The sequence below is a fragment of the Parasteatoda tepidariorum genome, chromosome 5 (assembly GCF_982258835.1).
Source record: "Parasteatoda tepidariorum strain Cologne lab strain chromosome 5, Ptep-v5.0, whole genome shotgun sequence".
Taxonomy (NCBI): Eukaryota; Metazoa; Arthropoda; class Arachnida; order Araneae; family Theridiidae; genus Parasteatoda; species Parasteatoda tepidariorum.
The window spans coordinates 11,505,280-11,649,458 of NC_141759.1; the positions used below are offsets into that span (position 1 = coordinate 11,505,280).

Here is a 144,179-nt window from a genome sequence, read left to right on the forward strand (position 1 = left end):
CTCCTAACCAAACTATTGTGGCCATATTTCCCACATTGCATGGGGGTTAAAAATCCATCTGAAAAAAAAAAATGTTTATTCAGAAAAGGTCCATTTTTGTGGCTGATTTCGTTGCTTGAAATATCGTTTATACTTATTAGCATATTTGAGGTCACCCCCTCAAGCTATTAAGATTGAGTCCTAGAACGTGAATTAGATCAAAAGTTATTCAGGTCCGGTCCATTTAATCTTGCCCACTATAGATATTTTTGTCTGACTTTTACTCATTTAAGTGATAGTTAAAACGAGAAACTATGCATTTGTTCTCATAATCTCAGTCTCATATTAACTTATTATTTAAATAAATATGATTACAATAGTTCGATGCGCAGATATACTTTATTTGTGCATACTTTTTTTAAAAGTGTTTTTCTCAGAGTTTCGAATTTATGAAACGTGTGACTACATATCATCGTGTAAAACAGCAAATTTAGTGAACCATTTCTTCAGTTTTATGAGTATCAAACGCGGCAAGGTGAGCAGAAAGTCAAATGACGTGTATGTAGATATCCCGAGCCAGCAGCCTAAAAATCCACCAATGGTGCTGAAGAGCTCAACATTCTATAAACAAAAACAGAAACAAATTAATTCTCATTTGAAAAAAATAATATTTATTTTTACGAAAGAAATACTTTTTAAACAGGTAAGAAAACAAATATTTAATGAGAACATGAATTCAAAAAGACATTCGAATTACACGAACAATGAAATACTCTTTATTATTTAGAGGAATCTCTAACCACGCAAGTCCTGTCGTAGTGGATTGATCGTTAAGACGCTGTTTCCAGGAGAACACCGAAGTCAAGCATCGCTGGTTGCGGTTAGTACGCGTTTGGGTGACAATTTGGATCCTTCTGCGACGGGACCGAGGATGTCAATAATTGGTCCTCGGTAATCTGTTCCAATTTAAAGACCTCGTCTTCGTGTGTAGGTCGTTAGGCTACCGAAGTGCTGGTGCCTTACACTCTGTCTAGGATCAAAATTGTGATGACTTGTCTCCGTATCCTCTGCACGGATATTTTCCAGACAGTCGCGAATAGCCCATTGTGCAGGTGCATCTCTAATATGACGTAAACTACAACTATGCAAACAAATTTGTTACTCAGTATAATTTGGAAAAGGTTTACTGTCATCGGGAACAATAAATCCTTCGAGACAGAAAAAGAAATACACGAAAAGATTATCACGATTAAAGGTAATCGTGATTACAAGTAATCATAATTTTTGATTACATCAGAGAAGAGCAAAAATGTAATCGATTACATTTTTCATTTACAGTAATCAATTACTTGTAATCATAATTACAAATTTTGATTACAACTGTAATCATGATTACAATACTCAATTACAGTAATCAATTACTTGTAATCATGATTTCAAACATTCTTATTTTTGATTACAACTGTAAGCGTGATTACATAACCAATTACTGTAATCAATTACTTGTAATTGTGATTGCAAGTTATCAAGATATATGATTACATGTGTAATTTCAAAATTACAAAGCTACGAAGTTGAATATTAGTAGCTGTAAACCCAAAATTGGGTCGCTTGTTCAACGACGGTTATAAAATTAATTCCGTTATTATTGTCAGTACATGTGGGCTATTATGAAGTATGACCAGGTCACTGATAATTCGAATTCCATACACTCATATTTATTCTATTATAGCTTTAATGTAAAGTAAGAAGAGAAGTACATAATTATAAAAACTTAAAATACCCAAGCTACTACAAAATTTAAGAAAATATTTTAATATTAAATAATATGTTGTGTTAAATATGAGGTGTAAATATTACTTTGAAATTTATTTTGAGGTTCAACTAGTTTGTATTACTTTCTTGTAGAATACTAAAGTGAGCTCTTTTCAAATACTATCTCAATCTAATTAATTTTTGTCAAACACCCCCACGCCAGATTCGGCACGCCACCTAATAAGACCAGGCCGTGATTAGACAATTTTCATTATCCGCCGTTTCCTTCGTTGTACCTATGTGATGTCTTTTTCTTATTTCTTCTATTCTTTTTTCTGTTAGACTAAATTTATGAACCATTCCTTGTGCTGAACACATAAGCTCAATTAAATTAAATTAAATATATAAATAAGCATATTAGTATATACATTAAATTATAGGAAAATAAAATATATGTAAATAAATTATAAACATTACACAACTAATAAATCATAATGAACAAATAAGTTAGTTTCTCGAAAAAAACTAAAAATGAAAAATTTTGATCCATGTTTTCCAGAAAAACTTAAATGGTAAGATTTTTTACCAAGTGGCTCCAAGAAATTAAGAATACGTACCATAAATTGTGGTTTGTGTTCAAAAATAAGAACCTCTGGTTCTGTTATTAATATATCCACTTCTATCAATTTCCTGGAAAACAGAATGTAAATAAATTATAAAAAAATATATATATGTTTTTGAGTAAGATTGTTTTTTCGTTAATTGTCTTACTATTACTTGGAAAATCCATTCTCGGAAAGAGTGAAAGTTTGCAGGCATGTTCTTGGTTTCAGTTAGGCCATGCTGACCGCTTAAAAACAAAATTAACGGAAAATTTGCTACTTTTAGTTTATAGTTCACTAACGTTTCTAAAATATTTTGTGAAATCGGCATTAGTTTGCTTCTCTGCAACTGTGAAAACTTTTTGCATGGTAGCGTTTTGATCAATTATAAATTATTTGTATACGTTATTTAGTGAATATACAGCAGACATGCCAACTGCTCCGAACACGCCAAAATAATTAGAAAAACGGCAAATAACAACAAATTAAATTTTGCTAAATTGAATTTATTAAACCAAGAATCACAATTCATGAACTACCACTTTAAAATTTATATTTGCTATTCGGAGCAAGTTGGCATCTCTGATACAGTACCAACATTTACACTTTTTGAAGAACGTTTTCCTCTAGCGGTAGTGATATTACAACTACATTGATAACTATAAACCGAATATTTTCATTTTTTTTCCAATACTTGAGTTATTATTGGATCATTCGTAAAGTTCGTGCCGATTCTCAATAGGTGGAACTCTTAAAGGTCAGAAAAAAAAAAAAAAATTTATAAATATAAAAATTATAATCAAATGATTCAACAAAAATTTGGAAACTTACTGCATAAATAATAGTCTGATGCATGCTAGCTGAATATTTTCTATATTAAAAGTGGTTGCAAAGTTTGGAAAACTTCAAACTGTTTTGACGAGCTGTTCAAAAACACTAAAATATTTTAGGCGGGCCCTCAGGAGCTCCAATTAAAGAAAAGCGGTGTGATATATTCGAGAGACTCAATATTTGAAATAATGAAAGTGTGATATATTCAAACTACAGTTGTATAGCCGCCGTGCCTCAGGGAATAGAGCTTTCGCCTTCCAATGTGGTGAATCGGGTTCGATTCCCAGTGATGCGAATTCCGCAATTCTGCTCCCGTCTTGCACCGACCACAGGGCTGTCATAAAATATCCTCAGTGGTAGACGGATCATAGATTAGGGTCCCCTTCCATGAGACTAAATGTGAGAGGGTTTCTTGGTTTAGCTCTCCGTGTAACGCAAATGAGGGTTAGTTCCATCAAATAGTCCTTCACGAAGGCAAATTTCTTTCAATACTTGATCCAGAAGTTCCCATGTATTCTGGATTGAGTCAAAAATTACAAGGTTACGGCGTTGAATATTGGCAGTCGTGAACCCAATATTGGGTCTGCTGCTCAACGGATGTTTTAAAACTATAATTAACTATAAAACTATAGTGAAGACGAGAAACAATAAATTAGTTTGAGAATTTAACATTTCTATTTAAAAACAAGGTTTGCAAAGGTCCGCAAATTGTTTTTAAAGTGGTGACAAAATTTATGGTTTTGAACATTAAATATCCTCAAGACATTTAAATTAGTTCTAAGACTCAATATTGTAATTCTGCACATTTTTATTTCTTGGAAAAGTAAATAAAATAATAAACATAAGAAATTGGACATCTGCATAGGACTCAGACCTCGGTGTTGTCGTCATAATAGTTGATAAATAGCAATGCTGGCGTTATTATGATTTGTTGACATTATGTGTTGATCCCAACGATGATATCATCACTGTGTTGTTAAAATATTGACATCCATAATGGTATCAGTAACATGGTATTGACTCGTGGTGGCATCATTACTGATATTATTGCCGTTGTGTTGACGAGCATTTATATCAATGAAGTCATCCTTGTCATGTATATATCAGTAGTGATATCATTACTGTAATAATGATATCAACAATGTTAATGCGATATCTTAGTGATGTTAAAAAATTCATATTGATACCAGTACATTTTTGTATTGATTTGTGGTGACCATTTTTTGCAGAGATATCCCGCTAAATTGTAATTGTTTTAATTTAGGTTACCTGATATTTTTTTCCCTTTTCATTGCTGAAATTACCATTTAATTTCCTAAAAACTCTAAAATCCATACATATTTCTTAATTTTCAATAAAAATGATAAGTATACATATTTAAAAGTACTTACCTTTGGTTTTGATCTGTTCTCTATGCAAACAAAATAAAATTTAAATTAGTGAAAAAAATCCACCAAAAGTTTAGAATAAATAGAATTCTTTCAATTACCTTATAAATGAAATCAGACGATTCTTCTACACGGATATCATAGATTCGTTTTCTAATTAAAGAATAAAATAAATCACACACAATTCAAGACAAAAAACACTGAACTGAAAAAGTTCTAATTTGTTATATCTAAAAAAGTTCTAATTTGCTCAATTGCATCTATCCTATCAAATATAAAGTTTTTCCATTAACCGAAATTATATTGTATAATAATACACAAATTGGGCTATAATATTGGAAAACAAATTTTTTGCATTGCGTAATTTTACCTGATTTGGGTGTGGGAATTTAAAATCTGTAATTTGTTTTATTTCTAAATACGGCAGATTTTTTTTCAAAATGATTCTTTTAGAATAGTTTAGTTTTTTTTCTCCCGAATGTACGAGTGAATTATCAAATTCCAGTAGATGAATAAATTATAATATTGCATGAAAACTCTAACTTGCAGAGAAGAACTGATTTTCAGATTCGAAATCAGCGTTGTGAAAATATCTAAGATCCGTACAAAAATCCCATCTAACAGAAAGGAGAAATGTTTTCTAGAGTTAAAATACATCATGCACATATCTCAACCTGAAAGTAACAGGAACTTTCCTTTTTCTAAAGATTTTGCGAAATGTCAATTTTTTTTTTTTACAACCGTCGTTTAACAGCCGACCCAATTTCATGGATTTACGACTACTTACGTTCAACTCCGTAGCCTTGTAATTTTGAACCAATCCAGAAGACAAGAGAACTCCTGGATCAGTACCCCCAGAGGTACTGATTTGTTGTGGGAACATGGAGGACTTTGAGACTCGACAGATTTAACGTGCATCAGTCACCATTTACTACACGGGGAGTCTTCGGCCGGCGAGGATCGAACCCACGACCTCTTGGATATGGGCCCAGCGCCCTACCGACCAGGCTATCCCGGCCGCGAAATGTCAATTAAGTCAATCTTATTTTGAGTTTTTGCTAACATTTAAAAACTTCACAACCAACATCACAAGTCTCATATATTTGATTAAATTGCTTGCGTATAGCCGTGGTTAAAATCATTCGCAATCAATTTTATTAAGTCATAAAATTTCTACCACTTCAAATATCAGGAACGAAATATGCCGAGGTTAAAGAAATAATAAAAATCAGAGAGAAAGCTTTTTGAAGTAGTACCGAACAATAAGACTGAATTCCTCTGAAAGAAAATCTAAAACATATTTGGATGTAAAGTTGGTAACAAAGTCAAAATAAATAAATTTTTACAAGCTTTTTGCATCCATCACGATATTTTTGCAACTCGAATTACATATCTGTATGAATAACGTAGAATGTTTATATGTATGTATGTGTGTATGATTCCGAATATCCGATTCCGTAATTCTGAAGCAATCCGCACCAAATTTGATGTAAATATGTTCAAAAACACGGTGGACACAACTATCTACTTTAAAACTACGTCTAATCTTCGCAAGTTGAACCCAAAAGAATTGCTTACGAGTTGCTTAAGACTTGATAAATATTTTAGAATGAGCCGTGATGGCTCAGAGGACAGAACGCTCCCAATGAGTAAACCCCGGCTCAAATCCCAACGATGGCTTTTCGATTCGAATTCCGCACCCGGCTAGCACCGATCACAGTGCTAACATAAAACATTCTCAGTGGCAGACAGGTCGTTGTTTAGAGTTCCCTTGCTGTTAGACAACCGTGGCAGGTTTTTCCCACCATAAAACGCTGCGTAATTCCATCAAAAAGTCCCCCGTGGAGGAATATTTTCCCAATACTCCCACGAGTTCTTTATCTTCTCGATTGAGTTCAAAATTGCAAACTACGAAATTTAACACTGATAGTCGTTAACCAAAAAGTGGGTCGACAGTTCAACAATAGTTATAAAATGATTTAGAATAATGACTGGTGGTGGCTCATGGGATAAGGCTCTCGCTTTTTTTATCATGCTTCCCAAATTCGAATCCCAGCGATGGCTTTTCGATTCGAATTCTGCTCCCAGCTTGCACCGACCACAGGGCCGACATAAAATATTCTCTGTGGTAGACGGATTATGGAGTAGAATCCCCTTACAGCCGGATTAACCGTGAAAGATTTTTTGTGGTTAACCTCTCCAGGGCAGAGTAAATGCTGGGTAGTTCCATCAAAAAGTCCTCCTCCTAGATTAGTTTGTCCCAACGCTTGATCCAGGAGTTTCCTTTTCTTCTGAATTACATTCAAAATTACAAGACGTAAACATTGATTGTCGTGAACTCAGAATTGGGTAGGCTGATTAACACCGGTTTTAAATATAACGAAATGAAACGAGATGCTTTATAAGGAGGCGATTTGCCGACCGGCCTGTGTAGGGGGCAGGGAACTGTCCCTGCATCAGAAAGGTTCTGGGTTCGAATCCCGGGCAAGGCATGGATGTTTCTTTCTCTCTATATGTGTTCTATGTCCTTTCTCCTTTGTGTGTGAATGTGCGAATGCGACCCGCCCTATAAACGGGTTGTGGTAGTGTGACGTGGGCGACACTGCTCCACCACCGTGACCCCGCCACAGGTGCCCACTGGGTAACGAAAAGAGAGTTAGCCGTTCTGGCACTTTCTGTGGCCAATGGACAATAGTTCCAAGTGCCTGCCATTAAATAATAATAATAATAAGGCGATTTACTTCTTCTAGCTCTAATAAATTATTTGATCTTAGCGTACGTTCTTGTGAATTTTCTTTGATTTCATGAGTTAGGTAATCACAAGCAAAGTAACTGTTAATAACTTCCAGATGAATGATGATGTAAAAGAAATTATTTTTTAAATGACATACAGGGTGTCTCACCTGTATGAACCTGTATGAAAAAATACCTTCTGATCCGTTCTATAGACTGCAAATAAAGAGTTTAAATTTGGCATGCCTGAAAAGGACATATTTGTTTATAATTTTCTTTTTTTTTTGTGAAATTCTAACTTATTTAAAAGCTATTGCGATTGTTTTTTGCGGAATTTTTCTAGCTTAGTTTTTATTTATGTTGCATTTTATTTTGTTCTGCAGAAACTATAAACCTTAAAGACTTGAAATTACAAAGGCATGCATAAAAATATTTACGAAAAAATTGGATACAATAAAAAATTGAAAGATTCCAATATAAGTTCGAGAGTTTTAACTGCTAAACTTTCAGAAAGAAAAAAAAATCAAGTTGACAGTTTTACCACCCGCTGAAATGCAACTAGACCGTTGAAATTTCCCTTTCTGAAAAAGACATATTTGTAGATTTGTAGTACCATTTTAGAAATTCCATATTAGCAAGTTTATTTTTCTTTTCTGAATTCCAATTTTTTGAAAGTTATTGCAATTTAAAGATTTTTTTTGTGATTTTGTTCAGCTTTTTTTCTTTGTATATTGCCGATTTATCCATTATTGTTCAACACACTATAAAACTACAAAACACTGCAAAACTTTGCACGCTACAAAACTTTATTATTTCTTTATTTCCTTGTCCGAGTAGAAGTCAATCAAAAGTACCACTAACAAAAAGAAAGAGAGAGAGGTTACATGGTGTCTGGTATAACTCTTTGAACATTCATATTGAAATTTTTAAAATTAAGAACTTAGCTTTTGCTTACGGCTTTTACAACTGATGATCCATAATAGCAGGTGCTATCAGGCGCAGTAGGCAAATAAAGAGAAATGAAACCATATCCCTATTTAAATTATTGTAAGTCTTGTCTGGAGTAAAATTACTTTTAGTTATTTTTTCGAGCCGTAATGGCTCAGGGGACAGAGCGTTCGCTTTCCAATGAGGTGAACCGGGTTCAAGTCCCAGCAATGGTTGTTCGATACGAATGCCCCATCCGGCTTGAACCGACCACAGTGCTGACGTAAAATATCCTCAGCGGTAGACGGATCATGAGTTAGAGTCCCCTAGCCGCCTGGTTCACCTTGGAAGGTTTTCATAGTGTTCTTGTCCAATCCTAGCAAATGCCGGTTAGCTAATTCAAAAAGTCCTCCATAGAGGCAAATTTCTCACAATACTTAATATAGGAGTTCCCTTGTCTTCTGGACTAGATTCAAATTTACAAGGCTATGGAGTTGAATATTAGTGATATTAAATTGGGTCAGCTGTTCAACGACGGATATAAAATTTTGAAGTATTTATTTATTCTTATTGCGTTACCAAATGTGTATTCCTTAGTTTGATTTTTTTCTCAAATGCAGATGATTATATTTAAATCTAGGTAATTGCCTATTTCATCATTATTTCATATATCAGCAAATTGTGTTTGCATAAAGCTACAATAATTGTATATTTTGAAGGAAAAAAATATCTGTGTTTTTCAGGAAAATATTGACGTTTAAGAAAAAAAATAAAGTACTAATTAAATAATAAATAAAGTACTAAAGTAAAGTACTAAAGGTTGAAAGAGAAGCATTTATGGGGGTAGGTGAGCAAAACGACCAGAGGATGGAGCCACCTAGTAATTAAAATAAAGGTACTTGAAAATAAAAATTTAATTTTATCCGGTAACTAATTAGTTGTTAAGCATCAATTCCTCCTAAATCTTGTCTATTCTATTTAAAAAAGACAAGTAACAGGCATTTTAAAACGATTTTCTCAGAAACGAGCATTTCAGAGTTGTTGCTGGTTACTCAGCTTATTTGTATAATTTTCGGATCATTTATAGTTAATTAATTTTGATTTTTTAGTTCAAGGCGTATGGCAGATATCATCGACTAAGTTATCACCTATTTGTGCATACGATATAAAAACTTTTTAAAATGTTGCCTTATGAAAACTTAGAATTTGGAGGCAAAACAAAGGTTTATCCTAAATAATCCTTTAACTCTGTAATCACACTGTTGCTCAATTGGTGCTTTCACAATACAAGATCATCTAACTAATGTAATGTTTAATGTGCCAAGTGCAATTTTTTTATTCCACCTTAATCCTTGTACATTAGTTTAAAATTCTTCATAATTTTTAAGTCATATAGTTTTGACATTGTGAAACAAAATTTAACTAAAATAGGAACAATAAACTGTAAATTTAATAATTGTTGTTTAAATGAAAGATTAGCAGTTTTTATATTTTCTTTGAAATACATTTGTTATTAAATACACAAGTGGACGACTTTTGTGCTAAAATACAAACTACGGTAAACAACGTTTAGGAGCACAAAATATTTTTGTGCTCCTAAACATTGTTTACCGTAGTTTACATTTGCTATTGCTCATAATATCTGAACTCATTATAAAATTTACTTTAATTCTAAAGTTATAAGTTTTTATAATTAATAAGTGCAATGAAATTTATTTGCTTGTAATCAACAGGAAAAAAACACCTCGCAACTTTTTTATATTTTTCAACTTGGAAAATCAGTTTTACCCGCGACTAGAAACATAAAAACTTATTTAATGCACATAATTTCATAAAAAGAAATTATTACTTTTTTTTCCTTGTCACACTTCAGTAATTTTTACTCTCTATAGTTTAAAGTTATTGCTTTGCCTGAAGTGTAAGGAAATGCTCCCCAATTTTTTTATTTTTTTCGATTATAACACTCTAAATGATGAACCTCTTTTTGACGGAACTCCACCTTGATTTCATCGAATACATTGGCCAATAAAGCCAATTTCATAAGCCATCATTGCGCTGCATGGTTTAACATAAGAATGTGGATCTAGAAATTAGTTGTTTAACAATCAAGAAACACCTATCTTCACAGCATCTTTGAGTAGGAAGCCGAAAGTTTTTGCCTTACATAATTCAATAAATCTGTTTACACTTCACAACAATCTGTTTACAATCGTGCGCCATTTTGCAGCTTGTCGAATCCTGTTTTCATTATAGTTTTTTTGTATACCTGTGTCTTGTAAATCGCAAACGAGTCCTCAGCCTCGGAACCCCTGTGTCTCTCGTAAGGAACCCTAGGGTTACGCGGAACACCATTTGGGAACCGCTGGGGAAAGGCACTTAAACTGAGGCTTTTTCAATTTTCCTTGGGGAACGTGCTTCGAAAAATACTCTTGATAGCGTTTTATTTTATAGCCCTCGTTGAACAGCCGACCCAACTTTTTGGGTTTACGACTACCAATGTTTAACTCCTTAGCCTTGTAATTTTGATTCCAATCCAGAAGACAAGGAAACTCCTGGATTAAGTACAGGGAGAAATTTGCCTTCGTGAAGGACTTTTTGATGAAACTAACCCGCATTTGCTTCACATAGTGATGAGCACTACGGAAACCTCCCACGGATAGCCTGACGGTAAGAGGACTCGAGCCCAACTTATGATCCATCTACCACTACGGATATTTCACTGTGGTCGGTGTAAGCCGGGTGCGGAATTCGTATCGACCAACCATCGCTGGGATTCGAGCCCGGTTCACCTCATTGGAATGCGGGCGCTCTATAATTAACAATGCTTACCCTCTACTGATGAAAATTTAAAACAATTCGACTTTTTCGAATCACTTCAACTTTTAAAATTTCATTTTGAATTAATTCTTCCATTACTCCCTTATGTGTTTTGGAAACTTTAAAGCCATGACTAAGACAATAGATACTTTTACACGTGGATGTTTATGATCAAGCGAATAAACAAATCGTTCATAAAAGTAGGCGTTACCATTCATTGTGCTCTCTCCTTGTATATAGAATGTATCGCCAACTTTAAAAATCTAACCAAATGTGAATGAGATTGTTAAGAAATGTAACGCCTACTTTTATATCTCATCTCTGACTAACAATCGAAGAGGTGAAAAGAAATCCGCCGTAATACTATTCATTGCAACTAATTGTGAATTTGTTAGCCTAGCCACCTCCGCAAACATAATACGGAAGCGGCAGTGGCTGGATATGTAATTTACCCGAAACTTAACGATATTAATTCTTCTTTAGACTTAGACTGAGTTCTTCTTCGGAGTCCCTGTCCGCTAAGCGGACACTCCACTCCTTCATCATAAGGTAGTGCCCGTAGGCGCCTGTGGTACTGTCTTTAGCATGAAATACAAGAGAAGTAGCAGAAGCTTTGGTTGGCGTTGGTTTATACCCTGAGCCTAGTATTAATTCTTCTATTATCATGGTTTACTTTTAATTGTTAAAATTTTTTAAGAAAACTGGTGACTGTATTCTACAGTTTAGTCAGAAGTTCAATATTGCGTAGGAGTGTCATTGATTTAACACGTTCACGCCGGGGTGACTCACCGGTGGGTCACGCTAGATTGTCTCATCAGACGGCGCACCGGAGTAAAAACTGGTAACAAATAAATTTCTTTTTTTAGTTTTTTACCGGGAATAATTAAAAATCCATAACTACCAATTGTTTTTAACGGATGCAATTTTTATATTGAATTGCTTCTTTGCCGTGTTAAATCATACAACGCATTGGATTTCACCGGGTGAGGCTGCGGGAAGGTCTTCCGACCGGCACGCGAAGCGTCCAAGGGTATCGACCATGATGCACTTAAGGCAGAGATGCGAGAAAAAGCTACGTCTTTTATGAGCAAGTCAGATAACTTAGATAGTAACATCAGGTTTATACAATCTTGTGCAGACGACTACAAAGCTGATCTCGAGAAAGAAATGAAAGAAAAATGTGTCTATGAAGATACTCAAGATATAGAGCCATGTACTATCTCGAAGAACTCAAAGCTGTGAAAAGATCATTGTCTTCTCCTCCTTTGGAAGAAACGACTCTGCCAAACTTACCTCCAGAACTAGATATGGAAACTATGGATATCCAGACAACAACACCGACTGATTCAACTCCTACTACAGAGGAACCAGACTCAGTGTTAGAAAATATGGAAACTCAGACAACAACTCCGGTTGACTCAACCCCAGTAACAGATGAGCCAGACTCAAATACCACCTCTGAGCCTGCTGCACAACAACCTCCTACAGTTGTGAAAGAAAAGAAGTTGTGAAGAAAGAGAGATCGAAAGTGAGCTACCACCCCAGAAAGAAAAGACCATCCCCACAACATCGGCGGATACTGAATTTGAAGAACAGATGGAGCTCGGAGCCACTACTGAAGCCCCGGCAACAGTTGAGACCCCAGCTAGTTCACCTGATCCGAAAAATACTCTTCAGCCCACCGCCAGAAAAATCAAAGCCCTCGTACGTGGACTTAACATCGACATCGAAATGGTGAATCTCGAAAGCAAACTCTCAGACATGGGACTACGGCCAATCAGAACAGAACAGATGAGAAAGAGGCGTGGCCAAGACTACAAGCTCCTCCCCTTCTTCCTTGTTATCCTGACAGATATTCCCAAGCACAGGGAAATCTTCAAACTGCTGGATACACCTGTTCGAGTGGAAAGATTTCGTGGCGGCCGCCAGGAAATTCAGTGGTACAGGTGCCAAGGATTTGGACACACACAGAAAGACTGCACAGATAAGCCAGCGTGCATGAAATGCGCGGGAGCGGATTATTCCTATCTATGCACGAAACCCTTGAGCGAGCCTCCGACTTGTGTGAATTGCAAGAGTGACCACACAGCCTGTTTTTCAGGCTGCCCATCCAGACCCATGAGAAAATCCACACCGAGAAAGAAACAACATCGGAATGCCGCCAGCTCAGCAGCTAGATTCCTGAATATAGTCAGGGGGTTACAAGAACTTTTAAAAGATGCGGAGTTAGTATCACTGCTCCATTCCCTACTCCCAGCTCCCAAGACATAGACTCGGAGTACCTCCAATAATGACGACCGCAGATTTTTATCTGTGGAAATTTATTCAATTTCATACGCCATTAGTCACCGTTGCCTTAGGGCAAAAATATTTTAGACCAAGAAGAGAGATGCCCGCTGCCGTGGGCAGGTACTTCATCATATTTTATATCAAGTCAAGCCGTGATAAATTTCCTTGCAGTGAATTGTTATTGTTGAGAATAAATTAACTCCTCCCGAATATTATCTAATATTGAAATATTCTTCTACCAGTTTTTCATCTTTTCCATCCCGCTTTCAGGCGCAACACACGGCGTGAACGTGTTAATTATTTGTTTAGCTTTTAATAAAGACTTGTGAGATTTGTTTTATTACTCATTTGGATGCATTATCGAGATGATCCTTTCATTTTAATATTCAGAATCGAACAAAACATTTCTTTAAAAAAAATGTATTGTAACAATTATATTTCAATCTTTACGTTATGAGATCTAGGCATGCCTCGCTTGACCTTTTTTTCTCTAGTAGATCAATAGGCAGATTAGGCTATAGGAGATCCACAGATACTCTATGATTAACAATTTCGCTGCCATTGACAGGCCGCGAAGAATTTCTAATTATTAGCCAGTAAATTAGTCAAATATCAGAAGTATTCGCCAATTTTCGAAAGTCTTCGCCAAATACAAATCATAACAATTTTTTATGATTAATCTTTTTCCCATAGAAAACTATTTTACGGTACTTTGTTTATGGCTTGCATTATTTGGACCCAATTCTAATTGGTTATGTAGAGCATCTGCCGAAAACTACTGTAATCGAATAAAAAAATACTGATTTGTTTAGAAAAATTAATTTTAACTAAATTTTGAGGATCGAGTTAAATATATATTTTTCTTTCCAGTGGAAAAAAAAATCATTCCCTAATACTTTCGTCAAAACACAATTTATTCACCAAATTTACGATTTTATCACATTTGGGCCTAAATTTTTGATTGCTGGAACTTCCAAAGATTTCAGTCTTTCAAATTATCCCGTTTTCCTGAGTGTCACAAAAAGAAAATATAGAATTCGTCCCCAATCGCTTCAATTCTTTTATAAATTTCGTTTTTTAAGTTTGAGGAAAATGAAATTTCGCACATTTTAAACATCATTTAACTAATGATTATTATTATATCACATGCTGTCACGAGTAGGCGCAGGGACGCATAGTGTTCGAAGTAGACGTTATTTATACCTATTGAAAAGTTTTGTTTTTCTCTGACGGATATCAGAAAGATTCTAGGTTCGTATCCCGCACTAGGTATCTATACCTAGGACAGATAGTACAGAGAATGAAACAACATCGATCGATGTTGTTTCATTCTCTGTACTATCTGTCCTTCCTGCGGGAGCAACGTCAGTCCATCTAATATGGTGCCCCTGAGAGAGTGGCCAACAAATCTGCTCTACTGATACCTGAATGACGAATGTCTATCGAGTGGACATAGGAAAAAAATGTTTCATTTTTGAAATTTAATTTGTAATCCAGCACTTTTCTAAGAGCCAGATAAATTATAACATGCAGATAAATTATAACACTGTAATTTCAAAAAATACGTGAAAAAAATTTTACAAACAAAAGGATGCTCTTGCTAACAGGAGGGAAAAAATGTTAGAATTTATATATTCTGAGCATGTATACAGGAAATATTTCTGTCATTTGTTGAAATTTTCCTGTAAATTTCAGCAGATTGATAGAGCTGCGACACTTTCTACGTAGTTGTAAGACTTAAACTTTTCATGCAAACACTTAATTGACTTAATTGGCGAAAACACTTAATTGGCGACTTAATGGGCTTGTTCATTTTCTCCGATTCACCGGTGAATGGATAACCCACCAGAGGATGTGGGGAAAATGGATCCAGCGACCGAGCATATATATTGCAATTGTTTTTTTTTTTTTTTTTTTTTTATTCTTCTATATTAATGTTTGTGCCGTCTATATACTAGACTAGTGATTCTCAACTTTTCTTCTTTTTTTTTGTCGCTGCACATGTTTGTTTGCATTTATGCATGTCAGATTATTTTCAATTAATTTTTTTAATGAATTATTTATATAAATTATACATATGAATTGTTTATATGAATACATTTGTACGTTCGTCATGTAATTTTGCATGCCAGACTATGTTCAATTTATTTATAGGAAGTTATGTGTGTTAGCAAAACATCACTTCATCAGGGGACACATACAGGAGCCTTTCTGTCGTTAGTGGTGATACTAAAAACTGAGACCCCATAATGGATAAACAAAATACTAACAAGCAATTAATAAAATAAATCGAAAATTGAAATGTAAATGCAATGAAATACAAACATAATTTATAAGTACACCGAGTAAGACCTGTTGATGAAACGCCCTCTTATAAGAAAAATAAATAAAGATAAAGTTACGATAATATACAGTAGAATAATCAAATCGGTACGGTTACGGTAGAATAATCAAATCAATATAAAAAATGAGTGAAAGGAAATTTTGTGTTTTGTATAATTTTAAATTACATTTTTTGAACTGACTAATTCAGATGAAAATGGAGCTAATTTTTTAAATCTTGATATTAAAGATCATAACCAAAAAATTTTCCTCGGATTATGCGATAAAAGAAGAGATTTTAAATTTAATGTTACTAGTTTAACACATTTTAATTCCAACCTATACTTTAAGATTTTCAAGAATATTTTGATCGGTTAAAATGTAAGGTTTAAATTTATTTGTAATTATAAAACAGTTTTTTTTTTTTTAGCCATTGAGAATTCCAAAGTCACATTAGTGAATAATAATTTTCCTTTTAACTAGAGTAACTATATTTTTTAAGTCTAAGTGTTTTAAAGATATTCAAATAGTTCGGCTGATATTGAAGCCCACATAAATAGGCCTATGCGGTGAAATTTAGGATTTTTTGTTCTTGAAGCATATAGATGGCAGCACTTTTTTGAAACTTTACTCCTTGAATGTATTTGGTTTATTTTTTGAGAATTTCGTAAGGGGTCAACACTTGATTTATTTCTTAAAGATTTGGTAATTTATATTTTATATTGATTTGATTATTCTAACTTTATCTTTATTTATTTTTCTTATAGGTGGGCGTTTCCTCATTAGGTGTTACTCCGTGTACTTTTGAATTATGTTTGTATTTCATTAATTTTTCATTGCATTTACATTTCAATTTTTGATTATTCAATTGCTTGTTCTTATTTTGTTTATCCATAATGGGGCTTCGAGGTACAGCCATTTTTTGGTATTATCATTCCCGACAGAAAGGCTCCTGTATGTTGGCAGACAGTGTGTCCCCCGGCTGTTTTGCTAACACACATATCTTTTTGCCTGCTCTATGTTTCAAGCTTTCTAAATTATTAAAATAAGACAAATTTGGTTTTAGCTGATTTTAGTGCTTTTCCATTATGAGTTATTATTTTAAATGTTATTTCAAATGTTATTTTCTTATTTTGTCCTTTTCTGAATTGGTGTAAATCAGTTTCATTCTTTGATTGAAAGAATATCAAATAATTTGAAAAATATGTAACGTTCCAAATTTTATTTATTATTTTATTAATAATAAAGTAAATTAATGGAGAATGAAATCATTTCATCAAGATTAGTTTTAAGATTAAGTTTCATATCAGAGGGTTGAATTCTCAAGTCTACAGTGGTACCTAGTATAGTAGTTAATTTCATTTTAGTGCGTGCATATACCGAAAATGAATTTGCTGAAATATGACTTTCGTTAAAATAAAAACGAAAATGAACGTTTAGAAAGGTTATCATATTTCTATAGAATGGTTATCATATTTCTATAGAATGGTTATCATATTTAGAATGGAATCATACCTGTACATTATTGAATTTGAATATTTTCATTCGACACGAAATATCAATGAAGTTTTTTATAAATGCACATACTTTTTTTACAATTCAGTCTTTACATTGTAATTAGAAAGAAAAAACATTGCTTTGTATTTTCTTTCTTCAAAAGCATTTTAATTAAATAATTTCATAAAAATAACGAAAATATTAAGTGAATAACTTATTGCAAATTCGATTCAAAAAATAATTAAAGGTTTTGAATACAGGAAAAAAAAATTAATCTAATTATCTTATTTGGTTGAAAAATTTTTATATCTCGGAACCCCTGTGACAGTCTCAAGGAACATCATTTGGGATCCACTGGTTAATTTTTCAAATTATAAACTAAGATAAATGTGTAATTTATTTTAAGGACAACTTACACGCATTCTTTCTTGCATTGTATGTCACATTTTTGGTACTCCTCACGTACTGAGTCAGTAAAATTTCCAACACAATCTTTGAGACCTGCATAGTTTCCTACGGAAAATTCAAAACAAATACTTTTAAAATTTAAACATCATAAACACTAAAAACAGTTTTAGTATTGGATAAGTTTATTAATTTTAAACTATACCACACATCTTCACATTTTTTTTCAATTGTAATAAATTTTTCTTCAATTATGATAAATTTTTCTGCAATTACAATCAATTTTTTTTCTATTTTCAATTTCGCTGTTAAATTTATAGTGTGTTGAACAATTAATATCGCAGCAACCTTTCTACGATAATAAGTTAAATTCAATTAGTTTCTAAAACATCCTCTTAAAATTAGATTACGTAATACAGAATACTAACCCTTAGACACAGAAGGGACTCCGTTGTTTCTTTTATATATTTTTTTCTGATGCTTTAATTACAAGCAAAAATATATTTTGGTACTTTTAAATTGTAGAAAAACAGTCTAATAGTTATTAAAATAATCTGTTAGATTCTCGAAATTACATTTGTTCTAAACTATAAAATTCAAAATAAAGTAGTTAACATTTTTTTTCATTCATACTCAAAAATTTATCAATAGCTGATTTCGCAAATTAATTTCGATGACGAATTACTGCTTCTCTTAACACGTTCAGCCCGGGAAAAGTGAAAATACTGGTAAAAGAACTATTTCAATATTAAATAATATTCGGGAGACGTTAATCTATTCTCAACAATAACAATTCACTGTAAGGAAATTTATCACGGCGAAGAAGCAATTCAAAATAAAAATTGCATCCGTTAAAAGCATTCGGTAGTTATGGATTTTTATTATTCCCGGAAAAAACAAAAAAATTGAAATTTATTGTTACCAGTTTTTACTCCGGTGGGCTGGCAAGATGAGACAATCTAGCGACCCACCGGTGGGTCACCCCGGCGTGAACGTGTTAGGGTCTAAGTAACTTCAATTAAGTACAAATTTAAATATATATCTTTATCTTGATTTATTATCGTGATTTTATCTAAAGACAGCGGTATTTTATGCAATACTTCATAATCATAAATTAATAAAAGACTAAATATCGTACAATTAACTTATTTTGAATTAAATTAATTCAATATAATAAAAATATTATGAACATGTCTAATATTTCATTCGATGCTTCATATCTGAATATTATATGAAGTAACGAATGAAATATTATTCATGCTGTATTTCAGAATCATAAATTATTAAAATGATATGTATAATATATTTAACTTATTTTGAATTAAATTAATGCAAATGCTATGAAATATACGTTTAATAAAATCTCTGCGACAAAGAGTTAACTTATATGAAAATATTGTTTAATTTCTTAAAATTATTTTAAGGTTACAGAAAGTGGCACACTTTTGTTGTTGAAAGTATTCATCCTAAGACTCAGAGGAGAACTAGAACAATATTTTTATAATCACATTTAATTTCAATAGTTTTTTCTTGTATAAAATAGCATAATCTATAATAAATAATCAATCCCACGAAACTGGAGCAGTAAGATACTATCTGATTAAAAACTTCATCCGCTTCAAAAATACATAGATAGGAAATAACAGACAGCATGCTTCAAGAGCTCAAAAATAGACAACCATTTTACTAGTGACATCAGATACCTCTCAAGTACTCCAACAAATGTTTTCAAAATGATTCGAAATTTAATCTGAAGTGCGAAATCTTGTATTTAGGTTCCTTCGTATATACAACACAAGAACTCGGTTGACAATAGTTAGCCTTCCGAAATGGGAAAAGAGACAGGATCGCGACTTCGTCTGAACAATGCCACAAGGTGATTGCAATCAAAATTTAGAACATATAACGGTTGAAAGAATGTCGTAGAGCAAATAGAAAATTCCGTGCAACAGAAGATGTATCATCGGATTACTTTCAAATTATTAATTATAATTCTTCTGTGGTACAGTGCACAAAAAATAAACTGACCACCCTAAATAACTTTCGATCTAAAGATCGGACCTTCGTGCTAGGACTCATTATCAATGGTTCAAAACGGTAAGCTCAAAAATGCAAATTAATTAGATATTTAAAATTTTCGAAACCAGACACAAAAACGTACTTTCTCTGAATAAACATAACTTTTTTTCGTTGAATTTGGATTTCTGACATACGAAAAATGGGGGTCGCCGCAATTTAGGAAATACGGTTCCAAAAATTTGGTAAGGAGAGCGGTCCAAAGCTTAGACCCCTTAGTAATAATTTCACCTTTTTGCGCACTTCACTATATCTCAAAAACACTTTAAGCAAGTTCAAAAAAAAAAAAAAATATTGTGATCCCCCAGGGCGATCACAGGTTACCCATTTGCAAAAATGGTTTTTGTCTTTTTTTTTTTTTTTTTGGAAAAGCAACTTTATTGTGTTTTTATCCTGTACATTTTTAACTGTTAATCCTGAACTGCTCAGTACACAATTTCACAGACACATTTGAATGCAGCTCAGACACATTCTGTGTAAATTCTTTTGATGACTCCAATCGAGATCAATATTAACATTTTCGGATTGGTACAATAGTGCTTGATGAAGATTGTAAGCTGCCTCATAGACCCCTTTCGAATTCACAAGTTCATACATGATTATGATTTGAAAGCTAGGCTTTTTTTCAATTTTACATGAATAGTGAATGAATCATTTACAATGCGTGGAAGACAGTCTACGGTCTTGTGCAAGTCATTGTGTACGTTGACAATGGATCCTTTTATCCCGAACTGGGGATCAACACCCAGTTCTCGTATTTGATTGAAAGGGGTTCGGAGAGCCACCATTCTCTCTTCGGTAGGGTTCAATTTTCTCTACCCCTTTGTTACTTTTGAGAAGGACGGGCTTCTCACTCGCGTTTGCGAACGGAATCCTTTCGTTCTTCTGTTTGTGTCTTCTTGCAGCAGTTCCTTCCCTTGACTACTGCTGCCAACAATCATTCACAGTCGTGAGGGTTCACAGGATAGAATACTCGCCTTCCATTGAGGTGAACCAAGCTCGAATCGAAGCGATAGCTGGTCGATACGAATTCTGCACCCGGCTTCGACCACAGTGCTGACGTAAAATATCCATAATGGTAGACGGATAATGGGTTTAGAGTCCCCTTGCCGTATATATATATATATATATATATATATATATATATATATATATATATATATATATATATATATATATATATATCTTACTATATATAAAAATCTAATGATGGTGTCGCAGTTTTCCATTGTTGTCAGTGCATTTTTATTGGCCAGAAAATCACGTGGTGTGATCCAGTTTTTCCTCGTTCGTCTCCTTATTGTTTTGGTTGTAGTCAGCATAAAATTAATAAAAGTCATGCTTTTCTATAAATATTTTTGAATCCCTAACTTAAAGTTATTTTCCCGTACTGCTATTATTCGCTTTTAATTCAAAACTAAGAGAATTGCTGTTTTTTTATTAGTATTATAATGTAAATCTGCCTTACATTTTAAGATAAAGTTATTTAGAAAGGTGGTCTAACAATTATTATTTTTGAGCAAATAACATTAATATACTGTTATAAATTACATTTAAAGAGATCTGTTAAATGATTTAGAACTTAACGATCAGCTACATGCACAATGAGATGCGGAAAACAACAAAAAAATTGTTAATCTATCCTTCCGTTTGGTAAGCGAAAATATTAAATTAAGGATGTGAACTCATCAAATTTGTTTCAACAATATAACGTTATAAGAACATAAATGTTATATTAAAAAATGATTACTTAGAAAAATCACTTCTGTTTACCAATAGATCTAAATATCTAATATATATAATTCTCTTACGTGGCTCCCAAATTTTGGCTGTATTTCTTTTCCGCCGGTGGCAAAGTTTGCTTTGTTTTGCTTACGCTACTATTTCTGTTACACGGCGAATCGACCCATGATTGCCGCTAAAAATGTCACATGCCCAATCTATCTGAGGTGACTCAACATATAGCGCTTTTAAAAACGGAAACTGAAATAACCAGAGAGCATCAACTGCGGCAATCTCATACTATTAAGCTAGGCAGAAGTGAGTAGACTTTGTCGATAGATCTCTATTTTAGTATTTTGTGGAAAGCGCTTTTTTTCACGAATTTATACATTACGAATTTATTTGACGATTTTTGATTTATATCATGAATTATACTATAGCACATTTCTAATAGGTTCAACGAATTACATGTCATTTATTTGAATTCAAATTTATTTTAATGACTTAGTATTTACTAAAAAGATGTAATTTTTTTATATGGATTTGAATGATTGTTTTGAATTCTTAGAATTGTGTGCATTTGCAATGTACCTAAGTTAGTAGCGAGCGAAGCGATCTTGGTACGCGAAGCAAATCATATAAGATTGCGTAGCAATTTTCGGGGGTTGGCGAGCGTCAGCGAGCAGGGGGCGCAGCCCACTAGTATATATATATATATATATATATATATATATATATATATATATATATATATATATATATATATATATATATATATATATATATATATATATATATATATATATATATATATATATATATATATAAACGAGGGTTGTAAATTAAATAGTGGCAACTTATCCTTGAAACTCACTGAAGGGCGGTCATACGCAAATAGGATGTGGGAGTGGTGAGGTGGCATTGTTGTCGATGTGTAGAGTGCAAAAAACAGTCGATTTGCTTAGAAGGGTAGGTGTTGTGCGGCATTAAAGTGAGGAGTTTCGTTTCCATCACTCTAAAACATGTCTACAAAAGGTGATCAGTGGTCGTGGCTTAAAATCGAGGTTGCCCGTGGCAAAAATGCAACAGAATGCTATCGAGGATTAGTGGAAGCCTGTGGCGCAGATGCTTTACCGTATAGGACAGTAGCACGATGGGTTCAAGCATCTTGTCTTTTTTCGTCAATGAGCCTTGTGACAACATGCTTTAGAGCGATGGAAACGAAACTCCTCACTTCAACGCCACGCAACAACTACCCTTCTAAGCAGAATGACTGTTTTTTGTACTCTACATATCGACAACAGCGCCACCTCACCGCACGCATACCCTATTCGCGTATGCCCACCCTTCTGTGAGTGTCACGGTTAAGTTGCCACTTTTTAATTTACAACCCTCGTATATATATATATATATATATATATATATATATATATATATATATATATATATATATATATATATATATAATATATATATATATATATATATATATATATATATATATATATATATATATATATATATATATACACTGGTTATCATAAATTAAGGAAAAATCACAAAAATAGCGATAACTCTTTCAAAAGTAAGCCAAACCGTGCAAAATTTGCATATGTTGTCCACTAAGAGTAGCTGAGTAAAATTGCAATATGCAAATTAGTGGCGCTGCACTCGGCTTACGTCATCTGCCTGGAGCATAAAAGTCCAAGTTTGAGAGAAAGCACACAAATTTTACTGTGATTGCGACATTGAAAATCTGAGATAGCCAATTCGTAATAATGACCTCTAGGTATCATTTGCCTGAAGAACTACGATGGAGAGCCATCGGGAGACTAGAGGCAGGGCAGAGTCAATCAGAAGTGGCCAGATGGCTAAATGTGAGTCCATCTGTGGTTCATAGACTTTGGAGGCAATTTATTTCAAACCACAGATTCGGCATCTAGGAGGTTCAGTCAAGGACGGCCAACTGTTACGACCAGTGCCGATGACCGATATTTGACATTAAGTGCACGCAGGAATAGAACCGCTACTCCGACACATCTTAGATCCTCTCTTGCTGCAGCCACCGGAAGGTTGGTGTCAACGTCAACTGTGCGCAGAAGGCTCCACGAAGGTGGTCTGTATGCGAGACGACCAGCCATTTGCGTGCCGCTCACATCACGCCATAGGAGAGACCGTTTGCAGTGGGCCCGACAACATGTCCACTGGACGTCAGATCAATGGAGGCCTGTTCTCTTTACGGATGAGTCCAGGTTTAGTCTAGAAAGTGACAGTAGACGTTATTTGATATGGAGAGAACCTGGGACCCGTTATCATCCATCAAACATCCGTGAAAGAGATGCATACGGAAGAGGCAGTGTCTGTGTTTGGGGAGGCATATCCTTAGGAGGGCGCACATACCTCCATGTCTTTCCAAGGGGAACCGTGAATGCTCAGGTTTATCGAGACAACATCCTTGATGCTTATGTGCGCCCATATGCCGGGGCAATTGGTGGTTGCTTCCTGTTACAGGACGATAATGCAAGACCACACAGAGCTCGCATTGTTGATGATTATCTTCAACAGGAAACAATTACTCGCATGGAGTGGCCAGCTCGATCCCCGGACTTGAATCCTATCGAGTACGTTTGGGATGCTCTAGGGAGGCGTGTATCTGTCATCAATCCGCCCCCTCAGACCCTTGCCACGCTTGCAACTGCTTTACAAGAGCAATGGCTCTCACTTCCTATTGAACTGATAGACCGCATAATTGAAAGCATCACACATCGCTGTTTGTGCTGTATTGCTTCTAGAGGCAATCATATTCCATATTAAAGGTACTTTTTCTATTGCAAACCGATACTTCCAATTTGTTTATTTTATACTACTATTAATGTCTGATAATTTCTTTTTATGTTGTTTAATACCTTACTATGTGTTGTATATTGTGGGTAAGTTTCATAAAATTCCATGTGTAATTTCTTGAGTTATCGCGATTTTTGTGAATTTTCCTTAATTTATGATAACCAGTGTATATATATATATATATAATATATATATATATATAATATATATATATATATATATATATATATATATATATATATATATATATATATATATACGAGGGTTGTAAATTAAAAAGTGGCAACTTAACCGTGACACTCACAGAAGGTATTTTAACCAGTACAGGGAAGCCACAGGTGATTAAAAATTTAAAAAGTGGTAGAAACTCAATTCATTTTTGTTTTGTTAATATATCGTTAAATATTTTATTGTAATTACCACACTAACTTACATTTCAAATTATAGAACTGACAAGAAATTGCAAAAATAAAGTAGCATGTTACATAAATATTTGAATTATTTTAATATTGTAGAGGGCAACAAAACTTGAAATGAAATTATACTAACCCAAGAATATACATATTTTTTTTTCTGTTACTACAAAAGCTATTTCCACAGAGTGGGGCAAGTTGACATTCCTACACTTTGTTCCAGTTCCCCCGTGATGAAACTTTTAGCCTATATTTCCGTAACGTAATCTATAGCGAGAACTAGAATCGGCAAGATGATAAATAGATTTTCTGCTCGCAAATTTTTTTTAGAGAAAAATTGTAAATGTTTGACCGAGGATGGCAACGAGTTATACCTTTCGAATTGTTTCCTTTCGGTGATGATTTTTTCTAGTTTCTCGCCGGCCACTGCCCGGAAGTTTCCACGACTTGGCAATCATTCTGCCGAAAACCAAGATATGGAAATCTCTCCAACTTTTGAACTTTTGCCAAAATTACTACTCATTTTTTTTTACCACTCGATAAAATAGTTTTTAGAAATCGTAGTAGTTGGTAACCCTGAATAAGTAGGAAAAGGGGAAAAAATATTCATTTTCTCATCATTTCAAAATGTGAATCCGGTGGGAACATAATTAAAAACTGATGGTCAGGATCCCGTTAATCAATATGAATTTCAACTTACATAATTCTTAAAATTAACGCCTTAGCACAAGTGCAAAGAACGGGTGGCAAGATGGGGAAATTAACAATTAGTCATCGTTTCAGTTAACTGTTATAGGATCCGGTAACAAAAACGTGCAAAATTTCGTTCCACTAAATAAATATTCGTTTCGCTTAATAAATACAGGTTTTGGAGCTTGTTCTCACGCTAAGATTCGAGCGACCTCGATACACAATAAAACCAATTCAACTCTTTCAATAAATTAAGGGAAAAAAAAGTCATTTATTGAAAGTTATGGTATTACTCAAAATATATCCCTTTCCGAAAAAGCTTAGTTGAAAAGTAGGCGTTACTTCAAATTAACGAATTTGAAAAACTATTCGATTGTGCCTATAAGATCCATCTGTTATTAATTAAGAACCTCTCTATTTAAGTATAGTATTATAATTAACAATTTCATTACGAAAAAGTCTAATTTATTCTTTATAATAGTTTGTGCTTTTATAATAAGACTGATTATGTAAGTCTAAACCTATTGAAAAATAAAAATTTAAATATAAAATAAACATTTGTGAACTATCAGTAAAATTTGAATATGAAATTTTATTAAATTTTAAATTTTCGGTGTGGTTGCAAGGTTGACCGCAAATCGTAATATTGGTTGTGTAGTAATATTATAATACACTACGTCCATTACCGTTGAACTGGTAATAAATGGATGTGGTAATAAAAGGTGGAACGCAAATATCGTTTAATGTATTTACTTTACTGGATAATATATTCAATATCAATAAATTTAGAATTATTATATTTAATTATAAATTACTTAAAAATTTTATTAATTACTCAAAAATAATCATTTTGGCCCAAATACATTTAATTAAGAGAAAAAATCAATGAAATTTAATTTACGTTTTTTTTTAGGTGGATTGATTTAAATTAATCTAAACCATGGTATTTTCAAAAAAGCACATACTAAATGCAATATTAGTATTATACATAAGATTTCTGTGTGAACCGTATAAATTTCATTCCTCAGGATCCTATTTTCTTCGGCGAATACTGTAACTTTTTAGTTAGTAAGTTCTATTTAATTTATATTCAAAGCAAACATCCTTAATCATCAGAGTTCGGCAATATTAATTTTTGTCATTTAATGTATTTCATGCAGGGCCGGCTTATGCATGTAGCGGCCCCTAGGCAATGCTCGTCTCGCCCCCCCCCTCCTACCGTCTTCTAACTTCCTAATATATTTTTTCGCTTACACAACACTTTATTCATAATTACGCTGTTTTTTACTACATAGGTATATTATCACATTATTCAATAAAAATATTGAATCAAACGAAAAGAATATAAGTAATTAATATATGCATTTAAAAAAATCGTACAATAAGCTTAAATATTAACTCTTCGAACTTTTTTTGTTACAAAATCGTTTAAGACATCCTGAAAGTTAACCTTTTCCAATACATCATTTTCAATTGCCATTATGGCCAATGAATTTAAGCGGTTTTGAGACATAGTTGAACGAAGATAGTTTTTAACTAATTTCAATTTGGAAAAATTTCGTTCACCAGTGGCGTTTGTAATCATTAGTAATGTAATCATAATAAAACTTACGTATAGTAATTTTAACTTCAGTTTACACTACACGGATTTTTATTCGTCGTTTCACCGATTTTCTCGAAGCCCGAAGCACTTCTGCAGTCTTTATAAATAAATATCCAATACTTAGCTCTAAATTCGTAAGTTTTGAAACACAAACTGTGAAACTCTCTTTTCATTATCAGCAGTAAAACTCGCAAACAAATTGCACGAAGTGAAAATTCAACGATTACATTAAAAATGTTGTCTATGACACAATACAACGTACGTATTTAGCGGATCGGGGATTTCCCCAGTCATGCGACGAAAGAACCAGTACTGCCAACCTTATTTTTACATACTCTTTGGTAGCTTGGCCATAGAATATACATACCTATGGTAGGTACCAGAACAGTAAGTGCGCATTCACAGCGTAGAATTTTGCGCGTTTTTCAAGCGTGTTGTGTTAAAAAAGCTGCTCTTGCTGTATAGTCATCAGATTAGCCGGCGTTAAAATTACCGCGATAAAATTGCTTGCGATTATATTACTGCGTTATATATGAACTAACTACCATAATGTTAATATCTAATTTGGAATGCGTTCAGAAATGTACTAAAATAGCCTCGATGTAATGTACAGAGCAAGACAATCGTCATTGAAATTTCGAATTACATTTTTACTGTTTAAGAAACATTGTCAATTTTTTTCTCTGTAGCACAGGGCCCCTGAACGTGGCGGGGCCCCTAGGCAGTTGCCTACAGTGCCTAATGGATAAAACGGCCCTGATTTCATGTCATTAAAAATTAAACGAGGATCATTACTAAATTCAGTGGAACATTCCCTTGAACGCCTACTGTACCCTTCTCAGTTTCCTAGACATGGGTTCCTCAAACGTAATTGGCACTCATTCGGTAGACCCACGGAAGAGATGAGTCAACTTTGCCCGGTCCGGAGAACCCGGACCTGCAGCTCAGTAGGATAGAAGTGCCTGCTACCACTCAACCTCCGGGCCTTATGAAACATTACCGATTATCACAATAATTCGATAACTCAAACAACATACTAAAGTTTTGATATGGATTGAGAGAAAATTTAGAGCATTTTAAGTGATTGATAAACAAGTTAAATTTTCACTGTTTGATGCCAGAAAAAAAAAAAGGAAACCTGATTTTAGATATTTTTGATATTTCATATTTTGGCCTGTTATATTTGGCCTGAAGATACTCCGTTTCGAAGTTACTTCGTTACACATTAAAAACCAGTTCATTTCCTTCAACCAATTAAAAAATAAATCTCATTTTATGAAAGCTATTTAAAATAGCTTTCATAAAATGAGATTTATTTTTAATATATAATAATTTTGCTCAAAACGTAACTAACTATGAATAAAGCTCAGGTAAGAAGTAGGTGTTACTTTAAATTAAAGAATTTGAAAAACTATTCGATCGGGTATGAAAGAAGTGTATCATATTAATTCAGAAGCTCTCTATGTAATTATATTTTTATTAATAATGATTTCATTGCAAAAATGACTGATTAATTCTTAATATAAATTTGTGTGCTTAATATAAGACTGTTTACATAAGTCGAAACGCATGAATAATTTAAAATTTTATTATAAAAAAATCATTTAATATATGAAAGCTACATATTGTAAGTTTATAAAAATGAAAATTTTTATCATGACTTGTAATGGTAATTTTGTAATTTACATTAAGTTAAGTCCGTTGCCGAATAGCACACGTTTATAATGATTAAACTTACGGACAGAAATATGTTCATCTATAGTAAACGCAGCGAATAAACTTATATTCACACTTATATAATTGTCTCTGTTTTAGGTAAGGCATCATATAATGCTATATATGCTTTCTTCTCTCAATATTTATCTGAAAAATGCATTTAATAGCAGTAAATTCATGATTTTCTCTTTAAAAAAATATAAATAACTTAAACATTTTAATAAATTTTAACGCAGAAAATATATTTTCGACTGAAATCCATTTATTCATGGAAAAAAATCTGATTTAAAAAAATTATTTTTTGATATTGATTTAAATCATTCTAAGTCATGGTATTAATTAAACAGCACATACCAAATACAACATTAACATTAAAGATAAGATTTTTTTTTTTAAACAAGTGATATTTTATAATTGTCATCAGCAGATTCCCATTTCAAAAACATGTGACCTTGCTATTATATCAACTGTATCTTTAAACTGTTAATGAAGTAGTACTTTATTCGGATATTTTTCGGCGAACTTTGTATTTATTATTTATTAAGCCCTGTTTATTTATATTACAAGCAAAATTCCTTATCTTTCAGAATTAGAGTATATAAATTTTTGTCATGATTCATGTAATGAAAAAGTCAACACGGAACATTATTAAATTCAGCTTCCCAACAACCTTTAAAAGGTAAGGCTTGCTGCTGTCATCTGAGTTTCAATGAGCTTGGGCTCCCCGATGATGTTTTGTACTCATTTTATCGATACACAGAAGGAGAGAGAAAACATTGCCCGGTCCGAAGATGGAACCCGTAGTTGCAGCCTCCGAGCCTTATTATTACCACGATGATTCGATAACTCAAACACATACTAAGAGTTTTGATATAGATTGGGAGAAAATATAGCACTATTTTCCCAGAACCCGGACATGCAGCACGGCAGGACAGAAGTGCTACCACTCAACCCTTGCCTCTTATGGGACATTAACACGATAATTCAATGACTCAAACACATACTAAGAGTTTTGATATGGATTAGGAGAAAATATAACACATTTCCCCTGAGCACGGCAGGACAGAAGTGCTACCTCTCGACCTTCGGGCCTTCTGGAACAATACTGATTACCACGATAATTCGATAACTCAAGCACATACTGTTTTGATACGGATTGGGAGAAAATTTAGAGCATTTTAAGTGATTGATAAACGAAGTAAACGTTCTCTGCTTTGTTACCAGACCAAACAAAACGTGACTTTAGTTTTCGTCTGTTTTTTCATTTAGTTTTCATATCTCGGCCTTTAATTTTTCGAAGATGCTTGCAAGTTAAGAATGCAAATTTTTTTAATTCTCTTATTGAGTGATCTTGCTTTAACATTAAATTTTGTAAATCTGGTATTTCATAATAAATAAAAGTATAGTTCGTTCACTAGGAGTTGGCACTTGACTCCGCCTTCATCACGTGGTATCGGATGATACTATTTCGCTATTTTGGGGAGAAGGAGGCGAACAAGGCTGCTATTTGGCGATCATATGACAAAACTATTTATTTCGCAATCTTCATTTGCATATTTTGAACATGTGCATTTTATTTCATAAGCTTGTTGATATTTCTCTCTTTTTATTGAATAGTTTGTTCTTTTTGAGATATTTTGATGGGAAAAAGTTTTTAAATATAAATTAGCTAGAATAACGAAAGGTATAATAGCTGATGATAAAGCGAAGTAAGTGACTGAAAAAGAATTCACTGTTTGTGTTTGGCCTTCTACATCAGAAAGCCTCCACACGGTTTCTAATAAGTCGTCTGCGCGGACTATTTAAAAAGTGAGCAGTTTGAGAGCATGAAACCAAATTCTATTTTAAAAGTGACTGAGAGGAATTTGTCATACATATTTGAGAATTGAATCTGTAGTGGTAGACAAGTAAATAAGACAAACTAATCATATTCAAAAATTAAACAAATTTTTAGACATATATTTGCTACCACTTTCTTATTTTTAGTAGATTTTCTATTAAATGGCTCTTTCGTAAACTGGTTTGCCTTCATAGTGGTCCGATTGGACTACCTATAAAAACAGTGTGGAGGCTCTGCGCACGTTAGAGGTTATCTCGATTTCAAGCGGGGAAATGCTTTTCCTCTTACTCCCCCGCGCTGAAATGAACTCTGCGTCCGAGGAGGTGGAACCAAGTGCCAACTCCTGGTGAACGAACTATACCGTTAATGATTGACTCCAGAAAGCGGTCTATATATATAATGCGAGCTGAGGTGGCTCAGGGGATCAAGCGTTTGACTCTCAATGAGAACCGGTTTCGAATCCCTGCGATGGCTGGTCAATACAAATCCCGCACCCGGCTCGCACTGACAAGAGTGCCGACGTCAAACACCATCAGTGATAGAGGGATCATCGGTTACAGTTCCTTTGCCGTCAGGTTCACTCTGGGAGGCTTTCGTGGTTTTCTTTTCGATGTAACGCAAATGTGAGTCAGTTCCATCAAAAAACATTTGATCCTCCAATACATTTGATAGCTCCCAATATTTGATCCAAGAGTTCCCTTTTCTTTTGAATTAGATTAAATATTACAATTCTACAGAGTTGAACAATGGTAGCCATAAACACAAAAATAGGGATATAAAATAATATATACATGTAATGCACTAAAGCGATAAAAAAGGTATTTTATATTGTTTACACTAAATGGATGAATCGTTCGATTACTTATTACATCAGCTTTTAAAATGCTCTATGCTTTGACTTTTACAGAGATGCCAACAGCTCCGAAAGAGACAAAACATTATAAATAACGACACAGAACTACTAACTAAAACTTGAAGATTTTACTTTAATTTTGCCCAATTTAGAAGGCTCAACACAGTTTAACTGTAAGCTGGATGTTGTGGATATCTCCGCATATTGGCGCCAAGAAATGATTCATCGGAAATGAGTTGACTTATAAAATAAGAAGTCAATATAACACATAAAAAGCATAGAAAGTAGCTTAATTGTAACAAAGTGGTGTGTCACATAAGTCTTCAAATTATTAAGAGGCAGTGACGAGTAAAAACTCTATAAATCGAATTAAATAAACCAAGATTCTTCCATTAAAAGACTACTGCGGTTCGCAAATAATTATTCGCTAATCGGAGTAAGTTGGCATCTCTGCTATCGATCTACACACAAATATTCGTATCATTGAAATATTACAATAGATAAAACTATCTTGTTTTGGCAAAATAAATACTACTATTGAAACCATTTTTTTTTTGGAAAAGCATCCTCCCCAATAAATGGTAGTACAAATTAGTTAACCCTTTACACTCCGAGTAATTTCAAATGTTGTATAAATAAGTGTATGCACTAAATCCTTAAAAATACAAAGTTTAAACATAATTTATAATGTTCTTAAAATATTTTAGTTACTAATTATTAAGATATAAACATTTTTAATCCTAGAGAGGCGCCTCAGAGGTGTCATCGGAGAGCAAAAGGTTCGGAGTGATGCTGCATTGTATCTTAATAACACACACACACACACACATATATATATATATATATATATATATATATATATATATATATATATATTATATATATATATATATATATATATATATATATATATATATATATAATATTAATAAAACGGGGGGTGGGTAGCGAACAGTGAGTTCCAAAAAAATTAAACGATTTTTGGCAGTTAAACAGACTCAACTCAAACAGGACAGACTCGATCAGGGATTTAAAATTCCCATTTTCGATATTGTTAGAATCGAGCTGTGATGGCTCAGGGGATATTGGTATAAAATGGATATTTCTAATTACTATTTTCATTGTTGTTTTTTTTTGGCAGTTCAGATTAATACCGACTCAATCAGTAATTTAAGATTGTAATGTTCACTATATATAGAATCAGAGCCGATGTGGCTCAGGGGATTGAGCCTTCCAATGAGGTGAACCAAATTCGAATCCCAGCGATGGCTGATTGCTACGAATTCTGCATCCTTCTCACACCGACCACAGCTCCAACGTAAAATATCCACAGTGGTAAACGGATCATGGGTTACAGTCCCCTTCCCATCGGGCTAAACGTGAGTGGTTTTCATGACTTTCCTCTCCATATAACGCAAATGCGGGATAGTTCCATCAAAAAGTCACCCATGAAGGCTGATTTCCCCCCAATAGTAGTTACAGGAGTTCCCTTGTCCTCTGGATTGTGTTCAAAATTACAAGGCTACGGAGTTGAACATTGGCCTGCCAATAAGGTGACTCGGATTTGAATCCCCGCGATGTTTGGTTGATACGAAATCTGCACCTACTTCGCAACAACCACAGTGTTTAAGTAAATTATCCTCTGTGGTAGACAGATTATGGGTTAGAGTTCATGTGTAAAAGTTTATATGAAATATATAGGTTTATGTACTTATAATGTAGGGGCAGACGAATTGTTTAAACATCGATGTTTATATCTTTAATTATTTACCAGTGCATTTAACCTCTAAGGGAGCGTAAAAATATTGACTACAACTTAGGAAGTAACGAACTGCTGAAAGAAAGATGTTTAAAATCTTTAAATATTTACCTGTGCATTTGTCCCGTAGTGGAGCGTAGATTTCTTGAGTACAATTTAGACACAGACGAGTTAGTACATCAGTACATATCAGCATGCAAGACTGTTGGAGAAAATATCAATGCATAACTTGTCATGAGATTCAAAATACCTTTATAATTAATCAAGCAAGCAAAATTATTTGCTCTGCGATGATTTTTTTTCCTGCGGTGTAAAATTTAGACTTCAACATTTAATTCCAAGTTCAGTAAATTTAAAGATAACTCAAGTAAATTACCACTACATGTGAATAATTTAAACATACATAGAAAATGCCATCCTTCATAGTATTTATGTCCTCGACTCTAAAGTATACCACACCAACAAATAAATACTTAATCTACCTCTAAATACCTAACAGCCCCCAGATAGATCACAATCAGCTACCTCAAATATACTACCCTTCTCATAACTTATGGATACTTCTGAGGAGAGGAAATGACTATTAAGATGATCCTCGACTCGGGAGTATACCATTCATTAGATTACACTCGTTCACTAGTCGTTCCGTAAGCAGCCAATTACCCAATCACCTCCTTATGCCTAACGCCAAAAGTTTCAGTCGCTCTAGGGCAAATTGGATATATGAAGAAGTGAGCTGCCAGCTTCGGTGACTGGTACTTCGCAAAACAACATATCAAATCATATCAAGAAGTATTTATGTATGGGGAGACTTTATATAGTCATCAGGTAACACATAACTGCCAATTTTTATGCATTTTGTGAAGATTTTTATTTTATATTTAAAGTGGTAGTGAATGTATGCTATACTTACTTTGATAAGTTTAATTTTTGTTGATTTTGACCAGCGCTATTCTTAAAAAAATTAAGCATTCAAAATAATTCAAAATTAACCGTATATTTCTGCCTAAAATTTTAAATCAATATCCATTTCACTACCACAGGAAAAAATCAACCTAGGATTGAAAGTTGCCAGGTTGAGATAACTGAAAAAGCTCCAAGCACTGAAGACATAACAATGGAATATAAAGATGAAAACCTGAATACAACACCAAATACAGAAACTGACACGGACGTCAATATTAACAACAATACAGAACTACCAGCAAAGAAAAGAAGAAGAAAAAGCAAAATGCAGTCAAAATAATTGAAGATAATTCTACACTCATGTCTACAAACAGCTGTCCTTCTTCTAGCCAACGTAACTCAACAGATGACGCCACTATCCTGCCGACAACAAAACCTCAGGAGGATACAGACAAAGTACGGGATCCACCCAGCAAACCTGAAATAACACCGCAAGCCAGATTTATTAAGGTTTTGGTTCGGGGCCTGCCTGTGGACTTTGGTACAGATGCCATTAATGCAGAATTACAGAAAAAAAATATTGAAACCATTAAAATAGCGCAGTTTAAGAAGAGAATGGGAGAGGCCTATCGACTCCTCCCCTTTTTCTCATAATCCTAACATCAACGGCGAATCACCATAGAGTTTTCGAAGTCAACAACATACAGCAGATCCCGATCAAAATCGAGCGATTTTGAGGAGGTCGAGGACCAATACAATGTTACAACTGCCAAAATTTAGGACATACGCAAAGTCACTGCAATGCATCTGCAAAGTGTGTAAAATGCGCTGAAAACCACAGGTCTCATGAATGCAACAAAGACAGAACAACACCTACAAAATGCTGTAATTGTTACAAAAACCACACAGCAAACTATACTGGGTGCGAGACCCGCCCCAGCAGAAGGAGCCCTCGAGCAACATCAAATTCGATGCCTAAACTTGCTCATCGATTAGTGTCATTAATCAAAGAATTACCGGAATTGCTCAAAAATTAAGAAGTGCTCCGCCTTCTGCGGGGAATCATAGAAGAAACTTCTCAATCCCAGTGAGTTCTATTTTTATTTTCGAGACTCTCAAGTTAAATTCACTGAACTTTTCACAGCAGACTTTTAGTTAAGTTAAATTAAATTACAATAAAATTTATTTTCTGGTAATATAGCCAATTTTTGCATATATATTTATCAAATTATGCACGTTAAATTCTTTGCAAATTCCATTATTGCATTTAATAAGCAATATTTCTCTGTTACGATATATTTACTGCATTTTCTCCAAATATGTTATTTTATCATGTATCAAGGTATGATTTGTCTATATTCATCAATTATGTCTTTCATTTTTCAAAAATCAATTATTGTACATATCAAATCATGTTTTATATTTATTTTTAATTTAAGTCTAGAATCAATATTTCTAATGTTATGTAAAAACGCCAATTTGTCATATTGAAAATTTCATTGCTTTATTATTTCACAAGCAAACGGCTTGATTTTTCTGATGGCTACCACAATGTCTGCCAAATCAATGTATTTTACCTTACTGTATGTAATTTAATGATGAATGGGATAGGGGCCGCTTCGCGGCCCAGGTGCCCAGTTTATTTAAATAAAGGAAGAAGAAAGATAACAGAAAAAGTACCTTAATATAAATGGATTACCATTCTTTTAAAAAAGTAGGTGCAACATGTATCGACGATTTTCTTTGCTAGGAAGTAACGGAGAAAAGAATCTTGTATTTTGTTTGCAGTCAAAAACTTCCCTCTCTGATTTGTAACTTAACAAATTTGACTGTACATACAGAGATGGCAACTTGCTCAGCTTTGTAAAAAAAAATATTTTCTAGTGTTAGCAAAATTTAATTTATTTCTAGTTTAGTTATCGTTAGTTTAAGTAATTTTTCCTCCTGTACAGTGTAACCAAAATAAAAAAAAAATATCACCCTGAATAACTTTCGTTATAATTATCGAAATTTCTGAAACTATATATATATAATTATTATTATTTTTATTATTATTATTATTGACTTTTTTTAAAACATTAAATATTCCACATTTGTTGATATTGTATAGACGGTGAGAAAAAATACTCAGTTTTATTTGAATCACCCAATTAAAAATATTTTTTAAAAACATTAACGAAGGAACACACAATGTTGATCTGGAGCAATTTTATGAAAATTGCATCATATAGTATAGTTTGTAAGGAATTGCCGAAGGCTGTGGATCACTTAGCCGCAGAGCGTTGCCCGGAGTGCACCACGAGGATGGACACACTGAGTCCTCAAGATATTGGGAAGCAAGAGAACTTTTAAGGCAATGACTTCAGTCTTCTTTCTTTGTTATCCTACGTACATTTGTATTTGTTATTTATTTCATCTTTCTACTTGTAACTTTTGCCTTGCCATTAGAAATAAAATAAAAAAAGTAATGTTTGTATGTAGTAATTTGTAGTTCGTATATAGCATATAGTATAGTGTAGTTGAATCATATAGTTTGCAATAGTAAAACATGGATGAAAAGTTTGTTAAACATGGATGGAAATTTTTGTTAAACAGAAATCTAATGCAGTTTTTTTAAATTTTCGCCATTAAGAACTTTTTCGTTGATATTCTTACTTGGTATGCTACCTTATTTAAGAAAGAAATTTCCCTAGTCACCGTAGAACATGGGAAATTCAAGAAATTAAATTAGTTTTGGAATTACTCTTTGTGATCGCGGTCCTGTTCTGTTGTTCTTCTCCCACAGATCTTCGTAATCTATACAATCAGTCTTGTAAGGTGCAGGAAGAAGATGATATTCAACCTGAAAGCACGGCAGAATTTTAATTTCTTTATTTCTATGTAAAATCTTAATTATCAGGTGATACTATACAGCATTGTTTTTACGAGGTTGAACTCGGTTTACACTTGTTTATGTTCGTGTATCAATTGGTTAACATTCTATTGCAATATTTTAAAAATAAATACATATAGGAAGTATATGGAAAAAAAACCTGAATGTAATCCATCACATGTATGTCTAAATATGAAAGTATTGTATATAAACTCGTTTAAAACATGTAATTATTAGAACACTACAGTGTGTCTAATAATTTGGTCGAATTATTATAATATACTAATATAATGGTTGGTTGGAATTTATTGGCACAGGAGTCAGAAATGGCTCTACTGCCCCAAACACTAGGGTTAAGAGTCATTGTTCTGTTTATTAATATTTCAGAACAATTGATATTGTCCAATTGTACAAATATAATACCTGATATAATAAATATTCTATATTTATAAAATATATTAAATATACTAATTTATCCAATCGCTGAATTCATATTACATATTGTCTAATTAAGGCAATTTGTGATACGATTTTCTTTCATTCTGATAACGTGGCCTGCCCATTTAATTCTTTGTCATTTAATAAAGTTTATAATATCAGGTTCATCATATGAGTGATAATGTTCTAGATTTAATCTTCTAAGCCACCCACCATTTTTTTAAATTCCTATAAAAGTACTTCTTAATACCTTTCTCTCTAAGGTACCATACATAGCCTCATCCGTACAAGATATGGTCCAGGTTTCATAAGCATATGTTAAAATTGATCTTAAGAGAGATATAATAAAACTTTTGTTTGTCTATGAATTACATTAGATTTTATGCATTTTCGAATTCCATTAAAACATTAATTGGCTACAGTAATACTTCTTTGTATTTCCATTGAAATATTGTTCCTGTTGTTGATTACAGAACAAAAGTAAACGAAATTATCAACAGCCTCAGATTTATATTCTTCAATTTCTAAATGGGTGTTATTGAAGTTTGTTTTAGTACAGGGAAAAAATATTTAGTTTTGCTCTCGTTTATTCTCAGGTTGGAATTCAACTACAGAGTAGAAATTTGTTGTGCTGATAGGGGTCATTTTGAAGTTTTTCTTTTCCGATCCTTCATTTTGTTTGAAAGTTACTGCCATTTTAAACACTTTGAATATTTTTAACAGTAATTATTTATTCACTGTTGAGGATAAATTGATCTCTCTCGTGATTTTCTTATTATAAGCTCATGCTTGATTCAGACATTTCCAGATATAAAGCTTAACATCTATTACGACACTTCTTAAAATCTAAAGTGTTTTTTTTTATGTGAACTGTTATATAAAAAACAGTTTCCCCTATATATGGTGAACAAGTAAATTTAGTTATCAATGTGTGACACACAGGGTTGGCATGTTTTTGACAATTGACAGTTGTATCCGGCTTTAACCGTGGTTTCATTCGTCATGTCAAAAGCTCCTTTTTGACAAGTGTTAAAAATCCCAAGTTTTAGTGTCAGAATAGATATTAGCTATTATAAAGAAGAAGTATTTATAAATAAGTAGTATATATATATAAATAAGCATACCTATAAAATTATAAATGAACAATCAATTATGTTCATGAATTATTTGATAATAAATTCTTCTTTTGAAAATTACTGTCAAAAACATAAAGTTTTCTGTAGAAAGTATTAAATGATTATTAAAAAAAAAAAATTTTTAAATTGGAATTTATCCAATCTATTCGTTTGCTAAAATAGTTGAAATCAAATTACATAAACAATCACATAAATTAAAAAAATACTTAACAACCATTTTATTCATTGTGTCTATAATCTGTGGCGTTGCGGCCTGAAATGCAAAGTCCGAACTACGAATCTCTGACATTGGACTACGTCGCTTGCAGCCGTTAATTGACGTAGACCTCATACCTGAATGGAGATATGCGTGAAGGGCGAAATCAGCAAAACGTGCACAGTATGTTTTGGATATAACTTGGCCGCCTACCCACAGCTTGCTCTCTCTCCCCGTCGGTTCCAGCTAGCAGTCCGGCATGTTCTCGCCGGTTACCTTTTCGCGGTTTTTTCAATGCTGCTTCAATGTTAAAGTGGTTGTTTTATATCTGTTAGAATGTTTTTAGTTAAATTTACAAGTTTCCTAAAATGTTAATAAAGATAGTTATTTATCTAAACTTAGTGTTATTTATGAAGAAACCTATAACCGTTCTCGGTAACATTTTCATGTAGAAGGTTTTTCTAGAGTTAGATTTCTTTTTAGAGTTTATGTGGGGACTCTAACAAAGATACCAAACTACCCACAAATTATTTTCATTTACTCACATTTTAATCATTTCCCTAAAACATTCTCACACAAAAAAGCAAAAAAAGTTTTGAAGCCTTTTTTACACAGAATTCGTTTTTCAGTTTTGTATGAATAAGACCAAAATTCGAAAATATTCTTTCTATTGATGCTGACCTGCATTGTCTACAAAGTAAAAGTATAGTTTGTTCACCAGGAGTTGGCACTTGGCACCCCCTCCTCAGACGCAGTGCTCATTTCAGCGCGGGAGTAAGAAGAGAAACATCTCTGCCCGTAAAATTGAGACATTCCCAGCGCAAAGTGGAATGACAGCGAAACCAATCTATTTAAAAAAAAATACTAGTCTCAAAGTGGTCAATCTCTGAAACCGATACTTTTAAAGTAATATTTTAATTTTCCTAACCATTACTAGATAGCACCACTACACTTAGATTATGTCTTCCTTGGTGAAAAATGAAAAGTTTTCAATGCATTTTTTCGTTACTTCAAAAAAAAATTTTTTTGCCCAATGAAATACAAAAAATGTTCGAAATATATTACTCAAATTTGCTGTTTGTGAGCTCCTTTTGACATACAAATTTTCCCCAAAAATGATTCCAAGGAAAAGAATAAAATTTTTGCATTTATTTTTCCTCCTTTCAGAGAGAGACCACTGTGCCTCTAGAACGTATGATATTCCCGCCAACACATGTCCTTTTTCCACCTTTCACTTATTCAGATAGTGAAGTAGATCAAAATTTATTAGGGTTTTCGTTAGCATGGGGCTTATGAAAGGAGAACCATGTGTCTTTTATCTATTTTTATTGAGAATAAAGCCAAATACATCAAATTTCCCATCTGAAACAAATTTGTTCTTCTCATTTGCGTTCTTTTTGAATTAGTGAACAGTCATATTGCATAACATTGAGTATACAATATGATTCATATTGTCATATATGAATCATATTGCGTATTGAATCATATTAGTCATATTGCATAACATAACATTGAGTTGATGCTAAATTTATTTTCTCTTATTACTAATTTTTCTGCTTTTTGTTTGTCTGAAAAATTAAGAATTTAAGCAATTTTTTTTAATTATTATTTTGTATTGTTGATTTTCAATTACGAGATACGTTTAATTCTTTATGATGGAAAAAATTTATTATATATATAGCAGAGTAAGCCGCAGTAAGATATTCATTTTTATTAAATTGAATTATACATTTTATTATATATTTTATTTTTACTATTATATATTTCTGTATAATTAATTTCATCATAATATTGCATAATATACATTATATTTGTAGTATATTTTATTTCTTAGAACATTTTTCGTGTTTAAAATTCATATATGTTATTAATATATATTTTGTATTTTATTATATATTATACTATACTTATTAAAGCCATTTTTCGATTTTGAAATGATATAAATGATTCTAGTATTTAAATTTATTATTTAATTCCAAGTTTAAATTCATTGTAAAAAATGCTAAAAAACAAGTTAAAAAAATATTATTTTCTTATCACGCGAAAATGTTCTATGTGGACAGCGGTTAACCACCGAAACCACCACCAGGTGGGACAATGAATCAGAATTTTTTTTAAGCGTAAATTTCCCATTCTTAGACCCTATGCATCATAATTAGTTCCTCAATTTAAAAAAAAATGAAAATTTGTATTCGCGTGCCTCAAAGGTTTAATGCGGGCCAAACACAAACAGTGAATTTTTTTCAGTCACTTACTTCGCCCTATCATATGCTATTATCCCTTTCGTATCTCTAACTAACTAAATATATATTAAATTTAAAAACTGCTGTTTTCCCAGCAAAATGTCTCAAACAGGACAAACTATTCACTCAAAAGATAGAAATATCGTTAAAAATGGGGCGAAATATCTTCAAATGCATGAAATTATTACATATAATTATTACATTGGCCAAAATTATAACATAAAAGGATTAAAATAAAAATTTATATTAATAATAATTAACAACTCATAGCTATTGCCTGTAATATAAACTGAATAGTTATAATATGGGTCTTAAAATATTAGGTGAGAGCAAAACGCAATTCATTTACAGTACTCATAAATGTGACCATTTTACGTTATTTTTCCAGAAGTTATATATATATATATATATATATATATATATATATATATATATATATATATATATATATATATATATATATATATATATATATATATATATATATATATATATATATATATATATATATTTCCGAAGGATTTGGGTTTTTCAAACCGAAATATATTTTATTTTATTACCATCATTAAATCCGACACAACTTTTTGGTTTTACGACAATTAAAGTTCAACTCCGTAGCCTGGTAATTTTTGACCAATCCAAAAGACAAGGAAACTCCTGGATCAATACCCCCAAAGGTACGATTTGATATGGGAACATGGAGTACTTTGTGACTCGACATATTTAACCTGCTTCTGTCACCATTCACTACACGGGGGTTAATCGGTTGGCGGGATCGAGCCCGCGAACTCTTGGACATGGGCCCAGAATAGTAGAAAAATATTAGAAAATAAGGTAACTTATTAGTACCATATGTTTTTTGAAGGATTTTCCCGGTTCTAAATTTATTTCGTTTAATTCGTTATGATATATAATGTTTAAAAAGAATGGTAACTTACTTGAAATATATATATTTTGAATTAAAATCTTAGGTTCTAAATTTATTGCCATTTATTCATTATCACATGTAATGTTCAGAAAAGTAAAGTAACTTACTAGAACTGTATATATCTTATCTAATATTCTAGACCTTAATTTTATTATCTTTAATTAAATTTCAGAACAGACTATTAGCAAATAAAGTTATTTACAAGAACTATATGTTTTTGTTTTATTTTCCCTGTTCAAAATTGTTTATTTTTATCATTATCAGCTATCATATCAGTTTTTAGAACAGTAAGGAAACGTGCTAGAACTATACGTATTTTGTGTAATCCTCTTTGCTTTAAATTTACTGACCTTAATTAAATTTCAGAAAAATATATTACAAAATAGAGTAACTTACTAGAATTATATGTATTTTATATGATTTTCCCGGCTCTAAATTTATTGCCTTTAATTCAATGTCAGAAACTGCAAATGGCGAATGTATGTCGAGAACTGCTCTTGGATTCTTTCTTGGATCAAACAATTCATCTTCTTCAACATTCAGAATGAATACCTGACGAGAGGCAACATTCAACACCCCTAGCAAAAGAAATAAATAGCAAATAGTTCCTTAATACTAACTCTTTTTTTAGAATGGAATGGCCATTGGTTTATGAACAGTTACCCCCGATGAGTGTAGGTAATACGTGTAGACTTTAAAATTATGTAAGGATGTATGAATGAAGGATAAGGTCTATAAACGACTTTCTATCCATATGTGCAAGCTCTGACTTTTAAATAAGTCACTCTATGAAAGATGGGATACCAATGAATGATTTATTCCTTATTTAAGCCTTTTATTTAAATTACAACGTTTACGTATTTTGAATGTTTTTTTTATAATTAATTTTATATTATTGTAATAAAATTAATAAAAAAATTTCTTCTTTTTATGGGTTTTATTATATAATTTTTCCGAAGAGATTTTTTTACTAGTTTTTCTCCTAGATGGCAGCCCTGATATGTTAATTGCTCAATTTTTTTTCGACCAAATACATTTTTTAATTTAATTTAATTTGATTTGAGCTATATGCACAACTTTAAAGATTTTTCTTCTTTGCGAAATTTGTTAACTGTTAAATTAGTATTTTACTTTTAAACCTAAGTCACATTTTGCTACACGCCGGTAAGTTTGGTTTGTGCTTTCTTTTTTTCATATATATATATATAATCAAAGATTTCAAATTATTATCTGAGCAATACATCCTTCAACGACGATGAAATTTCCGTAGTTTCGAAAAATGTATTTCTTACCGTATCAAATATAATGCATTAATATTTTAAAAAATTGTAATTCAAATACTTTGTCTGTCACTACACAAAAATAATTTAAATGCGCATGTAAAACATAGGATAAACATATGGTTTTGGTCTTAATATCTGATAAAATGCATAAGACTTCTGCTTGTTTTAAATCGTTGGAAAAATATTTCTCAAAGTTTTCAAATGTTAAACTATATATTGCCATGAATAAAAATTGTCATCTAAATACGTCCAATCATTTTCTGCAATTTAGAATGAACTGGATATAGAGGAATACAAATATACAGAGGAATACAAGAAATATAGAGAAATACAAGATTTTAGTAAAACATACAGTTGGTTGCCAAATAATCACTTTTTACGTTCTCCCAATTCTTTTGTGACAATTTAACAGGTTTTGGTATTTCTGAAATCGTATGCCTCATAAATGATTCGACAGTTTTTGAAAATGTTTTTACGTTTTTCCAAATTTATACATTAATTTGCACCCATTAATTAGATCATAATTAGTGTAAATAAATTTAACGTAAGTCTATCTCTTTTTAAATATTTTAATTAGTCGCAATTGAGTGTTTTAATATTTTTAATTTTTCGATGCATACTTTAAATTTAGATAATTTTAAATTTTTTTACCATTTCCGTTGAGTTTGATTTGCTTATTGTCGGCAGTGTTTATAAAGTGAATAGATTCTTCTGATAATTATGTGCTTTATCTTGATTGGTATATGATTTGCACATGATTTTTGCTTCATTTAATAACTTTTTACTTATATCTCATGTAATGAAAATTTAACTTACGTGGGAAAAATGTACCCATTTTTGCTCTTTCATTGCTGTTTTCTCTACTATAGAGCTTGAAACAAGGCACTAAATCAAAATCATTATGATGCTCCCATGTTTGCTCAAAGTAGTCAGATTCAGTTTTATTATCTAACCTAAAAAAAAGAGGGGACAATTACAAAATTATAATATTATCAAAATACTTCGTATTATAAAGTAAATTTAAAAATACGAATAATACTAAAATTGAAACAATATTCTGAAGTTTGAAAAAATAGATGAAGGAATCTAGGGGTCCTAAACACGAATCTAGTGATGTACTAGTGGTTTGATTATGAATATTTGGTAGTCTTTTTCAGGGGATCGCTTGAGGCGTTAAACATTTAGGTGGTAACGGGATATTGTTTCATTTCTGGTAAAAATGCTTGAAACTGCTGCCCCTGGTTAAGATTAATAAAAGAGGTTTATAAGAGAGCAGTTTTTTCTTCAGAAAGAAAATTAAACTGACCTTTAAAAAAAAGTAACATATTCTTTTTTCACGTAACTTTAATTTCACTTTAAAGGCTCATTTGGTTATTATTAATAATCGAAAGTTATGACTCTGTCTGAGGGATATCAGACAACGAACCCTTAATCTTCACATAAATGTAGAGAATACCAGGCAAGTATGTGACATGCGCAGTGAGTCAGCGGGATCTGATTTTTCATTTCTTTTGCTGTTATAGAAATGTGTGCGGTGTACCGCATTCCTTATACAGTTGTTTAGAAGATAAAATCCAATATCCGATGCTCTCTATTCTTGTAATATTATCGCATAACGCTTAAATTTAATTTAAGGTACAGTGCGCGAAAAAAAGAACCACCCTGAATTACTTTTGATCTAATGATCGGATTTTGTACGTCTTAGGACTCTATCTTTATGGTTCGAGGGCATGACCTGAAATTAGCTATTTAATTAGAACAAACAATATTTTAAGTAATGACATTAGACACAAAATCGCGCTTTCTCTGAAGAAACATACTCTTTTTCAACGGATTCGTATTTCTGAAATCCAAAATATGCCGTGGAAGGTGCTTGAAGTCCTTTGTGTTGCCTGGTTACCACCTTATATCCTATGTCACGAAGGCGAGCAACTTTACTCATGCCATACTGCCACAGATACTCTTCCCATCCATGCCCTGAGCGTGATTCGAACCTCCAACCGTTGGCTTCGCAGTCAACATTAAGAAAAACGACTTTGATTACAAACATTCAGAAAGCAATACTTGCCAAAAATAAGGTATGAAACTCTCAGTTTCGATTTGACCATATTTTTCAAGTTCTTCGAGTGTCATTCTTGAATAAATGTGATTTTTAGGCATCTATAAGAAAATTAAAATTTCATAGTTAGTTTTTTTTTTGGCATTCTCTCAGTTTTGTACAACCTTTAACATGAGATATTTTAAAATTCGTAGTAGAATTCTCACGGAATTGAAAAGGCTTAAATTGTGATAGAAAAATTAAGAAGTTGCGTGCCATCTTGTAAATTTCTTATCTAAACATACTTCAGTTTGCTACATCACGGAGATATCTAGCTCAGCGTTTCTCAACCTTTCAGTATTCGCGGCCCAGTTTTCGATCATAACTTTCATCGCGCCCCTCCCCCCACTTGCAGTAAAATGTATGCAACAATAATGTATGTTGAGTATTTTTAATTCTGTCCTTAAATTATTTTTAACTAACTACCAAAACAAAAGTAAAGTAAAAATCAGCAGCAATTGAGATTGTAGAAACTATGTTTGGAGTTAATTTTTCAAAACAATTACAGTCCATACCTCTTTCAAATGATACTGCTGCTCGTCGAATTGGTGATACAGCTGAAAATGTAGTGTCAGCTTTTCTCGACGTTGCGTGACAAAATGTTTTCAATAAACTTTGAAGCAAGAGATATTAATAAAGATGCTCATTTCATTGCCTATGTTTGATTTTGTGATAATATGTCAGTAGTAGAACTACTTTTCTGCAAATCAATAGAACTCAAAACAACAGAGCTAGCATTATTTGCTATTTTAAATGATGTTATGAATGATGCAAACACAGAATGCAAAAATTGCATTGGAATATGCACTGGAATATGTATCGGAATATGCTTGTTCAATATCCGGAAGGTTCGAAAGTATACAAGCATTAGTAAAACAAAAATCGCCTCAATGCGTCTGGACACATTGCATGATCCACAGAGAAGCTTTGGGTTCGAAAGAAATACGTCCTGGTTTAAATATTGTATTAACTGCGGTTGTAACCATTTCAAATTATATAAAAATGAGAACCCTGAGATCTAGAATCTTTTCTGCTCTTTGTAATGACATGGGTTCAGTACAGTCAGAGTTACTATTTAACTGTGAGGCAAGATGTTTATCACGTGAGAAATTTTTGAAACGTGCTCATGAATTAAGAGAAGAAATCGTCATTTTCTTAGAAGATAACAGACCGGAAACCGGGAATTTACACTATTGTTTATTTGTGATGAAATTGAGATACTTGGTCGTCATATTCGAGAAATTAAATAACTTGAATCTTAAACTCCAAGGAGCAAATACACATATGTTGGATACGAGTGATGAAGTTAATGCTTTTTGTAGAAAATTAGAATTGTGGGGCAGAAATTTAAAGCAAAAAAACCTAACAATGTTTGCAAATGTGGATAATTGTAGTAAAACTTATAAGGCTGAAGAAGAATACACGAAAGTTACGTTTGTAACCATTGAAAATCATTTAGCCATGCTGGCAAAGAATTTTAAAAAGTATTTTCCTGCTCATGACAAACTGCTAGCAAGTTACGAGTGGGTTAGGAATCCATTTCATAAGACTCCCGAAGGACTCTCAATTGATGAGGGAGAAAAATTCATAGACTTCACGACAAGTGGCGAAACTGAAATGCAATTTAGTAATAAATCACTATTTGAATTTTGGCAGGAGGAGGATTTTTCTGCACTGAAACAAAGGGCATTTTGCATTCTATTACCGTTTTCAATATCCTACCTTTGTGAAACTGGATTTTCTGCTGTGGCTTCTTTGAAGACAAAATATTGATCACGGCTAAATATAAAAACAGGACTGACAGTGGCTATTTCTAATATTAAGCCTCACCTCAAAAAACTTTGCTCTGCAGGACAGACCCATGGAAGTCACTAAAAATTATTATTTTTTTTAAAAAATTTAGTATGTTTGATTAAGTAAGGTGGGTAAGCCAAAGGTGGCCAGTGCTCCTAACGTAGCCCCCCCCCCAAGTAAAATGAAATTTATTTTGAATCATAAGATGTCCCTTCTGCATTGTAAATCTTGTATCTGAGATGCACGAGGCTGAATTGGAAAATATTTCCTTGAATGGCCTCCATTGTATGAAGTGATTTAATTATTTGCAGTTGCCGTTCTAATTTCCAGGTGAGAAGATAATGTGTTTAAATTCTCAGAACTTTGAGTTATAATATGTTTTCTGAAAGTTTATTTCTTTTTCTTTAACCACATTACTTTAATTCGAATTAGTCTATCAGATTAATAGTTTTATGTCGTGCAAATGGTAAGAGAGACCTTATGTATGTTCCCAAGTGGCGCGACACTCGGGCCACCTTCGGAAGCAAACGTGAAATCTATAAAAGAGTTAATTATGAATCATTACGTAGCATATTATTTCTCAAAAAGGAATGCTTGAATTAAATGCCAATTGATTTATTTCATTTTAAGCAAGTGTGGAACTTTGGTACTTTTTAAATTTTTATAATATTTTGACGTTCTTTGCACTTTAGTAGACTTTGCGATATTTTGTTTCAAGTTTTACGTTTTGTTTGCATTTTAAAGTCATTTATCAGGTATTTTTTTTATTTTTGTGGTAGTTATGAGTGCTATTGTGGTCGATTCTGGTATTTTCTTGCAAATTTGGGTATTCTTAGATTAGTTATGGGTTTAGTTAGTTAACTCTAGTATGGTTATTTAACTCTAACTTGTTGGCTAATCCTTCTGAAAAAATTAACTCAATAATTCTTGATTAATTCTAATGGGTGAAAGAATCGCTAGTGACTTCACACAAGAACTAGCAAAGTAAAATCAATAAGCAAATTATACACTCTGAAAACAAATATCTTTTTTAAAGTCGCGAAACTTGTTCCTTCCAGCAAGACACTTAAAGTGCCTTTTTAAAAGAAGTTTGCCAGTCCAAGTGTTTTTTCTAAAGATAATTCGAGTAAGTGAAAAAGTGATTTCAAAACATGGCTCACCTTTGGAACCTGTGCGAAACCATAGGTGTAGAAGATAAAATTTTAAAATTGTACTATTAAATAAGTGAAATTTTATTTTACAATTAAAAGTATACGTGATATATATTAGAGATAGGTGCAAGATGTTACAGAAAAAATTCAGATACACAGACTTAATCAGAAAATTATAAAAAGCCACCCTTGCCTTATTCCTACCTTAAATTTTGATTTAATAAGTTGTTTCACTTTAATAAGTTATTAAATATGTCAAAATGTATTTTGTTTTCTATCATATGCGTGCTTTCCTTTCATCCAGTTAATCAATTTTTTTAAATAATATTTTCTCTTGAATATTCTCGAGCCACCCCTCTGGTGTGCTCGCGCCCCCCTAGGGGGGCGCGCCCCACAGGTTGAGAATCGCTGATCTAGCTTATTACTCGCTCTGTGAAAATCCAAAGTTTGAAGGAGAAGAACTTCACAGGAACGTCAATGGATGTAAGGGTTTACATGAAAAGCCCGCATTGCTTTCGTTTTTGACATAAAAATGCACTTAAAAAGGAAAATTATGCATAAAAAAAGTTTAAAAAAAGTTATACTAAAGTTAAGGCAATAAACAACTGTACTTAAGTCCGATGATACCACCTAGGTACCACTGGTATCATAGGACCTCCCCCGGTGCACTTCTGGGCATAAAATGCGACCGAAGAACCCAGACTGTCCAGGCCAGATTTGCAAGTGGCCATCTTAAGTGCCTCACTTTTGAGGGAGGCAGAAAGATTTTCCCTACTTGCAAAAAATGTTGTGTTTAATCAGCTTCGTTGGAACACGTTCTGGTTTTCCTAAGAATTTCTAAGGTGGATCTTACATCAGATACCTTTTTGTTGCGAATTTTCTTGCGGTCAGAGGCATCATGGAGCCTATCTAGCATATGTCCGATAAACACTACTTTAAGAAATTTCACATTGTTTAAAATCATACTGATCTCGAAAGAACAGTCAACATAAAGAGGTGTTGTGAAACACTTTTTGGCGTCTGTTGATACTTAATTTCGAAGATGAACAATTATTAGTGATCCATTCACAAAACAAATGATTCCCAAGTATCTACCAGCAGGTGGACAGTAGAGTTAAGCGATACTATAACACTCTTGAATATAGTAAAAATTCTGTAACAACTGCCAGAAAGTTCCAAGCAGGAGAACGGAGCATTCTGGTGTAGGAAATGTTCACGCAAATCTGGACGCTCTCATAATTGTGGAAGGATCGATGGATCAACACTAGAATTTCCGAAATGTACGTGTGTGGCTCGCATAGCACTAAGATAAATTTACCGTTCTCTCCTAACCACCATACTTATCAGACTTAAACCCAATCGAGAATCTATGGGACCACTTCGAACCGGCTGTTCATGCTTCAGATTCTCTACAGCGTAAGTAAGCGTAGCTTACCAGAACACTGGAGTCGGCATGGCTCAGCAGCCAAGTAATCGTCCTGCTCAATTGGCTCTCTACTTGCACGTCTCGCAGTAGTCCACTCTGCTAAGATGGTTATTCTAACTTATTACGGGTGGTCACATTAATGTGATTATGTTGACTTTAGAAATGTGTCTAAGGATCAAAATATAAAATATGATTTCCTTTTTTTTTCTTCATACATATTTTGAAAACCATATTTCCTATTCAATCATTACTGCACGCTGATGAGTAAGATAAAAATTAGATTTAATTATTCAAATCTTTCAAAGGAAACTATGGAAAATGCTTCAGAGAAAACAGAAACTAGGGAAATTAATTAAAGTTTTAACCAACCAGAAACTGAGACATGTCTTCCTGTCTGCAATAATGAGGCATATCTAAACAGAACTGCTGAATATCTGCTGGCTTTTCACAGTTGTCGGGATTTTCATTACAATATGTGCTTCGGCGAATTCTACAATAAAAGAAATCATCATTTACAAATCTTAAAGCTTCTAAACTTCATGTATTATGCATTATTAATATATTCACAGATAATATTCGTCTTAAATACCTGTACCACTAAATTTTATTCTTGTTTTAAACAAATATTGTTCTTCATGTGAGCATTCATGATTTTCCTACAGGGAAATTGTAATATTTAAGCAAGCCTTGGTAAAAACATACTAAAATGATTTTTGATAAATTATTAAAAGATTTTTAAGGTGAATATCAAACATAGAAGAAAGAGTGCTTGACAAAAATTTCTGTGGAAACTTTAAAACATGGAAAATAAAAAAGATTAATGTAAAGAGAGAAAGAAAAATTATTAAAATAAAATATTTTTAAGAAAATTTTAAAAAAAAGTTTAGAAAAAGAAAAAAAATTAGATACATTTTTTTAATTTTTTTTTAAATATTTTATTTCACATATATATATATAAACTTTGCTGCTTATCTTTCAATTTATAAGTGTAAGAATTATCAGCAGAAAAGGCTTTACCCTGAATTAAGAAAATAAGAAGAAATTAAAAAAAATAAGAAGAAAATAAAAAGACATTATTTTTTAGGCACAAAAATTAGTTATAACCTATTTATCATATCACCTCGAATTCGGGTTCGTTATAATAAGCTTAAAATATTTCACAGAACACAATACCTCACTTGTCCAGATAGCAATGTGAAACAGTAACGATTGGCCCTGTTGACTCATGTTTTATCTGATTGGATTCAGTTCGGAAAAAAATTGAGAAATATTGGAAAAGAATTGGGAATAATGCCTTTTGTCTACACAGCAGAAGCATATAGGCTTCTTCTCATTTACCCTTCACACCATTCTATAGGTATAATAAGTATATAGGTCCGTAAAATAGAAGTATAATCATACTTACGGATTCAAATTGCAGAACGTTAGGGCAGGTACTACAAATTTTGGTGTTTCATTGATATCGATGTTTACAACTGTCGGATGACTATAAAATCGCACCATGAATTCCGAGACTTGATAGGAGAAACCTGTAACGCACAGTATAAAGCCTATACATTTCAGTATTGCAATTAGGTTTTTTCCTCCTTCCCTTACTTTGCTGTTTCTCCTTTTTATCTCAATATCTTTGGACATCATTGTAGAACTCTAACACAATGAAAAGAGCATTAATACGTTGCATAAAAGAAAAAAAAATAATAAAGCTGAAATTCTTGTAATCAGTGAAATAATCAGCAGTTGCTAAGAATAGCAATTAAATAGTTGAATTAAAATACTAATCAAATTATTAGATAAATCCGTATCATTAATGTACAATGCTAAAAAAAAGGGACCATTCTGGAAAACTTTTGATCTAATGATCGGATCTTCACGTTCTAGGACTCAATCTTAATGGCTCAACAGGAAGATCTCAAATATGCTAATAAGTAAGTGCAGATAATAAACTAAATTACGAATTCAGAGACTAAAACGCACTTTCTCAGAATAAACACACCTTTTTTCAACTGATTTGTATTTTTATCTCCCAAAATATAGGTCGTAGCCGTAATCTGGGAAATATAGTTCTGATAGTTTGCTCAGGAGAACGGGCCAAAGTTTTAACCCCTTAATATTAATTTTCCTTTTTGCGTTTTTCGGCTATATCCTGAAAACTTTTTAAGTGAATTAGAAAATTTCAGCTTCCACTTATAAAATTCGTTTGCTCAAAAATAATTCCATTCAAAAAATTACCTTTATTTAGTATTTCGTATTTTTTAATCATTTTATTTAATAGTGTTCGAAAAAATTTGGAATTCTAAGCTGTAGATTTTTTGGCATAATTTTAAAGAAGATAATTTTATATTGCGAAATACAAAATTTGAGCGAAATCGGTCGAACAGTTACTGCGAAATCAATTTTTAAATATTTGAATTATTTGAAATTCAATCAATTTTGCCATGTAATTTTATATTCATTTAAATGATGTAAAGACACTTGTGTACATTAATATTCAAAGTGTTTTCTACCATAACAAAGTAAAATAAAAAATTTATTTTGCATGAATTTATCTTTAGATAAACGTAATTTAGAAGTATTAGAAAAGTTCTTGACATAAGCGAAATACGCAAAAAGGAAAACCAACATTAATAATGTGTTCCAAACTTTGGATAACTCTCTTGATCAAACTTTGGGGACTATATTTCTCAGATTGCGGCGACTATGTTTCGAGCGTCAGAAATCCTAATCCATCGAAAATAAGGTATTCAGAGAAAGAGATAAGGTATTCAGATTTCGTTACTTAAAATATCTTCAGCGCTTATTAATTAGCATACTTGACATCAGCTCCTCTAGCTATTAAGATGGAGTCCTAGAACGTGAAGATACAATAATTAGATCAAAAGTTATTCAGGGTGTCCAGTTTTATTGTCACTGTGCATTACAAACATACAGACTCCACAGCTCTAAATGAAAGACACATGCAGACACAATTAATAAAGTTAAATGTTTCCATCGGCCCAGAGAGTCTGATTTTCAGGGCGCTGAACTCACGATTTCTAATCCAGCCAGCAAAAGACTCCCCGTGTAATAAATGGTGACTGGTACACGTTAAATCAGTCGTGTCACATAGTCCTCCATGTTCCAATAACAAAATATACCTCTGCAGGTACTGAATTCGAGATTTATCATTCTCTAGTTCACGACTAAATATCCTCGATCTGTGGATGAATGGTTGTATAAATGGGTTCGCTCTATAAACGGGTATGACGTATTCATGTGACAGAGGTCGAATTCTTGGCTAGATGGCTATACTGAAAAACAAAAACAATCACAACTCTTGCTTTTTTTTCTCCAACAACAACACCGAATGTTCCCATTTTCTTATCTCTAAATGATGGCTTTAACTAATTAAATTGAGCATAATGTTTTTTAGAAGTTTATGTCATTAAAAATAAACCGTTTTCAGTATCGTTTTGCATGATGTTGTTGCTCAAGGCCTTATCATGAAAGTTTAAATTTATCACAACTGAGCAATTTTCTCCGATACTTATCATTTTCTGTTTTGAGGCTCTGTGGAAACATGCTTTTAAAACACAACTATTTACAGAAACAACATGTTTTATTAAGATTGGAATACAAATTCAGTGACAGAGCACCAAGCCACATGCCATTCACTATAATCACTGAGTTAGTAAAAAATACTTTTGGCCATTACTAAATAAATCTGAAGTTTTATTTGGTAATGGCTAATGCTAAACTTATACGAAAAATGATTTCTTAAGCATCTATCCTGAATAAACTAATTAAAATTTTAAACGAATTTTTGGAGTGGTGTTGAAATTTCGTCTTGTAGTCTATGTCGATTCGACATAGCGTTCTGGCACAAGAAGGGGCATAAATACTGAATAAACATACAAAAAAAAAGAAGAAATTTAAACAGTTAAAGACTTGTATTTTTTTATCAAAAATTTAGGAACGAGGTATCAAACTACAATGAAATTTCTATTGTTTTCAATGTTTTTATTGCATCTTTATCGAAAAAAAAATTAACTTGATCAGCCTAAATACTTAAACAAAATTGTTTACACTGGTGAACTTTAAATTTGAAGTCAATAAATAAATACGTACGAATTATTTGCAAATCTTATTTTGTGATGTTTTTAAATTAAATTAATAAATTTAAAACTAAAGCACGGAATACAATTATTTGCACTGCTGTAAAACAAATTGTGTCAAACTCAAAAATATATAAATGAATAAATACTTAAATATTAGTTAATGTGTACTTGCACTTTAAGAAGAAGAAGAAGAAGATCACTGATACCCACACGTGTAACTGGTCAAACACAGCTTCGTAAAACGAATATTTCATCGCATGCTCTGCAGATAAATTGCAGAATTTTTTCATGGTATTGCAGAATAATAGTGTTGTTTATGCGACTGGAGTTAACAATAGAAATGAAAATATGGTAAAACATGGTTAGAAGTTTTTTATGGGAAAAATAAAAATCTTCTTATACGGCATAACTTTTTACGTTAGAAGGCATAAATTGTTCAATGTGTAAACTATAAGACTGATATGCAAAATCGCATATTTATTGTTCGCATATTGTGTTATACTTAATGAAATTTAAATTAGATATCAACATTAACCATCTTAAAATTTAAGAAAGAATGTACGCATAAAACTAATTAAGTAAAAATCTTTTTTTTTATTCTGAAGCTATGAAATTCCTTTTCTAAAAAATTCAAATTTCGCTTAAAATTACCCAAAGCTATTTCCTGGATTCCAGAGAATTTTGCCACAATTTGTATTTTATGAATTTTTCCATAATTTGGTAAAAATCGGCTGTGTCAGATAAGTTTTTAATCACAAAAAAAATAAATTTTTAGTCACCTAATTTCGTTAAATGGGTAGTTAAGCATTGTTATTTTAGGGTACTATTTAGAATATTACTTTGCAAATTATATCAAAACTGTAGTGGTCGAACATTAAATGAGTAAAAATAAATAAACAACATGCCAAAACAAATTTTAATTTATAACTGTTATTTTATTTTTCTTATTTTAATTTTACTTTATAAAAAATTTTAAGCAAAAGCTGGTGGATTAATGATAAATATGGTAGTAAAAAATGGCAGTTATTACAACACACGAACTTGGAACAGATTTGAGGAAAAGAGATTGACAATCTGAGAAAAAAAATTAACTAATTTTGAATATCAAAATTATTAAAAGCTAAGGATTTGCGCCCAAACGCACTCTATAGGACTGAAAATTAAAACTAAGAATAAATTTGAAATAAAGAAAGGAAAATAGTACTTAACGTTTTTGACACAACAACGATAATATAAACAAATTAAAATGTAAAACTTATTAAACGTGAATCATTGAAATAGGATTAATATATAAAGAATATGAAATGGAATATTTCAGAAAACTACCTTTGATAAAATGATGTTCTTTGTTACTTTTGTCTCCGTTTCTTCTACGTTGCTGTCTCCAAATTTCAAAACATTCTTCTTTGGCAAGAACGTTCTCTCATAGCTCAAAATAGTGTCTATAAAAGTGATTCAGTGTAAACCATTTAATCAACATATTTTCCCAAAAACTACAATATTACTTCAAGCGATAAAAAGAAAATATTGAAATCTAGATGAATATACAGAAGAGGCAACAAAATCAACTAATGTAACAAAATGCATTAGTTGAATTAACTGAAAGCGTACGTGTTGAAATTCCCATCAGTAATCGTGATAAAAAATTCTGTCCCAAAGGAGAGATAAAGTTGAAAAAGTATTATTCGATCATCGTTCGTTAACCTTTAATGACATCAAAAGTATTCATTAATATAAGATTTCAAAAACTACGAGTAAATATGAGAGCACGAAACTTCTCGTGACCTGCCTACGCATTTAAAATTTAATTACACATGGGAGTGGCCTTAGGCGGTAAGCGCACCTTTAAATTACAGTTTAATATTATCCACACGTTTTTATATGTATTGTAAATGTTCTGACATTTATTCAGTTTGCATGAAGTTCAGGGCCCAACATTTGATGTTTCGTTAACAATGACCTCTTAAGACAATATGCGTCTTATTTCTTGGCAAATTAACTTCACGATAACAAATTCAAAATTAAGATTTTTGGCTTAGGTGAATATTCAAAAACGGATAATGTACTTATTAATTTTTGTTTGCAAATTAACATTTTAGTAACTATAACACAATCACGTAATCCATTTAGCTTGAAAATTGTACATTTATAGAACAAAAAATAAAACTTATTTATTCATTTTAAATTCTTGGTAACTAATATATATTCAGACAAGACTTCGGGCATAAAAAATGAATATTTTTTAAATAACAAGAAAATTACAAGTTTTATTTCCCTTTTTAATTTATTTTCGAATATTTAACTTCTCGGTGACAGATTAGCAACCATGTAAGAATTTCAGCTTAAGAAGGAAATAACCTTATATACAAGATCAGATAAGTAAAATTTTATTTTATATTATTTATTTATTGTTACATTTTATTTTTTTATTTCTTATCCCATATTAATTTTATGATACATTTAATAGTACATTCCTAGTCATAATTGTTTTTAAAATTCCCTCTAGTGAATACCATGTCTCTCCACTTCTCTGGTACGTAGAGCGTGGTAGGAAGAAGGCGACCGCTCTGCAGACTCAACTGTTGGGACCAGAATGTGGCTTCAACTCCCATTTTGAGGGTAAGGAACCCAAAAAAAGCTATACTTGTGCAGAGAAAAGGTACGTTGTGTCTTATTTTGTAACTTAAAATATCGCCTGCACTAACTGATTAGAAAATTTAAGGTCACCCTCTCGATCTAATAAAACTAATTCTTAGCACATGAAAATCCGAACATCTGATCAAAAGTTATTCTGAGTGTTTTTGTTTTATTTTATTTTGCGCTCTGTTCACATTTGAAAAAACATAAAAGTTTTAACACCTTTCATGTGGATGTTCACTTGGATTACACTAAAGTAGAATCTGACACTAATCCACTGTAAAGCTAGCATACAAATTTTTTTTTTTTGTTGTAAGCAGAGAAAAATTACTTTCTGGTACTTATTCGCCTAACTTTTGTCCTAAGATGGAAATGCTTTAAAGATTTTGTATTGAGATGAAAATGCTATAAATATTTAGTATTCAGATGAAAATTCTACAAAGATTCTATTTTCAAATGGAAATGTTATATTTTTTAAATAAAATTTCTTGGGCAAAAATACTTAACTGTAACTTAAGAAAATTAGTTTTTTGGCACTGGCCTGGAAAACCTGAATCCAGTAGGTGGTAGGGCTGATTAGACTGTTCATAAATTTGCCTGAAAAGAATATTCAGTATCACTAATATGAACTTAATAGTTAACTTGAAAGTTTGAACTGCTCTATGTTAATTTTTTGTTTATTACGCAACTTTGAAGACGCATTTTTGAGTTTCCATTTCTCATGAACTATTCGACTTATTATCTTTAGTTTTTTCATTTTTTTTAGTTAAAATTACTTTGATTTTATTGGAGCAAACATTTGTATATTTCAATTCAATTGTTTTCAACCATTAGTAAATAAAGATACAGGAAATAATAATACGTTGTAAAAATAATTTTTTGCTTTTTATGCTTTACAATTGTCTGGTAAAAGTGATTAATTTGCTTCTTATTCTGTATGTAGAGAGCTTCCTATTATGCTTAATTATTTACAATATCTGCGTTTGCTTCTTATTCTCTTAAAGAGCGCTCTCTAGAATTTTAAGAACAGATCTATGATACCTGTAATTAACTTAAATAATTTAAAAATCAAATCTCTCTTGGTCTCCCTGAACGAAATAAAAGTTCTCAAAACTATTAATTATAGTTTTAAGTTTCAACATATATTATTATAAATATTTGTATAATAATTGGAGGCGTTGTCTCATCACATTCTGAATTTGGGCTAGTATTCAGAAAAATGACGTTCTGAAGTCAAAGCACAAGCACATACTTAGGTCAGCACGAATGCTTGCTTATGGATTCAGATGTAAGTACGAGACCTTATTAATTTAAGTAAAAGGTGCATAGATGACTATCGGTTGCTTTGATCTATCAAATACAATCCACAGCAAAAAATGTCTGGAATAATTATTAAATTTTGACGCAGACGATAAAATATGAAACTATACTATCATATTTGATACACGAGAAGAATCTTTTTAAACAGAAAAATTATTAGAGAGAGATCAAAACATATAAATATTTTGTTTCCTTTATTGTGCAGTGTAATATATTTTGTGTATTTTAAATATATTAATAATATATTTTAGATAAAACATATTAGAAATATACTTTCTGTTCAGAACTGAACATTCGTTCTTCGCTCGGAATAAATAACAAAAAGAAAAAATTTGAAGCAAATCAAACAATGAATCAAAGTCAAACACAAAACCTAAAGATATACACCGATCCAATTAATAAAGCTAAAATAGTATAATTATTTTTTTGCTTATTATCGTTTGCTGTCCTTCCCGGTGGTTTTACTTTATTAAATTAATCAAAACACTTTTTTTTGTAGTTCATGCCATCAAAATAAAGTTTAACTGCATTCAGCCATACTTGGTATGTTGCTAATGCTACCGGCCAACTCATAATAATCTAAATTTAATTCTATCGAGCAATTTTCTACAGTACACATATCATTCTAAGAACCGTAAGATAATTATTTCCTCAAAATCGATATTAAAACTACTTCATATTAGTGAAGTTTTAATTACTAAATATTATCAATATCGTACTTTATTTGTTATCTACTACATAACCTTTCAACGTTGTTTGAAAAAGTATAGTACAAGCAAAGTTACAGATTTCAAAATAATTATCGGTAAAAAAATTCTAACACACGAAACCCTAATTTTCTGCGAAACACCATTTGGAACCTGCTGCTTTAAAGCATCGAGCCTCCAGTAGGTTACTTCTATGACCAAGTTCTATAAGAATATAGTCGATTTGGTTGCATGCTTTGCTTTAAAATTGTACCCCCAATTTTTAGTTTCTGTGCAATAGTAAATTTGGCTAAAACTTCCCTATACTCATTTGTTACTTGATGTAAGCTTTGTTCGAGAATATTTGGTGATTTTATTACATCTGAATATCACATTCGATATTATCACTCAACTATTATAACTTTGTCTTCTTTTCGCATTCAGCAGCGGACAGATCGTAGAGACACGGCTCACAGTAGAACACTGAAGTCGAGCATCACTGGCTTCAGTCCGTAAGCGGGTGGGGGACCATTTTGATCAGCCTGCGTGGAGACCCAGGGTGCGCGGTATCAATCCTCGTTAAACCGTTCTACTGCAAAGTGCTCGACTACTCGAGCTACCAAAGCTGGGGAACCAAACCCTCTGTAGAGCATGAAAACTGCGACGGCATGTCTTCAGATCATCCCCAAGGATGTATCCCAGTCTGTCGCCAATAGCCCATTGTGCAACTTTAGTGCGAGGGAAATAAAGTACCTACCTTCCTTTGTATTTAAAAATGAACATTCTATTTAAAATTAAAAATTCTTTACTCAAATTTTCGTGACTGAATATATTTATTTCGAAATATTAAGAATATTGGTGAATATTATCTTATTGGAATATATTTTTGTCTTAATCTTACTGTCACTTTTTCAATTTTTAAGGACCGTACGAACACTTTTTACTTTTTTTTCCACTAATTCAAGCAATTTTATATGTACTTAATTCATAAATTTGTAGTAGTAGAAGAAATCATTTGAAATTAAATTTATAAATTGATGTATAAAATAGAGTATCAAAGACGAAAAATCTGCAATAATGCCCTATATCTGCCCTAATGTCAGCAAGGATATGAATTTTTCGCAGTTGGAATACAAAGTTAGCAATCAATTATTCCATTTTTGACTGTTTTGTACTTCTATGAACCAATTAATTTAAAGAAAATAATAAACTTTGGCTCTTCAGATTAGCTATATCCTCTTAATGATGAACATGGAATTGTTTGAAAACCAATAAAATGAACAGAACGATATTTCGTCTGACTATTACTGGGGGGGGGACTTTATACCTTTTTAGGTTCAAGTCAATTTTCTTATTATATATCTATAATGAGGTGAAAAATTTGAAGGTATTCAAACCCCGCTACAGTGAACACGGTTTATAGTGAACTCCTGGATATAGTGGACGAAATGTTCGGTCCCGTGCCTTACTATACACGTATAATCAGGGCTCGAAAAACAGCCCGTCCTCGACGGTCAAAAATTCTCCGCGGACAACGAGTTTCTCGCATCCGACGTCCGCGCGGACGGCCATTTTCCCGTTAATGTTCGTGATACATTTTCAATTTTTGTTATCTTACAAGAGTCTTGTAAGTTACAACACAGCAAAATGACCCACAATACAGCAACATACTGCGCTTATATTGATGTTTTCTCTGTCTGGGAGTACTGCAGCGGTTGAAACGGGCTTTGCAGCAATAAACTTACAAAAAAGCACAATACGTACTGGTCTGGAACAAGAACCTTTAAAAGCAATTATGAACATCTACCTAAATGGAAAACCCCTTTCAGATTTCTGTTCAGAAACCTCTGTAAATCATTGGCTTGATTGTGGAACTGGCAAACGTCATATTTGATTCATTTAAAAAACGCAGTACCCTCGGATAACTTGACATTCCAGATAACTTGACCTTTGTCGTTTTAATTATTTCATAAAAGAAATAAATTATTTCATAAAAGAAATACTAGGTTACTATTAGTAATCTAGTATTTCTTTTATTACTGAATAATGTAATCCTAGTAACGATTAATTCATTGTGCAATTTATATAAATGTTTGTAATAATTAGGAGAAAATTATATTTTTATTTATTTAAAAGTGACGGGTTAGTTTCAACGGAGGACGGGTGCATTGTTGGACAAGCCGTCCTCGGGGACGGGTAAAATTTCTGAGCTTTTTCAAGCCCTGCGTATAATGTTATTTTTTGTGGATATAGTGAACCAAAAAAGTGAGGAAGTTGGATATAATGAACTTTTTTCTGTCTTCAACTGATTTTTTTCTTAATTTTTTTTGTAATAATTTTGAAATTTCTACTTCAATAAATACACAGGTTATCATAAATTAAGGAAAATTCACAAAAATCGCGATAACTCAAGAAATTACACATGGAATTTTATGAAACTTACCCACAATATACAACACATAGTAAGGTATTAAACAACATAAAAAGAAATTATCAGACATTAATAGTAGTATAGAAATTAGCACATGTATAAAATAAACAAATTGGAAGTATCGGTTTGCAATAGAAAAAGTACCTTTAATATGGAATATGATTGCCTCTAGAAGCAATACAGCACAAACAGCGATGTGTGATGCTTTCAATTATGCGGTCTATCAGTTCAATAGGAAGTGAGAGCCATTGCTCTTGTAAAGCAGTTGCAAGCGTGGCAAGGGTCTGAGGGGGCGGATTGATGGCAGATACACGCCTCCCTAGAGCATCCCAAACGTGCTCGATAGGATTCAAGTCCGGGGATCAAGCTTGTCACTCCATGCGAGTAATTGTTTCCTGTTGAAGATAATCATCAACAATGCGAGCTCTGTGTGGTCTTGCATTATCGTCCTGTAACAGGAAGCAATCACCAATTGCCCCGGCATATGGGCGCACATAAGCATCAAGGATGTTGTCTCGATAAACCTGAGCATTCACGGTTCCCCTTGGAAAGACATGGAGGTATGTGCGCCCTCCTAAGGATATGCCTCCCCAAACACAGACACTGCCTCTTCCGTATGCATCTCTTTCACGGATGTTTGATGGATGATAACGGGTCCCAGGTTCTCTCCATATCAAATAACGTCTACTGTCACTTTCTAGACTAAACCTGGACTCATCCGTAAAGAGAACAGGCCTCCATTGATCTGACGTCCAGTGGACATGTTGTCGGGCCCACTGCAAACGGTCTCTCCTATGGCGTGATGTGAGCGGCACGCAAATGGCTGGTCGTCTCGCATACAGACCACCTTCGTGGAGCCTTCTGCGCACAGTTGACGTTGACACCAACCTTCCGGTGGCTGCAGCAAGAGAGGATCTAAGATGTGTCGGAGTAGCGGTTCTATTCCTGCGTGCACTTAATGTCAAATATCGGTCATCGGCACTGGTCGTAACAGTTGGCCGTCCTTGACTGAACCTCCTAGATGCCGAATCTGTGGTTTGAAATTGCCTCCAAAGTCTATGAACCACAGATGGACTCACATTTAGCCATCTGGCCACTTCTGATTGACTCTGCCCTGCCTCTAGTCTCCCGATGGCTCTCCATCGTAGTTCTTCAGGCAAATGATGCCTAGAGGTCATTATTACGAATTGGCTATCTCAGATTTTCAATGTCGCAATCACAGTAAAATTTGTGTGCTTTCTCTCAAACTTGGACTTTTATGCTCCAGGCAGATGACGTAAGCCGAGTGCAGCGCCACTAATTTGCATATTGCAATTTTACTCAGCTACTCTTAGTGGACAACATATGCAAATTTTGCACGGTTTGGCTTACTTTTGAAAGAGTTATCGCTATTTTTGTGATTTTTCCTTAATTTATGATAACCAGTGTACATGCACCGATTTTTAAAACGATTTATAGAGGGGAATGTAGCGATAAGCATTTTTTTTTTTTCTTCTTTTATCTCACTTTCCCATTCCTAAGCAAACCAAGCAGATGTTTCCAACTCAGGCAGATGATGCACCTGTAAGGTGTCAGTGGGATCAATATGCATTTTCTGTCAGAGGGAATGAGTAATTACTCATTATTGGTCAAAGGGTGGGACACTAATATGTGTTGATAAGGCCCTCATTTCAACTCCTTTTTGCTCTCAGTTAAGTTTAAAAAAATCCTGCAAACAAGTGTCTCAAATGTAATTATGGCGACCAGTAAACGTAAAGCATTCTCCATTGATGATAAAATGGGCATAGTCAGAAAAATTGAAAATGGATGCAATCAAGTTGATATTTGCAGGGAATATAAACTACCCAAATACATATGTAACGTATGGAAAATAGGCAATTAATAATTTCTGCTCATGAAAAAAAATTAGATGGCAGAAAAAGTTGATAAAAGCAGATCACAAGGATGTTGAAAAAGCATTACTGAAGTGGTTCACCAATCGAAGTATCCGGACAAATATCGATTAATTTGCTAAGCGATTTTATGAGACTACTTTTATATGCTCGAATGGCAGGTTAGACAGGTTTAAAAAGCGGAATAATAGAAATTCAGGAAAAATTATCTGATAGTCAGGAGGTGTTTCCATATCTGATGTTGAGGAGTGTTCATCAGCTAAAAATTACAAATTTTTTGTTGCACGCAAGACGAAGAGTAATGAAAAATAACACATTTTTTGCTTTTACATAATATTTTTCAGTCATTTATTTGAATAATGTGTAATAAAAGGGAGGAACCATTAGTTAAATTGCTTGAGTAACGGATATAGTGAACCAAAATTTCGGTCCCTTGAAGGTTCACTATAGCGGGGTTTGACTGTACCTCCAAAAAGTTTGGTTCCTCATGACTGAAGAAGTGAAGCAGAGGAGGTCCCCCAAAGAACTTTTTGCCCCAGGCCCCAATTGGGCTATGTCGGGCCCTTACTTCACCTAAGTTAGAATGATTAACGTGTGGATAATTAAATACAGCTCTGTATTGCACATCGAATTTATTGAAATATAATTCACTTTCGTGTACGTCTTTTAATTAACTTAAATTTATTATTTGTTTATGAACATTATTGTAACCATGATAAATTTTTGTTTTGGGAAATTGGCAACTTTGATTCATAATTAGTTTGTTTATGTTCTGAACGGCTTCGTGCTCGTCTTTGTATTAAGTATGAAATATTAAGTGAAAGAAACTTTGTGTAAGACTATGGAAGAAGATATCACTTAAGAGAATTGATACTCGACGGACTTGGCTTATTCTAAATAGAATGGAAAGAGCAGTTGTTAATGTAAACAAATGCCACGTTTCAACAACCAATCAGGATCGAAATATCCACATTTCGTCACTAGCAGGCAACCATTTTAGAAAATTAAATTAAATCCGGAGGCTATTTAAAAGTAATCATAAGCTGTTCGATTTTCCAATGGAAAGTAGGCGTTATTTTTATACTCCATGCGACGTGTAACTATGTAAAACATACTAGTTTATGATAGATTATTATGTAGGATCTCGGCATTTGCAAACGAAGGGGGCACCAACCGAATCGATGTACGATGATGATAAGTTCTAAGTTTGAAGATAAGTAGAAGTGTAGCTCCTCATCAGTGATGTTTGGTCAGATCAGGGTTTCTTTTTCTGCTCTTCAAAGTAAAGAGGGTAACAAGTCTAGAGATGTCTTAGATAAAACAATTTGCAGGCGTGAAACATTTCCTGAAATTGCTCTCCGCTCCCGCCTTCTACGCTAGCATAGCAAGTAGAGCTGAAAGCTTTTAAAAATGAATTAAAGATTTAAAGAAACCTTTAGAGACACAGAAGTAGAGGTTCTTGAAACGGGTTTACACCCTCCTCTCTCCTAACCACCACTAGGATTGGGGAGGAGGAGAAGAGTTTTCTTTTCTTTTCTTTTTTTAAATTTATTATTATTTTTTCTGCATTTTTACACTAAAGATATACAGTACTGTACTATTCAGATAATTCTTTGAGAATACATCTATATCATTCATGTTGATTAAATTTGACATAAAAAGAATTTTGACATATCATAACATTTCACATAACATCACATTTTGACATAAAAAGAATGAATAAAATGGCGGTTGATGGCAAAGCAGCATATCCAATCATGCTGTTCAACGACGGCTATAAAATAAAATAAAATGCATTACTCTTTTACCTCCATAAGCTGCGACCCTTAAGGAGGAGAGCAAAACATACCGACAGTCATTTCTTTCCAAATGTTTTTCCTCTTAACTTGCAACAATAAAATATTAATTAAAATTAAAAATAAGCGTGATTTAGGGGAATAAAATAGGAATAAAGGTAACTTTGTTTTACAAGTTTTTATTTATAATCAAAATTTGTGGGAGAGCTTAATGGATATTTTGTGGCATTTTTGGTTAAATATTTGTCTGGGCTTGTAAGAGTAAAATGTATTTGCGGGATCAAAGTTTTAACATGACAGGGCATTTTTTGAACTCTGATATTTCCATACCCTCCAGAAAATAATTTTTCTCGAAGTAGAATGATTAATAATTAATATTAAATTAATAATGAATAAATGTTTTAATACATTCGAATTAAAAGTATTTTACCCACATTCACATTTAATAACTTAAAAATTTATTTATTTAGATATAAAATATATTTGTTAATATATGAAAGGTCAAATAACCGTATGAGCATGCTGTATAAGTTCTGATAAAAGTTAAATAAAAGTGCTGTTTGTTAAATTAAAGAAAAACTTGCTTTAATTGATTATAACTATTTCGTTGAATAAATAAAATAAAAAAATATTTTTTTGTTTGTTAAAATCCCAAATGTTGAAGGTTTGTATTCAACTTTGTTCAAGCGAAAGTTGCGGCAATTAATTTTTTAAAGAAGCTTTTATAAGAGCTCAAAAAATATGTGTTTTATGTTTTAAAAATTAATGTTTTAATTAGCATCTAATGGTAACTATTTATTTTAAATTTAATATAAATATAAAAAAAATTGCTCTCACCTTGCAGATAAAGAAACGGATGAATTTTTTTGTGGTACCTAGAATAGATAAGATAAAAATGTATAATCTCCATCATTCAAAACACATCAGACGTTGAAAAAGTATTGAAAATTAAAGATAATAAGTTGTTATATATTTGTTTTCGTGATAACTTATAGAGGGTTCATATCTTATAAAAAAATACGTGAATGTAAGAATTCTAAGAACAGATATATGGAATTTCTCATAAGCGTGAAATTAATTACTGTTATCAGGGTAACATCTTAGAGTGGTTAGATATGAAAGCAAATTTAATATAAAAGCATATAATGTAAAAAAAAAATAACTAAGCCTCCTAGTCAACTGAATGATATAAGATTTCCATAACTTACTAATTATGTTGTTTAAATCTTTAATTTGTGTGATTGTAATTTCGTTTTCGTACGGTTTTAAGGATGATGTTGCACGCCGATTATATGTTGACGAGTTAAAGTATGAAAACACCCAAACGAAAATTGACAGTTACCCTTCTGAAAAAACTCCAGAAAATGCCCGTAAGTACATTTTGGGTACTGTTATGTTTTTTATATAAATTCATATCAATATTATACTATAAACAGCTTTTTTTTTCTTTAAAATTTATCTATCTAGGGCATTAACCATCCTTCTTTATCTCATCGTATAAATGGGATCTTGGAGAGCTAATGGTTAACTCGTAAATGTATCCGAGACAATAAAACTCCTTCTTCAATTTATCTTGAAATAAATGGGAATTTGTGTAACTCATGGTTAACCCGTGACTGTATCCCAGTCCTTAATCTTCAATTTATCTTGAAATAAATGGGAACTTGTGTAACTAACTCATGGTTAACCCGTGACTGTATCCGAGTCCTTAATCTTCAATTTATCTTGAAATAAATGGGAACTTGTGTAACTCATGGTTAACCCGTGACTGTATCCGAGTCCTTAATCTTCAATTTATCTTGAAATAAATGGGAACTTGTGTAACTAACTCATGGTTAACCCGTGACTGTATCCGAGTCCTTAATCTTCAATTTATCTTGAAATATATGGGAACTTGTGTAACTCATGGTTAACCCGTGACTGTATCCGAGTCATTAAAGTTTCTTCTTAAGTCACGAATGTATCCTTAACAACCTTTTTTTTTTCTTCAATTAAATCTGAAATCAAAGGGAGCTTGAGAAACTAATGGTTAATCCGTGAATGTGTCCAAACCATTAGCAACCCGTCTCGAATTCATCTTAAAAAAATTTATGATTGTGGAACTAATGGGTAACCCGGGAATCCATTAATCCAAGTCATCAATGACCCCTCTACAATTAATTTTAAAATAAAAGTGGAAACTAATAGTCACTCCACGAATGTATCCAAACCATTAAAAACCAGCCTTAAATTCTTCTTTAAGTAAATGATAGTTTCAGGAACTAATGGTTAATCAATGAATGCATTCGAATCATTGAAAATCCGTCTTTAATTCATCTTAAATGGTAGTTTGAGAAAATAATGGTTAACTCATAAATATAGTCGAAGCACTAACAGCCATTTTCATATTATCTTTAAAAAAATAGAAATAGGGGAACTAATGGGTAACCGGTTAATGCATCCGAGGCATTAACAATCATTTTTCAAAATCAAAACAAAGAAAGAAAATCTTAGAATAAATCGGAGTTAGAAAAATTAATGGTAAATCCGTGAGAAGGCATGCTCTATTTTATTAAAAATAAAGACATTCCGGACCTAAGGCATCCGTCGTATACTTTCCTCTATCAAATATGTAATTAAATATTTTTTTCAGTTTAAAAAGCGTTTAAAATATTACGTATATAAATATTAGTTAGATAGGATTTGTTAAATATTATATCTACAAAATACTGGAGATTCCACCCATTGCTCACTCCACTCGTTAAACCCCTAAGGTGGTGCTTCACATTCCCCCTTTTTTTTCCTTAAAAGTCTATATTTTCAAAAAGAGATCATTTTGTTCACATAAAATATAATTATTTAAATTTTATGCAAGGCAATTTTGTCAATATGTTAATCGTAAGTAAATAAACGAACACTGCATTTAAGAAGTAAACAATAGTTGAATGGAAAAAAAATTAAACTTAGGAATACAACATGGTAAATACAATAAGGGGCAATTTAACTTATTAACAATGTATAACATTGCCTTATATCTTATAACAGTTCTTTCAACAGTTCAAATTGGAAATGGTTTTTATCTTTCTCGAGTCTTTTATAGTTTTAAGTTTTACTTATTAACAATATATAAAACAATTTAGTTTGAAAACTGTTTTTGTCTCCATTGAGTCTATATTTATAAATTTTGCTTATTAACAATACAAAACATAATCTTATATCTTATAACAGTTCAAATTTGCAACAGTTTTTATCTCTCTTGAGTCTCTTATAATTCTTAAAATTTCGGCATAAATTTTAAGATTTGTATCTGGCAGCATATGATCTCTTTCTCTTTTTTATTGTTTCATTTTTTGATACTTTTGTTACATCAAGTAAAGCGCAGTTAATAAAATGAAAATATTGTGAGAAAGAAAGGACATTTTCTACAACAATCGATCAATAATTATTATTTAAAGCAAAAAAAAAGTGAAAAAAATCACGAATAAAAGTACTTAAGACTGCAATAACTTCCTAACAAATTAGAATTTCAAAAAAAATCCCAGTAAATTCATAAATGAAAATGGCTTTTTCAACACTTCAAATATAAACTCCAAAGTTGCATTTCTGCGGTCTATAAAAGAACCAAACATGGTATTTTTGTAACAAAACTACAACAGATTATAGTTCTTTAAATAATAATCAAATTTTGAATTTTTATTATTCAGTCAAACTTTTTGTACAGTTTTTCGTACAATAAAGCAAAAAAAGAAATTAATTTAGAAAAACCATTTAAATTTACAATACTTTTAATCGAAATTTAATTTTGAATGAAACTCTGCGTTCAGTTCATAAACAAGTATAACTCTTTCAATATACCGAATTTCAAGTCTGCAGTTGTATTTTTACGTCCGGTAGAGCAGCTCATATGATATTTATTACGTCAAGTTTAACAGTAAACAATTCTCTATCTAACAATAGAGTGTTAATTTTTTTATTCCATTGTACTCCTTAAAAATTTTTATAGGCACCTTCTTAATTTCAAGTCAAAAGTCTTACAGTTTATGCGCTGCAAAACAAATTTTATTGCTAAATTGAACATACTAAATTGCAGTGCAGCGACTCTGGCGATATTTTAAAAAATTATATGAACACTTGTTTTGGAGACCAACAATTGCTTTGTACAGTGCTAAAAAAAGTGAACAACTATAGATCTATTAATCAAAATTACTGTGAATCATTCTTAATAGTTCGAGAGACAAGCATAAAAATGTTAACTAATTAGTGCAGAAGATATAAGTTAGTAATAAGACTGAAAAACGTACTTTTTGTGATTAAGCATAATTTTTTTATCTCCAATGGATTCGAATTTTTGAACTTCGAAATATGGTGCTTAGCCGTAACCTAGCAACATAGCTAACAACTAGCATTCAGAACCACCAATTTTAGGTCAAAAAGTACGTATATTTCAATTAAAAATTTTACGAAGCATACGTAAAATTTGTGTGAAATGGAAACGTTAAATTATAGAAAACCAAACTGTACATTTTTGTTAGTGAATTCATTCTTAGTGTACGTTACTCTTTATAACTTTTATTCACTTATATTTCATTTACTGAATCCCAATTGTGGCTTAACCCCATACGCGCCATACTCTCACGAACTCTAGTTTGGGCCACCGTTACACTATCTGTTATCATGTATGTTTTCTTGTGCTTTTAAGATGAATGGGAAAAGGGCCGCAAGGTTTCAGATTCTCAGTTCTCACGTAAATCATGATGATGAAAATACAACGTATGTTTCTGCCTAAAATTGTAATTTACATTCCATTTTAATTTACTTTCACTGGGGAAAATCATCCTCGAAAGGATTAAAGGTATGTAATATCATTCCGTCAATATTACATAAAATTTACTATTAAGCGTATTGAATAATCCGATTTCCAAAAAGTTTATTTTTAGTTTACGTATTACATGCTGCCTGGTCAGTATATCTCATTGTATATAAAATTTTATATAAATACTTATTATAATTTTTAAAAATATTTATATAATAAAAATTTTATTGCATACATTTTATGTAAAAGATGTCTTCATAAAAAAAAGTGGTAAAACATTGACCATTAATACTAGAACGGCCGACAGTTTCAATCTAGAATAACAAGTCTGGTCATTTTCACCGCAATAAAAAAACGGGAATAAATATTTATTTTAACTCAAATATTATTTTAAAAAAATAATTCGTTTTTAATAATTTAAAATTCTTCAGTTTTTTACCGGATTTTCTATTACATAAAAATTTACTTTTATTTTAGAGAAGAAGAATATTATCATAAAACAGCTATTAGTTCATGATTCATAACATCATGATTCATTCAACAGCTATTAGTAATGATATATTAGTTCATGATTCATAAGTATTTCTTGCCTTTTTCTGCAAATAATTTCTACGCATGGCGAACATTCAATTCTATTTTGCTTCAGCAGAAAGAAAATTGATGACGATGTTTCAAAAAGCTTGATATTCAATTAGTTGGTGTTTCAAAAAGCATGCAAGTAGCTTCTTATCATTCATGTTATACACAATTGTCATAGTTGATGAATACGCCTTAAATGGTGGGATTTAAAAAGATTTTTTTTCTTGCATTGCTTGGATTTTAAAGAATGTTTTCAGCTTATTAAGTTTGTTAACATTTGCGTGTATAGTAGTCAAGAGGTAGAATTTTTATTTTTGGTTTATGTAGGTATATTTTTTATTTCACAACCGACACGGAATTGCCGACCGAAGTCAAAGTTTAAGACTACCAGTGTTCAACTCAGTAGCCTTGTAATTTCGAACCAAACCCAGAGGAAAGGAGAATTCCTGAATCAAGCATTGAGGCAAACTAACGCCGTGGAGGACATTTTGATGGGACTAACTGGCATTTGCGTTTCATGAAGGGGAAAACCACAAAAACATCTGACGGTTAGACTAATGGCAGGGGACTCTAACCAAAGAGCTGTCTAACACTATGGATATTTTACGTCCCTGTGGTCGGTGCAAGCCAAAGACAGAATACGTATCAATCAGTAATCGCTGGGATTCGAACCTGTGTCACCTTACATCTTATTGGGACCATTTAACCCTTTGATGCATAATTTTTATTAATCATATTTTTCAAGCATGATTTTGAATTAGGTCAAAATAAGTAAAAAATTATTATATTTAGCATTTTTATAATTCATGGTTATGAAGTACAGCATGAAACACCGCTGTCATTTTCTGCGTTTAAAGATAAAATTTTCCAAACAAGTCCCGCAATAATGTTTCGATTTTGCACTTATTTGAAGTTATTTAGATCTGAGAGAAAAACAGTTATTAATCAATAAAATTTCTTAAACTTACAAAATCAATTATTAATAAAGTTTTTAAAAAGAAATTTAAAAAATTTTTTAACTTTTTATTTTTGGATTTCAATTTTCAATAAAAATGTAATTTAGATAATCTAATAGATGTTGCGTTTTAGTAACTATTAGACAGTTTTTTATAATTAAAAAAATACCAAAATATATTTTTGCTTGTAATTAGAGAGCCAGAAATAATTTATGTGAAAGAGAGACCTGTTTTCCCATCTTTGTGAAAGGTTTAATAATATTCCATTTTTCGAATTCACTTTGTTTGCAAATTATTTTCTTACCTAGTGGAAGTTCCGGCAACCGTTGCCGGATCTAATTGTGCTGTAATCAAGTGGAAAGAAGTCTTATCTTCTGAGAACCCTTAGTAAACAACAGTTCAATTTAAAAGTATCCACTTTAGAAAACAATACAATTTGAAGCATTTGCTTTCTTAGACAATTGATTTTGATTGTAATATAGAAGATAAACAAATTCAAGAAAAAATAAAACTGGATAAACATAACTTTGGCGGTGAAATGTTTGCGCTGGTATAATCTTATTTTAGATAAAAAAAAAAAAAAAAAGGTGCTATTTATTCCCGTATCCTTCCAGCAAGTGGAACACTTAACAATAAGACCTGCCGCTTCGCGTTCTTTTAAAGATATTTTTAAATTGATTGTTGATATTGCAGCATCTTAGTTCTTTCGGACGATATTTTATAGGTTCAACCATCACCAAAGCCTCCACACAGTTTTCTATAAGTAATCTGCGCAGACAATTTAAAAAGTGTTCCAATTGTGAGCATGAACCCAATTTTTTTTAAAAAGTAATTGAGAGAAATTTATCGTGTATATATTTGAGAATTTAATTTGTGGTGGTTTTCAAATAAATAACATAAACCAATCATATTCATAAATTTAACAAATATTTATATTTGGTGTCAATTACTTATTTTAACTAGATTTTCTATTATGTGGCTCGTTCTTGATCGGACTATTTGTAAGAAACTGTGTGAGACCATTAAACTTTTAATGCTGGATATTTTGGGTAGCTCAGAGTTTGGCGCAAAGCGCCACTAACTGATTCGATGAATCTGTAATATCCTGTGGTCTTCCACGACTTTTTGTTTTCAATTTTTAAATTATATATATATGTAGTGGTGAGTAAATTAATTTTAAATCGATAATCTTACGTTATAAATAACATGAATTCTGCTACCACAAATTGTTGGTCCGATAACTGGACTAGTCGGGAAACGTTGGCTTATAAAAAGAATATTCATTCGTTACATTCTGAAGTGACATTCTAAAGTTAAATGTTTCAAAACAAAGTGCGAAAGTTTGGCTTAAAATCATGTTCTGGACAACTGTTGATATAGAATATCAGTTTTTAATTGTCAGGTCAATAAATAAGAAGACTTTATGAAGGAAAATATGTTATGTAAACAACTTCCTGCTATTGTTAAAGCTAGTTGACCCTAATTCCCTAAAACGTCACTTAGACAAAGCTTCTAAAGTTGTTTTACTATCAAATGGTATATTTTATTCAATATTCCAGATTGCATGTGCGAAAATGGACAATGTTTGAGAGATTCTTCTGGTGAATTAAAATGTGTCTGCTTGCAAGAATATGGACTTTATGATTCTAATCGTTGCAAAGGTAAACTATAAATTCCACATATTTTTTAAAGGGTAAAAATGAATATCTTTATGATGAAATTATAGCAGCAACAATTTTCTACGAAATTCTGAATGAATTTGCGAATGAAGTTTTTTTACCAGAACGTTTATCCTCATTTCGCTGAAGTTTATTTTCATACATAAGCTAATTTGGCTGCATTATTAAAATATATATTTCAAATATTGTTTTCGACATCACTAACCCCATGCTATGATAGCTAGTGTGGACCCGTATTGAAATTAAATTTTTGAAGAGATTACTTTTTGTATGATATCTTTTTAGACATAATAGGTTTTTGAATGTAAATGAAATTAATTTGGCAATATATAATTAAGAAATATATTTATAAAATTAAAAATGATTATTTTTATTTGTCTAGCCTGCCTTTGTGGTCCAAGAGCAAGCTGCACTTTTAAGAAAGGCTTTTTTAAAACATATGTAAACTGTATCTGCCCTGAAGGCACAAAAAAGGGAGCTGATAAGCGTTGTGAAGGTTAGTAATAATTTTTTTCTAATATTAGTGCATACGTTTTCCACTTTTACGTTCGAAACAGTCGGTATTTTCATAGTGATATACGGTAAGTTACTGGAAGAAAAAAAAGAAAAACGAATCATCAAATTACTTTTGATTTAATTAATCAAATTAATTAATCAAATTTGATTTAAATAGTACTAACGTAGTCTGATGTTTTTTTGAATGATTAAGATGACTATTATCAAAGATATTATGTCAAATAAAATTAAACATTGCATACTATATGTCAGGAAAGTGATGTCACTGAATTTATTGTGAAGCTTATACACTAGAGTAGGTTGCTTTAGCGTGGAAAAAATTAATATGAATGTTAATATATTATTCATATATAAAGTAAATATAATGTGAAATACAATGTAAAATTATATTAATAAAGAGGTAAGGCCAACCGTAACCTAGTTTTGAGATACAAGAAAGCATTTCTATTACTTAAAATCCGATTGCACAATCTATATTTTTCTAATCCTTATAAAAGGGAAATTTCTTTAGCTTTAGTTATTCATTACTTTTAGTAAAAAAGAGATAAGTCTTTAAGTGAAATGATTTCAGGAGAAGGAACAGGTGCCGGTGGATATAGCCAAGGAATAGAAACAGGAAAATATAATGCTGGTTCTGGAGAAGGTATGTTGCATTTTTTTGCTAACTCTTCACCGCCTAAACTTCCGGATTACTGTTTTCGGAGTGTTTTAATGCCATTTGGCCAAACAAGAAATATTACTCTCTTGATTAATATTTCTTGTGTACGTGTATTTCTTACCTGGTTTATTAATTTGTGTTTAAAAGAAGAATCAATATAAGAATCTCCATTTGAAGACCTGTCATTTCGAGACGTAAGAATTGTCAGTTGAAAAAAGAATCGTTATAAAACACTTTTTACCTTATTAACAATATACCAATTTCGAAATTTGAACCTAAATGATAATTTGTAAAATGAACTTAATCTCGCTGAGCTCGAACAATTGTGTCAACAGTAACGTACGATGGCGTACGGCTTGCAACATGAACAAACAGTAATAAACAAGTAAAAAAAAGGCCAAACCAGGACTGTCAAAAAAAGCAAGTTCTTAAAACTAGCAAGAATATCACTTTTTTTAACAATACATCTCTAAATAACTAAAACAAATTATTCCTTTAAACTCGTCAGAATTACTTAATATCATTAATGTGTCACGAAATACAGCAGATTATAAGCCTACACACTTGATAATTTATTTATATTTATTAAAAACAAAATTATGTGTCCGAGAATATCGCCTCGCAGAAATAGCTAGAGTATAAGCAGCTGTATACTTTGTAACCGGAAGTAGAGCAGGTCAAGAGCACGAGATTGTTGTTGTTTACATTTATATTGAAAGCACCTTCAATAGTACAAATCTTTAATTGCTCTTTTTATATGTCCAAAAACAAGCACTGATCTGGCTCTTGTTCATTTAGACGGATACAGTTATGTTTTAGTGCTAAAATTTTGTCGAAATATTTATTATTAGGGCTTCGAGTGATATCTCTCATCAAACAAATATTAACTATAGTAATAAAATATTTTATTTACGTCACACTAGATATGCGCTGTAGGATATTGGTGACGATCTGGGGAAACATTTCGGACAAGATCCCTGTCACAGATTTTGAATCTCCGCAGAGGAGACGGTTTCCACGCTTTGGTAATACGACAACCATCGAACACTTTAGAGCAATTTAACGCTGACGGATATCGTACACCCACGGTCCCTTCGCAGGCTGATCAAAGTGCTCACCCGTCCCAGGGGTGAAAGCGAGACGGAAAAGAGGAAAGGCTGGTAGTAAAACCATTTCAGTTATAGCTAGTTTTGGGGAGGAGTTTACTTATTCTTTTTCTAAATTTTTCAACAATATCTACTTTATCTTGGAAAAGAAGCAGTTTTATATATATGCCAGAATTATAAAAGAAATCTTGATAGTTACAGATATTTAATTTTTTCGAAAAAAATGCTGGAATGAAATGTTTTACGTACCAGGTTTTTCTCTTTTCCGTCTTGCTATATAAGGGCTTTCATCCATGACCCGTCCGCTCACTGATCACTGCCAATGATGCTTGACTTTGGTGAGCTTCAGCGAGCCGTGCCTTACGATGCTCCATTGTGGGACAATTTTATTTAAAGATTATATCCCTATTAAATATATATATTTAAGTATTAGTTCAAAATGCGACTACGGCGAAGTAATATTTATTTTGAACTTAGTAGTGATTGTTGTAGTTCTTTTACGTCGCACTAGAGCTGCACAATGGGCTATTGACGACGGTCTGGGATTGACATGCCAACACAATTTTGATCCTCTGCAGAGGGGATGACACCCCCTCCTCGGTAGCCTGACGACCTGCACGCGAAGTCGAGCACTTTACGGTAGAACAGTTTAACGAGGACCAATACCGCACACCCTTGGTCCCTACGCAGATTGATCCAAGTGGTCACCCACCCGCACAGTGACCGCAGCCAGTGATGCTTGACTTCGGTGATGTGCTGGGAACCGTGTCTTAACGATCAGTCCACTGCGGGACGAACTAAGTAGTGAAGAATTGATAACTAAATCACAGATATTGACAGGAATATATTTTTATATTATGCTAGAGAGTTCAAGTGCATAAACTTCAGTGATTTTTATAAAGTGGTAATAAAAATTATTTTGTGCTGATTTCTTCAAGACAATAATTTAAAAAAAAAACTTAAATTTTATTACCACTTTAAATCTAAAAAAAAATTTTTTTTTTAAAAATTCAAAATGGCTGTCATGTAAATTGCTTACAAAAAAAATTTTCCCTTAAATTGAAAAACTAGCTAGAGAATGCATATATGACAGACTCTTCTGATTTGTTTTGAAGGGGCGAACTTGTGCTCAAGAAATATAATCTTGAGTAAAACAAAGGATTAAAATCAACTTTTTTTGAATTTTATATAAATTTAAGTGTTAGAGAAATAAAATGAAAAGCCTGTTAAAATTATTCAGAACTTTTTTCCTTCAAAATATAATTTTCTAGGACATAATTACCTTTTTTTTTACATGTTTATCAACAAACAGGAATATGAAAACACTTGTATAATAAAGTAAATAATCTTGCCTTTAAAAATGTTTTTGAAGACTTTTTCTAGGCAAAAATGTAGGCTCAATTTAACACGTTCACGCCGGGGTGACCCACCGGTGGGTCACGCGAGATTTTCTCATCTTGGCGGCGCACCGCAGTAAAAAATGGTAACAAATAAATTTCATTTTTTAGTTTTTTTCCGGGAATAATAAAAATCCATAACTACCAATTGTTTTTAACGCATGCAATTTTTATATTGAATTGCTTCTTCACCGTGATAAATTTCCTTACAGTGAATTGTTATTGTTGAGAATAGATTAACTCCTCCCGAATATTATCTAATATTGAAATAGTTCATCTACCGATATTTTCTCTTTTCCCGAACCAGTATTTTCACTTTTCCCGGCGTGAACGTGTTAAAAGATCATGCTCAACTTTTAGAAATGACGTCCTTTTTACCCATGCAAAATTTGCACTAACCAAGGAACTTAAGAGATCTTTTCTCTTACTAATCCCACTATAATTTTAAAAACATTCTTTTAGTAACATCACAATCCTATTACAGGATTTTAAAATTAATGGTATTAATGCTAAAAAATAAATTAAACAACTTTCCCTCCTTATTTCTGTCTATCCATATAATTTAATGTGACACCATCTTTAATATTTCAAGCATGGTCTTTCATATTGCATTAACAGTTTTGAGATGTAGAAACATTTGCTGCTAAAATATTGAATGAGTGTAGGAGTGTTTCCATCAAGCCCTTGTATATACCAGTACTAGCAGCATCCGATAAAATAAAAAAAGGACTGATTTACGTCAAAACTAATTCTTTAAATGTTTAAGACTAAGAATTGTTGTTCTGGTTACTCAGTACCAGTCCTGGTGGGATCTGACAAGGCTAAAAAATAGATGGTTTTAGATTTTAATTGTTAACCATTATATTTTAAAGTCATTAAATTCCTTATTAAATTAGTCATTAAATAATTAAATTTTAAAATCATAAAAGCAGTCATTAAATTTTTAAAATTAAATAATTTCTAGTTTCAAAATAGTAGCATTAGCTAAATTGCATTGGACATTAAATCATCAAGTCCTCAGAAAATATTAATATTATTGCTAATGTTATTGTTGTTTTACGTAGAAAAGAAGTAAACCTTTTTTATTGAAATAAAGGGTGTGGTCATAATAAAAAGTCACTTTATAATTTTGTTCAGGAAAAATTTATTGTTACAAATATCATGACTTCGATGTTAAGCGATTCACTCTCTCTTAGCGTATTTTACCGTTATCTAGAACGAATTCCAAAAACTTATACAGCGTAATCAACGCAAGCGACAAAAAATTCAAAATTGAGATTTTTATATGTTTGCCCTCTTCGTACGGTAAGCTACAAACCGCAAAAAATATTTTTTCGAAAATATTTATTCTTTTATTAATTTTTTGAAATTCTATTTTAGCTTTCGTAGCATTAGCTATAGAAGGAAAACACTTGTTGAGCCATTTTTCCAGAATCAATCATGAAGAATTTGCGTTGTCTTTTTTTAATTTCACCGTAGTATAATGCACCTACCTGGGCACAAAACTAAGGCACTGTTTGGCGTTAAGAATCAAAAAAAAAAAAAAAAATCACACTTTGGAAAATGAGATTTTTTAAATAACTGAACTTTATTTTCTCTAAGTTCATAAAATGATAACTTATTGAACACTGAAAAAAAGTATTGAAGCTAAACAATGTCTAATGCAGGAAGAGATAATCTAATTTTATTTCAAATTTCTTGCAAAAAAAAAAAAAAAAAAAAAAAAGAACAGTGCAATAGTTAAGTCTCGTAAATAAATGCGTTGCGGTTACTTCGAATAGGGTTTAAGATTTAACGTTATAATGTGAAACATTTTGAAATAATGAACATTCAAATGTGATTTTTCCAGATCTATGTAGAAATATTTCTTGTAGAAATGGTGGAAGGTGCATAGTCAGTACGAATGGAGCTCAATGTTTATGCCGTTTTCCATATGAGGGAAAATTTTGTGAAATAGGTAAATATATGAAACCCTTGCTGTTGGAGCTAATATGTTTTAAATTGAATATAATTCCCTCAGCTCTTTCTGGGCTCAAAAATGTTGTGAAAGAAAAAAAAATCTCAACGCTCATATATTTGAGACGATCAATTTATGTTTATCTGTAACTAAAATATATCAGTGCTCCTAAACCTTTTTACCGTCGCGGACCGGTAAACGCTTTATAACATTACCGAGGCCAATTACGTTTATTGCTTTTACAGTAGAGTCCCGATTATCCGAGTTAATGGGGACCGCAACAAACTCGGATAACTGAAAAACTCGGTTAAAGCGAAGAGTATAAAAACGGAAAGAAAAAGAGAAGGTATAAATGTAATATATTTAAGAAATACAAAATGTATACGAGTATACCACGTACAATTCATATTATAATTAAAAAGCTTACTTAAAAACATTTAAAAAGCTTACTTTACGAGAATTAAATAGTTTTTACTTAAAAAAAGTCCTTAATCGTTTTTCGTTCTACGTAACTTTGGCGCTTTTCTGTAGTAATGTTTCGCCTTTTTTAGGGATAACAGGAAGGCTGGTGTCGCCTCTTTTTGTTGTTCTATATATTCAATAGTACATTCGATAGCTTTTAGTCCATCTGTATGAGAGATTTTTATATGTTGATTTTAATAATCACTGTCTTCATCATCTTCGCTAGAATCATTATCATTATTGACGATATTAACGATAATTTCATCAGACCAAGTTGTTGGCTTTTGTTTTTCTGAGTGTTTGGAAGATAAATTCAGATTTATTTTTCAGCGGTTTTTTTAAAAAGTAAACTAGAACAAAAAAAATCCTTGAAATATTTGATAGCTCGGTTAAAGCGGAAACTCGGATAACCTTGGCTCGGATAATCGGGACTCTACTGTATTTAATAATTTTAAGTAAATTGAAATGAGTCCGGGGTAGCCTGATTGGCAAGGCGCTGGACTCACGTTCATGAGAACGGGAGTTCGAATCAAGCAGATCGAAGAAGTGAATGGCGACTGGTGTACGTTAAATCTGTCGGGTTACAAAGTCCTTCATGTTCCTATAACAAACTGTACCTTTAGGAGTACTGAATTGAAGATTGATCGTTCTCTGGTTACTATCTACGGATGAATGCATGGATCGTGACCTGCCTGATAAACGGGCGTTAAGTACGGGTTGGCGGAATTCAAATTCTCGGCAATAGATGGCGCCACTGGAAAACAAGAACAATCGCCCCCCCCCCTTGCCTTAATGGCCGACGACAACCACAAAAATTAAACTTTATTTAAACATTCCTTCAAAATAAAATACAATTTCACGAGCGGTATTGGGGGTAGCTTTAGCTGTTGTCCCTCAACTCCAGATTAAATTCTCGTTTATGGAAAGTCGTATAAACCCAAGACACGACAGGAAAAAAAATGGAAATAATTTTATTGTTCCTTGTGCAGACCGGTACCAATCAATCCATGGACCGGCAACGATCTGCAGCTCGGTTTATGGAGACCACTGGATAAGAAGACTTTGAGCTAAAGAAGTCAAAGTGGCACTTTTAAAAAGGAAATTCCTTCAAAAAGTTTCAAAAAAAAATTTAAAAAAAAAAATTATTGCATTTTTTTTTTTTTGGCAAATCAACAAACAAAGGTTTTATGTGAATATAAAACTATTATGTTCCACTTTGCTTTAAAAATAGCAGCAATTTTAGGTTAAACACGCCAGTGTTGTTAAAATTTGGTAACTAAATGGCCTATTCCTTAGAAAATATTAAAACAATTACTGACATTATGAATCTTATACGAAGTATACGAGGTTTTTCTTTCGAACGTAGGAATAAGGGCACTACAATGAAAAGCTACATTTTCAAATTTAACTTTGCATAAAAAAACATGATTTTTTAAAATAAACTGTAAGCAGTTTCTGCGTATTGTGCTGTTATCTAGTAAAAAAAAATTAGGAAAGGTATAACTTATCTAACAAACTAGAGAGTACAATAAGGAACAATTTGCAATAAAAATCAAACAATACTTCTTTTAGGCATATTCCCTTGTCATTTTTTGGCTCTCTCTTTTCTACCTATTGTCTCGACGTTCTTTAAATATTTACCTATTGAATATTGAAGAAAGTATTTATGCTAAATAATGTATATTATATTAAAGAGTTTACCTATTTTTTTTTCTTCAAAAAAAAAAAAAAAAAAAAAGCACTAATCAAGCCTTTATTCTTTTCGTCATACACATGAATATTTTACGATTCCTTGGAATAGGGTATAATAATGTTCATTGTTAAAATTTAAAACATTTTGAAGATATTAAATGTTCTAATATCATCTTTTCAGATCCGTGTGCAAATATTTCTTGCAGAAATGGCGGAAAGTGCGTTGTCAGTGGCAATGGAGCTCAATGTTTTTGCCGTTTTCCATATGAGGGAAGGTTTTGTGAAATAGGTAAATATATAACCTCCTTTCAATTAAAGTGTTAAAGCTTAAAGTTTTAACTGAATACTAAATTTCTCTTCTCTGCTTTTATTGATTTTAAACCTGAAGGAACAATAAAAAAAAAGAAAACAATATCTTGTCAATTATATACTTCAAGTCATCTCTTTATATGATAAACTGTGAAAAAAAAAAAAAAAAAAAAAACAGTAAGAGTGAGACTTTTATTTTACTTTATAACCGTCGTTAAACAGGTGACCCAATTTTGGGTTTACGACTACCAATGTACAACTCCTCAGCCTTGTAATTTTTAACCCAATCCAGAAGACAAAGGAGCTCCTAGATCAAGTACTGGGAGACATTTGTCTTCGTGGAGAACGTGTTCTGGTGATGGAACTAACATCGCATTTGCGTTACAAGGCGAGGAAAATCACGATAACCTCCCACGGTTAGTCTGACTTCAAGTCGACTCTAACCCATGATTCATCTAATACTGAGGATATTTTACGTCATCACTGTGGTCAGTGCGAGCCGGGTTCGGGATTCGAATCGACCAAACGTCGCTGGGATTCGAACCCGGTTCACCTCATTGGAAGGTGAACGCTCTATCCCCTGAGTTCCCACGGCCCCATGAGTGAGTGTTATAATTTTTTTGGCGCAAGTGCCATGATTTGACTATACCGCTCCTAATACTAAATTTAAGTTTATAGGACTTAGTTAAAATTTAAGCATTATGTAGCTTGGTTCAAATCCAAACACGAGTTTAAATTTAAGAAACTTGGTTACAATCAAAACCAAAAGTAACTGTTCTAAAACCAATAACTGGTTAATTTATTAAAATTAAACTAGATCGAATTACAAAACGCAATATTTTTAACGTAAAGCATTAAGTTAGGATGAGGTGTGTCCCCAAGTAAATACAGTAAAATTAAAAAATAAATAATAATAAAGCAATATATCGATATGAAACCTCCCACTAAAAACCTTTAAATGGAATCTTAAAGAGTGTACCTAACTATTGTTTTCAAAATTTTCGTCTTTCGCCTTTTTTTTATGAATATGTCATGGAACCTCGAAATAAGATTGAATGCTCATTGTTATAATTTTAATCATTTTAAAATAATGAATTCACAATTTTTATTTATTTTAGATACAGATCTTTGTAGAAATATTTCTTGTAGAAATGGCGGAAGGTGCATAAATAGTATAAATGGTGCTCAATGTTTATGCCGCTTCCCTTATGAGGGCAAACTTTGTGAAATAGGTAAATACATGAACTTCTGTTATACAAACTTATATAATTTAAACTGAATATAAGAGTGTTCTTTTTTTGTTTTTTATTGGCTTAAAAATCTGGTGACAAAAAAAAGGAGAAAATATCTAATCATATACCTGATATTTCAGACTTCAACTATATGTTTATATGTAAAGAAAATACACAGCTAAGAAAAAATCTGATTAAAATTCCCTCAAGTGCGATTTTTAAAAGGGAAATTTCTACAAACAAAAAGGCAAATATAGGGCAGAGGGGGGCACATGTGAACAAATTTTTTTATTTCTTCATTTTTCAAAAAATATCATAAATTTCTCACAGTAAAGAAGTTCATATGTTTAAATAGTCTTTTCTTTGTCTCATGGAATTTTTTGAGATTTTTGAATAAAATATTTCTTTGCTTTATGATATTTAAAATAAATGACTTCAATTGTTCACATGTGCCCCTATTGGGGGCACATATGAACAAGATTAAAAGCTCAAAGCAATCATCATATTTTAAGGAAAAAAATCTTTAATATGACAGATATAGATACGTATTATACTGAAGGGGTTGTAGCTTACTATGTAAATTTAAACTGTACAGCAGTACTGTCAATAAGAAAATAATTTTTCAGCTGTACAATAATTTTTTCACTGTAGGGTTTTTCGCAACTTCATGTTCCTCTGGAGTTGTAATGGGCCTTTTTCTTTCCTCTCTGATACTCCTTCATGCTTTTTTTTTTCCATTTTTCTATCTTTTCATCTGTAGTTTAGCAATTCTATCTTTCTCAGGTGTATCAGAGGCGTAATGCGCGATCAACCAATTAATAAATAAAAAAATTTTAAAGAAAAAATTTATAAATTAATTATGGAAAATTAAATAATAATAATTTTAAATGCATACATATTTTTTAAACTTATAATATCATGAGGATAATAATCTTAATACTATGTAGGGGCACATGTGAACTGTTCACATCTGCCCCAGATGATTTGTTCACAAGTGCCCCATCATCCTTCTTAAACCTTATTTGAAAAATAAAGAATTTTTAATTGAGTAAAAAAAAAAGGGAAAAAAATTGTCATAAACTTACCTGAATGTTCATATAATGGTCTGCAATAGTTAATTTTAGTTTATTAGTTGATTTATACTATGCTTTCACTTGAAGAAGCTAATGATTATAATATATACAACACCAGCTGATACAAAGAAATTGTCAGAATAGAACAACAAAATGTCTCATTGTTCTGAAAGTTTCGCAGAGGGGTAGGTCTAGTACTACCATCAATTGAAAATTTTTCAAGATTTTTTATTTCAAATCATATTGGTAAAACATACCATGTTCACATGTGCCAACTGTTCACAAGTGCCCCCCTCTCCCCTACTAACTCCAGCATAGATAACAGCTGTCGTACCGATCTATAAAATATTTAAAATGTATTGCCAATTTTCTTTAAGACAAACAAAAACGGTAGTACATAAAGCTAATAAAATATTTCTTTTTTAATATTCTCTTTCTTTAAAAACGTAACATTAAGTTTAGTTTAAGAACACCATTGTTGTTAAACCTTGGTAGTTAAATCCTCTAATATGTTCAAATTATTACTAGTATTATAAATCTTTTACGAAGGATAAAAAGAAGCACTTTTTTTTTATTGAATTTGGCAGTATAATAAAGAGTCATATTTAAAAAATTTTCGGCAAAATCTTTATTTTGTTAAAAACAAACAGATTTTCAAGTTAGGCAATTATCTGTTTCTGCTGTTCTATGATCCAGAAGGAAAAAAAATTCCGGAAATTATAACGCACCTAAATACTTCGGAACAGTATGATTTTAAAAATCGAATTATAATCCCTTTGGATAAAAACAACTCTTCTTTTGTTTTTGTCTCAACGCTTTTTGTAAATATTGACCTATTGAATATTAATAAAAGTATTTAATCTAAAAAATGTCTAATATAATAAAAAGTTTACCTATTTTTTTTTCCTTTCAAGTAAATAAATAAATAAAATCCATTAAGCAAAATTTTGTTCTTTCCTCCGTAAATAAGAATATATTATGGGTTCTTGGACTTAAGTTAATGTTTTGTTATAATGTAAAACATTTTAAAAATAAAAAGTGTTTCAATGTTATCTTTTCAGATCCATGTGCAAATATTTCTTGTAGAAATGGCGGAAAGTGCGTTGTCGGTGGCAATGGAGCTCAATGTTTTTGCCGTTTCCCATATGAGGGAAAATTTTGTGAAATAGGTAAATATATAACCTCGTTTTATTGAAATAAATAAAGTTTTAACAGAACACTTGATTTCTCGCTGCTCTTATCGGTTTAAAAAAAAGCGGTAGCAAAAGAATGGCATCTGAAAGTGTTTACTTTCTTTTTTCAAACAAAAAAAACAAAACAAAAATAAGCAAGATTTACTTCTTTCCGTCTCATATATGAATATTTTACTGTTCCTTGGAATAAAGTTCAATGATCATTGATATAATGTTCAATATTTCAAAAATTAAGAATACACAAATGTTTTTTTTTTTCAGATACAGATCTATGTAGAAATGTTTCGTGCAGAAATGGCGGAAAGTGCATAAACAGTATAAATGGTGCTCAATGTTTATGCCCTTTCCCCTATGAAGGAAAATTATGTGAAATAGGTAAATATACGAACCTCGTTTTAATTGAAATACTAAGAATTTAAATGAATACTGGAATTTTCTTATGCATACATGGGTTTAAACAAATATGTAACAAAAAACAAAAAAACATTTTCGTTTATATACTTGTGATCATCATTTAAATTAATGTAAAAAGAAAATACATCGATCTAAAAACATTGACCAAAAAAAAAAAAAAAGAAAATAACGTTGAAGTGGCCATTTTGAATAGGAAATTCCTACTATCAGAAAAGCAAATTTACAAATCTTTTCAAAGTTTATTTATTTAGATCAGTGGTTAACTCTGCCTGATGTGAAAGTTGTCGTAGTGTTAACAAGAGGTAGCCGATTTCCTTTAAACCCACAAGCAAAGGTTTTAAGTAAATACAAATCTTTAACCTTTAGATTTCATGTAATTTTAAATATGACATCATTTCTAGTTTCAGAAAGCCAGCGATGGTAAACTGTGGTACAATGTGTTGGTAAATCATTGAATTTCCGGGAAGTATTAAAATTGTAAGTGATGTTATGAATCGTTTAAAAAGGGCTCGAGGTGGCTCTTTTTTATTAAAATAAAAGATTAGGCAGCATAATAAAAATGCACATTTGCAAATAATTCGGAAAAAAAAAATTTTTGAAAAAAAAAACTGATTTTCAAGTTAAACGAATAGCTGTTTCTGCATATAGAGCAGCTATCTAGTAATAAGAAAAATATTCTGGAAATTAATGAGAAACGCAACACTGAGGAACAGTTGGATGCAAAAACCAAAAAATATTTTTTTTGGATAGAAAAGATCTTCGCTCCCTTTTGCCTCAACGTGCTTTAAATATCATTTTATCGATCATTGAAAAAACTATTAAAGCAAAATTATATTTAATATAATAAAGAGTTTATAATTTTTTCTTTCCCTTAAAAAAATGTCTCCAGCAAGCATTTCCTTTTTCTGCCTTAAATATTTTTATGTTATGGGGTTAGGAATAATCATTAATAATCATTGTTATTGTATAAAACATTTTGAACATAATAAATATTCCAATGTCATCTTTTCAGATCCGTGTGCAAATATTTCTTGCAGAAATGGCGGAAAGTGCGTTGTCTATAGTAAAGGAGCTCAATGTTTATGCCGTTTCCCTTATGAGGGAAGGTTTTGTGAAATAGGTAAATACATAACTTCGTTTTTATTAAACTAATAAGGTTTTAACTGAATACTAGAATCCTATCTGCTCGTATTGGTTTTAAACAGGTGGTGACAAAGAAAAAGTTGACCTTTATCTCATAAATACTTCTCAGACCAGTTTTATATATTATTCTGGAAGGAAAATATATCGATAAGAAAAGTCAAACGCAAAAGCGTTAAAATGGTGTCTTAAAACGTACTAAATTTTTTATCTTTTAAAGAAAAAGAGAAAAAAAAGTATTGAGTAAGGCTTATTTCTTTAAGTCTATGGTTCTTGGAATAGGGCTTACTGTTGATTGCAATAATATAATATAGATTTTTAAATTAATCAATACACAAATGTTATTTTTTTCGTCTTTTCAGATACAGATCTATGTAGAAATATTTCTTGTAAAAATGGCGGCAAGTCAGAGCCGTTTTTAAGGATGGGCCAAGTGGGCCCCGGCCCAGGGCCCCGAGTTCTAATGGGGCCCCCAAAAGTCTAAAATCTCATTGCATTAATTGTTTTGTTTTTTTAAAATTCTAACTCAATTATTATTTATAACTTAAGAGGGCCCCCAAACCCCACTTTTTTCTTCTTTTTTTTTAAAGTTTTATTCAGAGCTGAGGCCCTCTGAAGCCCATAATATACATATTTTTTTCTTTCTTACACTGTTGGATTCTTTTCAAAATCTAATCGCAGTGTTTACAAATATAAAATTGTTACTCTTCACTTTTCTAACTAAAAGAGCAATAAAAAGCTCTTTCCACTAATGAAAATATCCCCACTTTCGTAGCTACCACCCACAGAGTTGTCAAATAGCCTTCTCACCTTACACTGTGGGAAAATGTCTTTAGCTTCTTTATATTGCCTCGGGGCTCTTTTTTCCTAACTTCGAAAATATCAGATATCCACAGAAACACCCCTTTGTCTGATTTCTGCTCATAAATTTCTAGGAAGAAAAATTTCTTGGACTGTAAATAGGGGGAGAGTCTTCTTAGAATTCCATTGGGTCACTCTGTCTTGAGATTTCCATAGTGCCTTTAAATTGGGCCTCGTTCAATTCTAAATTTTCTTTCATAGAAAATGTATATATTTTTTTTTAATTTTTTATAAAAGCATTTTTTTTAATCATCTTAAATATTTCAACTAGCCCAATAGTTTTATTTGCTTAACTTTTGTAGTTGATTTTATTTTGCTATTTTTCAAATTAATCGGAATTGGAATTGGATATTAATAAGACATAAATCCTTCACGTTGGAGGTAAGCAAGTGTTTTTATTATATCAATTTTGGTTGTGGTTAGGGAAAACATGAAAGGTTTGCGCAGTTTTTTATATATACGTTGTGATTTTTTTGTTTATTTATTTAAATGGCCGGCCAATATTCAATTCCCTCTTTGACTGGCCTGTCTGCCAAAACTCTTGATTTGTTTTGTTCTGGATGAAATTGAGATAACAAATGTAATTTTATTTTAATTTACTTACTGCTAATAGACAGAAACGACATAGGATTTTGTTTAATCGAGCATTGAAATCAAATGATCATCAACTAAACAAATGTTTAAACACGAGAAAATAACTTTTTAAAACTCCAGTATGACCAAATTTTCCACGTTTCCCCTAAATATGAAATATGTTTAATTTGTAATATTATATTTCGTACACAAAATTAATTTATTTAGTTTGCTTATGATTTTATTGTTTATTGATCATATTCGTTTCTATTTTTAACTCCCTGATTTTTGTTGTTATTATGTGTCTAAAGTTAATAAAGCTTCTCAAATTTTTAATTAATAAGACTTTTAAATTTCCAAATCAAGGTCGAAACAATTTCTTAAAATTGTAAATCGAAACTATATATGAAATTTTGACAGCTTTGTTTTTATTTTAAACGTGTGCATTTAATTTAATAAAATAAAAATAAATGAAAAAATATATAAATAAATGCCTGAATCCGCCCGTCGGTGTTCCCACCTTATCGTGGTGGTGTGGTTTGTGTGTGTTGTCGATCCCGAGAGCTATGCCGGCGGTAGCTTAGCTACTGGCAGGGTCACCCAAGCCGGACAGGTCGGAGGGGAGACACCAGACAAAGAGGAACACCCTGGTCCTCCAGGTTGGGGGTTGGGCGTAGGGCTAACAACTCTACCCTGTAAAAAAATCTTGTTGCGAAGTCTCAAGTCAATGAATCCGGACCGAAATTTAGAAGACGACCTGGCAAATCTTACATGGAACTGAGAATCGGAACTTGGAACATTCGCTCTTTGTATAAAAGCAAAGGGCTGCAACTCTTAACGGAACAGCTGGATAATTACAGAGCTGATGTAATGGCTCTGCAAGAGATGAGGTGGCTTAACGATGGAATAATCGAGAAGAGAAATCACACAATCTTCTATAGCTGTGATAAGAAGAGGCATTTTTTTGGAACGGGTTTTGTTGTGGGCAAACACATTCGTCATCTTGTCGTGGATTTCGTGCCAAAGTCTCCAAGGTTATGTAAAATTAGGCTAAGAGGAAAATTCTTTAATTACAGTCTTATAAATGCCCACGCACCTACTGAAGACAAGGATGAAGACGAGAAAGAACTTTTCTATGAGAACCTGCATTCTCTATATAACTCCTGTCCACAAAACGACATCAAAATTATTTTGGGTGACTTAAATGCTAAAATTGGAAAGGAAGCTGAGCACAGGCCCACTATTGGAAAATACAGCCTGCACGAAACAACAAATGACAATGGACAGAGGCTCATTCACTTCGCTGCAGAACATAGCATGGTCATATCCAGCACCTTTTTCCAACACAAGAGAATTCACCAAACGACCTGGAGATCACCAGATGGAGATACCTCCAACCAGATCGACCATATATTGATAGACTCCAGACATATGACGGACATACAAGATATTAGAACCTATCGTGGGGCCAACTTTGACTCAGACCATTACATGGTAATGAGCAGGATCAAGGCCAAACTATCTAATGCACGTAAATGTCATGGGAAACGTCTTGAGAAATTTGACTGCGAACAATTAAAGACCCCTAGAGTCAGGGATGACTTTCAGTCACAACTAACTATGAAGCTTGATGAGAAAGCAATCGAAAATATTGATTGCATAGATGGAAAGTGGACTTCTTTCAAAGAAGCCCTATTGGACACATGTGATAATGTAATAAGCAAAATAAAAAGAGCTGAGAAAAAGGATTGGTTTGATACAGAATGTCGCAACGCGACCCAAAGAAAAAACGATGCATATAATATGATGCTCAGTAAAAAACACTCAAGAGCATCAGTAGAGAAATACAAAACTGCAAGAAGAGAAGAAAAGAAAGTTCATAGGTTGAAGAAAAAGTTTTTTCACGAAGACCTCTTTAAGGATGTCGAACATCTCCGAGGGTCTAATGAGAGCAGAGCTTTCTTTCGTGGCATTAACTTTGGTCGTCAAGAGTTCAAACCTAGAACTAACCTTTGCAGAAATAAAGATGGAGATATTTTAAGCGATAAAACAGACATTCTCAATAGGTGGAATGAACACTTCGACAACCTACTTAATGTAGAGTGCGTTCAGACAGAGTCCTGTTCACCAAACGTTAACCAAGAGTGTATAGCACCTCTTTCAATGATTGAGGTTGAAGAAGCAGTTCAAAAACTTAAGAACAACAAGGCTCCTGGCCCAGATTTGATATCACCAGAATTCTTAAAAAACTCAGGACCAGATGGGTTAAAGGCCATACATAATATTCTAACATCAGTATGGGAAAAAGAGATACTCCCGGAAGAATGGAAACACAGCACTGTTTGTCTTATACACAAAAAAGGAGACATTCTTGAATGTTCAAACTACCGGGGTATCAGCATGCTCTGCACTGCATATAAAGTCTTTTCAAAAATTCTATTTAACAGACTTAGCCCCTATGTAGAAAACATCATTGGTGAATACCAGTGCGGCTTTAGGAGGGGCAGGTCTACAACTGACCAAATATTTTGCATAAGACAGATTCTGGAAAAGACCAGGGAATTTGGAATTGGTACCCACCACCTATTTGTGGATTTCAAAACTGCTTACGACAGTGTAAACCGGAAGCGACTCATTGAAGCTATGCGAGAATTCAATATCCCGGACAAGCTTGTACGACTCACCACACTTACACTGTGTAAGACCATGCAGAAAGTTAAAATCCAAAATGACTTCTCGGAACCAATGGAGGTAAAAAATGGTGTAAGGCAAGGCGATGCTTTGGCATGCCTACTCTTCAATTTGGCATTAGAAAAAATTATCAGAGATTCAGGAATCAATACCAGAGGACATATCTTTCATAAGTCTGTCCAAATTTTCGCTTTTGCCGATGACATTGACATCATAGCTCGAACACAATCTGACTTAAAGCAAGCCTTTCTATCCATGGAAAAAGAGGCAGAAAAAATGCATCTCACTATTAACCAGGAGAAAACCAAGTATATGCAATGCACCAAAATAACTGATTCTACAACTCACTTGCAAATTGGTGAATACAAGTTTGAAAAAGTAAACAGTTTTGTTTATCTTGGTTCTGAAGTCAACGTTAATGGCAATATCGCACCCGAAATACAAAGAAGAATCAATAGTGCAAGTAAATGTTTCTATGGATTAAAAAAATATTTAAACTCAAACCTACTAAAAAGAGATACTAAACTGTTAATTTATAAATGCTTGATCAGACCTATCCTAACATATGCCTCAGAAACATGGACAACAACACAGAAAGATGAGAATTCCTTGGGAATCTTCGAACGTCGGATCCTAAGATCCATTTTTGGGGGCAAACAAGTTGATGGTACTTGGTACAGACGTTCAAACTCACAACTCTATCGGGCCCTTAGAGAGCCTGAAGTTGTCAAGTACGTAAAAATTCAAAGAATTAAATGGGCTGGTCACATCATTCGGATGAACAGAGAGCGTCCGACAAACATAATCTTTTCGGCTCAGCCCATCGGATCAAGGCCCAGAGGTCGACCAAAGCTGAGATGGGCCGACTGCGTGGAAAGAGACTTTTCAGTCTTAAAAGTCTCAAACTGGAAGACAACTGCCAGGCAGAGACAGGCCTGGAGGAAGTTGATTGAGAAGGCCAGGGCCCACCCGGGGCTGTCGTGCTATTGAGGAAGGAAGGAAGGAAGGAAATGCCTGAATAAAATAAAAAGCTTCGTTATCATATCATCTTTTCAACAATTTGAGTATTAATAAATTATTTAAAAATAAGCAAATTTTTAGTTTAAAAAGTAAAATTTTTTTTTATTTGTTTAAAAGGTAATTGTGCTCCATCATTCGATGATGAGACTATTTAATATCTGTTCCTAAGGATCAGAATTCTCTTTTATTTTACTTTATTGTGTAATATATTTAATACTTTCATGCGATATGCTGCAGTTTTAAATACCTAAAAGATGACTGAAATTGTCAATTCAAAAAAAACAATTAATACTTTTGAACATGAATTTAAATAACTCCATACGTTTTGTTTGGCTATCTCATTTTACATTATCACAGTATTTAGAGCAGACAATTACTTGTCCGTGTGGATGATATATAAGTAAAAGAAGCATACAAAAAAAAAAAAAAAAAAAATACTAATAATAATAATAATAATATTTCAGTTAATACCCTCAATATTATATTTTTAAGCTTCTCGCAAAAATGTGTTTAAAAAATAATTGTCACAAACAAATTAATATTAAGTAAGAACGAAACAAAAATGATATCAAAATATGCTGAATCACTAATGAGATAGGTGGGATGAAAGACATCGAAACCAATTTGATTGAATAGTAAAACTAGAAGGTGTTTCTAAAATCCGGAAATCAATCAGGTTTTTTAGTCACAAAATTTATCAGGGGCAATTCGTTAGATTTCAATATGGGTTATGTTTTTTCTTTGATTAAACATTAACAAATATTTGTCTTTTAAAACCTTTCATTCTATAATAAAAATAATTATTCTATAATTGTAATTCTAAAACTAATTGCTAACTGATATAAAGCTTTAGTGTGTTTCATTGATACGTCTTCTATCGGCGGAACCCCGACATTACGATTAAGGTAATTAACATTATAACCCAAAAAGCAGACTATTTTTAAAATATTTAATTAGAGGAATGTAGATTTTTCATCTTTTTATCATTAACAATCTTAAATAAGGTTTTATATCCGACAGTTAAATTTGCAGTCCTTGTGTTATATCTAGTCTAGTTTTGAATTTATTTTTGGTGCATATACATAAGCTGAAAATGAATAAGATAAGCCGAATTATGGTTCACTTCTAAATGAACTGAAGATACTTGTTATAAACGCTAAAAATTGTAATTTGGAAAGCATTTTTCCAGAATGTCAAGTATTCAAATGACTTAATTTATTAAATTTAAAAAAAAAATTATTAAAAAAATTTCCGCAAGGCAGGTGTGTATATTTGGGGCTGATGGTTATGAAATCTAACACAAAACTGTGAGATCGTGGGTTCTATTCCATCTGATGACAGTCTTTAATTACAATTTATTAATACTGAAAAATGTTTTTCTTATTTTTTTTTTTAAGTATGCATGCTAAAAACTAATAATTTAACAATTATTTAAAAAACTAGAAGGCTCCGCTCCCTGTTCATTTTGCTCATTAACCCTCGTGGTTGCTTCTGCATTTATTGCAGAATAGGAAGTTAAGAACAGATGGATAAGAACAGTTTATTTCCAATTTTTTTTCTACAAAAATTACGATTGGATTACCATTTATATTTTGAAGATGACTAAATTTCGGCAAATCAATAAAATTCGTACCAATTAATAAAATTAGAAAATTGGCACCTGCTGCAGAGTTATTACTCAATGAAGATGGACTCAAGGAATAGAGCATTCTCCTCTGAATGAGGTGCACCGAGTTTGAATCCCAGTGATGGCTGGTCGATATGAATTTCACACCCAACTTCTACCGACCACAGTGCTGACGTGAAATATTCTCTGTTATAGACGGATCATGGGTTAGAGTCCCTTTACCGTCAGGCTAACCGTGGAAGGCACTCGTGTTCTTCCTCTCTATGCACCGTAAATGCGGGTTAGTTCCATCATAACGTCCTCCATGAAGGCAAAAATTTCTTCCAATACTTTATCCTGGAGTTCTGCTGTATGATGGATTGGGTTCAAAATTACAAGGCTACGGAGCTGAACATTAGTAGTCGTAAACTCGAAATTGATTGGGCTGTTACAAAATAAACTAATAACTTGGCCACGATAGCTTGGTTGGTAGGGCTATGGACTCCTGCTCGTGAGAATGGAAGTTCGAATTCAGCCAATACCACTGCGAAATGATCCAGGAGTTTCCTTGTCTTCTGGATTGGTTTTAAAATTTCAAGGCTACGTAGTTAAACATTGGCTCAAAATTGAGTCAGTTTTTCAACGATTATAAAAAAAAAAACTAATAATCAAACTGTATTTTCTTGTATTCTTTCTAACTCCTAGCATATTTTCTGCACACCTTCATAATTTGATGTTTCTAAGTCTTACAGATTTTGAGCTGCAAAGCAAACTGTATGTCTTACAGGAAATTGATTTTGATGAAGTGATAGAAGATTCGCCTCTCAAAAAGCGCGAAAAGTATTGTTACCTTAAATTTTCGATAAAAATAATGTATATAAGTTTTTATAATTAATTTATATGTTTTTTACTCCTAAAATAAAAAAAAATTAAAAAATTATTCAAAATAAAATTTTTTTCTCTAAATTTACTCATAAAGGGCCCCCAGATAATGACAGGCCCAGGGCCCCTATGAACATAAAAACGGCTCTGCGGCAAGTGCATAAACAATAAAAATGGTCCTCAATGCTTATGCCGTTTTCCATATGAGGGAAAACTTTGTGACATAGGTAAATATATGAACCTCGTTTTAATTTTTGTTTCATTTTATAATCGTCGTTGAACAGCTGACCCAATTTTTTGGTTTACGACTACTAAAGTTCGAAGCCGTAGCCTCGTAATTTTGAACCAAATCCAAAAGACAAGAGAATTCTTGGATCAGAGTATTGGGAGAAATTTGCCTTCGTGGAGGACTTTTTTAAGGAACTAACCCACAATTGCGTTAAATGAGATAAAAGCCACGAAAATCTCCCAAGGCTAGCCTGGTGGCAAGAGGTCTCTAACGCGTGATCCGTCTGTCTACCACTGAGGATATTTTACGTCATTTTAATTTTTTACTTTATTTTATAACTGTCGTTGAACAGCCGACCTAATTTTTGGATATACGATAATTAAAGTTCAAAGCCGTAGCCTTGTAATTCTATCCCCATCCAGAAGTTAAAAGAACTCCTAGATCGAGTATTGGGAGTAATTTGCAAATCGTGGAGGACTTTTTCAAGGAACTAACCAGCTTTTGCGTTACATGGAGAGATCTATCCCCTGAGCCACCACGGATCCCTCGTTTTAATTGAAACAATAGGGTTTTTTCATGAATGTGGAGTTTCATCTGCATTTATGGGTGTGAAAAAGTAGTTAAAAAACTTTAACAAAAACTAGTTGTTTATATGTTTTCGATCACCACTTTATGTTAATCCGTAAAGAAAATACAACGATAAGAAAACTATGTTCTAAAAGCGTCAATTTTGAAGAGAAAATTCCTGCTAGCAGAAAAGCAATTTTACAAACCTATTTTAAATTTATTAAGACCAAAGGAAACCCTGTTATATGACAGTGGTTGCAGTATTCTTCAAAAAGTTTGGAAGGGTTGTCAACAAACAAAGGTTTTAAGGGTTTATGAAGCTAAAAGAATTATTTAATCCTTCGACCATGGTAGTTTAATCATCGAATCGAGGGAAAATATCAAAATTATTACTGATAATGTGAATCTCTTATGAAACATACGAAGAGGCTTTTTTTTAATAATATAAAGGATTGAGCAATAGAATGAAAAGTCACATTTTCAATTAATTCAGAAATATTTAATTTTTTTAAGAAACAACATGATTTTCAAGTTAGAAAGTTAGCTGTTTATCCATATACAACTGCTATCTAGTAAAAATAAATTCTTCAAACTTATAATTTAACTACCTGAAAGCGATTCTGAGGAACGGTTTAATGTATACGACTCTAACTCTCTTTTCTATCTTGTGGATCTATGAATTTCACTCTATTGATTATTTAAAAACCTAATTAAGATAAATTATGTCTAAAGTAAAAAAAGAGTTTACCTATTTTATCCTCTAAAAAAGAAATAAAAATGCATTTAACAAGTTTTTCTCCTTTCCGTCGTAAATATGAAAATGTCCTGATTTCTTGGAGAAAAAGAAAAGGTTAAATATTCATTGTTATAGCGTAAGGATTTTGAAAATTATAAATGCTCCAATGCTTTCTTTTCAGATCCATGTGCAAATATTTCTTGTAGAAATGGCGGAAAATGCGTTGCCGGTGGAAATGGAGCTCACTGTTTATGCCGTTTTCCATACGAAGGAAGGTTTTGTGAAATAGGTAAAAATATATAACCTCGTTTTTATAAGGAATTAAGATTTTAACAAAATAATTGAATTTCCTTTGCTCGTATTGTTTTTAAATAAACGACAACAAAAGAAAAACAATCGCTTGATCATTTATGCGATGCATGTTTTTATGTTCATTATGTCATCTAAAAGTTTTTCTTCTTCGAAAAATAAAGGCATTTTTTTCGTGTTATTTGGGAATATATTATGGTTCCTTGGAATAAGGTCTAATATTCATTGTCATAGTATTAACATAATAGTGTTAAGCACTAATGTTGAACATTTTTTTTTTCAGATACAGATTTATGTAGAAATATTTCTTGTAGAAATGGCGGAAAATGTATAAACATTAAAAACGGAGTTCAATGTTTATGTCGTCACCCATACGAGGGAAAATTTTGTGAAATAGGTAAATATATGAAGTTATTTTCATCTATTCTAATATTATTTAAACTGAAAAGTTCCCCCCTGATGCTTTTTATGGATTTGAAAATGTGGTAAAATAAGAAAGAAAAAATATTATATATACGAAAAATATCACTATTCTCTTTTTTTTAACTCAATGTCCTATGAATTTCACTCTATTGAATATTTAAAAAATCTACAGAAGATAAATTATGCCTAATGTGATAAAGAGTTTACCTATTTTTCCCTCTAAAAATAATAACATAAAAGAAAAGAAAATGTGCAATTATCAAGTTTCCTCTTTTCAGTCGAAAATATGAATATGTTATGGTTCCTCCGAAAAAAGGCTAAAAGTTCATTGTTATAATGTAAGGATTATAAATGCTTCAATGCTTTCTTTTCAGATCCATGTGCGAATATTTCTTGTAGAAATGGCGGAAAATGCGTTGCCGGTGGAAATGGAGCTCAATGTTTATGCAATTTCCCATATGAGGGAAGGTTTTGTGAAATAGGTAAATATATAACCTCGTTTTAAGTAAGCAAATAAGATGTTAACAAAATACTAGAATTTCCTCTGCTCTTATTAGTTTTAAATAAGCGGCAAAAAAAAAAGAATACTTTGATCGTTTATGTGAAACCATGCTTATATGTTCAGTATGACATCTTAAAGAGTTTATCTAGTTTTTCTTATAATAAATAAATTAATTAAATTAAATGAAACAAAAGCAATCTTTGTTTTTCTTCGTCGTTCATAGTTCCATGGATTAAGGTTTAATGTTAATTGTTATAATATTAACATAATAATGTTAAAACTATAACGTTGGGCATTTTCTTTTCAGATACAGATTTATGTAGAAATATTTCTTGTAGAAATGGCGGAAAATGCATAAACAGTAAAAATGGTGCCCAATGCTTATGCCGTCACCCATATGAAGGAAAATTTTGTGAAATAGGTAAATATATGAAGTACTTTTTATCCATTTTAATATGATTTAAACTGAAAAGTTTCCCCCTGATGCTTTTTATGGATTTGAAAATGTGGTAAGATAAGAAAGAAAAAATATTATTATACATTTTAGACTATCATTTATCCGTAAAAAAAAACACTCTAATAAGTAGACAAGTTTCAAAAGGGAAATTCTACTAGCAGAAGAGCAAATTTCCAAATTCCTTTAAATATTCCCGTCGGAGTTTCTAGTACATGACAATGGTCGTAGTTAAGTTAGAAAGAGGTTATCAAATTCCCTCATAAGTGAATATAAAGCTAATCAAAATATTGAATCCTTAGGTTTCACTTTATTTAAAATATAACATCCTTTCAAGTTTTAGAATGATAATGTTGGTAACTCATGGTAGTTCAAACATTGATACCTCTGAAAAATTTAAAATTATATCCAATATTATGAATATTTTAGGAATCACACGTAGAAGTTTTTTTGATTGGCAGAGATGATTTGGGCAATATAATGAAAAGCCACATTTTCAAATAGTTCAGAAGAACTTAATTTTTTGAAGAAAAAAAAAACAAGATTTTCAAGCAAATTGGCTAACAATTTGCTGCTTCTGCGTAATGTGCTAATAAATTACCTGAACTTAATAACGTAACTATTTGGAAACAATTCCGTGGAACAGTTTGATGTAAAAATTAACAAAAATATTTTCATTTGGAGAAATATGACTCTTCTCTCCTTTTTCTCAAAATTTCTTTTCAATGAGAGATGTAACGGGTACCCGATCTATCGGACTGAGTTTCTTTACCCGATTATTTTACAACAGGCTTTAATTCTGTGTTTAAGACATCTTAAAAGAGTTCACCTAGTTTTTCTTGTAACAAATAAATAAATAATAAATTAAACAATCATCTTTGCAATCGTGGAGGAATTTTTGATGGAATAACCCGCATTTGCGTTACATTGAGAGGAAAACCTCCCACGGTCAGTCTGACCGGCAAGGCGACTCTAACCCATCATTCGTTTACAACTGAGAGTATTTTACGTCAGCACTGAGGTCGGTGCGAGCTGGGTTCGGGATTCGAAACCGGTTCATCTCATTGGAAGGCGAACGCTCTATTTCCTGAGCAACCACGGTTCTCTTGTTTTTAATTAAAATAATTAGATTAGATAAGAATAAAAAAATTAAAATAATTGTATATATATACTTCTTAAATTCACTTTCATTACAATATAGATTTTTTCCCATTTAAAATAGTTAAAAAAAAAAAAAAACAAAGTTGTAAAAATAGTTTCAAGATTAATTTAATTTTTAAAAATTTGTGTCTGTAGTTAGCATTTCGAATAATATGCTTTCCTTTTACATTTAAAAATATAATGTTTTATACTGCATTGAAATTTAGTATACTTCTTCATCATTTCAGAAGTGATTCCTGAATATTCTTCAACGGATGCTATTACTCTTTCAACTGAAAAAATCGTCACAGAAGATCTCAACACAACCTTTTCTGAAACTTTTAACATCACAAGTGATTATGATTACACTCGTGGACCTCTCAATTATACTTCAACAGTAATCCCAACATCCGATAATTTCCTTAATTTCACAAATGATTTCAGTGAAAGCACTGCAGAAAATTCTGACTGATGTTTCTAACTTGACAGAGGAACTTCAATAAACCAAACTCCCCATAATAAAAATAATTCATTTGATAAATTCAGTTATTTGTATCATTTTGCAACCTGTTTTCGTAACATCGTTTTGAACATGAATTTAAATTTAATTCATCACTTCAACAGGAATATAATTTGCAACCTGTTTTTGTAACATAATTTTGATTGTGAATTTAAATTTAATTCAACATATTAACTGGAATATAATTTGCAACTTGTTTTCGTAACATCAATTGAAATTTAATTAAACACTTCAACTGGAATTTAATTTTGAACCACTTTATTTTACTAACGAAAATGTCTGGAAAAATAATGCTGAAAAAAAAAATAGAATTCTGGTTACTTTTGAAATGTTTCTTTCATTACAATTGGTAAAAAAGTTCTACGAAGATCGTAAATGTTGGTAGCTATGATCATCTTACAGCCCGGAAAAAATTAATGAATGTTGCTGCAGCGAGCTTCCTAAGTTTTAAAATATAGAAACGTAGAAGAAAAATGGAATATCTTTTAAATAATATTACTCAATAAAGCGAGATAATTGTCACGATAATTGTTGCATAATGTACTTAAATATTTTAGAAGTAGGAAATTCTAGAGATTTTTACAGTCATCAAAGTAGAAAAAACTGCAATATTCTATAGTTATGATTGGCATTAAACATACTTGAAATGTTATGTATAATGCTTACTCATAATTTTGAATATTAATAGGCATTTAACTCATCACACATAGTTCAAAAATTTTTTTTTAATTAATTTAAAAAGAATACTGTGAGTAAAAATAAACTGAACATTTTAGAACAAAAAATGTTTTTAATTGATTTCTATAAATGAAGTATGTATTAGTAATATTTTTTAATTATTCAAGCAAGCAAGCAATAATCTGCACAAAAAATTAATTTCAAAAAGGATTTTTAAAGGAAACTTACTCAATTTTAAGGAATTTTCTAAAATGTACAAAAACCAGGTAAATTTTAAATAAACCAGTAGACCAGGAGAAACTGGCAAAATCCAGTAGTCTACTGGAAAATCCAGTAGAGTTGGCAGCTATGCATGATTAAAAACTTTATTTGCTTCAAAAATACAAATTGGAAATAACAGCCGTCATGTTTAAGGATATCAAAAACAGATAACTAATAGTTATTCTACACAGACAGGGGTAAGGACCATAAGGAACCACTTTAATGATCTTTCAATTCATGATGAAGGGGGAAAGGGTCACATCGGCCTCAGGCACCCTGACCGACCAACAGGATCAGGACAGACAGGGGTAGCTAATCTGATGATTTAGACCGTGGTCTGCTGACATGGTCCTGTGACCAAAAGATATTATGAGTCCAAACTTATTTTAACTGATAAGCTTATGCCTCTATCAGGTTTTTTGTTGAAAAAGTAAATTAAGGGACATAAATAAAACATTACTGAATGAAGAATGTGTTAGATTCCTAATTATGATAAAATATGCTATTTTGTCACCATGTACCTAAAACTGACCAATAACCTGAACCTGGAAATCAAAAAACCAAAACATACTATTCATTTATATTGATTGCTGGTATTATTTTAGGCTGATAATTATTTTATGGAATAAATAATAATTTTGCACATGAGTTCTATCCTTTCTGTTAATTAATTTTTTTAAATCAATACACTTATGACAAAAAATAATAATCAAAAATGGCTGTAGAACATAAATGAAATCATCTAATAAATGTAAGAAGTTGAATTCTTAACACAATTTTTTTTTTATGACAATGAAATATTTATGGCAAATAAATCTCTTAAATAATACAACTCAAATGAAAAAAAATTTTATTACCAAACCAAATTTTTTACTTTCTAAAAAGAAATTATTAAGATCGATAAAAAAAATCACATAATTTAAAACTAGAAGAAAAAAAGTGCAAAGTTTGAATGTGAAATTTGTAATGAAATTTCAGGTCTAAATAAATAAAAATAAAAAACAAATAAAAAATTTTACCAGTGTTGAAACTCAATATGAAAAAATAAATATCAAATTAATAGGAGATGAATAAAAACAATTATGGATGGTTGACCAGTACAGATGGCACTAGATATTTAAAATTCATCACAAGACTACCAGGTTACTACTTCCGATTGATTTTTATACCTAAGTCTGAAAAAGTGCGAGACCCAATAACATTATACTTGTAATGTTCGCAATGCACGTTTCTCTGAAGTTAAATTTCAATGAAACAAACAAATAAATTAGGAAAATTCCGTAAGCATGCTACAATTTGACCCCCCCCCCCACCAAAAAAAAAACAAATGGCAATATTATAAATAAACATAATGTAGCCAAATATGAGATAATATGCTAAACATGGCACACTTTACACTCTATGTCGTAATATTAAATTTGTTGTAAGCTCACAGTCTATTAGAATTTATAAATTACAGAAAACTCTTATGAGCAGTAAAATTATGAGTAAATTAAAACACAGATTGCAATAAACTTCCTAGAATATTAAGCCTGTTCACACATCGCCTCATAAGCGGAGGGATACACGGAGGGAAGTTTTCTAAATTACTTGCAGTTTTAGGAAGTTTGCTTTCGTTTACATTCAGTCAACCATCCATATGGAAATGTTATTAAAACATTCAATATGCAACAATTTAAACAATAAATTAGGAAAAGTATTACATACATCTTAACTTTATAGTGTTTTTCTTATAATAATAATTAAAAAAATTTTTAAAAAAACAAACAGATTTTGAGTAATAATGTAATTTGACTAACTTCTCTGACTTTAAAACAGAGCCTTATATAATGTATTCCTGCTAAAGTGTTATAATAAATCATGATTGCTTTCCTTTTTACTAGCAAAAAATTACAATTTAATTCTCTAAATTAATTCAGTTATTTGACAAAATTTTTAAACTCAATTAACTTTGTTCGCCATTTTGAAAATCTGTTTTTTTCAGTTCAGTTTGCTAAACTTGGCAACTACTTTGGCACATGTACATATCCCCATGTGTTAAGTTACCATTTGCATAAAAATGGATTTAGATATTCAAACAAAATTATTTGATCAAAAAGAAAATGTTCATTGTAACATAGGAATAAGATATTACACGGAAGAAATCTTTAACTTCATTTAAATATTACAAAAAAAGGTTATTAAGGTAATGACATAGTTGAAAAAAAAACACTCAAAATGAATTATAAATAGGACACAGATAACAATCAATAATAATAATTTTTAAAAAAATCAGAATATAAGACAACATAACAAATTTGAAAATGTGTTGCTTAACTGAATTGAAACCAAATTTCAAAGGAAAAAATTGGTTTTACCCAAGATATGCTAAATTAGATTCATTCTTAGCAGAACACTATATTAAAAAATCTCCATGAAAATCACTAGATTATGTGACAGCACATAAGATATAAATTAGAAAGAAAGAAAATAAAATTACAAACACAATATCTTAAATTAAAACAACACTTATGAAAAATCTCATTATTTAAATAAAGCTTATTAAAAGGCTGAAGGGTGTCAAGAAGCCGAACACAGCTCGCAATATATGACAGTTCACCATGCAACCAATCAGTAACGAGAAAAATCACAAATTTTGGTACATATCACTAGCCTCAAAATTTACTAAAATTTCAAGAAATAGAGTGTCAAAGTTAAAAATTTTTGATTTCAGATTTTGCATTTTAATTTTTTGTTAACCAAACAAAATATGTTCAAAACAAAACAAGTTCAAATATTTAAAACTTGAGGAAATAATTTACAAAAAAATTATTATCTACCCAATTTATGGATAGAGAAAGTAAAAAAGCTATTACTTAGAAAAGCTATTATTAGCTATTACTAATTGACTTAGAAGAAAACAAATCTGAAACTATTTAAAGTTTTCAGTTAAAATTTATTATTTTGCATAACCAATGCTTTGAAATTTCAATAATTTTTTCCACTAACTCTTTCAGTTTTTATAAATTCACTATCATTGTAACACAAATCAATTGTACAAGTTCATTCTTCAGAGTAGCAAAAAACCAACTATTATATATTTAACCTATACATATGGTAAGAGATTTATTATCAATCGAGATAAAATAAAGACACTAATGTTAGTGAAAAAAGTAACACCATAAAAGGAATTAACAGAATTAATGACACTTTTCAACGTATTACTGAGTGCGACAGAAGTAAACATGCACAATCACTTTTAAATTTGAATTACACTGAAAGCTTCAGGAAAGACCACCTCTGTGTAGCAACCACCTCTATTTGCGACTACTTTTAGGAAGCATAGAAATTTTTTCCATGAATTTTGTCTTGAAAACCTCTCCCAGTGACCGGGGAAATCTCTGCACCAAATGTAGAAAAGATCAAATAAGGAAACATGACAAATTATCAAAACTAAAAATTATTAACAAAACAAATAAGTAGATTAAAAAAAAAAAAATGAGTTGTAGAGAACTCTTTTTGACACTCTCAGAAAGAGATTGACAATCTCATGTTACAGTCAGAGTGCAATAAAGAAGATGTTATCAATGATTTACTTTTAAAGTTGAAAGTTCAGAAAAAAAACTAAGCATCTCAAACTAACTTCTCACTTTTTAAAGCTAATTTTTTTAATATAAAATTAAATGCAAACTTAAATAATAAAAACAATATTTTTAAAATAGTTGTATTATTCATAATGGCTAAATTAGTTTTTCCTCATAATTAGGGGTAATTTTTATCTATGTAAGATTTATTAATCGACCCGGTTTTCGCGATGCCGACATTAGTGGTATTTCTGCACTATGAAAATGGACCTGACTAAAATTAAAATTATTTGCAAAAAATCGTGTACCCTTGATAACATTTTGAAGTAATGGAGGTAACCCCTAAGAACGACCATTTTACTGTGGAACAGAGAGCGTGCATAATTAGGGGTAATTTTTATCTACGTAAGTTTTATTAATCGACCCGGTTTTCGCGATGCCGACATGAGTGGTATTTCTGCACTATGAAAATGGCACTGACTAAAATTAAAATTGTTTGCAAAAAATCGTGTACCCTTGATAACATTTTGAAGTAATGGAGGTAACCCCTAAGAACGACCATTTTACTGTGGAACAGAGAGCGTGCATAATTAGGGGTAATTTTTATCTACGTAAGTTTTATTAATCGACCCGGTTTTCGCGATGCCGACATGAGTGGTATTTCTGCACTATGAAAATGGCACTGACTAAAATTAAAATTGTTTGCAAAAAATCGTGTACCCTTGATAACATTTTGAAGTAATGGAGGTAACCCCTAAGAACGACCATTTTACTGTGGAACAGAGAGCGTGCATAATTAGGGGTAATTTTTATCTACGTAAGTTTTATTAATCGACCCGGTTTTCGCGATGCCGACATGAGTGGTATTTCTGCACTATGAAAATGGCACTGACTAAAATTAAAATTGTTTGCAAAAAATCGTGTACCCTTGATAACATTTTGAAGTAATGGAGGTAACCCCTAAGAACGACCATTTTACTGTGGAACAGAGAGCGTGCATAATTAGGGGTAATTTTTATCTACGTAAGTTTTATTAATCGACCCGGTTTTCGCGATGCCGACATGAGTGGTATTTCTGCACTATGAAAATGGCACTGACTAAAATTAAAATTGTTTGCAAAAAATCGTGTACCCTTGATAACATTTTGAAGTAATGGAGGTAACCCCTAAGAACGACCATTTTACTGTGGAACAGAGAGCGTGCATAATTAGGGGTAATTTTTATCTACGTAAGTTTTATTAATCGACCCGGTTTTCGCGATGCCGACATGAGTGGTATTTCTGCACTATGAAAATGGCACTGACTAAAATTAAAATTGTTTGCAAAAAATCGTGTACCCTTGATAACATTTTGAAGTAATGGAGGTAACCCCTAAGAACGACCATTTTATTGTGGAACAGAGAGTGTGCATAATTAGGGGTAATTTTTATCTACGTAAGTTTTATTAATCGACCCGGTTTTCGCGATGCCGACATGAGTGATATTTCTGCACTATGAAAATGGCACTGACTAAAATTAAAATTGTTTGCAAAAAATCGTGTACCCTTGATAACATTTTGAAGTAATGGAGGTAACCCCTAAGAATGACCATTTTGATGTGGAACAGAGAGCGCTGACTCCCAATGGGTTTCACTGTATTTATGTCTTACCTCACCTCTATTAAAAGTTTTGTTCAATTTGCATAATTCCTTCTTGGTGTTGCAATTTTCCAAAACTAAAGTGCAGGTTTCAACCTATTATCAACAGAACTATAATAGCATTCAGACGAAACTCAATATCGCAAACTTTAATAACACGAATTTTTTTAATATCAAAAAAAAAATTCTCCACATCTGCTATGTTTATTTCTAGTAGAGGTTTTATTCTATTATCGTTAATAGAACAAAACCCCTTTTAACCAAGTATATTTCTTGGTGACCCACGATTTTATGCAATGTTTTTAAATACCAAAAATTGACTTAAAGAAGCATTTCTTGCAGCCCTTTCCTTAATAATAATACAATTATCATACTTAACTTTTTAATGACATTGTTTTCGGATTATCATAACTTTTGTTTACCTTTATGTGATTGGGTTTACATACATATTTATTCGTTTATTAGCAAATCACCAAAAATTAGAGAGGCCCCCTTATTGTAAACTACTATTACCATAAAAACTTAATAAAACATTTCTTGCGACCCTTATAATAAAAAAAAAACTACCATACATAAAAAAATAGCTTTAATAATCAATTTTAAAAAAAGTGGACACATAAACATAAAAGTATTCGTCTATATGACTGGAAAGAAGTTGTTAATTTAATGAAATTAACTGATATATTTTAGAGGGTGGTTACTATGGACAATGCTGTTTCATGTATCAGCGATAGGGAAAAATCAATACTATTAAAAAAATTGCAGCACAAGAGTATATACCAAAAAATGAAGAGAACAAGCAAAGCAAATTAATGAATGAATTAATTAATTAATTTAAGCAAAATTAAATGAAATTTCAAAGATATTGATATTATTTAAAATAATTATTTTTAAAATAAACATGTCTCCCCCAACTTTAAACACAGTTATTATATTGACAAATTGAATCCTTTATAGGGTCGTTTTTTTTCTTCTCTCGTATTGTCAAGTAAAAATGTTTTTTTTTTGGCATTGGGATTGATATTTAAAACAAAATTTATTTATCTGATTACCTACAATTAATTTGGTGAGATAAATTTTCAAAATGCTACAAATTTAAATGAATTAGCCATAAACTTGAAATTCTGCATACAAATAAATGAATTTTGTACAAATAAAACTTAAGGAAAAATCAAATAGATGCATGCCTAGAGAAAATAGCTCCCCAACACTGGCATCTTTTCTTGATCCCACACTATATTTACTATTGGCCACATTCCACAAAGCAGAATATGCCAAAAAGTGCAATGCATGTTGCAGTACAATGTTGGGAGTAAAAAATAAATTTAAAAAAAATTATTTCATTTCAAGACAGCACTTATTTTGCCGAGCCAAGTTTACAAAATAGCCATTATTGATTGTAATATCAGTGCGATAGTACCTGATTGAGGAAGGAGAAATCTGAATTTTCAGTGTTTGGTTTTAAGTCCGTGATATCAATAGTTGAAAGCACAGTAGAGCGCCGATTATCCGAACTGCTCGGGACCGAACGTGGTTCGGATAATTGGAAAGTTGTTTAAAATCTAGTTTAAATGATTATTATTTATGCACTAACTTCCCTTCACACTTCTTCCAGGCTTAGGACTGGTAGTACTGTCTAAAATAGCTCTTTCGTGCTTAAAAGATGTTTTTTTTCCTTTCAGTTTTTATTTATATTTATTTTTTACATTTTGAATTTTTTAAAATCATATTTCAGCTTTTTACAATATTTTTTTTTTTTTTTTTTGCCAATTACTGATTTTACCACAGTTTTCTTTATTTTCCATTGCAAAAGAAATCCAGCAAAGACTTTTGTTTTACAGAAGATGCTCTTTTTTGAGCTTCGATACCCCTTATTCTTCTTAAATAAATTAAATCAACTGGATCAACATCATTTTAATGTTCTATTCTAGAGTGTCAAAATTAAGCTTGCATTCTTGGAAGATAATTTTCAATTAAATAGTGTATGTAGATTTAACTGTATAACAATACATGTATGTATAGCTACTATAAAAAAACTGCTAAAAAGGTTGTAAATTAAATATGGTCATCAAATGTAGTGGATATTATTTATTCTTCTAAATTTAGAAAAATTGTCATAAAGTTAAAAAGTATTCTAAGAATTTGGACATAGTTCGGATAATCGGCGCTCTACTGTATTACTACACCATTGATACAATACCAGTAAAACAGAAATGTACTGTTTCACTGAGAACACAGTGAATCAAGGATCTTTGACTATAGCTTGGCAATTTTTTGTCTCTCAGAAAATGAACATTACTACAAGATTAAGTTATTGTCAGTCATTGTAAGAATTAAACTTATCATGACAGTCAAAAAAATTTTTTGGGGAGTCCTTATAGGGAAGATTTTTGCATCTATAGTCTTACACCAAAATATTTGCCAGATTTTAATGATTTCGTCATTGGCTCTTGTGAAACTAGGAAGAAAAAAAAAACATTCCAACGGGTCACAAAAATGTAAACCCCATCAGGGCATCTTTGTTGTAGTTAGCTCGAAGAGACTGCTAAATAAGAAATAATTTCCAAATAAGGTTGAGCAAACTTAGAATAAGGAACCATTAAAAACAAATAAATCATAAGATATTTACAAACATATAAATAACTACTGCAATATTCATAAGCTTGTTCATTAGAATTATGAAAAAAACTCGCAAAACCTTGCGATTTTAAAATAGCTTCGCTTAAGAGACCTATTTCTCTTAGTAATATGTTCATGCAAAGCTTTTAAGCTTGCCACAAACAGATCATCATTCTTAATATCATTTAACACATTCGAACTAAGAACAACAAAAGGCTTCAACTCATGAGTAGAACTCAGCTCATCCTTAAGAGAATCAACATGAATAGTGTCACGTAGAATTTCCTCTTCAGAATTAGATTCAGATAGCGAACTCTGCAGAATTTCGTACAGTTTAATTTCTGTACTAAGAATCACTTTTTTAGCCTCGAGGCGCCTGATATCAGTGTTTTGATAAAACAATTCAACAAGATGCAAGTGCACGTCGATAAGTTTCTTTTCGAGTTCTAAAATAGAATAATTCACATCAGAAACTTCTAAAATAGATTTAGTTAAAAGTGAAGTCTGCAGCTTTCTTAATCTCTCGGCTTCTTCTCTCAGTGTCTGCAATTCATGTTCTTTCTTAACAACTTCTGCTTCCAATTTTTCTCTTTCTTTAAGCACTTGCTCACTTTCTTGAACAAGTGCTTCATTAGTGCTCCCAGTAGGATTAAGATTTGGGTGTATTTTAGTAGCATTTGAGATAGAGATTTTTTGAGAACATTCAGGGCAAGTTGAAGAGGGGGTTATTTTCATCCATTGACCTAAGCATTCGCCATGGAAAAAATGCCCACAAGACACTAATAAAATATTTTCTGTCTCTCCATAGAACTTATTTAAGCAAACTCTACAAGACCAGCCCATTTTTATGAATAAAAATTCAAATTTCTTAATATTTAGTAAAAATAAAAAACTGCTTTTAATGATAACCAGACGTTGTAGATAAATACGATTTCAACATATCATCATTAAAATCTCATCAGAAGTCAACAAGCAACAGAACAGGAACCAGGAACTCACCGTGATAATCAATCTAACACTTTACGACGAAATCGCCTCGCTTGTCATCTTTAACATTTGGAATTACATCTTTATAAGATGTACATTCAAGGTGACGTTGCGCTTACTTAAATACAACAATGCGTCAGTATTTCATGTGAACGTGGGGCATTCTCATTGAATGCAATACGTATATGCGATTGCATGTAATCGCACGCGCATCGAGCGCAACCCCTCAACTCTAATAAATGAACCATTCTCACTGCATTTGATTCACATATGGATGGTGTTTTCTACACTAGGGAATGCTGCAAGCTCGGGACTGCCTAAATTTCCGGGTTACTGTTTCAGTTGTATTTTAAAGCCATTTGGCATCATTGTGTTTTGAGTTTCTTGCAAACAATGTATTTGATTACTTATTATTTATGTTTACAATGCTAACAATACTTGTGTTTACAATACTAAAAGTGTTAACACTAACGTAACATGGTGTACAGCTTGCAACACGAACAAACAGTAGTAAACAAATGGAAAGAGGCCAAATCAAGACTGCCAAAAAAGCGAGTTATTCAAAATCTAGCAACCATGTCACCTTTTTAATTATAAATAGCAAAATAACTAAAACAAATTTTCCCTCCAAACTCCCCTGAATTCCATAATAACATTAATATCTTATGAAATACGGCAGATTTGAGCTCAGAAATAATCTAATTTATTTCTTTTATTGGAAACAAAATTATTCGTTTGAAAACGTCGCCTATCAGAATAACATGTAGTAAGCAGCTGCAGACTTTTTAACCGGAACTAGAGTAGGTGCCGAGCTCGAGTTTGTTATTGTTTACATTTCTATTGAAAACACCATCCATAGATCGTGCATCAATACTATTCGAACATGACGTTGCAGTTTCGAAACATTGGAGTGCGCGTTTAAGGTAGTCGCATGCTGTATGAATTCTCCCTGAGTTCTCTAGTTAAAACCAAAGCGACCTTATATGTAGGGAAGTACTTTATTTACATCTCACTAGAGCTTCACAATGGGCAATTGGTGTCCGTGATCTGGAAATAATCTGGAGGATGATTCGAAGATATGCTATCACAATTTTGATCCCCTGAAAAGGGATGGCTCTATTGCTCCTAACGCCTGACGACCAGCGCGAAATCTATCTCTTTACGGTAGAACTGTTTAACGAGGACCTATACTGCACACCATCCAGCCCTATGCAGGCTGATCAAAATGGTCATCTTCCCGCTTACTGACAGCAGCCAGTGATCCTCGTCATCGGTATTCTTTTATGAACCATGTCATTGCGATGAGCTACTACAAACGATCCTACCAATGCTACGATAACCATCCAGCATTTTACGGGCTTTAGAAATACATTTGAGTTTTAAAATTGAGGTTGAGTTTGAAATTTTTTTTTCAAATCAACTAATATCGGAAAAAGAGAGAATAGTTGCTGATCGTTTATTAATGCAGATCGCATCGAGATTAAAGATTCTGAATCCATTTTAATTTTTATGTTAGTACCACGAAAAGAATAATTATATTTATTTATAATTTCCAAAATATTTTTAATTGATGAAATACTAACTTTAAGCATTTGAACTGAGTGATGAAAGAATGAAAACTAATGCCATTCAAAATTCCCCTGCTTTGGATGCAAAAGCTTCTTCTCCAAAATCCACTTTACTCAGAGGTTTAAATCGATTTTTTCGTTGCACCCTGCAAAGACCAATTGCCGATGCATTCTGTATTTTTGCTGCATTAGAAATTTTTTAGGAGTTATAATTTTTAAAAAAAATTATCTTTTGAAAATCAACTAATATAGGAAAAAGAGAGAATAGCTCCTTGTCATTTATGCTTGTGTATAGCATCTGAACCAGTAGCATCTATTGTAGGGATTTTAAACAACTTTAAACTTTTATACTATCTTCATGGAAAATATTTTTGAACTTTTTAAAACTCCAAATATGACTCTTAATTGATAAAATAAAAACTTTAAGCCTTTGAATTAAGTGATAGAAGATTGAAAATTAATGCAGCCAAAATTTTTATGTTTTTAAAAATTTCAGAATTTTCCCCCCAAAACACCAGTTTATTATTTGCAATAAATAATTTTTGTTCCAGGCTTTTCAACACCTTCGCCATATATGTAGCAGTGCTTAAACTATTGCCAATGTATCCTGCAATCTAGCCGCATTAGAAATACTTTCTGAGATTTAAAATTTGTCGACAAATAAATTTTTTGCAAATCAACTGATATAAAAAAAGAGAGAGAATAGTTCTTTATCGTTTATAAATTGCGCATCAAATCGAGGCATCGATGAGAGAAATTTTTTGCTCTATATTTTCATATTTTTACATTTCAATTCAATATTTATGAATTGTTGACCGCGTGCAAAACTAAGAAAAGTTGGAGCTAGTGTTTAAAATTCGTCGTGAAACTTTCAGGTTATTACTTCCGATTGACTTTTAAGCCTAAGCTTGAAAAAGTGCGCCATCCAATATTATATTTGTAGTGTTTACAAAATAACGCGTTCTTTCAATTTCAATTTCTACGAAGCCAATGACAAATGTATTCCGAAAATTCCGCAAGCATACTATGATGCAACCAAAAACATTACAAACGGTCAGGGCCTGATTATCGGCTAGGCCCAATAGGCATGGGCCTAGGGCCCACAATTGAGGAACCTCAAAAATGAGTAAAAAGTTCTCAATATAGATCAAAAGTCCTCAATACGAGTAACTTTTTCATTTAATATGAATGCTAATTTTTTAAATGTTTTATATATAAATAAATTATTGTTTAAACGTGTTTTTAATTTTTAATGAGTAGGTATAATTTCGGCCCGTTTTGGATATCTCTTCAGTGTTGAAACGTATTTTTTAATAAAAATTATTATTAATAACCTTAATATCTTAGCATACATGCTGAACATATCGTTAAATCTAATGAAAGGTGGACTAGCTTTGTGTTGGTTCAAGCACTAAATAAAAAATAATTCAGATAATCAGTGATCGACTTTCAGAAAAAACACTGACTTCAATTGTTTGTGGTCACCAAAGTGTTTTTATTTTGACATAACATTGTTTTTCTGTTTTATATTTTTCCTTGATGCGTGAACTTTATCTTAGAAAAATAATCTTCATGTGTCTGCTTTTGAAATTTCTTAGAATGTTTCTCTTGAATCATGCAGTTCAATAGATTCTTTTTTATGCTGTTGTTGCTAATTCCCATCTGGTCTGACGGGGTCAGACCAGATCAATAACTCAGTTGACATTAAGAAAATCCGAAACCAGAATGGGAGAGGAATGAATGTCGTTCGAGTTCAGCCCTAAACATTTCAAGATGTGCTTAGTTGATGCCTGGTTTTGTTGGCATTTAGGGCAAAGAGGAAATATCTTTTGATTAGCAGAAAATGTGAGACTTTTCAGGTGTCCACTGGCCAGTCGGGATAAGCAAGTGTTGGTTTGCCTGTCACCAGGAAAAGAAAGAGAGAGTCCTGGTCTTTTTGCTTTATACCAGTAGTGAGTAGGTGGAAGCAGCCACTTTTGTTTGTTCTGGGCCTTTTGCCATGCGAAAAGTTCAAGATATGTAAGCTCTGAGGTGGAGTGGACTGGATGGTCTAGTCCCTTCTTTGCAAGAGTGTCAGCCAACTCGTTGCCGTGGATATCGACGTGGGACGGGATCCATTGAAAGTGGACCTCATGCTGCTGGGAATTCTTTTTTATTGTTAGGACTACTATTTAGCAATTTAATTTCAAAATATTTTGAGAAGGGCCCAGAAAATTCGGTTGGCCTTGGGCCTGAATTAGTCTTGATCGGTCCTTGCAAACGGTGATGTTTCGCCAAACTATAGCCAAATAAGGGATAACACTCAAAACATGGCAAACCTTACACTTTATTTATGCTTTGATATTAATTTTCTTAAATTTATTTTAGGGTAACAGCCAGATAAAATTTTTAAAGAACAGGGAGCTCTTATGAATGGTAAAATTACGCTTAAATTTAAATACGAATTACAATAATAAAACTTCCTAGAAGCCTGATCACAGATCGCCTCATACGAATACCATAAGCGGAATGATACGCCGGAAGTTTTCTAAATTTCTTTGTTTCAGGAAGCTTGTAATTGTTTACATTCAGTCAACCATCCTTATTGTTTTCTAAATTTAACCATACATAACGTCTATTGTATTCTTAATTTAACCATACATAACCATACATATACGTCTTCAGAAATCTTTCTTCTTTTTTGAGTTTTTTTTTATCACGTGGCTCAAAATCAGCTGTCTATTTTTTGTTTAAGGACACTTTTAATTCGGTTCCGAAAAATGCTGAAACCCTAAATCAGTTTACTAATTTATGAAAAACATTAAAAAAATTACCAGTTATTAATGATTACACTAGACTTGAAATACATATCTGGATATAATAGTAAATATCGCTGTCAGTTTTGCAAAAGTTTTGAGTTTCATGTGGAATTTTCTTGCTTCCAAGAATTAATGAATAATATTTCATGCTCAGAAACATCAAAATCTGCAAAACATCGAAGGAACTCCATAAAGAATATCCACAGCAAAGCTAAGGTCAGAATAGCGATAAAAATCTGAAGAGTATAAAATCCGTTATGAACTATTGAAACATTACATTTTTCATCCAGATATTGCCCGTTTCTATCATTCAGCTGATTTTACTTATTGTTCAGGCATTTGAAAAATTGTGAAGTATTTGAATTTTCTCATCTGAATTACCCGCGAAAAAAAAATTCATTATAAATGATTGATAACTTTATGATGTTTAAGTGCCAACTTTCACGATTTTTACCCAATATTTTTGATATTAGTAGCTGGAAAGTAAAGATTTAGCCAGGTTACTGCTCCCGATTTACTTTTATGCTATATTTAAGGTATTTCTACTATTTAATCATCTAATATAAAAGGTTTATTTAAACTTTACATTCCATACTTTTCTGAATCATAGAACTTCAAACATTAAAATATGCAAAAAAGTATACACAGAAACACATTGTTATGTCATTTAATTTTTCAAAAAAAGGTTTTTTGACAACAATTTTTATCAAAAAATTTATAATCTAAATGAAAAATTATTATTTATAAACTAAAAAATGTAAGATAAAATTGATTACTATAAAAAAAGAACAATTCTAAAAATTCCTCATATTGAAATAAAAAATTTTCATGTTCTTTTTTAGTCTAACAGTTCTAAATCAGACGTAGAAAATCATTCTGTAGAAAACTATAAAACTAGAAAAAAAATATTTACTAGTAAAGTTATTATAAAAATCATGACACTTGCTTGCCTTATAAATCTGGAGAATTCAAAAGTGAAAGTTTCTTCGTTTGAAAATTTTGTTCTTAAATAATATATACATAAATTATCCTTTCATTACCTTAAGAAGACAACCCACACAATAAAGTTTTATAATTGTAAGATCTCGATATGAATTTCGATATGTAACTTAGAAACATAATAGTTGAATTCTAGTTGAAATTAATCATTCAAAATTTTAAAAAAAATACTTGAAAAGAAAATGATAAAAATTTAATAAATCAACACAAATGATACTATTTCAAGTAATTCGGATGTTTCTTTATTGTTGTTTTCCGAATTATATAGATACGTACATATATAATATTCAATAAAGAAGAAAAATCTATGACAATTACAGTTCTGCACGTTCACATTTATTCATTTTAATGAAGTAAGCAATGTGAGCCTAAATAACTTCACCTTAATTTATAATGAATTGTTTCTAGATGATTTACTAATATTATGGGTCGTTTTTTGAAGCTCTGCTGCCTTTACATAAGGGAAATTTCAGTTCTTATTTACTGCTTAAAAAATGGCTTCTTCTCTACCAATGATTCAGATAGAATTAAATAAAATCTTCATAAGAAAAAGCCTGAAAAAATCCTCCCCGCCAGAGGGAGTATTCAAGCTTTGCGAGCTTTAAAAAACACAACTAAAGGATTAAATTTAAGTAAAAATCTCTTTACCTAATTAAGAGCTCACATAAGAATAATTTATATTTATTTTATTTCTATGCTATGCATCACAACGAAATTGCATAATTAGTCAGATTTTAAAACTTAGAAACAAAGTAATCTTACTGAATTATAAATATATACCTCTTAGAGATTTCATATGTGTAAGTAGAATTAAATTTTTTTCATTCATGTTCTTAATTTGGTATTATATATTATCTCTAAGTAAATAATCGGTTTTTGTTACAAAAAAAATTTCTATTTTAAAGCAATGTGGTAATTGAGTATTTAACCATTTCATGCAATAGAAAAATTAAATCCCACAGAAATTAATTATAAAAAATGGGTTTCACTCCGGGTGTGCGGACTGTAAAAATTAGAGGAAACTGTAATAAATATCAGTGTAAGTAGTGACTGCAAATAAACATTTTATCAATTAATCAGCACAAGAGAATACTGTTGAAAAAATTTCTTGATTAGACAGTGCATTGGGATAACCTTTGGATTTTAGCCAACTTAGTCAATAGGTTGAGAATTTTGTTTTATTTATGGCAACCAGCAGAGAGGCCTTTAAATAAGGCAAGTTGACGTTTTCTTTTTCTACTGCGCCTATTAGATAAAATGATTTTTCATTTTTATGTTATTTACTTATTTTATTTGGATATAAAATAAATTTTACAAAGATTTTAACTTTTTCTTTGTGTTTTAATTATGTTTTGTTTTCTGCGTCATTTTATTTGGCAGGGCGTTGCAAGTAAGCACTATTGACGATAGAAAAAAAAAGCCAAATTTGTTAGAGGGCACTTCTAAAATACACCTTTAACTTTACTTGTCTTGGTATTTTTCGGATAGCTGGGAGCAAGCGAGAAGTAACCAAAAAATGTTCACCTCCATCAATTATTTTAATTTTTTTTTGCATTTTACTTCTTTCCTTAAACACTTAAAAGCTAAATAAAATAAAATTTACAAATTGAATTTAAAAATTAAATGAAATTTTTTTTTTTATGAATTTCCTAGCGCCCAGCTAATTGAAAAGTACTTTGGTTTACGAAAAGGGAATTTTCCGTAAGTTGTATAGTAAAGTATGTATGCATGAAATATAGTACATTTTTCAATATAATTAGTATAGGGTAGTAAACTTTCTACGTTTGTTGGAAAAATGTCCTCCAGTGCAGCTAAATTTATGTCTTAATGTATAATTCTCTGTTTTATAAAGTTGATTTATAATTACTTTGCCCGCCATTATATGCAAAAGGTTTAAGAGTTCATGCGAAACGCCACTTTGCAGTTCTCATCTGGTAAGGTTTTTAAAATGTTGGCAAAATGATCAAAAATTCTTGAAACTTTAGTGCTGAATTGTCTTAAGGCATTTTATTTAATTGTACACTTTACAATGAATTTATTATTAAAAAAGAGCAGTAGTTGGCTTTCCTGCATTAATATGACCTCCATTAAATTCAAGTTGTATCCTAACACAGCGGTTCTTAACCTATGGGTCGCGACCCAAAATTGGGTCGCGAAGCAAATTTCTTAGGTCGCGTTGAGTCGAACCAAAAAAGCTAGTAATGCACCAAATAATAAGTAATACCAACGGCGTTTGGATGCACCAAGTAGTAGTGGTTTTATAAATTCTGCCAAACAAGTTACGCTTGCTTCTTTTCATGTGGCTTGGCATATTGCAAGACAAAAGAAACCCCATAATAATGCTGAAAAACTTATAAAACCTGTTGCCATTGACATGGCACGTATCATGTGCGGAGATGAAAGTTCAAAGAAATTACAAAAGATACCATTATCAAATGATACAATTCGTTTACGAATTAATGATATGTCATTTGATATTAAGAATCAACTTATTTCTGCTATAAAAATTATTGGTTTATTTAGTATTCATCTGGATGAAACGACAGATGTAAGTAAAGATGCTCAACTCATGGTTTACGTGTGGTATCCAGGTTTAACAGATATACAGGAGGACATTTTATTTTGCAAACCAATGTCAACAACAACTAGAGGTGAAGATATTTTTCTTATGGTCGATTCGTTTTTTAAAGAAGGATTAAATTGGAATCAGTGTTTCAGTATTTGCACCGACGGTGCAGCTGCCATGACAGCACCTCAAAAGGGATTTTCGACAAGAGCAAAACAAATGAATCCACAAATTATATCGGTTCATTGTTTGCTACATAGACAAAATCTTGCTTCAAAAAATTATCACACGAATTATGTATCGTTTTGGATGAAATTGTTGCGGTAGTCAATTTTATCAAATCAAGAGCTCTTAACTGTAGAATTTTCCGCGAACTGTGTTTTGAATCTGGTGCAGAATACGAACATTTATTATATTATTCTGAAGTTAGATGGCTGTCCCGGGTCAAAGTTGTTCAAAGAGTATTATCATTACGAATTATTTTTGAGAGAAAAGAAACACCCATTAGCATTTAAATTCTCCGAGTTGAAGTGGATTACTCAAGTTGCTTATTTGTCAGATATTTTATTTGAAATAAATAATCTAAATACGTCTATGCAAGGACGTAATCATACTATTATTGTATTAACTGAAAAAATTACATGTTTTGAAAATAAACTCAAATTATGGAGAAATAAGGCTGAAGTAAAGAAACTTGCTTCATTCCCGACTCTTAATTTACTTGTTGAAGACAATAATATTGATATCACAGATTTTGAAATACAGAAAATTATTATTAATCATTTAGAAAAACTAATAGAAGACATTGATCGATATTTCCCTGCAGACGATGTTTTCAAATATAATTGGGTTCGAATGCCATTTAATTTTGATGTATGTGATTTGCATGAGGAATTTGTTAATATTAATTAATTTCAAGAACAATTAATACAAATACAAAGTGACCAAGCACTTCGATACAATTTCTACAAAAACACTGAATCTTTATGTGCTTTCTGGTTAAAATTAAAAACCGAAAAGCCAATAATTGTTAAAGAAGCCCTAAAAGTATTATTGCCCTTTTCAACAACATATATGTGTGAGGCTGGTTTTTCGGCTCTGTGTGCAATCAAAAACAATTACCGGAACAAGTTAAATCTTGAAATAGATATAAGGTGCTCCTTGACAAGTATTCAACCGAGGTTTGAAGATCTTTCAAAATGTATTCAAGCACAAGGTTCTCATTAAAACTGTATGACTTGCATTTAAAATTTAAAAGACTTAACATATGTATTGATATTTCTTTTATTTTAGGAATAAGTTAACAAGTCAATTATTTTCAAAAAGTTATAAATATATTTTAATTTCGTCAATAAAAATTATTAAAAACACTTGATTATTAATTAAATTTTCCTTGGATCGAAAAGTACTTTTGTTTATCTTTATTATTAAAAAAATAAATAAAAAATTTGTAAGTTAAAAAAAATCATCATCGTAGGATTGAAGATTTTTTAAAAATACGATCTAAAATAAAGCAATGAAAAAATTTTGACTTTTGTTTGGTCGCGACATGAACATATTTCTCAAATTTGGGTCGCGGCTTAAAAAGGTTAAGAACCACTGTCCTAACAAATTACGTGAACTGTTTTAAAGTTTGCGGCTGTCTTAGGGGACAAGAACTACATCCTTTACTTGATTAAACAAGGGTCAAAAGTCGGAAACTGTTTGGCGTATAAGTAAATGCCTAGTAACTCTAATCTTGGTTTTGTAAAAATTTATAAAAATTTTTTATCTGCTACTGGCAATGTATAAAGTGACATCGTTTTATACAACGCTTTCAAATAAAGTATGAAATATGAAAATTACTCGATGATTTACATGGTTATTGTGTGCAGATAGGAGTTCTGGACAAAATATAAACATAAAAGTCAAAACACTCCATTTATTTATTTATTTTTCGTTTTTAAATATAACTGAGTTTACGACTAAGAGTAAAGGGAAAAAAAATTTTTTTTTGCCATTTACTCAATAAATTTATATTTTAGGAATATGTATTTTTCTTTAGCAGATTTATTTGGTAAACGTTACATTTTGCTAAATAATAATTTACATTTTGTTAGAGAACCAGTGTATGGGTTACCGAGCAAGGGAATTTAATTTAAAGAAAACAAATCACGGTAGGAAATATCGGGCAATGACCCCCGTATGAATTTTTGCCTTGGCTTTTACTCTATTAGGCAATTATATATATTGCCTTACAACCTGCATGTTGTACCAAGAAATCTAATTCGAATAGATCATTTCAATTAAAAGTATGGGAAATTATTGCTTTGGCAATATGGTGAAGTATGTATAATCAGTTGATAGTTGGCCAGTCAATTTTCGGCAATGTGTAAGATGCCGAATTTAATAAAATGGCGAATTTTCTCAGTAAATTTAATAAATACGAAGGCGAATTAATAAATAGCCGGTGTTTCAGACCTAGTCTGACTTTTAAGATTTAGAAGCAGAAACAATACAAATTTAAATTAATACCGAATTTAAACAGATAAATAAATTAAAAAACGACATTTATTTTGCTAAGTATTTCGAGATGAATTTTTGTTCAAAAATTTGTTTGGAATTTATTACATTATCATATCTGCCAATTTTGGTGAACGATAGTTTCTAGTGTAGCGAATTTTAAGCTTTGATATTTTAATTAGAGTTCGATATATTCAATTTTAAATTATTTTATTCACAAAAAAGAAAAAAAAATATTGTTACAAAAAACCCGATTTTAAACATTCTGAGTGTAATATCCTAACAGAATGTTACAAAAATTCCGTAATAACTTAATTACTTTTGCTCTGCTTTTCAACGACTAATATGAAAAATCTTGGGTAAGAATAATGAAATTTGGCAGCTAGACATTATAAAGTTATCAATCATAATATTTTTTTTTTCTTAGGAAATTCAGATGAGTTTCTTCGATGTTTTACAGATTTTAAAATACCTGAACAAGAATTATAATCCACTGATTCTTGGAAGCAAGCAAATTCCACAAGAAACGCGAAACTTTTGTAGAACTGACAGCGATATTTATTATATCCAGATATGCATTTCAGCTCTAGTGTCATCATTAATAACTGGTAATTTTTTTTAGATGTTTTTCTTATAAGTTAGTAAATTCATTTAGTGTTGCACCATTTTTTAGAAACAAATTAAAAGTATCCTTTACCAAAAAGTAGACAACTGGTTTTGAGCCCTTTTTTTTAATGTGGTAGAAAAACCCTCAGAGAATAGCATCTAAGGTTTCTGAATACAGTTTATAAATGGTTAAATTTAGAATACAGTAAGGAAGGTAGACTGAATGTAAACAATGACAAGCTTCCTTAAACAGAAAGAAATTTAGAAAACTTCCTGTGTATATTTCCGCTTATGTATTCGTTCGAGGCGATCTGTGATCAGGCTTCTAGGAAGTTTTATTATTGTAATTTGTGCTTAAATTTAAGCGCAATTTTACCTTACATAAGAGCTCCTTGTAATTTACAAATTTTAACTAGTTGTTATCCCAAAACAAATTTAAGAAAATTAATATCAAAGCATAAATAAAGTGCAAGGTTTGCCATGTTTTGAGAGTTATCCCTCATTTGGCTACAGTTTTGCAAAATATAACCGGTTGTAATGTTTTGGATTACATCATAGTATGCTTGCGGAATTTTTCGAATACATTTGTTGTTGGTTTCATTTAAATTTAAATTGAACGAACACGTTATTTTCAAAGGTACACGTTTAAAAAGCTTGTCGTTAAACTAAGTATCTGAGTGTAAATTCAAAGCACAGTGATTTTTTAAAACTGAAGTTTCAAGTACTAGAAAAACAATCCACTATATGTTAGCGAATGTATATTACCACGTTTTTCATATGCTTGCTTTTGATATCTAGACACTTTTTGTAACCGGATTAGATTCGGTTAACAGTGTAAGAAAGTAAATAAGTTTAAACAGAATGAATTTGACTAACCAAGTTACCCTCTGCAGAACAGCAAAATTTGCTTGAAAATTTTAGTAAGTCAACACAATTAGCAAGTGCGACCTTATAGACTGTTTATCCAAAATGAAGTGTCATACTAAAGCACTTAATCGTTTAAAAACAAAGGTTGCTAAGCGCTTAAAAGTAATTAGTTTTACATTTCTTGTTATTTGTAACATTTGTTGAATTAGTGTAGGCTAGCTACACATCGTTAGAAAGGGTTAAGAGTGTTTGAGGTGTAAACATGTTGTGTAAGGAAAAAAAAACACCATTGACTTTCAACACTCGAAATTTCAATAAAATACAACAAGGATATTATTTGATAGTACCAAATGTTCCCTTAGTATTACCAATAGAACTGCTAAATATTTTCGCAGGGCTGTGGAAAATCCGGAAAAGTTGGCTGGAGTGTATTTAATGTTCAAAAAATCCTTCTTATTAAGTTTTTTTCTTCGTTCTTTAAATTATAAAGTGTGCATTGAATATATATATATATATATATATATATATATATATATATATATATATATATATATATATATATATATATATATATATATATATATATATATATATATATATATATATATATATATATATATATATATATATATATATATATATATATATATATATATATATATATATATATATATATATATATATATATATATATATATATATATATATATATATATATATATATATATATATACTAGCTGACCCGGCAAACGTTGTTTTGCCATATGATTTATTTCTAGAGTATGAAAATATATCTTATTTATTGTAAGTGTGTGCGTATGTGGTATGTGAGTGGCAGTGGCATGGAGCGCTGTGAACGATGACGGAAGGTGAAAATAACAACACACCAAATAATAATTTTTTAAATTTATTGTAACTTTTTTTTATAAATTATATATACAACTAATTCTGAAAATATTAGTAAACAATATTAATCTCTTAGTGCAATGGAGTGTACAATATTTTTTGTCATTCCGTCTTTTGCTAACACAAATAAACTGGATGGTTTACCCACTCGAGAGCATGCCACTTATAATTGTCCGTGTGAAAAACATGGTGTGCTCAAATCTAAGACACAAACAGACATTGTTTGGCCTTGAGATTTATTAATAGTCATTGCAAATGCCAATCTAATGGGGAATTGAATGCGTTTAAATTGAATTGGCACATCTGTGGGTGTAATAGGGATTCGTGGAAGTAATACACTTTCACCCCGGAATTTTCCATTTAAAATAATGACTTCGATAACTCTTAAAATAATGACTTTCGTTCATTAATTTTTTAACGACCAATCGCGTGCCATTGCACAGCTGTGGTGGGTTCAAATTACGAAGCAAAATAACAGGAGATCCTACTTTAAGTACTAAATTATGCGGTGGCATGCCTGGTAAATCCAATGAATTTAAAAACTCTGTTGGAAAATATGCAGCTTCCATAGGATCGCAAACTGCATCAACGGATTTGTATGTCACCATGTTACCTGGCAATAACTGTTGAATTTTCAGATTCAATTCGTTGACGTCCACATTTTTTGCTGCTAAAATCGCCCTTTCTGCAAGCCACTCATGATTAATGTATTGCGTGTGTAAATCGGGAAATATAAGGTTAATGAGAGCATCTTTTGAATCAATGATTGTGCAGAAATCCTCCGGTAATTTTATGCATCCTGTCTCATCCTTGGTAACTTTTCCATCACCGATATCTAGCAATTGTTTTGAGAATGTTTCAGCAGATGGATCCTGAAGCATTTGGACTCGCATATTTACTGTTAGTTGAACTTTTTCAACATTATACCACAGTGGAGATGATTTCAAGCAAGCATTGATCTCATCAGTGTACGTTGAACGCGGAATGACGGGAAGTGTTTGCCTGAAATCACCTGAAAGGAGTAGCAGAGTGCCGCCAAATAATTTGTCATTGTTCTTTATATCTTTCAATGTCCTATTCAACGCCTCAAGCGAATGTTTGTGTGTCATTGTGCATTCATGCCAGATGATAATTTTACAGTGTTTCAACACTGTGGTCATAGACGATTGCTTTTTTATGCTGCACGCTGCGTCCGGGTTGTTTTGAATATTTAGTGGCAGCTTAAATACTGAATGAGCTGTTCTGCCTCCATCCAATAAAGTTGACGCAATGCCAGATGATGCAACGGCCAACGCGATGCCATTATTTGATCGTATTTCAGCGAGAATTAGCGAAATAATAAATGTTTTGCCAGTTCCACCTGGTGCTTCCAAAAAAAATACACCTTGCCGAAACTGCGAGCATAATGCGGTCATAAATGTTCCTTTGTTCCTCATTCATTAGTGGAACATTGCGAGTAACGATCGCTGCTATTTCTATCGTATTGCATTGAAGTTCACGATTCATGTCAGTGTTTAATAAATCAGATGCACTTCGATTTGGCGAAGGCATACTGAAATGATTGAGTGGCAAGTTGGCAATAGTAATGCAAAGATCCCCAATAGCAATCAGTGCTTCATTGTACATAGCATCGCTGAATGTTATCGTTAGATCGTTGCAACGTGTGCGATGGTGATACCGTATATCATCAGTCATCGAGTCTTTGTGATTATCCCATAACGTTTCTATACGGGCCGGGAAACATGTAGTTAATACTATAGCGAATAGTAGACGAATTTGCTTTGCCGTACAGTTCATTGCTGCTTCAGCAAGCATATATTCCCACTGGTTGTCGTCTTCCAGCAAGATGAGTGCAAGGCATGCATCTTTATACGTTGGATGCTGATGTCCATCGACTTTACGTATATCTTGAAATGACAATGGGCCGGTGACATTAACCAACAACAGTCGAAGATAAAAGCACTCAGTCTGCCTTGGATTGACTGTAAATTTCTCCCCAAGGCGTTTGATTTGAATAAACCGGGACATGCATCAACCGGTGTGCCTTGCTTGCGTATTATCCATTTTTTTGAACCCATGTGGAATAGGGGGGTACTTCTGAGTAGAGTAATGTCTGTGCAACGGCACCAAAAGCATCCGTACGATTACCCAATTCAAAAAATTTGGCGAGTGTAGTTTTCGGTGGATTTGTAGCTCGGTCAATCGCTGTCTCGTTCGTGAAATATACGCTCTGACCGTTTTCAAGATGAACGGCTAAAATGACCAACGGTTGGATCCCGTTCATGAATTGGGAATCCAAAGATACGCCAAACAGCTTCATTGGAGCTGATGAACCGGTCTATTTGGTACAGCGTTATTTCGTCGTTGTTATTGGGTATACTATAGCCTACGTCACAGGTTGTGTTATTCCTACTAAATTTAACCCATGAACGGCATTTTCTGCGAGCCTAACTTCAAGCCACAAATAAACAAACGAAGTGTTTGATCGTTTAAATAGCTGCTCGCCAGATTTTATTGCATTATAAAGAAAAGTAATTGATATTCGATTTTTGATTAATAATTGATTTATGTGGATAGTGGCATAGAATTTAGCATTGCGTCATGGTAAATGTTATTCCTACTAAGTGGAAGTAGTTGTGTTTTTTTTATATTATACCCAATTCACTGGAAGAGCTGTCACATTGGTATTTTCAACTCGAAATACTGCTATATCACTGCCTTTATACACATACTTGAAAATATATTTGATGCTCTTCCTTTAAGGGCGTGCATAAGTATTAGAGTTTAATATGACTTGTTGCAACGTGCTTGAATATTGTTTTTTAATTGTTATGTTTCCACGTCTGGTTTGGATCCGAATACGATTAAATAAAGATATATTTAAAATATACGTTAAATCTGTCCAAAAAATGAAAAAAAATTAGTTATAAACCTATTCTCAGACCTACTGAATATACATATAAAATTTCATCAAAATCGGTCAAGCCGTTTAGGAGGAGTTTAACCACTAAAACTGTGACAAGAGATTTTTATATATATAGATATATATATATATATATATATATATATATATATATATATATATATATATATATATATATATATATATATATATATGCTGGTTGCCAATTTCAATGATTTCAAACTTTTAGTTTAAAACAAGGTAGTTTCTAGTGTGAAAGTAGTTTTTTTGCAGCTGTTTCTTTTTCTTTTTAGCATTCCTTTTCCATAAGATGAAGGCTTGGTCGAAACAAGTAAAGAAGGTAACATAATAAGTTTATTTTAAACAATTTACATATAAAACAATTGAATTGTTGAGATTACTGTGCTAATAGCGAAAAACAAGTTAAGGGAAGCAAGACGTTTTCGATGTCGAAAAAATGATTTTTTCAACCTTATCGACAAGCCATTTTTTCTTAATATTAAATACATTTTAAAACTTTAAACTTTACATTTATGACAACTACATATTAATATAATTCAATAACAATAAAAAGGAATTTGAAATGTTTATAAATTTAATTTTTATAAATATTTGAAAATTTTATGTAAATATAATTTTTTTTTTACCAGGCATAACTTTCGGTACGCTCGTACAAAAAACAAATCATTGTAAAGTTATGAAAATTTCTATGCTTGTACACATACCTTATTTACATTTAATTAACTATATAAAGTTTATTTTTTTCATTATAATTTTGTTATACATGGGAAGTTTTTCAAAATTTGAACGAAATTTTGCATTTTTTTCAGAAATACTACATTTATTTTGCTTATATATAATATATTCTGTACATATTATGAAACAAACTATTTCACCTGATTTTTCAAACATATTTACTTGAGTGTATGCCAATTTTTTGTTGATATTTCATGTAGAAAATTTTTTGAGCGTACCGAAAGCTAAGTCTGGTTAAAAAAAAATTATATATACATAAAATTTTCAAATATTTATAAAAATTAAATTTATAAACATTTTAAATTCCTTTTTATTGCTATTGAATGATATTGATATGTAGTTTTCATAAATGTAAAGTTTAAAGTTTTAAAATTTATTTAATATTAAGAAAAAATGGCTTGTCGATATGGTTGAAAAAATCATTTTTTCGACATCGAAAACGTCTTGCTTCCCAAATGTTAATCTTGGTTGAGATAATTATGAGGAGATAATTTTCTAAGTTAGAAAAATGTATTGCATTCCCTTATGAAAATTTAAGGTATATTTAAGGTTGATTTGAGGTATTTTTGAGGTATTAAGGTTGTTTTGAGGTATATTTAAGGTTGCAGAGAAAACAGCAATAAAAATTATACCTTGTAAAGGTTGTAATTAAGGTGTACGAGGTTGATTTACATATACTTCAGCTTGTTTTGAGGTTGTTTAAAATTCACTTCAAATCAACCAGACTGATAAGGAGATTTTTAAGGTATACCAGGTTTATTTTCTTACACTTGTAACAAAAGAGGTATTTTTGAGGTATAAAACTTTTTACCTTATTTCAACTAACAATAAAAAGGTATTTACTGAGGTATATGAAGTCATTTTATTTATACCTAAGCTTATTTTGAGGTTGTTTTAAATTCACTTCAAATCATCCAGACTGATAAGATGATTTTTAAGGTATACGAGGTTGTTTCTCTTACACTTGTAACAAAAGAGGTATTTATGAGGTATAAAAAAATCAACCTTATTTCAACTAACGAGAGTGAGGTAATTACGAGGCATTAAAAATATACCTTTTTTCTACTAACGATATTGAGGTATTTATGAGGTATAAAAAAATATACCTCATTTCAACTAAAGAGAGTGAGGTATTTATTGAGGAGTTGAAGTCGTTTTATTTATACCTAAGCTTGTTTTAAGGTTGCTTAAAGTACACTTCATATTAACTAACTCACTTCCCAGAGTTCCATGCGAGCCGGCAAATGGCGTGTGTGTTGACAATCGAAAGTCTATTCGAAATTTGGTAAGTGTGCTTGACATTTATTAATTTAGTTTTATCACTTTTAATCAAATATGCTTCAATTTTGAAACTTAAATTTTATTATTTTTGTTTTAACGACGCGTCCTGATCTTAAATAATTTAAGTTGGAGGATATTCTTAGAGGCTATCGTTGTAGGCTTAGCAATAAGAGAGAATAACCGAAATATTTCTCGTCACTGTTTTAGGTAACATTACTGGTGAATCGTTACAGCAGGTTATGCACAGTATATTTTATTGTTTGTAGTTCAGTCAAGTAGAACTATTCTTTTTATTTTGCTTAAATGTATATGTCTTAACGTAGCAGTATGCACGCTGATTAATTGAGAAAAATGTTCACAATTTCTCTTATAAATAAATCATTGAAAATTGAAAGATTTTTAAAATAGCAATTTTGCTTTGAAATTCTACTATAGCTGTATGCTTATCGTTTGGATATTTGTTGCAAAGTTTATATTATTGTTTATATATATATACAAAGTTTATAATTACAGAGCTTATCCACAGTTCCCTGATATTACTGAGATTGCCTAGGCTGTAAATAGCACATGCGCGGCGGCGCAGAAGAAGAGACAAGCAAGCTACTGCTCAGCCTTTCCCTAGGATATAGTTCTGAATTTATACCTAAAAGAAAAAGTAATCTCTCCTAATAAACTACAGAATGTATGCAATTGTTGATAACAATAGTTTGCTAGATATTTGATAATTGAAAACTAGTAACTGTACTAGCTCACTTCTTCATGTTTGATCACAAAACTGCTATTTTCACTACATGCTATTTTCTCACATTTTACCCACGTTAATTATTTACTAAGCAGATTGTTATTACTTATTAGAATATTGGGCAGAATGAAATTAAATACGATTTCAAGTTTATATGACAATTTGTTTCAAGGTTATGAGCTTTTTCATGCAGCTGTTTATGGTTCACTACTTCAAAAATGTGTGAATTTCGGAAATCTTAAATATTTTAGAAATAAGTCAGTATAGTATGCAATTTTAATCCTGAATTGAATAAAATCAATTGCAAATAAAAACATTTATTGTTGAAAGTAATATGTATTATTTTGAGTTTCATCCTATGGGATGTGTATTTATATTTAAACAAGTGTTTGTAACAACTACTTATTAGTTTTATTCTGCTCGGTATTATAAGTTATATAGGAGATATTATACTCAACTTATTTTAAAAGTATTATTTCAAATCATTCTCTCTTAGACATTTTCCTCACATAAAATTACTCACAACTTTAAAATAAATGCTCCTTATCAGCTTGTAATTTGTTCTATTCGATTGAGTGTAAAAAAAGAATAAAAATTGGTACGTAACTTTAAAATTTTAATTCATTAAACGATTGTAGATTCTTGATTACATTGATTAAAAATTATTGAAATAACTATTTTTTAAGAAACTCTGATGTGATTGACAATAACATAAGTCCTTTTCAGAATCAGCGTCAAAAATTTAAAAAAAAGCTGCTAGTTTCATGAAGTCTGACCAAAAGTTGAAAAATATAGACTAGGTTTATTGAGTTTAAAGATTTTTAAAAAAGAAAGGGAAAGAAATCTAATTATTAAACTTACAAGTACCATAATGTTACAGATGTATAGAAAAATAAAAAGTGTTAAAATTGCATAATAAGATTGGAATTATACAGGGTGTTTATAAAGTCCCGGACCCATTTTGATGTTTAATAACTCATAAAATAATAAAGATAGATTAAAATTAATAACATTAATGGTTAGATAGACTCAAAAAGTTTCATGACCCTTGTCAATGAACTTCCACGTGTGACCCCTTCGTCGCACGGAGAATATCAAGTCGATAGTCAATTTCACGAGAGGTAGCTTTCTTTTTTACAGAAAAGACAATCTCATCAGTCGTATACTTAGACATGTTGGAAAACTTCGTATTTCCACAACTAGAAGAGCTTCAGCCACATGTCTTTTTGCAACAAGATGGTGCACCACCTCATTGGGGTATCATCGTTCGTAGTTCTTTGAATGACCATTTTACAGGAAGATGGATTGGGCGAGGAGGTCCAATTCCTTGGCCACCCAGATCACCTGATATAACGCGGCTGGACTTTTTTCTTTGGGGATTTATAAAGGACAATGTTTACAGGAGGATCGTGTCGAACATTGATGGCCTAAAAGCCAGAATTACAACCGCAATAGCCTCTGTGGATGCCGACATGCTTGCCGCTACCTGGCGTGAAATTGACTATCGACTTGATATTCTCCGTGCGACGAAGGGTGCACACGTGGAAGTTCATTGACAAGGTTCATGAAAGTTTTTGAGTCTATCTAACTATTATGTTATTAATTTTAATCTATCTTTATTATTTTATGAGTTATTAAACATCAAAATGGGTCCGAGACTTTATAAACACCCTGTATATTTGAATTTCTATAAATGTTGTTAATGGTAATACTGTCTTCAGTGTATTTTATTTTGTGGCTGTGATACATGTCATGCTTTTTAGCTACGAGGATTGAATAGAAATGGCAGAAGATATTTATCTGAAAAGGAAAATTAATTTCATCCAGTTAATTTAAATGATAAAAAAAATACTTTCTAATATTTTAAGACCTGCCGCTATTATTGTAAATATGACTTTCTTACTAATTTATATATTTTTTCTTTTAGGTTCCAATAATTACAAGTTTCAACATGTAGACGGAAACAGTATTTAAAATAATTTTGTTGGTTTGTAAAAAAAGTGAAATTTTAGTTTTAAATAAAAGTACTTTGAATTTCAGCTGACTAATTATTTAAATTTGTAGTTTTATAGCTTTAAAAATTCAAGTATCTTAGACAACTATCTTCTAAAAATACAAGTATGAGTCCCATAAATAATTTTTACTAACTGTAGAATTTGGATAAGTGTTATTTTAAGATGATTTAAATCAATCTATTAAAATTATAGAAGAATTATGCATTTGAAACTTTCTTTTATAGCTTAACAAAAGAAGCAATTACTGCCGAAGGTTTAATATTAAAAATTTCAGGTTGATAAATGATGTCTACTAGTGAAAAAAATGTAATGTACATTATTCTTCATATAATATATATAATATCTTTATATATGTATTATATTTTTTATATAGTGAGACTAAAAATTAATAAACTAGGTGGTCCGTATAACACCTCAACTTCGTAAGTGCTGAAAAAAACATCTTTGGTTGATAAATTAATGCTTCTAAAAATACAAAAATATATACTTCAGGTTACGAAATAATAACTTAAGGTAGAACATGGAACACATGGCGCTAATTAAAAATAACCTTTCCAATTGTTGAAAATACACTTCAGGTTGATTTATAACAACCAGGAGTGTAAAATGGCCCACCTTAGGTTGAAAAATATATACCTCTACAAGCATAAAATTATATACCTGAGGTTAAAGAATAATTACCTGAGGTAGAACAAAATACATTTGAGGTTGATTTATAACAACCAGAAGTGTAAAACGACACACCACAGGTTGATAAATATATACCTCTACAAGCATAAAATTATATACCTGAGGTTGAAAAACAATTACCTGATGTCGAACAAAATACACCTGAGGTAGATTTATAATAAGCTGAAGTGTAAAATGACGCACCATAGGTTGAAAATTATCTACCTCTACAAGCATAAAATTAGATACCTGAGGTTGAAAAATAATTACCTGAAGTCGAACAAAATACACCTGTGGTTGATTTATAATAACATGAAGTGTAAAATGACACACCTTAGGTTGTTGAATAAATACTTCCACAAGTGTAAAAAAATATACTTCAGGTTGAAATATATATACCTCTGGAGGTATATTTAAGGTATATTTGAGGTTGATTTTGAGGTATTCATTTGCACCCTTTTCAACCTTTACGACGTATTTAAGCAACAACCTCCTTTATACCTTTAAGATATACCTCATTTATACCTCGATTTTTTCATAAGGGTTGTCCCTAGTACAGAGCACAAAAAAAGGACCACCCTGACTAATTTTAAATCTAATGATCGGATTTTCACATTCTAATACTCTATCTTAATGGTTCTTGAGGGTAACCTCAAATATGCTGGTTAATAAGAGCAGACGATACTTTCTGTTACGAAATCAGACGCAAAAACGTACTTTCTTTGAATAAACATACTCTTTTTTAACGGATTCGGATTTTTGACCCCCAAAATATAGGGAGTAGCCGCAATTTGGGAAATATGGTCCTAATAGTTTGGTTAGAGGAGCGCTCCAAAGTTTGGACCACTTAAAGTTAGTTTTATTTTTTGCTTATTTCGCTTTATCTCGTAAACTTTTTAAGAGAATTAAAAAATTTTTGCTCACAATTATAAAATTCGTCGCCCGAAGATATAATAACTTTTAGTAAATCTTTACAATTCTTAATTATTCTATTTATTAATAGTAAAAAAATGTTGAATTTTGAGGTATGCAAATTTTTGTATCATTTTAAAGAATATAATTTTGCAAGGAGAAATACAAAATTTGAGAAAAATCGGTCGAACAGTTCCTGAGAAATCGAGTTTTAAATATCTCACTTTTGAAATTAACTTTCTCAGGAAGTATTCAACCGAATTCGCTTGCATGCAATTATGTTTGGATAAACGAATTTTATAATTGTGCGCAAAAAATTTTCAATTCGCTTAAAAACATAGAGCAAAAAACACAAAAAGTAAAATTAACATCAAGGGGTCCAATTTTTGAAGCCCTCTCATTACCAAACTATACTATATTTCCCACACTGTGGCTACCCCCCATATTTTGGTGGTCAGAAATTCTAATTTGTAAAAAAAAGGTATGTATATTCAGTAAAAGAACGTTTTTTGTGTCTGATTTTGTAACTTAAAATATCGTCTGCACTTATCAATTAACGTATATGAGGTCGCCTCCTCGAGAGATTAAGATTTAGTCCCAGTAAGTGAAGATCCGATCATTAGATCAAAAATTATTCAGAGTGGTCCGTTTTCTTTTCAATTTTTTTGGGTGCATTGTGCAGTGCGAAAATAGCACGAGCATTTCAATAACTTTTGATCTCATTATCGAATTTTCTCCTAGGACTCAATCTCAATGGTTCGAAGAACTAAAATTATATACGTTAATTACTTAAAGCAGACGATATTTCACTTTGCAGAATCGGACACAAAAACGTACTTTCTCCGAATAAATTATACTATTTCTTTCGTTTGAATACTGATCATTGGTTTTCAATGCGTTCATTCCTTTTTTAAACTTCATTTTTTATAAGAATTTTAGAAATGTATATGAAGGATAGTCATAATAGAATAAATATATGTGTTGCTGAATAGTTACAAATGATTGCAGTTTGGAATTATTTATCTTAATAATTGCAAAAATTATAATATCCCGCAATTGATTAAATTGAAAGCATATGTTTCCCTTGCAAAGAGTTTTGAACAAAAAAGTTTAGAGACATTCTGAATAGATACTTCGGGGTCGGATAGAGTAAGTCAAATGGAATTCGAGTATCGAGTGTCGAATTCGGAGAAACTGGTTCAAAAGGTTTAGGAAGTTTTCTCATTCAGTAGTAAGAAGCTGTAAGTAAGTATTGAACCCAACAATCCTAAAATGGTATTTCTTCGGAAATAAATGATATCCATTCCCGAGAGCACAAAATCTGGAGTATCGTACAGGGTTCGATCCACATCTCCGACATTAATGTCTTTCAGAGACCTGCCTTCAATCTTTTCGTAAAATGCCTTCCGAAGTCTTCCAATGTCAATGGGAACTTGACCAACCTTAAACAAAATGGCCATCAATGCCCCCACTGAAGTGACCATAAAGTTGGCCGTATCTATGTCAAACATTAGGGTGTTACTCATGGATAAGTAACTTCCGATTGTGGAGAAAGTCATCCAGAAAAAAGTATTAAACACAAAGAATATGGGTACTGAGAATGTAGCCTGAATTTCCTCCAAATGCCTGAAAATTGCTGATCGCTTGGCAGCAAAATCCTTTTGCAAGTATCTGTCGAGCATTTCCGGCAGTGTGGCATTAATATCTTTAGTCAATTTGTCAAGATTAAGACAGATTTTGTGGCAAATAATTAAGTAAGCAAGGGCTATAAAATTGCATGCATTGTACAGAAGCGATTGTGGCCAACGTGATAAAAAAACAACTCCGTATTGCACTGCTGTACTCTTGAATACGTATCCAAATGTGAAAAAGCTTGTATCTTCAGCTCCATATGAAAAGAACATCGGAGAAATAACGTAATATGCAGGCATGGCAATTAAACAAGCCGTCATGAGCGTGATGTGTTTGCTTCTCAGATAAGAATGCATCGATTTTGTCGTGAGCAGCCTCGTTAGTTGAGTGCTTTTCAAATTCATTGTCACCAAAGCAATTACGTTCGTAATGTTACTAAAACTGTAGATGATGTCTACTTTTTCTCCGTTGGCTTCGATGACAACGTAAACTCCCAAAGCTATATAATTTACGAAAGCCACAAATAGTATTGCCCGAACTGTATATAAGACGCACACATGCCATTTTGAAGGTTTCAGTCGAACCAATCCTAAATATCCAAAAATGTTATAAATGAGGCATTTTGTATTAGATGATCTTTTAGTTTGATAAATGTCCATTGTTCTGAATCCAATGGGCCGAATAGTTTTAGAATATGATGCTGACTTTAAATGACGATGATTTGGAATAAAATCTTCAGAGGAAAAAAATTATTTTCAAAATATAAAAACATTTAAGAGTTTAATAAAAATCAGTTTAGAGAATTTAAGCAATTGATATCTAATGAAAAAAAAAGCTTTTGAAACGTCAAAACGATTCCTTGGAGATAAATTAAGAATAAATAGATTTATAAATTGTAATATTTATCATTACTCTCCTTTCTTTGTCAATTTATATGTTTCGTGTCCTAAAGTGATTTCTCCCTAAAGAAAATCAATACAAGGACAAAAAAAAAATATAGAATGCAGTACTTTAAAAAAATAATATCGAAAACGCAAATTTTGTGAACAATTATCACTGTGTATAAGTGTTCAATTAAGAAATTGATTCATATCACAAATAAATTATACATTTCATTTTCTAAGTTTTATCAATTAAATAATTGAGATTTCTAGAAATCGATGTAAACACAAGTTTTGACATCGACTTTTAGATCGATAGAGTGTTTGATATCTGGCTAATAAGCAATATATTGTGATGGAAATAACTGAGGATCAAATATTTTGTTACATTTATGCAAGTATTTGATCTTATCATAAATCGGGCATGGGGATTACAAATCAAAATGGTTTTGTTCCGAAAGCAACATATCTATTTTTTTCAAAATTATGTATTTAGTTTATAATGAATTTATTTTTGTCTTAATGTACGAGTTTATAAAGAACGTATAGGCTTATATACATACATATACATTTAACCCTTTTCACTCCGATGTCTCTACGGAGGCACCATAAACAGTTCCCATTTTAAAATTAGGAAATTTTACACCTTAATAATTAGGTACCACTTTATTATAAGAATCTTAAAATTGTATAATAATACTTTATTGTATATTTTAAATGCTATAATACTGATATTAGATCAATCAGCGTTTAAAAGTACTCGAAATGCAAAGAGTTAAGATAAAAAACGTATGACCATAATCTATCGCTTAAAAAATTTAAATATGTTATCCCCTTCTTCCTACCACTCATTATGTAGCAGAGAAGTGCTGATACAAAATATTAACTCGAATGAATTTTAAAAAATCCTGGTGAAGAATATATAATATTGAATATATAATTGCAAAAGAACTTAAGGTTTTAGAGGGAATTTGATGATGGATTTGAAATCAGTGATCGGAAAATATTCAAGATTCGAACAAAAACCTTGTGCAACAGGAAACAAAAATAAAAATTTGTTCCCCCGTGTATTAAAAGGGTTATGAATTTTTAATTAGAACGAGTTCAAATTAAATACACTGGTGGACAAAATTAAGAGATGGAAGACATTTTCCCAAATATCTAAAAAAATACTGAATATAAATAAATGAAATTTGGTATGGATATAGCTTATTCCATGATAATAAAGTATGCAAAACAAAAATGAAAGTGCCATTCACTGCAAAGACCCATTGCCAATAAATCCAACGTAGTTTGAACTTAAGGATAAAAGAGGACAATAAAAGTGAGGCTTGTACAGTGTGTGTTGCCTCTAGTATGGTGTATGGTCACCCCTAACAGACAGACAACATGCACAACGAGTATGCATGCTGTTAATAAGGGAGTTAAGGAGGACTTGTGAAAGACGCTTCCATTCTTCCACCAGAGCAATTTTTAACTCCAGAATGGTTCTGGGGGGAGGTTGGCGCATCGCAATAGCTCTCCCAAGCATGTTCAATAAGATTCAGGTCAGAGGATTTGGCTAGCCAATCCATTCGTTGAATATCCTCGCTTTCCAGATACTCTTTAACCATGAGAGCCCTATGTGGTCGCGCATTGTCGTTCATAAAAATGAACTCAGGGCCAACAGCGCCCCTGAAAAGACGCACATAGGGCTCTAGGACCTCCTGCCTGTACCTCTGGGCATTCACGGAACCATTGCCAAACACATGAAGCGGTGTGCGGGCTTCTTGCATGTGCGAAAATGCTTACCATCTCTTAATTTTGTCCACCAGTGTATTTTCATCCCATCTTTCCGCATGTTTTGAGGATGATCGGTTTATATTTGTGTGAAATAGAATGTCAAGTCGGGGAGAGCATCTGTGCTGTTACTAGCTTTTTTTTGGAATTTGTAGTCAGTTGTTAGAACGAGTAATGAGCTGGTAAATTTGATCTTAATTTTTACTCTACCAGTAAATTTTTGCCTAATTTTTTTTGTATTTTAATTCATTAGAATCTTAGAGCTCTTAATGAATTCTTCTATCATGTCGATCTTTTACAGCTATTTTAAAATGCATTCTCTACAGGCTGCTCTAGCCCTAATTGGTCATTTTCTTTATTAAATAAGTTCGTGTGCTGAGAGAACATAGAAACTTGGCAATGGGCTAGGTTAACAAAGTGTATCAACTTAATAAATTTCATACATTGTGGTGTCTTTGGCATGTATAGAAAAAGGTTTAGCTCCAGAAACTGTAATCCGACGTTTGGGATAATTAATTCATAAGTAGGGAGGGATAGCCTTTCTAGTAGGGCATTGGGCCCATCTCCAAGACGGCATGAGTTCGATCTTTGCCGGCCGAAGACTCCCCGTGTTGTAAATGATAGCTGGTACATGTTGAATCTGTCGGATCACACATTCCTCCATGTTCCCATAACAAATCACAACCTTTGGGGGTACTGAAATGGAGAAGGATCGCTCTCTGGTTCAGGTCAAAATTACCACCTGTGAATGAATAGATGTATGAATGGCGGTTTTTCCTTTAAACGGGCTGTGAAGTGTGTGCGGCTGAAATCGTATTCTTGGTCATAGATGGCGTCACTGAGAAGCAAAAAACACACCCTTTGCCTTGTGGAATTAGAAACAACAACAACAACATTCCTTAAGTATTTAGGAAGTATACTTCGCAGTAGCAATCTGGAAAATATGGTCCCTATAATTTGGTCAGAAGAGCTCTCCAAAGTTTGGACCTCTTAATCTTAATTTTATTTTTTGCATATTTCGCTATATCTCGAGAACTTTTTACGTGAATTTAAACATTTTTCCACACAATTATAAAATTCGTTTGTCCAAAGATAATTCCATACAAAAAATAACTTTTCGTAAATATTTACAATTTTTAATTATTCTATTTATTAATGGTCGAAAAATTTTAAATTTTGAGGTATACAAATTTTTGTATCATTCTAAAGAACATTATTTTACTAGAAAAAATTCGGAATATGAGCAAAATCGGTCGAACAGTTCCTGAGAAAGCGAGTTTTAAACATCTGACTTTTGAAATTAAATTTCCCAGGAAGTATTCAACCAATTTTGCTTGCATAGAATTATCTTTGGATAAACGAATTTTATAACTGTTTGTAAAAAATTTTCAATTCGTTTAAAAACATACACAAGAAGCGCAAAATTGAAACCCTCTCATGACCAAACTATACTATATTTCCCCCATTGTGGCTACCCCCCATATTTTGGTGGTCAGAAAAATCCAAATCTGTAAAAAAAAACAGTATGTATATTCAGAGAAAGTACGTTTTTTGTGTCTGATTTCGTAACTTAAAATATCGTCTACACCAGGGGTCGCCAAACTTTTTTGATCATCGACCCCTTTATAATTTTTCGAAATCTCCATCGACCCCCATAAAAGTAATTTTCTGTTAATTAAAATAAAACTCCATTAGATACTATATTTGTATTATTTGTTTTATGATTTTAAACAGTTATAAAAGTAATAGTACATTGTGTAACAATAGTTTTATGAAAAATATATTAATGTTGAAATTTAAATACCTTAATATTTATTAAATAATAAGTAATTATAAATAAGTAGAAATAATCAGTAAAGTAACTTCAGATTTATTGCTTCTTAATCAATGAGATAGGTGTGCCTGGTGTTTTTTTGCAAGGTTCGCTATATTGGGTTCAAAATTGGTCAATTTTAATCGGAAATCCCCTCGAAACTCCACATTTAATTTATTTCTGTACTTAGTTAAGATTGAATTTACGTGACTGAAACCGGCTTCAACCATATAGGAACTTGGAAATGCTAGCATAAATGGCTGACCTATTTCGTAAAGTTTTTAAGTTGCTACAGTTTTGTCGCTGGCTGTACTAATCCATATTATTAATGCTTACCTTCTTTTTTACATGTATTGATAATTAAAATTGATATCTAAACTAAACGAATGGTTTTATCAAAACAATAACTAATTAGCTAAAACTATAAGAGTTTTAATAATGACACTGCAACTATTCAACACTGTTCATAGTTTGTAATGATAGCTGAAACTGCGTATGATATTTGCGTTTGTAACATCAATGCTCGTCACACGTGACATTTGGACAAGCGCACATATGCATATGACTTATAAACCAGAAGTGCAGAGTTCGTACCACTGCGCCCTGGTACGTAAATACTTGTTTCACCCGAATAAATATACGTTTATTAAATTATGTTCTATAAAGAAACTGATATTAAGTCAATTATAAAAACATTCACAAATTTTGCATACTCAATTAGGTATGTGTGATTTGCGTGTTAAGAATTGTTTTTTCTTCGACTCCCAATCGACCCCTCCGATTCGGATAGACCCCCATTCGACCCCTCCGATTCGGATAGACCCCCATTCGACCCCCTGGCTCAGATCGACCCCCGCTTTAGTTAAATAGACCCCTGGGGGTCTATATAGACCACTTTGGCGACCTCTGGTCTACACTTATCAATTAGCGTATTTGAAATCATCTCTTCGAGATTAAGATTGAGTCCTAGAACGTGAAGATCTGATCTATAAATCAAAAATTATTCAGAGTGGTCTGTTTTCTTCTTCATTTCTTTGGTGCATTGTACAGTGCGAAAAAAGCATGAACATTTCAATACATTTTCATCTCATTATCGAATTTTCTCCTTCTAGGGCTCAATCTTAATCGTTTGAAGGACTAAAATTATATATGTTAATTACTTGAAGCTGACGATATTTTACTTTGCGGAATCAGACTCAAAAACGTACTTTCTTCAAATTAATCATATTATTTCTTTCGCTCGAATATTGATTATTGGTTTTCAATGTGTTCATATTTTTAAACTTTATTTTTGAGAAGAATTCTAAAAATGTATATTAAAGATGAATATATATGTGTAGCTGAACAGTTATAAATGATTACAGCTTAGAATTTTTTATCTTAATAATTACAAAAATTAAAATGTCCTGAAATTGATTAAAATGAAAGCATTTGTTTTTTTGTAAAGAGGGTTTGAACAAAAAAAGTTTAGAGACATTCATAATAGACGTGTATACTTCGAGGTAGAATAAAATACGTCAAATGACAATGTCGAATTCAAAGAAACTAGTTCAAAAAGTTTAGAAAGTTTTCTCATTCAGTAGTAAGAAGCTGTAAGTAAGTATTGAACCCAATAATCCTAAAATGGTATTTCTTCGGAAATAAATGATATCCATTCCCGAGAGCACAAAATCTGGAGTATCGTACAGGGTTCGATCCACAACTCCGACATTATTTTCTTTCAGAGACCTGACTGCAATCTTTTTGCAAAAAGCCTTCCGAAGTCTTGCAATGTCAATGGGAACTTGACCTACTTTAAACAAAATGACCATCATTGCCCCTACTGAGGTGACCATAAAGTTGGCCGCATCTATCTCATACATTAGGGTGTTACCTGTGGCTAAGAAACTTCCGATTGTGGAGAAAGTCATCCAGAAAAACGTGTTAAACACAAAGAATATGGGTACAGAGAATGTAGCCTGAATATCCTCCAAAAGCCTGAAAATTGCTGATTGTTTGGCAGCAAAATCCTTCTGCAAGTATCTGTCGAACATTTCCGGAAGTGTGGCATTAATATCGTTAGTCAATTTGTCAAGATTACAACATATCTTGTGGCAAGTAATTAAGTAAGCAAGGGCTATAAAATTGCAGGCATTGTATAGAAGCGAATGTGGCAAACGTGATAAGAAAACAACTCCGTATTGCATTGCTGCATTCTTGAATGCGTATCCAAATGTGAAAAATATCGTATCTTCAGCACCATATGAAAAGAACATCGGAGAAATAGCATAATATGCAGGCAGTGAAATTAAGCAAGCTGTCACGAGTTCCTGCTTTTCAGATAAGAGTACATCGATTTGGTCGTGAGAAGCCTCGTCAGTTGAGTACTTTTCAAATTCATTGTCACCAAAGCAATTACGTTCGTAATATTACCAAAACTGTAGATTAGGCTTACTTTTTTTCCATTGGCCTTGTTGACTACGTAGACTCCCAAAGTCATATAATCTAGGAAAGCCAAAAATAGTATGACCCGAACTGAATATAAAACGCACGCATGCCATTTTGAAGGTTTCAGTCGGACCAAACCTAAATATCCAAAAATGTTATAAATTAAGCACTTTGTATTAAAAGGTTTTTCAGTTTTATAAATATCCATTGTTCTGAAATTAATTGGCTGAATAGTTTTAGAATATGATGCCAATGTTAAATGACGATGATTTGGAATGAAATAACTAATTTCTGAAGAAAAAAAATATTGTGAAAATATAAAATGTCGTATAAGTTTAATAAATATCAGTTTATATCGAATAAAAAAAAGCTTTTGAAAGGCCAAAATGATTCCTTGGAGATAAATTAAAAATAAATAGATTCATTAAGTGTAATATTTATCATTACTCTCCTTTCTTTGTCATTTGAATGTTTCGTGTCTTACTTAAGAAAATCAATACAAGGACAAAAAAAGTATTATAGAATGCAGTACTTTAAATAAATGATATCAGAAATTTTTTTTTTGTCAACAATTATCACTGTGTAGAACTGTTCAATTAAGAAATTGATTTATAAAAAAGGAAGCTATACGGTTCATTTTTTAAGTTTTATCATTTACATAATTGAGATTTCTAGAAATCGATGTAAACATAAGCCTTGACATCGATGTTTAGATCAATAGAGTAACATCAAATACAGTAGCAATCCTAAAACCTGACCAAGTGTTTCCTCATGTTGACCATCAAACTGCACACAGCTACACATAGTTTAGAGCAATTTGATTCTTATAATTTCCATTAGTTTTATTTTCACAAGCAATATGCTTAAACTCTGATAACAGTCACCACACAGTCTGCTGAACACAAAAAGTTTTTGCTACAACTACTCATAAAATCATGATGGATGGTCCACGCTTGTTTTCTGCTTTCTTTTATCTCAAACTCTTTTTCAACTGCATTTTTATTTTGTAGCAATATAGACACATTATAAAGAGTAATTTTTTTTTATCTTAGAACAATTATTCTTTATTCAGAAATATCGCATTTATTGTAAAGGATGTCTCCTGATGAAGATTTTCAAAATTAAAAGTTTTTCTACTTTATTTGATTCTTCTTCCAAAATATGAAATCAAAGCGAAAGAAAAAATTTTGAGGTGTGTTTTTTTACAAAATTATTGTATTACATTTAATTTTAATTTAATTCAATACTTTTGTAATATATAGTTCAATTAAATTGGTTGGATAACAGCTGATAGGTCAACTTGTATTCTAGTTAAATAAAAGTTACAATTGCAATAAATTTATTTTTGTTCCTATCTGAAAAAATTCGATTATTAGCAATTATCCATGCAAAACCTTCTTTAATAACACTTTTAATAATTATATTTAAGTATTAAGAGATAGTGCCAGGTTTAGTTAGATAAGAATTAGATACACAAGCAATGCTTCTAAATTTAAAAGGCACTTTTAGAAATTTTTTACTAATTATTATTGGAGAAATTTAGCAATGGTTCTCCGTAATTCAAACGTTAACGTTATTTGAGCTTAACAGCGTTAGCTTTCCCTATTAATCGGTTAGCACTACGGTCAACGTAAAAAGTTAGCGTTACAGTTAACGTAAGGCAAACGCTGTCAAAAAGCTTTCTTAGTATGAACAGAAATTGTAAAATCAGCAACAGAAAAAAAGAAGTATGACTCTTGTTATTTTTAAAGAGGTGGTTGGATTTTCATTCTGTAAAATGTTGTAGCAATATGTCAAAGAAATCTCTTAAATAATGTATAAAGCAAACAGTAGCTGAGACGGAATATGATTCTTTTGACCAACACACGCACTTTTCCTGAAGAAATATTTTCCCCCATTTAATTCGAACTTATCACCAACGAAATCGGAGAGGAGATAAACGACATTTTGAAAAGTTAACTTTTATAGTTTAACCGCTATAACTGTATATAATTTACCTCAGTAACGTAGTTATAATTTGTCACATTTTATTTTCTTACTTTTTTACATTCACGTTTTACACATTAATATTTTTTTATTGATTCATTAAATTGCAATAGTTATTTTACTTAAAGTTATAAGCCCCACAGCATAGAGATAAAAAAAAAGTAATATAATGAGGAATTTAGATAAATATAAAGGATTTTTATTAATTAGTTTGGTAATTATGAAAGCATTTCTGAATTGTAAGGAATATAAATTTTTATATATTCTGAAATTTCAGATTTATTTGAAACTACATCTAATTTTTCAAGTAATTTGATAAATAAATAACTCCTTAAAAATTAATTAGGAAAATTAGTAATTGAATGATTATTAATTAATACTCTATTTTGTCATTTATCTGTTGTGAATCGTTAAATTGCACCATTTGAAGCTCTACGTCATTCGAATGAATATGGGAATTATAATCAGGGAAATTCCATTTCAGTTGAATTGTTAGTTAGTGTTTTTTTATGATTTCAATGAAATAATAGCTATACTAATTTTTATCACATATATTCAAATAAGAATAATTCACGCATCGTATTGCTGACAACTACTGTTATTTTACCAATTTTTTGGCACGGAAAACGACAGAAATAAATGGATATTGATTATAAATTTATCAAAAAATGAAAAGTTATTACTTATTGTAATAAAAAAGAAATGACATTGCATTCAAATGAAAGTAAATTGTGCTTGAATGCTTATATCACTGATGTAGAGAAGTAATGCTATATTTTATTCATTAAAATTTATTAATTAATAATAATTTTAGAAATAAAAATAGTTTTGATATTCATCTTAGGCAAGTATAAATAAATAAAAAGTAAACTTTGGTAGAAAAAACTATGAAATAAATCAAGAAAATAAATAACTATCGAGTTACAGAAACTAATTTAAAAACAATTTTAAATTTAATATTTTTATTTCTTGCAAAAAATTCTGAAATGAGAGAATATAAAACACTAGCAAATAAATAGGGTAGAGTAATATTCGGAAAATGGAATTCTAAAAGGGATGTCTCTATGATCGAAATTCACACTGCATTCGAACACGCACATAATTTAGATAATCGAATGCCAAAATGGAACTTGTCATCAATTCTTTCAACTGAATCATCATTATCTTCAGTGCCCGAAATATATTGTTCAGTTTCACTACTGATATTATTTTATTTCTCTATCTTCTTCACATCGAATAATACACGTACAAATTTGAATAATACGCGTCAATTATTAAAAAAAAATTACAAAACACTTGAAAAATGTTTTTTTCGAAATTTCACCTACGATCACGCGCGGGTTTTAATTGTACGAACCAGCAACCACATAGCACAAAACCTGAATTAAAAATTTAAAATGTCACATGACTTCCGGTTGATGATGTGTGGAAGGGTTGAAAGAGAAATAAAAAGCCGAATTTGGTGTAAAATTTGGTCAGACGCGCGTTCTGAAATGTTAAGAATGAATGCATAAATTTTGTTACCACATTAAATATTAAAAAAAATCTTTGGAAAAATCCAGAAAAGTTTGCTGGTGCGTATTTGATGTTTGAGAAATCTTCCTAATGAATTTTTTTTAAAAAAAGAAATTTTGCTTTTCACCAATTTGAATTTTAGTTGATTTTGCAATTTTAGTTTTAAATAAGGTAGTTTCTAGTGTGAAAGTACTTTGTTCACAGCCATTTCTTTTTTCTTTTTAGCATTCCTCCATGGTCGAAAAAAGCAAAGAAATTAACGACGTAATAAGCTTATTTTAAACAATTTACATACAGGAAAAATTGAAATGTTGAGATTACTGTGCTAATAACGAAAAACAAGTTAAATGTTAAGGTTGGCTGGGATAATTATGTGTGGAGTTAATTTTCTAAGTTAAATGTATTGTCATGTACAGTGCACAAAAAAAAACGGATCACACTGATTAAATTTGATCTTATTATAGGATCTTCATATTCTGGAACTCAATCTTAATGGCTCAAAGGGGAGATTTCAAATATGTTAATTAATAAGCGAAGACGATATTTTAAGTTATGAAATCAGACTAAAAAACGTACTTTTTCTGAATAAGCATAACATTTTTTTTGCTAATTTTAAATATCTGACTTTTCTGAAATAAAATTTTTCAGGAACTATTAAACCGATTTTGATCAGTTTTTGCATTTTGCATGCATAAATATAGTCTTTGCAATGATATAAAAATTTGTAAACCTTACAATTACAAATTTTTTCGACCATTTTTAAATATAATAATGAAAAATAATAAATATTTACACAAATTTATTCTTTGCATGGAATTATCGTTGGATAAACAAATTTTATAGTTGTAGGCAAAACTTTTTCAATTCGTTAAAAAGTTTTCGACATATAGCAAAATACACGAAAAGTAAAATTACGTTAAGGCGACCAATTTTTGGAGCGCTGTTCTGTTCAAACTATTGGGATCATATTTTCCAGATTGCTGCTACCCCCTATTTTGGGGGGGGGCAGAAATCTAAATATGATAAAAAAAGGTGTGTTTATTCAGAGAAAGTGCGTTTTTGTGTCTGATTTCGTAACTTAAAATATCATCTGCACTTATCAATTTCCATATTTGAGCTCACCTCGAGAGAGATTAAGATTGAGTCTTAGAATGTGAAGATCCGATCATTAAATAAAACGTTATTCAGGGAAATCCGCTTTATTACCCATTTACAAAATGGATCTCGTTTTGGGTTTCATGGCGTGCGCATCTTATTTGGACGTCAATACACTTTTCAACTGTGTTCAAGAGTAATAGTAAACAGTGCGCATGCCTCGTCATTGCATGCGTTGCTATGGCGACCGCTGCTGTTAGATAATTTTTTGCGAATTCCTTTTTTCTCTTTTAATTTTGTTATGCATTAAGTAGGTGAATTCATTTTTGAGATATGGGACCAGAGAGATCCCATAAATACTTTTTGAGTCGTGAATAAAAAAGAATTTCATCGTATGAACTATATATTTTTTTCTCTTTACGGTTTTAATTAAGAATCAGAAGTTCTGATCTACAGTTAAAACTGGATCGTTTTCACTTCTAATTCAGGTGAATATCACAAATAAAGAGGGTCCCAAATTGATTGACACGGTCCCAAAGGTTAGAGTTGTTGCAAGGAAAAAACGATGTCAAGGCCTAAACTTACCGAGGCTGAAAAACCCAAAGAACGAGGACGGGAATACTTTTAAGCGTTACACACAAACGGAAAAATGAAAGGATTCCGTTCGCAAACGCAAGCATGAAGCCCGTTCCTCACAAAAGTACCAAAGCGGTTGACAGAATTGAACCCTACCGAAGAGCGAATTGTTTCTCTCCGAACTCCTTTCATGCAAATACGAGAACTGTGTGTTGATCACCAGTTAGAGATAAAAGGCTCCATTGTCAACGTACCCAATGACTTGCACAAGACCGTCTTCCACGCAATATAAATGGATCATTCACTATCCGTGTGAAATTGAGAAAAAGTTTAGATTTCATGCACGAAACGGGTGTAAGATACGGCTTACTATATCCATCAAACACCATGGTACCAATCCGAAAATGTTAATATTGATCACGATTGGCTGTTCAATGTCTGTTCAATCATCAAAAGAATTTACGCAGAATGTGTCTGAGCTGCATTCAAATATATCTGCGAAATTATGTACCGAGCAGTTCAGGATTAACAGTTAAATAAATCCAAGATGAAAACGCAATTAA

At 31.7% G+C, this 144,179-nt stretch overlaps 4 protein-coding genes across 14 annotated transcripts; 2 read left to right on the top strand and 2 right to left on the bottom strand.

Moving 5' to 3' along the window:
* Window positions 1-359: 359 nt before the first annotated feature.
* Window positions 360-65,367, bottom strand: LOC107453201 (uncharacterized). Of its 2 annotated transcripts, XM_016069929.3 has the most exons (14): window positions 65,226-65,367; window positions 54,953-55,068; window positions 50,938-51,179; window positions 49,902-50,022; window positions 45,132-45,223; window positions 43,880-44,016; window positions 42,177-42,358; window positions 36,711-36,809; window positions 33,173-33,263; window positions 17,557-17,653; window positions 4,657-4,708; window positions 4,559-4,578; window positions 2,352-2,424; window positions 360-600 (listed from the first exon to the last, which is right to left on the bottom strand). In XM_016069929.3, the coding sequence occupies exons 1-14, from the start codon at window positions 65,299-65,301 to the stop codon at window positions 442-444; spliced, it is 1,557 nt and encodes a 518-aa protein (XP_015925415.2). In that variant the 5' UTR covers window positions 65,302-65,367; the 3' UTR covers window positions 360-441. The 2 variants fall into 2 exon arrangements, with proteins under 2 accessions (XP_015925415.2, XP_071042016.1); XM_071185915.2 differs by lacking the exon at window positions 4,559-4,578.
* On the top strand, window positions 65,320-98,081 carry LOC107453191 (uncharacterized). Of its 10 annotated transcripts, none has more exons than XM_043051317.3 (17): window positions 65,320-65,758; window positions 72,275-72,376; window positions 72,777-72,890; window positions 73,482-73,553; window positions 77,921-78,028; window positions 80,364-80,471; window positions 81,610-81,723; window positions 83,858-83,965; window positions 84,251-84,364; window positions 85,416-85,523; window positions 85,906-85,941; window positions 93,326-93,403; window positions 94,890-94,997; window positions 95,301-95,414; window positions 95,815-95,922; window positions 96,250-96,363; window positions 97,785-98,081. In XM_043051317.3, the coding sequence occupies exons 1-17, from the start codon at window positions 65,602-65,604 to the stop codon at window positions 98,006-98,008; spliced, it is 1,887 nt and encodes a 628-aa protein (XP_042907251.2). In that variant the 5' UTR covers window positions 65,320-65,601; the 3' UTR covers window positions 98,009-98,081. The 10 variants fall into 10 exon arrangements, with proteins under 10 accessions (XP_042907251.2, XP_042907254.2, XP_042907252.2 ...); XM_071185914.2 differs by lacking the exon at window positions 65,320-65,758 and adding an exon at window positions 71,354-71,514; XM_071185913.2 differs by lacking the exon at window positions 84,251-84,364 and having other exon boundaries at window positions 65,326-65,758.
* Window positions 98,082-106,872: 8,791 nt separating this feature from the next.
* Window positions 106,873-107,658, bottom strand: LOC107452796 (E3 ubiquitin-protein ligase TRAIP). The gene has a single exon (XM_016069377.3). The coding sequence runs from the start codon at window positions 107,656-107,658 to the stop codon at window positions 106,873-106,875; it is 786 nt and encodes a 261-aa protein (XP_015924863.3).
* A 7,883-nt stretch (window positions 107,659-115,541) lies between these two features.
* Window positions 115,542-116,060, top strand: LOC147808563 (protein FAM200C-like). Its single transcript, XM_087162619.1, has one exon. The coding sequence runs from the start codon at window positions 115,542-115,544 to the stop codon at window positions 116,058-116,060; it is 519 nt and encodes a 172-aa protein (XP_087018745.1).
* The last annotated feature ends 28,119 nt before the right edge of the window (window positions 116,061-144,179 follow it).

Bases quoted from the DNA above. Each gene is read 5' to 3' on its own strand.
- LOC107453201 (XM_016069929.3), bottom strand. From the start codon at position 65,301: ATGATGGAGATTATACATTTTTATCTTATCTATTCTAGGTACCACAAA. The intron at 42,359-43,879 runs GTAAGTTAAATT...TTCTTTTGCTAG, and splicing joins AATGGGTACATTTTTCCCAC to GGGTGTTGAATGTTGCCTCT. The intron at 601-2,351 runs GTACGTATTCTT...TTTTGTTTATAG, and splicing joins AACACAAACCACAATTTATG to AATGTTGAGCTCTTCAGCAC.
- LOC107453191 (XM_043051317.3), top strand. From the start codon at position 65,602: ATGTTGTTTAAATCTTTAATTTGTGTGATTGTAATTTCGTTTTCGTAC. The intron at 65,759-72,274 runs GTAAGTACATTT...TCAATATTCCAG, and splicing joins AAAAACTCCAGAAAATGCCC to ATTGCATGTGCGAAAATGGA. The intron at 94,998-95,300 runs GTAAAAATATAT...TTTTTTTTTCAG, and splicing joins AGGAAGGTTTTGTGAAATAG to ATACAGATTTATGTAGAAAT.
- LOC107452796 (XM_016069377.3), bottom strand. From the start codon at position 107,658: ATGGGCTGGTCTTGTAGAGTTTGCTTAAATAAGTTCTATGGAGAGACA.
- LOC147808563 (XM_087162619.1), top strand. From the start codon at position 115,542: ATGGCACGTATCATGTGCGGAGATGAAAGTTCAAAGAAATTACAAAAG.